The sequence below is a fragment of the Bombyx mandarina genome, chromosome 09, assembly GCF_030267445.1.
Source record: "Bombyx mandarina strain Sakado chromosome 09, ASM3026744v2".
NCBI classification, from domain to species: Eukaryota; Metazoa; Arthropoda; class Insecta; order Lepidoptera; family Bombycidae; genus Bombyx; species Bombyx mandarina.
In genome coordinates, this window is record NC_143216.1 from 9,986 (window position 1) to 120,453 (window position 110,468).

At 46.6% G+C, this 110,468-nt stretch overlaps 6 protein-coding genes across 7 annotated transcripts; 3 read left to right on the top strand and 3 right to left on the bottom strand.

Moving 5' to 3' along the window:
* Positions 1 to 13,163: 13,163 nt before the first annotated feature.
* LOC149502274 (uncharacterized) lies at positions 13,164 to 15,612 on the bottom strand. The gene has a single exon (XM_089729611.1). The coding sequence runs from the start codon at positions 15,268 to 15,270 to the stop codon at positions 13,291 to 13,293; it is 1,980 nt and encodes a 659-aa protein (XP_089585737.1). The 5' UTR covers positions 15,271 to 15,612; the 3' UTR covers positions 13,164 to 13,290.
* Positions 15,613 to 36,131: 20,519 nt separating this feature from the next.
* PGRP-S1 (peptidoglycan recognition protein S1) lies at positions 36,132 to 38,537 on the top strand. The gene is made up of 4 exons (XM_028188065.2): positions 36,132 to 36,282; positions 37,107 to 37,305; positions 37,436 to 37,554; positions 38,212 to 38,537. The coding sequence occupies exons 1-4, from the start codon at positions 36,147 to 36,149 to the stop codon at positions 38,412 to 38,414; spliced, it is 657 nt and encodes a 218-aa protein (XP_028043866.2). The 5' UTR covers positions 36,132 to 36,146; the 3' UTR covers positions 38,415 to 38,537.
* Positions 38,538 to 40,851: 2,314 nt separating this feature from the next.
* Positions 40,852 to 44,786, bottom strand: LOC114253168 (uncharacterized). The gene is made up of 4 exons (XM_028187929.2): positions 44,667 to 44,786; positions 43,407 to 44,028; positions 41,663 to 41,818; positions 40,852 to 41,286 (listed from the first exon to the last, which is right to left on the bottom strand). Exons 1-4 carry the CDS (start codon positions 44,753 to 44,755, stop codon positions 41,167 to 41,169), a joined length of 987 nt encoding a protein of 328 aa, XP_028043730.2. The 5' UTR covers positions 44,756 to 44,786; the 3' UTR covers positions 40,852 to 41,166.
* An 8,931-nt stretch (positions 44,787 to 53,717) lies between these two features.
* Positions 53,718 to 102,105, top strand: NGR-A32 (neuropeptide receptor A32). Of its 2 annotated transcripts, none has more exons than XM_028188193.2 (11): positions 53,718 to 53,887; positions 57,000 to 57,195; positions 57,396 to 57,507; positions 67,654 to 67,755; positions 68,147 to 68,281; positions 70,666 to 70,743; positions 89,084 to 89,234; positions 91,136 to 91,332; positions 93,557 to 93,694; positions 98,424 to 98,570; positions 101,328 to 102,105. In XM_028188193.2, the coding sequence occupies exons 1-10, from the start codon at positions 53,747 to 53,749 to the stop codon at positions 98,533 to 98,535; spliced, it is 1,362 nt and encodes a 453-aa protein (XP_028043994.2). In that variant the 5' UTR covers positions 53,718 to 53,746; the 3' UTR covers positions 98,536 to 98,570; positions 101,328 to 102,105. The 2 variants fall into 2 exon arrangements, with proteins under 2 accessions (XP_028043994.2, XP_089585740.1); XM_089729614.1 differs by having other exon boundaries at positions 93,557 to 93,678.
* LOC149502275 (uncharacterized) lies at positions 58,003 to 59,814 on the top strand. Its single transcript, XM_089729612.1, has one exon. The coding sequence runs from the start codon at positions 58,158 to 58,160 to the stop codon at positions 59,571 to 59,573; it is 1,416 nt and encodes a 471-aa protein (XP_089585738.1). The 5' UTR covers positions 58,003 to 58,157; the 3' UTR covers positions 59,574 to 59,814.
* On the bottom strand, positions 80,111 to 82,561 carry LOC149502276 (uncharacterized). Its single transcript, XM_089729613.1, has one exon. It carries the CDS (start codon positions 82,246 to 82,248, stop codon positions 80,587 to 80,589), a length of 1,662 nt encoding a protein of 553 aa, XP_089585739.1. The 5' UTR covers positions 82,249 to 82,561; the 3' UTR covers positions 80,111 to 80,586.
* Positions 102,106 to 110,468: the final 8,363 nt, after the last annotated feature.

Consider the following 110,468-nt stretch of genomic DNA (forward strand, 5'->3'; position numbering starts at 1 on the left):
ATGGCGTAGTCGCAGACTCGCGACATCGCCTCGCGCAGCCGCTCCGCACCCTCGCGCACGTCCGCCGGCTCGCCCAGGGAGTCCAACCGCCAGGCCTGGACGACGGCCGCCTCCTGCAGCCGCTCCGTGTCGAGGCGCTTCAGGGCCCAGCGCGGGCCCTCCACGCCGCCACCAAAGGGCAAAGTCGTTACCGAAGAAGACTCCGGGGCCGCGGCCACACGGAAACCAATGTAGCGGTGGTCGGAGAGCGTCTCCACGTCGACCAACACCTCCCAACCGCAGACGCGGCGCGCGACGTCGGGGGTCGCAAAAGACACATCCACCACGGACCCACCCGAACGACGGACGCATGTGTTCTCGGCGCCGCGGTTGAGGACAACGAGACCGCTCCCGACCAACCACTCCTCAGTCTCCCGTCCCCTGGGACAGGTGACCGGGGAACCCCAGGCGGACGACTTCGCGTTGAGGTCCCCGAGAACGAGCGCGCGCCTTGAGCGCGACCTCCCCACGACCTGACCGAGTTCGTCGAGAAAGGACTCGAATTCGGCGAGCGGCCGGTTGGGGGAGAAATACACCCCGACGACGAGCAGGCCCGCCCAGAAGACTGCGACGAAGCCCCGACCCCTCTGTACGACGTCGAATTCGGGCGGAGCGCCCACCGCTGACCGACGCTGGACCACGGCCACCAGGCCGTCAATATCTCCCGCCCAGTCGGGAACCGAAGGGACCCGATAGGGCTCGGCGACGACCGCCAGATGGGTCAACCGCTCCGCCATGCTCTGGATCAGCAGGTCCTGAGCTCTGGCGGAGCGATTGAGGTTGCCCTGTAAGATATGACACGGGCTGCTGGTCATTGTTCGTCGTCCATTGGTGTCGCCGTAGCCGTACCGGGCTGACTCCGCCGTTTCTCTTCGGCGGCGCTGCTCCTCTGTTGCCTTTGTTTCGGGGGCTTGGCGCAAGCCTTGCCCCCGGAGACGTGCGCTGCAGGCCTACCGGCGCCGGCGCAGATTGTACAGTGCGGGGTGAGCGCGCAGCCCGCAGACTTGTGGCCGGTCTGGCCGCAGCGGTAGCACTCACCACTGCGGTCCACCGACGATGGGCAGCGGGCACTCACGTGGCCCAGTGCGTGGCAGCGGTAGCACTGCAGGCGCCTTGCCTCGAGGAGTTGCGCGCGAAGGACGCTCCACCCGATCCGCAGCTTGTTGACGGCCAATATTTTTTTGACGCCCGCTATGGGGCATCTGACCAAGACCTGGCCAGTTCCTCCGGGGCCCATTTTTATTTCCCCAACCTTCACAGTGTCGGGGGGGCACTCTCCAATCCTGGCGACTTCGGCAACAAGCTCTTCCCGGGATATTGATTCGTCGAGGCCGCTCAGTCTGACAGCGGCCGTTATTGTCGGCCTCGAGACGACAATGCTGTCCGAGGGCAAAACCTCCCGTAATTTCTCCGCCAGCAAATCGGCTTTTTCGTTCTGGTCGGCGCCGTCTACGACCAATACTTTTGCTCCCGTCACTGCAGAGCGTATCCGCCTGATAGGGATCCCCAGCTCTGCCGGATCGATCTTAGCCCTAGCCTCGGCGAGGACTGCCCGATAGGTGACTCCGCGCTCGACGGCCTCCGGCTGCAGCTTGACAATGACCGCCTGCGAGCGCGGTGGCCGGAGTCTCTTCTTCTTTTCCTTCAGGGGCGGTGGAGCGGGGACGGTGCCGGTCGCCGTCGCCGTCCTCGGCTTGGCGCCTCTTCGGGCTACCGTCGTCCAGGCTTCCGTCAGAGCAGCTGGGGCGGGGGGGAATGTCCGTGGTTCTGGTTGAGCCGGCTGCTGCCTGCTTTTCGGCGCCTTCTTTTTCTGCGGGCCACCACCGTTGGGTGCCGCCGTCGCGACCGCAGCTGTTGGTCCGGGCGTCGGCATTGATTCTGCTGCCGTTGGTGGTGTCGGCGTCTTTTCTTGACCGCGGCTTCTCCTGTGGTCTGCGGCCAGGGGTGGTCTCATCCTGGGCTCTGGAGGCAGTCGCGCTTCCAGCCCAGAGAGGCGCGCATCCAGCATGGTGCCGACCGCACGCATGATGCGCTGGAGGCGCCGCTCCTCCTCGTCGTCGCTCCGTTGGATCGGGGCGGGAGCGGGTACGGGGGCGGGGACGGCTGCCGGCGATCCCACGGCCTGGGCCAGGCGCGCCATCTCCGACCTCATGTCGGCGATCGCATTCTTGAGGTGCAGGATCTCGGCCTCCTGCCTCCTGCAGAGCTCCTGCAGCCTCTTCGTCTCACCGTCGGTAGTCCTTGCTGCCATCTCTTCCTTGGCCTCCCGAATGGCGGCAGCCATCTCCTTCAGGGCACGTACGTATGTGCCCTTCAGGTTCCCAGACTTGGCCGCGATTGCTACGGCCAGCTTCGCGGACTCGTCTAGTCGGCGTTCGGGGTCGAGTGTTGGTTCCCCCGTGCTGCCCGCGACGGCGTCCTCCCTCACTCGCAGCTTTCGGACACTCTCGGTGACCTCTCTCTCGGCGCGCAGCGCCAGCTCCTCTCGTTGGGCCTTCACATACGCCTCCTTGGCGGCGGCGAGGCCAACGTACTGCCCGGTTGTGGGCGGTCTTCCTCTGCCCCTCTTTGACGGGGTCTTGGAGGCGGCTCTTCCGGCTGAGCACGCCGTCTCTTCACCGGAGCTGCTCTCTGAGCACTCCGTGCTGGAGCCCTTCAGCCTCTTTCTTCGGCTTCCAGTCAGTGACGAACGGCCCGAGCTGGCCGTCGCCATGCTATCGTCCGACAAGACGTTTGCTGCTTCGTTGTCCTTCACGGACCCTCCTCGACGTTCTTTGTTTTCTCCGTCCTTCGCGGACACCCTACCACCGTCCTTCACGGACCTCTTCGAACAGTTATTGCCCCCCCCAGAAGACGAGGGGCAGCGTGCGGCCGATCGCTCGGCCGCACGGAGGGATTCTCCCCCCGCGGAGCGGGAGGTACCCTCCTGGGGTAATTCTTCTTTATAACTGGACATTTTTTCATTATGTTAGTTCCTGTTTTTATTAGCCAGGGGTACGGTCCCCTGGGACGCCCTCGCGACTGGTCTCCCACCAGCCATGCATCCCATCGCCGGGCGCCAGAGCTTAAGATTGGGGTATTTTTTATAGAGGTTTACGTCCTCGCAGCCCCGTACCTCGCGGCAGCGGCCCCCGTCCCCCACACGGTGAGGATTACGGGTTGGCCGGCAGTCCATCGAGTGCAACGAGCAGCACGACAGACCACCGCCCTACGCTCGAGTGAGCACCAATCCACGAAGCCACGCCGGTATACCGGTACCCCCCTCTGGAGGGCGTTCCCCTGTAGCTGTGCAGCCGGGGACATGGCGACCAGCGGCCGGAAGAAGCGCAAACAACGCCGGCTCGCTTTCTCAACGACGAAGGCAGACCAAGAGCGGCCCGCCACCTCCGGTGGGTCACGCCGAAAATAGTTCTGACGTGGCCCCAAAACAAAAAGATGAAAAAAGAAAAAGTAAAACCAATAAGACAAATAAAACAAAAGAAGGCAAAACAAACAGAAAAATAAAACAAAATAACATAAAGGGGAAGATAAAAACGAAGGGCGAAGATGGAAACGAGGAGGCCTAGGCATCCCCAGAAGAAACACCCTTCAGCCAGTGAAGGGCGTGGAGAGCCCGGAACCCCCCGTGCTGGTTTTGGTCCGCGTCGCTCAATCTCCCCCGCCGTGACACGACGAGAAAGAAGGAGCGATACCCCTGGGAGTGTGACTGCTCCCAGAAGCCCGTTATCCGCCACCTACGGACGCGCCCGGTGGAAGTCCAGCAAAACTCCCCCACAGACGGAGCCCCCGGCCACGCTGAGTGCGCGCCGGGGGGCCCGCCCAGGTCCCGGGAACCTAACCTAACCTAACCTAACCTAACCTAACCTAACCTAACCTAACCTAACCTAACCTAACCAATGCACGAAGTGCCTCGCTTTCGGCCACGGCCGCAAATTCTGCACCGGGAGTGTAGACAAGTGTAGCCACTGCGGAGGCCCACACTTGCGCGAGGAATGCGCCGACTACATCGCGGGAATTAAACCGCAGTGCTGCAATTGCTTGCACTCCAGGTTGCAGAGTACGGATCACAACGCATTCAGTGTCGATTGCCCAACCCGCAAAAAGTGGGACTACCTGGCGCGATCAAACACTGCATATATATGACCCATACACTCAGCGGAACGCACACACATGACAAATATAAACACACACACACACACACACACACACACACACACACATACACACACACTAACACACGCTGATATAAAAGTATATAATAAATATATATGGATATATCAACACAGCAAGTCAAACAAACACTGAACACATATGCAAATGACTAAATAGAAAAAAGCCAAAGAAATAACCCCGTAATAAGAAATGACAATAAGTATATATACTAGAGTATATATATACTATTGACGAAGAAACAATGGAAATTATAGAAACACTGAGTCAAAATGTCACTATCCCTAAGTTTAAATAATAGTACCTAACTAAAAAGACATCCTTAGATAGAGTAAATACCGGAAGAAACCATAACATATTGTTAATAGAATAAGAAACAAAAACTGTACAAAACTAGATGTTAATAATTATGTAAGAGTGAGTACAATAAACTGTGAATAGAATAAGAAATAGATAGTAAACTCTAGACATAACAACATAACACTGTACTGTAAGAAAATTAAGTTAAAACATATTGATAAATAAAGTAAGAAACGAATAATTGTAAAGAACTAGATTTTAAGAATTATGAAAGAATGAAGACAAGAAACTGTGAATAGAATAAGAAATAGATAGTAAGCTGTAGACATAACATTATAAAATTGTACTGTAAGTAAATTTAAGTTTAAAAATATTGTAGCTATGTTGTATTGGACAATGTCGTCATAGGTGTTAAGTAAAAAAGTTATGTAGTAACATCAGTATGTATGTATCAACAACATTATGTAGTAACAGGTTACAATAAACGGTCATATACGTAGTAAAATTATTACCCCAACAGATAAAAATACAAGGTAGTCAAATTAGCGGGAGTCCCACCCGGCAAAGAAAGTAAGGTGATGGATAAAAGAAAGAAATAGTATGAGGCATGTCAGTGCGAGAGGCATACAAGCGAGAAATAGTATGAATGTGTTACATAGAATAATAAGGTCCTGCCGAGCCTATGGGCGGGGAAAGGCGTAATATAAAAAAAAAAAAAAAAAAAAAAAAAAAAAAAAAAAAAAAAAAAAAAAAAAAAAAAAAAAAAAAAAAAAAAAAAAAAAAAAAAAAAAAAAAACCTAACCTAACCTAACCTAACCTAACCTAACCTAACCTAACCACTGCCATGAAACTGCAGACGCATGCAGTCACTGTGGCGGTCCTCACCTGAGAACGGAGTGCGCGGACTGGCTAGCTGGGGAGCCACCGGCCTGCAGAAACTGCCGAAAGGCTAATATGACAAACACAGCACATAATGCCTTTAGCAAGGAGTGCCCCGTAATGGCTAAATGGGACCAAATAGCCAGAGCAAAAATAGCTTACTGCTAAGGTTGCTCCGGGGAATAATGTTCCTGTGGTGGGCGCGAAGACATACCCGATACTGCAAGCGAACCTGCAACGAAAGGAACTGGCAACTAACGAGTTGATGCTAGTGGCGAGCAGTAGAGGGGCGGCTTTGGCGCTTATCCAGGAGCCTTACATTGGAGCAGTGGGAAAAATGAAGGCATACCGAGGAGCCAGAATTTACCAGGCCACGGGAACTGACACGGGTAACACTAAAGCAGCAATAGCGGTCTTCGACGCAGAGCTGGACGTTATCCCGTGTCCGGAATTCACCACCACAAACATAGTGGCAGTAAAAGTCAAGACCATGGCCTGGGAGATAATGGTTGTGTCCTTCTATCTTGAAGGAGACCCAACCCCGATGGAGCCTCACTTGCAGATATTAAAGAAGATCAGGCAGAGTTCTGCTAAAAGGCTAGTAATGGGTGGGGATAGTAACGCAAAACACTTCTACTGGGGCAGTGCCAAAACAGATGCTAGAGGAGAGGAACTGGCCGGTGCGTTGGGAGAGATGGAACTCCAAGTACTAAACATAGGAGATAGGCCAACATTCGATACCGTCCGGGGAAACCGACGATACACCAGTGTGGTAGACATCACGGTCTGCACAACGGATCTGCTAGACAAGGTGGAAAACTGGCATGTTGACGAGGGGCTCACAAGCTCGGACCACAACACGATTGTTTTCAATATTAGGAAAACAAAATCAGAAGGTACACAAATTAATAGAACTACCAGAATATATAATACTAAAAAAGCTAATTGGGGTCTATTTCATGAAGAAATGGACAGACTATTAGCCGAAAATAAAATAGATGAATACACAATAGAACAAACAAATGACGTCAATGAATTAGAACAAATAATAAATAAATACATAGAGATAACAACTAAAGTAAGTAATACAAGCATACCCAAAAAGAAAAGCAAGAGTGTTGTGAGCCTACCTTGGTGGAGTGAAGACCTCGAAGCACACAAAAGAAGAGTTACCACGATGAAGCGAAGAATCCGATGTGCAGCACCGATCCGCAGAGAGAAGGTCATCCGGGAGTACCTGGAAGAAAAAGAAAAATACGAATTAAAGGCCAAGCAAGAAATGATAAGTAGTTGGAAAGGGTTCTGTGGAAAACAAGATAGAGAAAGTATGTGGGATGGGATCTATAGGGTCATAGGAAGGACAACTAAAAGGCAGGAGGACATGATGATGGAGAAGGATGGCGAGGTGCTGGATCCGAAAGAGTCGGCTTATTATATAGCCGAGACCTTTTATCCAGAGGATAATGAGGAAACGGATAACGAAGAGCACAGAACAATCAGAGGGAAAGCAAACGCGGGAGAGGGGCTATGTGGAGAGGAAGTAGAGGAGCGACTCTTTACATTAAAAGAGCTTAACACGGCAGTGGATAGCTTTAACCCTAAGAAGGCTCCTGGACATGACGGCCTCACTTCCGACATATGTAAGAAAGCCATAGACCGGAATCCCAGTATCTTTCTCGCACTGGTAAACAGGTGCCTGGAACTGGGCTACTTTCCAGCATGCTGGAAGATAGCCACAGTCGTCGTACTCAAGAAGCCGGGTAAGGAAACCTACACTGAGCCGAAGTCGTACAGACCAATCGGGCTCCTGCCAGTGATGGGAAAGATACTGGAGAAAATGATAGCCAATAGAACGAAATGGCACATCCTCCCCAGGCTCAGTACTCGCCAGTACGGCTTCACGCCCCAAAGGAGCACGGAGGACGCCCTCTACGATTTGATGAAACTCATACGTGACAAACTTAAGCAAAAGAAAATTGTCACGTTAGTTTCACTGGATATAGAGGGTGCGTTTGATAATGCCTGGTGGCCGGCCATAAAGAACCGACTGGCTGAGGAAAAGTGCCCAAAGAATATCAGGAACATGTTTGACAGCTACCTGCAAGACAGGAACGTGAAGTTGAGATACGCAGGGGAGGAGGTAACCAGGAGAACCACCAAAGGCTGTATACAAGGATCGATAAGCGGTCCGCTGCTGTGGAACCTTTTGCTTGACCCACTCCTGCAGGGGCTGGAGAGAAGGGGAGAACATGTCCAGGCATTCGCGGATGACATCCTCATGGTCATAGATGGAGATAGCGCGTTGGATATAGAAGGGAGAGCGAATGCCGCGTTGGAATACGTCCTAGATTGGGGTAAGAAGAACAAACTCAAATTCGCCCCACATAAAACAAACGCCATGGTCATAACAAACAGGCTAAAATTTGACACCCCAAGGCTGAACATGGATGGAAAATTAATTGGTATGACGGAGGAAATGAAAATACTCGGACTAACAATTGATCATAAGCTGACCTTCAACAGTCATGTAACCAACGTGTGCAAAAAGTCGCTGGGTATGTACAAGCAGTTAGCTAGGGCGGCCAAGACCGAATGGGGTTTGCACCCGGAAGTAATAAGAACCATCTACACAGCGGTAGTAGAACCGGTGATGATGTATGCGGCTAGTGTATGGGCGCCAGCAACCAAAAAACGAGGAGTACGCAAGAAACTCGATGCTGTTCAGAGAGTTTTTTGTCAGAAGATATGCAAAGCGCACCGCACAGTTTCCCTTAACTCGGCACTGACGCTGGCTGGGATATTACCCCTAGACCTCAGAATACAAGAGGCCGCAGCCTTGTATGAAGCTAAGAGAGGGGTACCACAGCCGATACTAGCAGACAGAGAGGTAGAGAAGAGGGTCGCATACACCAATACGCCTCATCCGGCAGAACAAATTGAACTATATTTTACACGCCTGGAAAACTGTGAACAGGTGGAGGAAAAAAGTAAGCATCCTGTACAAATCTATACAGATGGGAGCAAAATCGAAGGAAAAGTCGGGGCATCTCTATCATTTTGGGATAGAAATGCTGAAATAAAAAGTGTCAAACTAAGTCTCCCAGCATATTGCACAGTCTACCAGGCGGAATTGCTAGCTATAAACAGGGCTACAAAAGAGGTCTTAAAAAACCCGGCAACTGACTTCGGTATTTACAGCGACTCTAGATCTTCCCTAGAATGTATTATAAATTATAACTCCCTACACCCCCTAGCAGTAGAAATTAGAGAAAATATAAAGATGGCACAAAAGTTGAACAAAACAGTAGCCCTTTACTGGGTCAAAGCACATACGGGTCTAGAGAGGAATGAGAGAGCGGATCGAATAGCTAAAGAAGCGGCACTGAGAAGCAAAAGGAAGGCAGAATATGACCTCTGCCCACTTTCTTTTATAAAGAAGCAAATCAGGAGCCGTACACTGGACACATGGGAAGAAAGATACCAGCAAGGAGAGACTGCAAAAGTAACAAAGATATTCCTACCCCATGTGGTCAGTGCATATAAGGTAATAAGGAAAATAGAAACCTCCTCACTCACTACCCAAATAATGACAGGGCATGGGGGATTCTCCGAATACTTGAATCGCTTCAAGTGCAAGGAGAGTCCTGCATGCATCTGCGAGCCCAGTGAAGCCGAGACCGTGACACATGTAATTCTGGAATGTCCCGTAAATGGCCCAGAGAGGTATGATTTTGAAAACAATATAGATTTAGAATTAAAACTAGAAAATATACCCCTAATCTTAAGTGAACATACAAAAATTTTCTTAGAATATTGTAAAAAAGTAGCTAAAAAAGCGATTAAAAGGAATGAAAATAAAATAAGCTAGATAAACATGCTGTAAATATATAGTGTTATATATGACAACAGCATGAAACTAAATATTGTAAAATTTTAAAAAATAGGAAAAGTGAAGTAGAAATATAAGAAAATGTATAATAAAATAAAGTAATGAATAGGTATAAGAACATGTAGCCATAACGGACAAACTCTATGTCAGAAATCCAAATTAGAAATAAGAACAATAAATGTATTAGACTAAGAAATTTTAATAAGTGGTAATAGAAATAAGAAGCTATTGTAAGAATAAGAAAACTGGAAGTTGTTTAAATTTTGATTTAATTAATTGATAAGAAAAATTGTGTAAAAATAAAAGATGAAAATGTGCGGTTATTTCCCCCTTACATGATAGTAAATAAGTAGAATAGGTTCAGAATGGGAATCCCACCCAGAATAAGGAAAGAAAGATATGATGAATGCAGAAAGAAAATGTATGCGGCATGAATGTGCGAGCGGAAAAATAGCGAGAACTGGAATGAGAAAGAGAATTAGGTTTACCATAGGCTCCGATAACGTCGGAGGTAGACAGTAAAAAGTAAAAAAAAAAAAAAAAAAAAAAAAAAAAAAAAAAAAAAAAAAAAAAAAAAAAAAAAAAAAAAAAAAAAAAAAAAAAAAAAAAAAAAAAAAAACCTTTTTTTTTTTTTTTTTATTTTTTTTTTCGGGTAGAGGGCTGAACCTCCTACGAGGTCCCCGCGCAAAAGGGGCGCGCGGGGTATGTGAGACTCAACGATCTGCATGGTGTTGTGAGCAGACCGCGGGCCCAAGGATTTTAGAGCCCACCCACTAAACGACTCCCCTGCACTCTTACACCCGACGTCCGATCCCCTCCGAGGTCAGAACCCGGATGAGGTAGGGGGGCTACCGCGGTCAACACTACAACCAGACGGCGCGGCTCACCCCAAGGACGCCCAGCCGACGGAGCCTTCGAGGCGAATCGAAGGCTCTGAAACGTCGGCCGTCTCGGTACGGCAGCCCGTCGGGCCGCCCAGACGGTGCCGCTGGTGTCCCGGAATACCCCGCTGGACCAGAACCAGCCTGCCGGGTCGGGACGCAATACACCGTCGACCGGTCGCTCTATTCACTCCACGGCAGCGCGCTAGAGTGCTGGTAGCGCGCCGCGCGGCCTCACCCCCTCAGGTCGCCCCTTGACCTTCACCGGGGGGAGGCCGCCACCTACAGGGGCCGGGACGTACGGGCGTATTCCCGCCTCCGGCCCCCGGCTCGACGGCGACGTCGGTCGGTTCCCTTCCGGCTATCCGCCAAGCGGCGAGACCACGCCTCCAGCACGGACCGCCGAGATTGGAGCCTCCGCGCTCGAACTACTCCTTCGCCGGGGCGCCCTTCCCCCCTAGAGCGGAGGTCGCTACGCCACCGGTAATCGGCAGCGAGCGCCTCCGCCTCCAGGTCCCAGGGTGGCGCCCCGGCGAGCAAGCACGCCGCCTCGAAGGAGACGGTGCGGTATCCTCGGATCGCCCTGACCGCGATCGCGCGCTGCGGACGTCGCAGCGCCGCGACGTTCTCGCGGGTCAGGGCGTGGCACCATACGGGCGCGCCGTATAGTGCCATCGACCGCACCACCCCCATGTAGAGGCGGCGCGCCACCTGATCGGGACCCCCGACGTTTGGAAGAAGCCGGCTCAGAGAGCCGGCCGTCGCCATCAGCCGAGGGCCCAATTTTTCGAAGTGAGCGCGGAAGCTCCACCGACCGTCCAGTTCGAGGCCGAGGTACCGAAGACCGGTCACCCCGACCCCGACGCGGACGCCTCCGATCACGAGGTGGGCACCCAGAGGCGGCGCTCGTCCCGGCCCGTGAAAGAGCAGGGCCTGGGTTTTGTCGAGCGCCACCTCGAGCCCCAACCGTCGGATCCTGGTGACGACGTGTGCCACGCCTGCGCACGCCAGACGGGCAGACTCCCGGTAGTCCCTCCCCGGAGCTACGACCAACGTGTCGTCAGCGTAACAAATTACGCTGAGCCCGGGGAGGGGGCCGAATGACGCCCCGCAGGACCCAGTCGTAGCCGATGTTCCACAGCAGGGGGCCCAGGACGGACCCCTGCGGAACACCGCGCTCGACGGGGAAGCGGTACATCGCCCCACCGTGTCCGATGCACTGGATCGACCTGCCCTCGAGGTAGGAGCCGATCAGTCGGCGGAGGTATGCGGGGACGCCGTGATACTCCAGCGCCCCCGCGATCACCGACCAGGGCAGGGTGTTGAAGGCGTTCCTTACATCTAAGGATAACGCCATCGCCACCCCGCCCCGGGATACGGCTTCATCGGAGAGGGCCCGCACGCGCAGAATTGCGTCGATAGTCGAGCGGCCCTCTCTGAAGCCGTACTGCTCCGCCGAAAGATCGGGACCCGTCTCGGTCAGGTGCCGGACGATGCGGGCCGCGACGATCCTCTCGAGCATCTTGCCCGCTTCGTCCAGCAACACGATGGGGCGATAGCCCGCGGCTGAGTCCGCGGGGCGCCCGTCCTTCCGCAGAAGGACCAGTCTGCCCGTCTTCCATTTCGACGGGAACCGTCCCGACTCGAGGCACGCTTCGAAAAGCCCCCCGAGCCGGTCCCCTAGGGCCTCGAAGGCCAAGCTCCAGACCCGGCCGTGAACGCCGTCAGGGCCGGGGGCCGTGTCCTTCGCTCTCATTTTGGACCCGGCCGCATGGATCTCCGCCCCCGTGATAGGGGGAGGGGGCTCCTCGGCAGCGGGAACGCTGGGGCGACGCGGAGGCGTGCCCCACGTGGCGTCCATCTGGGGGGGCTCAAAGTCCCCCCCCGCTGCCGGCGGGAAAAGCGCGGAAACTATTTCCCGCAGCTGCCGAGGCTGGAGCCGCTCGGTCACCGGGAGCGCCCACGGCTGCAGTTTTCTGCGAACCATCTTGTATGGGCGCCCCCAGGGATCTTCGTCGAGCGACTCCAGGAGAGTCTTCATGCTCTGCTTCTTGGCCTCGCCGATGGCCAGCAGCAGCGCCGTCTGCTTTTGACGGCAGTCAGCGTGCAGCCGGGCCGCCGTCTCCGCGAACGTAGCGTCGCGACGACGGCGGCGGCGGTGGCGTGCGCTCCGGCGGCGCGCCCTCACGCACTCCTCGCGGAGTCTTGCGATCTCGGGCGACCACCAGAACGCACCCCCACGTGGTGCTCGGGGGCCGACCCGGGGCATGGCGGCATCACAAATGTTTGCCATGGTGCCCCGGAACCAGTCGACTTCCGCATCCACGTCCGCGAGCCGCGCGGGTTTTGGCGCCCACGCAGCAACAGCGGCCGCCTCCATCAGCAACTCCTTGTTCATTCGTTTCAAGGCCCACCTGGGGAACGAACGGGGCGCACCTTGCGGGAGCTCCTCCTCACCGCGGGCGCCCGCGGCTGACGACGACGACAAGGAGGAGGCGGAGAGCTCAAATCGGACGTAACGGTGGTCCGAGAGCGTCTCCGCCCCCTCGAGTACGCGCCAGCCGCGGGTACGGCGTACGGCAGACGGGGACGCGAACGTCACGTCCACGTGGGATTCCCCGTTCCACCGCACGCAAGTCGCGACCGTGCCTCTGTTTAGGAGACAGAGGCCGGTCGCGATCGCCCACTCCGAAAGAGCCTCGCCTCGCGAATCCGTGCGGGGGGAGCCCCAAGCCGTACACTTGGCATTGAGGTCCCCCGCGACGATGACAGGGCGGGACCCGAAGCGGTGCAAGAGCACCTCGAGCCCGCCCAGAAACCGCTCGAACTCGGCGAGGCTCCTGTTCGGAGAAAAGTACGCCCCGATCACGACGGTCCCGTCGATCCTAGCCGCGACGTACCCGGGTCCCCTGGCCACCATTTCCAAGGGGGGTAACGCCGCGGACTGTCTCAACACAATGGCCACGGAGCCGTCGACGTCCCCCATCCAGCAGTCCTGGTCGGTGGGGACGAAGTACGGCTCCGCAGCGACAGCGACGTCGATTGACCACTCCGCCATGGTGTGGACGAGGAGATCCTGTGCCCTGGCGGAGTGGTTCAAATTACTTTGGAGGAAGCGATGGACGCAACCCATTACGGGGCTACGTCCATCGCTCCCTCGTCTGTCCCGCCCTGCGGCTCGACAACAGCCGCGGCGGGATCTGACTCGCCGGCTGCCCTTGTTGCAGCCGGCTTCTTTTTCTTTCCGCCCCTCCTCGTTTTTGTAGAGGAGGGGGCAGATTTACACGCCGGGCCCCCGGCCCGGTGGTCGGCCTTCCTTTTGGCCGCGTCGCACAAGACGCAGTGCGGCGCGGCTGTGGTGCAGGAGGCTGCCTTGTGCCCCGGTTGGCCGCAGCGGAAACACAAGCCGCTGCGGTCCACGGTCGAGGGGCACTTGGCGAGGCCGTGGCCGGTGCCGAAGCACAGAAGACAACGCCACGGCCTGCTCTCCTGCAGTTGCACGTGGGCCACTACCCAGCCCACGCGCAGCCACCCTGGGCTGTCCGAAGGCCGACCCTGTGGAGGGGTGGCCAGGAGGTTCGCCGTTGCGATGGGGCAACGCGCCCACGCCGTCCGGGTTTCGGAGTACGTCACCCGGAGCTCCCCGACTTTGACGTCGGCGAGGGCGCAGTTGCCCTGCGACGCGATGGCCGCAGCGACCTCCTCCTTCGTGGCGCACTCGTCGAGGCCCGTAATTTTCACCTCCGCCATTTTTACGGGCCGCGCGATGCGCACCACCTCGGGGTCCGGCAGAATCTCCCTCAGCCGGGCCGCCAATTTTTCGGCCGCGGCGTTGGTGTTCGGGCCGGGGCACTCTATGAGACGGGCCCCGTTGGCCGTCTGCCGGACCTTGATGCCCCCCTCCACGCCGAGGGCGTCCACATTCACGCCGCCGCGCGCCTGGGTCATCACCTCGTGGTAGGTGATGCCCTTTTCTTTGCCGGCCGGCAGCAGCTCCACTACCACTGCAGCCGACCGCGGGGCGCGCGGCCTCCTTCGTCCGTTTCGGCCCCTCGGCTCCGCTCGACCCTCTTGACGGGGGGCGGGGGCCGCCGGGGCGGGCTTGGGGCGCGGCGCAAGAGGCACCGCCACCTTTTTGGGCCCACGCCGCACCACCGTCGTCCAGGCCTCGTTCATGTTGGCCGGGGCTGGGGGCAGTGGGCGGGGCTGGGGGGACGGTGCCGGTTTGGTGGCGTTGACGCCCCCCTTCTTCTTAGTTCGGCTCCTGCCGGGCCCCGCCTTCGCAGGCTGGGGCGGCGCAGGAGCGGATGCCGATTTCTTCGGGGGGGCTGTTGATGTTGGTGCCCCCACAGCTGCGGGTGTTGGTGCAGTCGCAGCAGGAGTTCGCGCGGGTGTAATTCTTTTCTTACCGCTGTAGGTCCTAACAGCGGGTTGCATAGTCCTGCGGGGTGCTGGCACAGGCGCACTTCCCTTCGCCTCGTGAGCGAGGGGCGGCCTCGCACGCTCCACCTTGGAGCTTCGTGCTTCCTGGATGAGGACCTGCCGCCTCAGCTGCTCGACCTCAGTGAGGCCTTCCGCTTCGGGCGGAGGAGGGACAGGGGCCGAGCTGCGTTGCCGCTCTATAAGGTCGGCCACCATGGTCCTCAACTCGGCCATGTCGACGCGGAACTGTCCGTTCTCCGCCCGAAGTCGGCCATTTTCCTCCGCCAGTTGCTCAAGGCGGGCGTGCTGCAGGGCTACTTCTTGCCGCAAGCCTTCCGTCTCCGTGGTTGTGGTGCGGTTCACTACGTCCTGCAATCTCTCTTCAAGAGTGGCCGCTCCAGATTTTAGGGCCCGCACATAATCACCCTTGAGTCCCCCGCCGGATTTTGTGGCGACTGCGGAAACTAATTTTCCGACCACCTCGAATGCACGGAGGGGGTCAGAGGGACCCACCTCCGTTAGGGAGCGCTCTAGGCGCTGAACCACTCCAATCTCTGATTTTTCCCGGGCCTCACGGCAGGCGGCCCTGGACTGCGCCGAGGAGGCAGCGTCCAGTCCGCAAGAGGAACTTTTTTCGAAGCCGGTGGCGGGCGACGCCGCAGCAGTCGCCGGCCCTTCCGCCAACGCCATATATTTGGCGCTGGCAGGCTCACCCTCGGACGAGTCAGACGGAGCGGAGGACGCCGGCCGTCGGGCCGACTTCCGCTTCCGCCGAGTCCGCTGTCGAGTGTCGGTGAACAGCGCCGGTGTCTCCCGCCCACTGGATGCGTCGCCCCTCGCGGAGCTCCGCGCCGAGTAGAGCGAGATAAGGCTCTCGCAGCGCTCGAGGCGCACGGTGGGGACCCTGTCCCTTACGCGACCCGTGCTGTCGCCCCCTTCTGCGTGACAGTGTGTGCCCCCCCCAGAAACGGTGGGGCAGCGTGCGGCCGATCGCTCGACCGCACGGAGGGATTCTCCCCCCGCGGAGCGGGAGGTACCCTCCTGGGGTATTACTTTTCTCACAGATGCCATTTCATATTTTGTTTCCTTTTTTATTAACCAGGGGTCGGTCCCCTGGGGTCTGGTTGGTACCCTCGGGACTGGACTCCCTCCAGCCATTCATCCCATCGCCGGGCACCAGAGCTTAGGATTGGGGCATTTTTTAAAGAGGTTTACGTCCTCGCGGCCCCGTGCCTCGCGGCCCCGTGCCTCGCGGCAGCGGCCCCCGTCCCCCACGCGGTGAGGATTACGGGTTGGCCGGCGGCCCGCCGAGTGCAACGAGCAACACGGCAAACCACCGCCCGACGCTCAAAAGAGCAGCAACGACGAAGCCACGCCGGTATACCGGTACCCCCCTCTGGAGGGCGTGCCCCTGTAGCCGAAGCCGGGGACATGGCGACCAGCGGCCGGAAGATGCATAAGCAATGCCGGCTCACTACTCCATCAAAAGGCAGGCCAAAAGTGGCCCACCATCCCAAGGGGGAAGAGAGAGGGAGCCCGAGCGTCTCCAGGAGGAGCACCCTTCAGCGAGTGAAGGGCGTGAAGTGCCCGCAACTCCCCCTGCTGGTTTTGGTCCGCGTCATCCGATCTCTTTCGTTGCAAAGCCTAACTAGGCTATCCTACACCTTTTTTTTTTTTTTTTTTTTTTTTTTTTTTTTTTTTTTTTTTTTTTTTTTTTTTTTTTTTACACCTACACCTAACCTACCTCCCTAACACCTAAGAATCCTTGCAACGAAAAAGATCGGACGATACCCCTGGGAGTGGGACTGTTCCCAGAGGATCCCGTTATCCGCCACCTACGGACGCGCCCGGTGGAAGTCCAGCAAAACTCCCCCACAGACGGAGCCCCCGGCCACGCAGAGTGCGCGCCGGGGGGCCCGCCCAGGTCCCTCGGGACGCCGTGATAACCTTTTTTTTTTTTTTTTTTTTTCGGGTAGAGGGCCGAACCTCCTACGAGGTCCCCGCGCAAAAGGGGCGCGCGGGGTATGTGAGACTCAACGATCTGCATGGTGTTGTGAGCAGACCGCGGGCCCAAGGATTTTAGAGCCCACCCACTAAACGACTCCTCTGCACTCTTACACCCGACGTCCGATCCCCTCCGAGGTCAGAACCCGGATGAGGTAGGGGGGCTACCACGGTCAACACTACAACCAGACGGCGCGGCTCACCCCAAGGACGCCCAGCCGACGGAGCCTTCGAGGCGAATCGAAGGCTCTGGAACGTCGGCCGTCTCGGTACGGCAGCCCGTCGGGCCGCCCAGACGGTGCCGCTGGTGTCCCGGAATACCCCGCTGGACCAGAACCAGCCTGCCGGGTCGGGACGCGATACACCGTCGACCGGTCGCTCTATTCACTCCACGGCAGCGCGCTAGAGTGCTGGTAGCGCGCCGCGCGGCCTCACCCCCTCAGGTCGCCCCTTGACCTTCACCGGGGGGAGGCCGCCACCTACAGGGGCCGGGACGTACGGGCGTATTCCCGCCTCCGGCCCCCGGCTCGACGGCGACGGATCGGTGCGGAAAGGGAAGAGCTCTCCCTCTCTCGCTCCGCCGCCTCCTTCTGCGAGATGGTGGACTCGCAGAAGTCGAGCATCGCCTTCCAGGACGCGTCGCTGCCGAGCATCGTAGCCACGACGCGCGGCAGCGAGAGGTCCTCACCTATGACCGCGACGAGGGCGGCGCGTTGCTCGTCGAATCCAGAGCAACGCGCCAATGTATGTTCCGCTGTGTCTTCCTCGTCGCGGTCCGCGCAGTGGTGGCACTGCGCCGTCGGTTCCCTTCCGGCTATTTTGAAAAGGTACCGGCCAAAACAACCATGGCCGGTCAACATTTGCGTCAGCCGGAAGGTGAGGCATCCGCGGTCGCGGCCCACCCAGTCCGCGAGAACCGGGCGGACCGCCTCGACGGTACGGAGGCCGGCCGACGGGTCCGCCAAGCGGCGAGACCACGCCTCCAGCACGGACCGCCGAGATTGGAGCCTCCGCGCTCGAACTACTCCTTCGCCGGGGCGCCCTTCCCCCCTAGAGCGGAGGTCGCTACGCCACCGGTAATCGGCAGCGAGCGCCTCCGCCTCCAGGTCCCAGGGTGGCGTCCCGGCGAGCAAGCACGCCGCCTCGAATGAGACGGTGCGGTATCCTCGGATCGCCCTGACCGCGATCGCGCGCTGCGGACGTCGCAGCGCCGCGACGTTCTCGCGGGTCAGGGCGTGGCACCATACGGGCGCGCCGTATAGTGCCATCGACCGCACCACCCCCATGTAGAGGCGGCGCGCCGACGGGGGTCGGACCGGGTTATGTCGGACTCCGCGCCTCCGGTGGAACAAAGAGGAGGAAGTCGCGAACCGAGGTCCGCGCCCTCGACCAATTAGTCCACGGAGACTACGCCTTGAGAAAGGCGCGCTGGGCTAAGTTCAGCTCGCGCCGAACCCGCCCAGCTTAACGACTACCGACTAAAACCCAACGAGCTCCTTTCTTTCCGGCATAGGGGGAACCTACGATACCGCAGGGAAACGCGCCCCGCAGGCCCCCCACACCGGCTCCCAGCCTGACGAACGGCGGGATCAACGTCGGCCATTGCTGACCGCAACTTCTTCGTGAGGTAGGCACCGGAGCCACAGCGCCCTATACCCTCACCACCACAACTGGACTATCGTGTCGAGCATCAGGCGCCCCCGCGCCCGGTGCCCGACGGTCCTTACGGGAGCTGAGCGGGGGCCCTTCGCCCGCGCCGCCCACCCCGTCTCCTTCGCCTGAGCGCGACTGAGTTTGGATCGCACTGTCTCTCTCGCTCCTCCGTTTCGCGGAGCGTCATTACCAGGTCCGCATAGTCGGCCATCGCTCTCCAGCAACGCTCGTCCTCGACCATGCGGGACACTACGACCGGCAAACTTAAGTCTGCCCCGAGCACCGCGACGAGTGACTGCCGCGGATACTCCCACCTCGGGCACGCTTCGAGGGCGTGCTGCGCGTCGTCGTCTGGATGCCCGCATTGGTGGCATCCGGGATGCGGCTCTCTCCCGACCCGCCACAAGTACCTCCCGAAGCAGCCATGCCCCGAGAGGACCTGCGTGAGCCGGAAATCGAGCACGCCGTGACGCCTGTCAATCCAGGCCTCCAACACGGGCACCAGGGCTGCGAGGGTGCGCCGCCGGGTTCGAGAACCACGGTGGATCTCCTCTGCAGCCAGCCTCTCTTTCCACTTCAACGTTGCCACGCGACGCGCAGCACGCCTCCATCGGGCGACGACAGACAAACGGGGCACACTTCCCCGACCCAAAGATTGCACCCTGCGCCGGTACACCGCGGCCAGGACCTCGGCCTCGTACTCCCACGGAAGGGAACCGGCGAGGGCGCAAGCGACCTCCGTCGAAATGGTGCGGTAGCCCCGCACGACCCTCACCGCCAGCACCCTCTGAACCCTCTGTAAGAGGGCCGCGTTGCGAGCGGAGAGCGTGGGCGACCAGACGGGAGCGCCGTACAGGGCCATGCTCCGCACCACTCCCATGTAAAGACGCCGGACCGACTCTCCTCCTCCTCCAGTGTTCGGGAGCAAGCGGGCTAAGGCACCCGCCGCCCCGAGCAATTTCGGGACCAGCACATCGAAATGCCGGTCAAATGTCCACCTGCTGTCCAACACGAGCCCCAGATATCTAAGTTGGGACCGGACAGCGATCGCAGTCCCTCCGATAGTTATACTCGCGCCGGGAGGAGGCCCCTTCCGAGCCGGGTGAAAACACACGGCCTCAGACTTGTGCAGGGCGACCTCCAGGCCGAGCTTCCTTATTCTGGCTACGACCGTTGCCACCGCAGCCGCAGCCAGAATCGACGCCGAACGGTAGTCGTCTCCGCGGGCCGTCACCAGCGTGTCGTCGGCGTAGCAGATGACCTGCACGCCACGCAGGTTAGCCCCGCGGAGGACCCAGTCGAACCCGACGTCCCACAGGAGCGGACCCAGAACCGACCCCTGCGGGACACCACACGAGACCGCTTTGTGTCCCCACCCCCTCCGTTCGGGGAAGACCACAGCCCGCCCTGCGAGGTAATCCTCGATCAGGTTCCGGAGACCGGTGGGGACGCGGTGAAACCTTAACGACTCCAGGATCGTGCTCCAGGGGATCGTATTGAAGGCGTTGGATATGTCTATAGACACCGCCAACAACACGCCTCCCCGGGAGCACGCCTGGTCGGAGAGGTCGCGGACGCGCTGGACCGCGTCCAAGGTCGAGCGACCCCTCCGGAACCCGTACTGAGAGTCGGCCAGATTTGGCCCGACATTTTCAAGGTGCCGCACGAGGCGACCGGCAACGACGCGCTCGAGAAGCTTGCCGGCCTCGCTCAGCACGACTATTGGGCGATACCCCGATGGCTGGTCTCTGGGGCGCCCCTCCTTGGGGATGAGGACCAACCGACCCGTCTTCCATTCTTCCGGGAACCTGCCCTCTCGGAGGCACCTGCTGAGCAGCCCTCGGAGGACAGGTCCCAGACCACCCTCAGTCTGCAATGCCAGCGCCCAGGCCCGATTCGACAGTCCATCGGGACCTGGCGCCGTCCTCCTCGCCTTCATTTTGTCGATGGCCGCACCAAATTCCGCCGGCGACACCTCCTCCTCTTCTGCACCAATCTGAGCTCCGGTTGTCGGTGTTATCATGACGGGGGGAACGAAGGGAGTTCCAGGTGCGTCCGGAAACAGTCCCCCAATCACGTGCCGAACGATGTCAGGCGGCAGGGTGCTCGTCGCGGGCGGGGCCCAAGAGCGCATTGTGCTCCGCGCGAGGCGATACGGTCGCCCCCACGGGTCGCGGTCCAGCGTCTCCAAAAGCTCCTTCCACGCCGCCTCCTTCGCCTCTCCAATGGCGACGCGCAGGGCCCGCACGTCCTCCCGGTACTCCTCGTACGCCCGGTCCTCTTCTTCCTCGTCCCGGCGCCTCCGACGACGAAGGTGTTGGTATTTTCGGCGACTACCGGCGCATCGGCGTCGCAGGCCGGCGATCCCCTCGTTCCACCAGTAGACTTGGCGCCTCGGCGCGTACGCTCGGACGCGGGGCATGGCGTAGTCGCAGACTCGCGACATCGCCTCGCGCAGCCGCTCCGCACCCTCGCGCACGTCCGCCGGCTCGCCCAGGGAGTCCAACCGCCAGGCCTGGACGACGGCCGCCTCCTGCAGCCGCTCCGTGTCGAGGCGCTTCAGGGCCCAGCGCGGGCCCTCCACGCCGCCACCAAAGGGCAAAGTCGTTACCGAAGAAGACTCCGGGGCCGCGGCCACACGGAAACCAATGTAGCGGTGGTCGGAGAGCGTCTCCACGTCGACCAACACCTCCCAACCGCAGACGCGGCGCGCGACGTCGGGGGTCGCAAAAGACACATCCACCACGGACCCACCCGAACGACGGACGCATGTGTTCTCGGCGCCGCGGTTGAGGACAACGAGACCGCTCCCGACCAACCACTCCTCAGTCTCCCGTCCCCTGGGACAGGTGACCGGGGAACCCCAGGCGGACGACTTCGCGTTGAGGTCCCCGAGAACGAGCGCGCGCCTTGAGCGCGACCTCCCCACGACCTGACCGAGTTCGTCGAGAAAGGACTCGAATTCGGCGAGCGGCCGGTTGGGGGAGAAGTACACCCCGACGACGAGCAAGCCCGCCCAGAAGACTGCGACGAAGCCCCGACCCCTCTGCACGACGTCGAATTCGGGCGGAGCGCCCACCGCTGACCTACGCTGGACCACGGCCACCAAGCCATCAATATCTCCCGCCCAGTCGGGAACCGAAGGGACCCGGTAGGGCTCGGCGACGACCGCCAGATGGGTCAACCGCTCCGCCATGCTCTGGATCAGCAGGTCCTGAGCTCTGGCGGAGCGATTGAGGTTGCCCTGTAAGATATGACACGGGCTGCTGGTCATTGTTCGTCGTCCATTGGTGTCGCCGTAGCCGTACCGGGCTGACTCCGCCGTTTCTCTTCGGCGGCGCTGCTCCTCTGTTGCCTTTGTTTCGGGGGCTTGGCGCAAGCCTTGCCCCCGGAGACGTGCGCTGCAGGCCTACCGGCGCCGGCGCAGATTGTACAATGCGGGGTGAGCGCGCAGCCCGCGGACTTGTGGCCGGTCTGGCCGCAGCGGTAGCACTCACCACTGCGGTCCACCGACGATGGGCAGCGGGCACTCACGTGGCCCAGTGCGTGGCAGCGGTAGCACTGCAGGCGCCTCGCCTCGAGGAGTTGCGCGCGAAGGACGCTCCACCCGATCCGCAGCTTGTTGACGGCCAATATTTTTTTGACGCCCGCTATGGGGCATCTGACCAAGACCTGGCCAGTTCCTCCGGGGCCCATTTTTATTTCCCCAACCTTCACAGTGTCGGGGGGGCACTCTCCAATCCTGGCGACTTCGGCAACAAGCTCTTCCCGGGATATTGATTCGTCGAGGCCGCTCAGTCTGACAGCGGCCGTTATTGTCGGCCTCGAGACGACAATGCTGTCCGAGGGCAAAACCTCCCGTAATTTCTCCGCCAGCAAATCGGCTTTTTCGTTCTGGTCGGCGCCGTCTACGACCAATACTTTTGCTCCCGTCACTGCAGAGCGTATCCGCCTGATAGGGATCCCCAGCTCTGCCGGATCGATCTTAGCCCTAGCCTCGGCGAGGACTGCCCGATAGGTGACTCCGCGCTCGACGGCCTCCGGCTGCAGCTTGACAATAACTGCCTGCGAGCGGGGTGGCCGGAGTCTCTTCTTCTTTTCCTTCAGGGGCGGTGGAGCGGGCACGGTGCCGGTCGCCGTCGCCGTCCTCGGCTTGGCGCCTCTTCGGGCTACCGTCGTCCAGGCTTCCGTCAGAGCAGCTGGGGCGGGGGGGAATGTCCGTGGTTCTGGTTGAGCCGGCTGCTGCCTGCTTTTCGGCGCCTTCTTTTTCTGCGGGCCACCACCGTTGGGTGCCGCCGCCGCGACCGCAGCTGTTGGTCCGGGCGTCGGCATTGATTCTGCTGCCGTTGGTGGTGTCGGCGTCTTTTCTTGACCGCGGCTTCTCCTGTGGTCTGCGGCCAGGGGTGGTCTCATCCTGGGCTCTGGAGGCAGTCGCGCTTCCAGCCCAGAGAGGCGCGCATCCAGCATGGTGCCGACCGCACGCATGATGCGCTGGAGGCGCTGCTCCTCCTCGTCGTCGCTCCGTTGGATCGGGGCGGGGGCGGGTACGGGGGCGGGGACGGCTGCCGGCGATCCAACGGCCTGGGCCAGGCGCGCCATCTCCGACCTCATGTCGGCGATCGCATTATTGAGGTGCAGGATCTCGGCCTCCTGCCTCCTGCAGAGCTCCTGCAGCCTCTTCGTCTCACCGTCGGTAGTCCTTGCTGCCATCTCTTCCTTGGCCTCCCGAATGGCGGCAGCCATCTCCTTCAGGGCACGTACGTATGTGCCCTTCAGGTTCCCAGACTTGGCCGCGATTGCTACGGCCAGCTTCGCGGACTCGTCTAGTCGGCGTTCGGGGTCGAGTGTTGGTTCCCCCGTGCTGCCCGCGACGGCGTCCTCCCTCACTCGCAGCTTTCGGACACTCTCGGTGACCTCTCTCTCGGCGCGCAGCGCCAGCTCCTCTCGTTGGGCCTTCACATACGCCTCCTTGGCGGCGGCGAGGCCAACGTACTGCCCGGTTGTGGGCGGTCTTCCTCTGCCCCTCTTTGACGGGGTCTTGGAGGCGGCTCTTCCGGCTGAGCACGCCGTCTCTTCACCGGAGCTGCTCTCTGAGCACTCCGTGCTGGAGCCCTTCAGCCTCTTTCTTCGGCTTCCAGTCAGTGACGAACGGCCCGAGCTGGCCGTCGCCATGCTATCGTCCGACAAGACGTTTGCTGCTTCGTTGTCCTTCACGGACCCTCCTCGACGTTCTTTGTTTTCTCCGTCCTTCGCGGACACCCTACCACCGTCCTTCACGGACCTCTTCGAACAGTTATTGCCCCCCCCAGAAGACGAGGGGCAGCGTGCGGCCGATCGCTCGGCCGCACGGAGGGATTCTCCCCCCGCGGAGCGGGAGGTACCCTCCTGGGGTAATTCTTCTTTATAACTGGACATTTTTTCATTATGTTAGTTCCTGTTTTTATTAGCCAGGGGTACGGTCCCCTGGGACGCCCTCGCGACTGGTCTCCCACCAGCCATGCATCCCATCGCCGGGCGCCAGAGCTTAAGATTGGGGTATTTTTTATAGAGGTTTACGTCCTCGCAGCCCCGTACCTCGCGGCAGCGGCCCCCGTCCCCCACACGGTGAGGATTACGGGTTGGCCGGCAGTCCATCGAGTGCAACGAGCAGCACGACAGACCACCGCCCTACGCTCGAGTGAGCACCAATCCACGAAGCCACGCCGGTATACCGGTACCCCCCTCTGGAGGGCGTTCCCCTGTAGCTGTGCAGCCGGGGACATGGCGACCAGCGGCCGGAAGAAGCGCAAACAACGCCGGCTCGCTTTCTCAACGACGAAGGCAGACCAAGAGCGGCCCGCCACCTCCGGTGGGTCACGCCGAAAATAGTTCTGACGTGGCCCCAAAACAAAAAGATGAAAAAAGAAAAAGTAAAACCAATAAGACAAATAAAACAAAAGAAGGCAAAACAAACAGAAAAATAAAACAAAATAACATAAAGGGGAAGATAAAAACGAAGGGCGAAGATGGAAACGAGGAGGCCTAGGCATCCCCAGAAGAAACACCCTTCAGCCAGTGAAGGGCGTGGAGAGCCCTGAACCCCCCGTGCTGGTTTTGGTCCGCGTCGCTCAATCTCCCCCGCCGTGACACGACGAGAAAGAAGGAGCGATACCCCTGGGAGTGTGACTGCTCCCAGAAGCCCGTTATCCGCCACCTACGGACGCGCCCGGTGGAAGTCCAGCAAAACTCCCCCACAGACGGAGCCCCCGGCCACGCTGAGTGCGCGCCGGGGGGCCCGCCCAGGTCCCGGGACCTAACCTAACCTAACCTAACCTAACCTAACCTAACCTAACCTAACCTAACCTAACCTAACCTAAACCTAACCTAAACCTAACCTAAACCTAACTTAACCAACTATTTATTTATATTTCATTCGAAAAGAATTAATCAGTAATAGCAAACAACAACGTTTTTAGGAAGACATTCGGTTCTTCAATATTTTGTAACATTCACATATCTACTATTCGTTTCAAATTTGAACATGTATTTAACATTATTGTCTTTACTTCGTCATCCGATAATTTATAATTTGTAATAAACCGTTGCAATTTGAATTTGACGGCAAAGTATATTTATATTATTATATGGAATCGAGAAAACTAAGATTATTTAAAAAATTCTCGTGCAAGACGAATGCTGTTCTTGGTGAACAATTCAGATGACTTACAGTGTAAGTACTTTATTCTACCTATTAAAACTATTTTAAATATATGTTTTGTGTTATAAAAAAAAAAAAAAAAAATTCATTCCTGTTACAGCATTTAATCGAAAATATCTAATCTGCCGAAATATTCGCTGATAGTGATAGAGTTTCAAGAGATGGAGATTTTTCACCGGATGGTACAGAATATATTATATGCCAAACCCTGATAGAACCATTAGTAGTAGTCCAGGCGGCAGCATTTTAGTTGCAAGTCTCCCATTTTTCAAAAGGCTTAGAAAATGGACGCGTCTCAATAAGGAGCCCTTCAACAGTATCAAATTTATCGTTGTATTTACCTAGCACTAACTTTATAGCTTCTTCCTCAGTAATATATAAAGTACCTGCAGATTCTTCTTCTGTTCAAATGTGCCAATTACATATAATAACAAAGGAATAAAATAGATTTCCGCGTGTAAGCTAAACGATAGCTCAACAAATGATGTAACATTGGTAGAAACTAATATAGCATAAATGCATTCTTCATGTAAAAAATCCACTATAGGTCTAGATGAACGTTAAAACCAGAACAAAACATAGAAACCGAAAGTTTAAATCAAACTGATGTGATACTAACAGGAAACATACCAAAGGATTGTCCCGATCGTGATGACAAGATTAAAGTGGAACATAAGTTTGCTGTAAAAATATTTTATTCTGAGGTGAGATGCACAGATGATGAAGAAAGCGTTACAAGTAATCAGGATAAACTAGATAAATCAATGAAAGAAAAAAACTAAATAGGAAACGCAAACTGGACAAAAGTGAGTAGCGTTGTGAGAAAAATTAAAAACTGAAAAACAGCGGCGAGGCCTATGAAGAATGTAACTCAAAAATAAGGTACCCCAAAAATCTTTAGGTCCCACGTGCGTGTCTTTATTATAAAAATTTAGTACGTCTGAGAGGCAACGCATATTCAATAACTTTTATAGCCTCGTTGATCGAGAACTTCAATGGTTGCATTTAAGTAAACGTGTAAGGACTGGTACCATCTAACGTATGTCATTAGAACGCAAAAACAATCGCAGTCAAACATTTAAATATAATTTTCCCTTAAATTACGAGGACGTATTAGTTTGTAAAAAAATAATTCTGAATACATTACAAATTGGGGAACAAATGGTGTATACAGCATTAGAGAAGGTAAAATTAGATGAAGCTTTCAAAGTTAACAGGGGACTTCACAATAACAGACCTCGGAAAATGAGTACTGCTACAGAGTTTAGTGTTAAAATAAATAATAACAGACCTCGGAAAATGAGTACTGCTACAGAGTTTAGTGTTAAAATAAATAATAACAGACCTCGGAAAATGAGTACTGCTACAGAGCTTAGTGTTAAAATATTTTATACATATTGAACTGTTTCTAAAAGTAGAATCGCATTACACTCGAAAAACATCTAAGCGGGAATATCTTTCAGAAAACTTAATTATTTCAAAAATGTATAGATTTTACACGGAGTGGTTTGCAAATCAAAACGACAATGATGTTACAATGGCTACAAAACGGCCATATGAAACTAATTACTTACGCCCATAATACTCATTTTTCAAACCAAAAAAGGATCAATGCCCTTCGTGCTCTTCATTTGAGCAAGCTGATCCTTTGGTTATAGCGCTCTAGAGGAAAATCATAGATACTGCTGATTTTGAAGTCGTCGTAGCCTAACCGATAAGACGTCCGGTGCATTCATGTTGAGCGATGTTCGAATCCCGCAGGCGGGTACCAATTTTTCTAATGAAATACGTACTCAACAAATGTTCACGACTGACTTCCACGGTGAAGGAATAACATCGTGTAATAAAAATCAAACCCGCAAAATTATGATTTGCGTAATTACTGGCGGTAGGACCTCTTGTGAGTCCGCGCGGATAGGTACCACCACCCTCCCTATTTCTGCCGTGAAGCAGTAATGCGTTTCGGTTTGAAGGGTGGGGCAGCCGCTGTAACATACTTGAGACCTTAGAACTTGTCTTGGGGTGGGTGGCCCATTTATGTTGTGGATGTCTATGGGCTCCAGTAACCACTTAATATCAGGTCGGCTGTGAGCTCGTCCACACATCTTAGCAATAAAAAAAAATAAAAAACATGTTGCTGCTGAGTGCGTCTCCCTGTGGGCTGGCGAGGCTCCTACGTACCTATATGTGAAAGGTATATTAGCTGTCATGGCCTAGTGTATAACGTTAAAAAAAGTGAATGAGTCTTTGAGGCCGGAGTTAAGTGCCCTATGAGAATACCATCCATTACTCTGAACAAAGTTCCGATTGCATTTGTAAAGAAATTCAAATATCTGGGTCACTTGTTAACCTCTGACCTCAGGGACGATGCTGACATAAAGGCAGTGCGTGCTAACATGATTGCCCGCAGGTTTGCACGTAGCTCTAGAGAAACAAAGATTACGCTCTTCAGAGCATATTGTACAACTTTGTACACGTGCAGTCTGTGGGTTAATTACTCGCAAAAGCAGTATAACGCCCTGCGTGTACAGTAGAACGATGTGTTTAGGATGCTAATGGGGCTACTTCGATTCTGCTGCGCATCGGGCATGTTTGCGGAGGCGCGCACCGACGATTTCTATTCCATATTAAGAAAGCGATGCGCGTCCTTGTTCTGCAGGGTGGGGGATAGCTCCAACAGCATCCTGGCCATGATGTTCTCTAGATTAGATGGACCTTTTCTGAATCATTGCAGAGAGGTCCACAAAATGTTCTCGTAATGCCGCTATTTATTGCAATCGTGTGTAGTATGTATGTTGTTGTTTTCTTTTATTACTGTGTCCTTACTAACTTATTTTTAAGAAATCACTGTTACTAACATTTATCTAAGGATCATTAACTGAAAAAAAAAAAAAAAAATTATATTAAGAATTGTGCGCCGGGGCCGCCCACCATTGGCACGCTTGGGATCAACGAGGCGAAATGCCCCGTCTACGGTCCCCGCTACCAGTGGTGTAGTGCGCTCTCGCATGCGTTGGAACGAAAATATAAATATGAATGTCATGCGAGCGTACTATGAGGCTACGGAGGGAGAAACCAACCGTTCTGCGTATCGCTCAAAAATGTTCTCTGTGTTTCAGACATTGTGCCCGACCGTGAATGTTTCGACACAACGACTGTCAGATCAGGTGAGGGCTATCCAGCGGCTTAGGCTGTTGGACCAGTCTCTTCTTGATCGACTACGCTACGAAGCGCTACCTGTTCCCATCGAACCACAAGAAAACCAAGTGGTAACTGACACCGTCGCCCCAATAATACAACACGATGAGGAAATTCAAGAACAGGTTTGTGCAAGTAACCAGGACTATGAGCGTTTGAGTAGTGCTTTGGAGGATTCTATTCAAGAATATAGGTTAGTCTCCGCCTGCTCTAGACCACGATTACCACGATTACGATGTAAGGCAGGGTCTCGAGGTACAAAAGATTTGCTACTCATTGACATGACCATTACTCAACAAGTTCGGCGGGGTAAGAGGAACGTTCATATGGCTTGGATTGATTATAAGAAAGCGTATGACTCTGTGCCTCATACATGGCTAATGAGAGTTTTAGAGCTATATAAAATAAATCCCATATTATGCTCCTTTCTTAGCTCATGCTTGGGTCAATGGTCTACGTTTCTTAGTCAACCAGGTCAGATGACTTCTTCTGCTGCCCCGAATTTAATAAGGATTAAGCGGGGTATCTTTCAGGGCGACAGTCTGAGTCCTTTGTGGTTTTGTTTGGCGCTTAATCCTTTAAGTACATTACTTAAAGATTCAACGCTAGGCTACCGACTTCGCAGAGGAGCTGAGGCTATATCACATCTCTTGTTCATGGATGAAGTCCGGGAGAGTCTATTAGACATATTGTTTCTGGCTGTTCTCGGTTTGCTAACGGCGAGTACTTGCATAGACATAACCAAGTGGCTAGGATTATCCATCAACAACTTGCTCTGAAATATGGTTTTCTTGATTCTGCTGTACCTTATTACCAATACCAACCTCAACCAGTTCTTGATAATGGTCATGTTACGCTCTACTGGGACCGATCTATTATCACGGATAGGTATATTGTTGCCAATAAACCTGATATTGTGATAATAGATCGATCTGCGCGTCGAGCAGTGTTGGTTGATGTCACCATTCCTCATGACGAGAACCTCGTGAAGGCAGAAAAGGACAAATTAATAAAATATTTAGACCTGGCCCACGAGACTACCGCCATGTGGCATGTTGATTCAACCATCATTGTTCCAATAGTTGTATCGGTACACGGCTTGATAGCGAAAAGTTTCGATCGACATTTTAAGAAACTTTCGTTATCCAGCTGGGTTAAGGGCCTAATACAGAAAGCAGTTAAATCCTCGATACTGCACGCATTGTGAGGAGGTTTCTCACTCTGGAGTCCTAACCACTGGTGGCTTGTGTCGTAGACACCGCCATCAGCGGCAATCTATTTTTATATAGTGTTTTTTAAAAATTGTATTTTTAATATCTTTTTTAAAAAATATTATGTAATTAATAAGATTTTAAATAAATATAAATAATAATAATATATATGGTCGGGAGTATATACCACTTTATTCTTTAAATTTCTTTCAATGCACGCCTGCATGGAATCTCCCTCATTCTGGCTGTGCCCCGTTTCGAAAAACCTGTGGCTAATGGAAATGCCTAGAATTTGGCAGCATGAACATATACAGCAAAATATATTTTATTTTATTTTGCCCATAACATCCATCAGAATAAAGTGAAAATGTGATAATGCCATTTTCGTAGTTAGTTTTTAAAAAATGTAGCAAAGCGCTACCTGTTTATACTTACCTACTTACTTACTACCTCTATTTGCTATTTGGAAGTACCATACATAACAGAGTCCTTTTTTTTTCTAAGAGAGTCAAAAACTGTTAAATTATATACCTACAGGACATTTAGTCTACGGGCACGAAACTTGCGATGGCCGAGCGATGGCGGCAGCGGCGCGACGGCGATGTATACAAAAGCTTTGCACAGTATGGGGACGGGCACGAAACGGGCGATGGCGGAGCGGTGCGATCGAGCGATGTACGGGCGATGATGGGGCGACGGCGACGCGGAAGCGACGAGAACAAACTACTTTGGTTTCGTCGCTTGCGCGGGTACACAGCGTTGTGTTCAGTTATTATTTTAGTAATGGAAATTTATAATGAGGAATTTATAATTTAACTAGCGACCCGCCCTCGCTTCGCTTCGGAAACATTAAAACACACATGAAACCAAAAAAATAAAATAAGAAAAATAAAAAAAGTAGCCTATGTTCATCAGGGACAATGTCGGCTTCTAATGGAAAAAGAATTTTTCAAATCGGTCCAGTAGTTTCGGAGCCTATTCGAAACAAACAAACAAACAAATCTTTCCTCTTTATAATATTAGTATAGATATAGATAGTGACCCGCCCTCGCTTCGCTTCGGAAACATTAAAACACACATGAAACCAAAAAAAAGAAATAAAAAAAAAGTAGCCTATGTTCATCAGGGACAATGTCGGCTTCTAATGGAAAAAGATTTTTTCAAATCGGTCCAGTAGTTTCGGAGCCTATTCGAAACAAACAAACAAACAAATCTTTCCTCTTTATAATATTAGTATAGATAGCGACCCGCCCTCGCTTCGCTTCGGAAACATTAAAACACACATGAAACCAAAAAAATAAAATAAAAAAAATAAAAAAAAAGTAGCATATGTTCATCAGGGACAATGTCGGCTTCTAATGGAAAAATAATTTTTCAAATCGGTCCAGTAGTTTCGGAGCCTATTCGAAACAAACAAACAAACAAATCTTTCCTCTTTATAATATTAGTATAGAACAAGGAATTTAAAATTTCATTGAATGACACCTTAGCGCGTAATAAAGCGTAGAAAATTCTCCCCAATAGCGTCTTCGTTGATTTATTGGATGAACACCATCTCTAAGTAATAATAATAATTCCCTCATCAGGGATCTAGGCTCCAATAGTTCTTTTCGACGTAAACTCATGATTCGCACAACACTGTATGAGCGCGATTGCTGGCCAGCTTGTTTCGTGCCCGCCCGAGATATCATTTTCGTGCCCGTAGACTTACGCTTGTATTGAAATATACCCACTTCAGATTGTGGTATATTTAAAACTTTTTGTAAATCAAAAATTGCTACTATAGAACTTTATTTATTTATTTTTTATTGCTTAGATGGGTGGACGAGCTCACAGCCCACCTGGTGTTAAGTGGATACTGGAGCCCATAGACATATACAACGTAAATGCGCCACCCATCTTGAGATATAAGTTCTAAGGTCTCAGTATAGTTACAACGGCTGCCCCACCCTTCAAACCGAAACGCATTACTGCTTCACGGCAGAAATAGGCAGAGTGGTGGTATCCACCCGCGCGGACTCACAAGAGGTCCTACCACCAGTAATTACGCAAATTATAATTTTGCGGGTTTGATTTTTATTACACGATGTTATTCCTTCACCGTGGAAGTCAATCGTGAACAATTGTTAAGTACGTATTTCATTAGAAAAATTGGTACCCGCCTGCGGGATTCGAACATCGGTGCATCGCTACATACGAATGCACCGGACGTCTTATCCTTTAGGCCACGACGACTTCATCAGTGTAACTAATATTATTGATATTGACACCTTCAACATGACAGCCGACGTGTGTGCTGCTAAGCTCGTCAATCAGAGCATTAACGTACAGGTTAAAAAGCTTAGGGGAGGTCAATCCCCCCTGCCTCACCCCGCACTCCAACCAGCGCTCCTGCCCATCTCACAACACTGACCTGGTTGCTGTACCAAAATTTAAAAATGCTGTTTTTTTCTGGTGGCACTTTGGTATCGACGATATGTGTGGACCGGCGTACTGCAAGTGTTCTATGCTCAAACTATTGTGGCCCGGAGATCTGCCTCTGGACATATTCGTTATGGCTTTTTTTTTACATTTTTTGCTATGAACCGAGTGCTCAACTCCTCCTCATCCATGTAGCCTGTGGCGGCCCCCGCGGTGACTTCACAAAGAAGTGCTCTCTAAATATTTTTGCGATAACCTTAACATCAGTGACCCCCTCTACGCTCACTGGGAGACCTGGCCTAATGTTTAAAGCAGACAAAAATGAAAAGTTTATTGTTGATTTTTTTAATGTATGTTTCTATTGCTTTTTATTTACATCAATATTATTGAATAAGATGAATAGTTGATTAAACAAAATCAGTGTGAAATTCTAGAAACACTTATTGAAGTGAAACACTTAGGTAAATTTCATTTGTATAGTTGATTATGGCTATAATTTATATAAATTATATTTAAATATAATATATCTAATTTAAATTAAAAAACTATTAAATATACTTTAATATAATACTCTAATATAAAATATGCTTAAACTCATGATTATAAATATATTTCAAATAAAAACCATGGTTAATTTTTTTTCAAAGGTATTTTTGTTTTGAACGGTAATATGAAAAAGTTGTTAAATTTTCTATTCAGTACTTTATTTTATCTGTACGGTATATTTCGCATATATATTACATAAATTACTATAATAACTTGGTTACGATATATTTCGTTCACTAGCTATAAGAATAATAAACTTTATAAAAGTCGATAGTGTGCTGCTACAATTCAACACTTTTCACACAACCTCATTTTACCTACCACAATAATTCCGTAACTTACTATTGCAGAATAATGAAACTTTTCTTGATACTGTAAAAAAATATTTTCATATTGCAGCCAACAGGAAGCATATAATTTAAATCAGATGGCAAAATAGTATTCCATGAAAAATAGCTTTCATTTGCTGTTTCAATGACCGTAATAGTCCCAGTTGTTAGAAAGTTATTAAGAAAAACAGTAAATATTTTTCCTGTAAAATTTGCTTTTTTCGATTACCGACTTATTGCACGGGGGGTCGATAAACATAAACATAAACCTCCTCTTTGATTACCTACCTATCTGTAAAGGGCAACATTACGTTAGTGCCGGATAGGTGGCGCTAATGGCATTGATTTTTATCTTATTTTATAAACCTTATTAATATGTGGAATTCATATCAAGTCTATAAATAGAAAAGAGATTATTTGTGTGTGTTCACGTACAATAATCTTACGTGGTTAGCTTTTATGTTTTCATATATAATTGCTCTATGTTGCGGGCGAAGTCGCGGCAGTAGCTAATACCTACATAATAACAGCCCTAATACAATAGTTAGAAACAATACAACATACAATTAGTGTAGGTAATGTAGATGTCGTGGCACCATGTCACTGGGCGATGGACACACACTCACGCCTCTGCCGTCTCTGTCCAAGATTATACTACTACAATATAGTGCGGCTTACGATGACATGTCTACTGCAACATTACGTTTAAATTGAATATTAATGCGTGTTGTATATTTGTTCCACAGCGCAGCGGAGTGCGCGCGCGTCGTCATCTTCCTTGACCTTGTACGAGAAGATCAAAAAACTCAATTAACACAATCGCTGCCAAGCGATATCTCCGGGATTCCCCAACTCCGTATAAATTTGGGGATCCTGTTATAATATTATAATCACAAACGTCATTAGTTTATTAATTGTATAACATTACTCGTTAGAGGCGCCACGCCCGGTGTGCTGTGTTCAAGCTCGCAGGCAGCCAGGTACCAATGTCTCTAGTGAATGAGGGTACGTAATTAGCACGCACTCACGACTGTCTTCCACGATCAAAGAATAAAACGGCAATTCGGATGAAGCCAGTAGAAAATTATAAATTCGTGTAATTATTCAAGGGCCGTAGGAGAGACGCCCTGCCTATTTCTGCCGACAGCCTTCTGTCATAAGGCTTGTGGCAATGTTCACATTATAATTATACATATTAATAGGTACTAGAGGTCCCGCAGTAGTCGAAATTCGACTATAACTAATTGGAATTGTAAGTTTGTACAGTATTATGGTTATATTTTATACTTCTATAATCACAAATTTCGCCAAGACTACACGTTAAAGATATCAACAAAGACAAACAATATTTAATCTATTCTCAATTTGAACACAGACGTCAAGAACAAAAGTTTGGCAATAAATAAATAGTATGCATGCGTGTGTGCGTCAAATACATGGTATGTAGTGTGTGTAATGTTTTCTTTATTGATTTCAAGTATCTTTTATGCATTATTTAAAAAAAATATTGGCATTGTGCACTTCTACTCCATATTCTCTATAAGTGTGGAAAATTTCATACTCCTCCGTCCGCGCAATTTTCGTAAAAAGGGATACAAAGTTTTTGCTTCACGTATTAATATATAGATTTTTTACATATTATTATGACGTTGCCGTGTTACAACATTGCTCATTTGAAAGCTAGTTTATGTATGGCTGATAATAAATTCTAAATTAAAATGATTTTTATTTTAAAATGCAGTAATTTGTTTATTGGTTAGTGTTTTCATCTCAGTACATTTGTAAGTTTGTCAGCAATATGGACACAATGAATATGAGTAATAACGGGATACGAGTTGCGTCGCAGTAATAATACTAGTAATGCCGCACAACTAGTTGTGACGCTTCCGATGTGGAAAAAAATATCCGCAATGACAATGAAGGCCGCTAGTGAAGCTGTCGATACCACATCTACTGCCGAGTCCGCAGCAGCTTTCAAGGCTAGCATCAAAACATTGTTGGACCATTTGCGTCAAATTGATAGGATAAAAAAAAACATTTTGTAATAAGCGTGTGCCGCGATCGCCAGCGCGACGGTCGCGGCAGGGTGTGCCTTGAGTCGCTTAACAGACGCAGACACAAAGAAACGATACAAAATGCATATGAAATGCATATAGATATTTCACAACAAATAATAAAAGGTTGTGAAAATGCTGTCATTACTCTGTTGTAATAATGTAAAGTCATCAAACTGTGATAAGGATCAGCAGTACGCTACGAACCTCGTCTAGTACTGTAAGTACTTCAGTAAATTGTTTTTTTTTTTTTTTTTTTTTCTACCTAAGCTTGTAGCCTGGAGCGGCTATTCCAGCGTAACCGTAACTAGTAGGTGAGCTCACGGGGCTCAAACCTGACGACGATGCTAACACGAACCCTAGCAAGAGCCGTGCTTCGCAGAATCTACCACCGGATCGGAAATGCGACCCACTGAGAAGATCCGGTGAGAAACTCAGTGGGCTGTGTCTGAGAGTTAATTTACTCGTCGAGGCCTTCGTCGCAAGTGACGGATTCGACGAGAACGGTGACCGGTGCTTGAAGTACCTAGAAGCACCGTTAGTGGATCGGGGGGATCCGAGATGACATGTTTTGGGCGACGTCGACTGCTCTCCATTCTGTCCGCAGGATCGGGAATGCTTCAGTACAACGATAGAGCACGGAGAACATGTATTGCTACGGCGAGGCGTTTCGTCCTGCTCTATAGGAACGCAACGAGCTTATGACCCTGACGCACGAGTCGCACCGTGCAGCCGCTGGAGGATCCCTCAAGTCGAGACGCGTGACTTCTGCGCGGAGCTCGGCCATCGCGCGTGACGGATCACAACTATTTACCAAAATGAGTGTTATACTCCGAAAAAATATAAAAGAAAGTCACTTCATTTGAGGAATATAAGGGAAGACGAAGCGTCTGAGCGTCGCAGCACACGACGACGCGCGGTGCGGTGCGGTGCGGTGCGGTGCGGTGTGGGACGGTGCGGGGCGGTGCGGCCGCCGAGGGCACATCTACAGTTCAAAAGCCAACAACCAAGATAAGCCGCTCCGTCTAGGGATGTGTGTTCCGATTCTCAATCGATCCAATAACGATCTAGCGACAATCCGACAGACTGAGATCAATTTATTGATTCTTTCTTTCAAATTATTATCATTTATTATAAACCTGTGGCGTTACCGGTTCATTCCACGAAAACGGATTAATAAGACTTACCGATCTTTTTTTTTATGTATTCAAACACCATATTTATAGGTAGCACAGGATAGAAACAAAGTAAGGAAAATGAAAACCAAGAAACATAAGTATTAATAAACCTGCTATTGATTGATAAGTATCATATAAGCTCATTTAATTTTACTATTAGTGCGATCGAAAACACAAATCGATACATAAATTGAAGGAACATAATAAAATGATTCGGCGTGGAAATCCCTGCGTCTGGTGACGTCACCGCTGAGTTGTGCAGACACGTTATATATATGAGGGTCGCGAGAGTGTGGGCCGCATGCCGCGTGCTGACGTGCTGGCACGCGCCGCTCCTCGACATGGCCTGCCTCCACTCGGCAGTTGTACTCGCGCTCGCTCTCAGCTCGCTTCTCACAGAAATAGCAGCCGGTAAGTCCATTCATATATTCATTCGAAGACGTACATAGTAGACGTTACACTAGCATGCATGGCCAGCAACACAACTTTTCAAAGATACAAAGCCGCGTGACTTTAAAAAAAAGTGTTAATACTAAACTTTGTTGCAATATGTTGCGTGAACATGTAGTAACAAAAATTAGCTTGGAGTTTGACTTTATTTATTTTTTCCATTGCTGAATTATTATATTCAACATGTGGTTGAAACAAGACTATTGCAAAACGCGAATATAAATGTGTAACTGAATAAAAACAATAACAAAACATTTTGGTTGTACTTTATAATTGTTACCGTACATGACCTGTTACTTACTACGAGTATATTATTTCTGTAAATATCAACATCTTATCAGATAAAATTGAACCCATTGGTCATTGTTATTGCATATTTTCATTTTAACTACCTTTTGGAAACGTTTCCTTGCGCGTGCTTTTTTTTGGATGAATCCGTAACGACGTGTCTAGGGAGTCTGACTTGCTCCTGCGTGATCAAGATTCGGGAGTAGTCAGCGGTGGTAACGATAAGGGGATTATCATGACGCATATCCTTATCGAAGTACCGTTCCGACGCTAACTTCAGGTGTTTCCGGATCGATTCAAGACCCAGATCGTCGTGTAAGTCGACGTTCCTCACGAACCACGCATGCTCCAACGGTTAACCTGCAAAAACGGGATTTTCAACAACGCTTGTGGAGTGTGCGGTGCCGGACAGGCTCACTTGCGTTGCTCACACGTCGTCTGTCACTCAACCGCTCCATGTGCTCCAACACGGCGTCAACTTTTTAATTTTGTTTCAGATTGCGGCGTCGTCAGTAAAAAGCAATGGGACGGTTTGATCCCGGTGCACGTGTCGTACCTGGCGCGGCCCGTGAGCCTCGTCATCGTCCAGCACACGGTCACGCCGTTCTGCAGGACGGACGCCGGCTGCGAGGAGCTCGTGCGGAATATCCAGACCAACCACATGGAGGCCTTGCAATACTGGGACATCGGACCCTCGTCAGTATACGCACCGACTACTGCACGATACTTGATTCTATAATAATAATGAACAGCGAGGTTTGATTCATTTTTAAGAGAAGGTTGCGGTAATCTTACACGATTCTTGATGATGTCGCCTCATGTGTAGGTTCCTGGTGGGAGGTAACGGCAAGGTGTACGAGGGCTCCGGCTGGCTGCACGTCGGCGCGCACACCTACGGGTACAACTCGAGGTCCATCGGAGTCGCATTCATCGGCAACTTCAACAGTGAGTCCCTCTACAGTCATAGTGTTCTACAGTCTAGAGTTCGCGCACGTGAAAACGATCTTCATCCTTTATTTTGTGTGACTGATATGATCGGATGGAATACGCTAGAGCTGAGACGGAAGATGTTTCTGATAACAAGTCATCAACAGCTATTGCACAAAAAATAATAAAAATTTAACCGCACTAGAAACAATCTTCTCATACTTTAAGAAGGAACCCAATGTTGTTTTGGAGCAGAGACGCACGGGTCGGTACCGCTCCCCTGACTATTTCTGCCGCGGTTAGAGGGTGGGGCTCCGGTTACCGTTATGCAACAATTGCGATGTTTTACGATGAGTAACGGCAATCACTTTGTAAATGGATTCGTATTAACGCCGGTTGCTAGCGACTAACACCAGCCCGACCTTTGATACGTTAAAATAAAAAGGAATACGTAAATATGTAATAATTACGCTGGTTTTAGTTTAAAGCACCATCTTTATATTGATCGTAGAAATTAGTTTTCAACATGTGTATACAAGGGTGAGCTCCCACACAGTGCGTGATGCGTGCACCTTGTATGACGAGTACATCGCGAGTTATCCTTTTGACTACGCTGCTGGGTATGAGTATGTCAACACAAAATTAATGCGATGATCGAAATGCTTGTGGTGTCAGCGGACGAGCCGAGCGGCGCGATGCTGGAGGCGCTGCAGTCGCTGCTGCGCTGCGGCGTGGAGCGCGGCCACCTCGCGGGGGACTACCGCGTCGTGGCGCACCGACAGCTCATTGCCTCTGAGAGCCCCGGCCGGAAGCTCTACAACCAGATACGACGCTGGTCTGAGTGGCTGGAGAACGTGGACTCCATCAAGAACGCGTAACATGACCACCGCGTATCGCACAGCGCCGTTCTTGTCGTGTTCAGATCTTGGACAAGTGTCAACTCATTTAGTATTTACGCGTAATATAAGTAAAACTATTATACTTTTAAATTAAAATTAAAACTGGCTGTTTTTTAATTACACTGTTTACCCTGTTTCGAACATTTTACAGTTTCGCTGACATTTGGATATTATCTTGAGACGGACTTTTATATAACATTATTTCTAGACTTTTGAGTTTCGTTTCCCACAGAACGAATTAATGCTATCTTGAGGTGTTGCAGTTTGTTCCACAGTTATAGTCTTTTTGTATTTCAATGGTCTCTCACACCACACGGACATGCCTCTTGTAGCATTGACGCTGAGCGGCACAAATAGAGATATCCGTTAGCAGATCCAATAAAAAGACATCTTTAGACCAATGTTTGTCAAATCCCGTTCGACGAGTTCGAAGAGTACCTTTGCTTTGACTGCAGCTAATGTTATTTTTTTAATTTTATTTATTTATTTATTACTAAGATGGGTAGCCAGACTCACGGCCCGCCTGATGTTAAATGCTCACCGGAGCCCAGAGATATAAAGCACGTCAATGCCGCCGCCCATCACACGAGTTCCAAGTCTCAGTTTTTTGACAGTACAACCATAGATTATACACTTAATATATTCGAGAGTACAACGGCTGCCCTCACCCTTCAAACCGAAACGCATTACTGCTTCACGGTATACATAGAGCAAGGCGGTAGTACCTATGCGTGCGAACTCATAATTACAATAAATACAATTACAATAAATACAATCACAATAAACAATTCACTCACAATTACAATAAACACAGGCCTATCGCGATAACTCCCTAGTTTTCCAAGGTGACGGAGCGAATCATAAATATGCAACTCCTGAAGTATCTTGAGGATCGCCTGTTGATCAGTGACCGACAGTACGGTTCCCGATAGGTCAGGTCTCTCGTCAGGTCACTCAGCTGGCGATCTTCTTGCATACCTTACGCACCGGTGGGCTGAAGCGGGTGGGTTGGAGAGTAAGGGCGAGGCTCTCACTGTAAGCCTTGATATCGCTAAGGCCTTCAACAGGGTCTGACATAGGGCACTTCTGTTGGAGATACCATCTTACGGAATCCCCGATGGACTCTGCAAGTGGATCGCTCGCTTTTTGGATGGGCGGAGCATCACTATCGTTGCAGACGGGGGATGCGCGATATATCGGCCAGCAGGGTCTCTCTCGGAGCGGGGTGCAAGAGAGACGATCAAAACTTGTGTCCGAAGTGGAGAGCTCTCTGGACCGAGTCCCCGAGTGGGGTGGATTGAACTCGGTTCAATTCAACTCGTTGAAGAGACAGGTTTGTGCGTTCACTGCGAAGGAGGATCCCTTTGTCATGGCGCCGCAATTCGAAGGAGTATCCCTGCGACGTTCCACGAGTATTGGGATACTTGGGGTCGAAAATTCGAGCGATGTTCAGTTTCAAGTCATTTGCAGGGCAAAGCCAAGCTGGCGTCCAAAATGCTGGGAGTCCTCAACAGAGCGAAGCTGTACTTCACGCCTGGACAAAGACTTTTGCTTCATAAAGCACAAGTCCGGCCTTGCGTGGAGAGTACTGATCCCATCTCTGGGCCGGGGCTCACAAATACCAGCTGCTTCCATTTAACTCCATACATAACAGGGCTGTTCGGAGTGTCGATAATCCTATTCTCACGGATCGTTTAGAACATCTGGGTCTACGGAGGGACTTCAGTTTCTTCTGTATTTTGTACTGTATGTTCCATGGGGAGTGCTCTGAGGAATTATTTAAAATTATTCCATAATCTCGTTTTTACCATCGTTTTTACTCATTCATACTACCTGGAGCCTCTGCGTTCATCACTGCGTTCACTGCTTACCATAATCACATAAGTAGTGATCGGACGTACATATGCTAGTTTTGTAAAATGTCTCAGGAGTATTGGTGTAGTCTAGTATGTTATACTTTGGCTTTTCTATCCTTGAAACGGGAATGTATGATTGCATCGTGGGATAAACAGGCAGTACTTTAATATTTTCGAAAACAAACTCCTGACTATTCTGAGGAACACAGAACCTAGTCACTTTAATTGAATAGTTCCTTGAATTCATGTAATCGGGTGTCCACCTACACAATACTACTAAACGTTTGCAAGTCCCTCGAGGCTGATGTGTGCCGACTCAGACGGATTGCTTAGCAAATTGTTTTCGTGAACACAGATAAGTTCGGCAGAGTTAAACCTCTTAGAGTGATTAAACCACACTAGCAACGTAATCAATATACATATTACTAGTTAATGCGGGTTCAAGGTATGGGCCTACCTACCACTACCTACCACTACCTGCCTAATGTCACAAGAGTTTCCAGAGCAGTGTCGCAATGTCGCGGTGTCGAATACTTATCGAATGGTGTAGTGCCTAATTTCAAAGTGAACAAAGCTCAACCTACCACATTGTCTGCTAATCTCAACTTACCTAGTAGCCTGCCCGACTTGCCTCGGCTAAGGTATTGATTTATCAGGCAGGTTATTCATACAGGGAAAGAATGACAGTGCCGTTTGAACTAGTAGCTTTTACAACTTGAAAATATTATAAAATAGTATTTTTAGAAAAATGTGTAATTATTCACGGTACGGTTCGTAGCTTAAAGCCTCATAAAATATATTAAAAGGCAGTAGGTAGTTTTAGAGAAGGGTCGTTTACTATCAGATGACAAGCCATAGGTATTGCATGTAGAGAGCTAGGAGTCGTCGAGGTCCTGGTCGAGCTGCAGCCGCACCTCGTACTGCGCGCGGTACCACACCCACCAGGAGAGCGCGTGGCGCGTCGCCGCCGACACCACCCAGCAGTAGTAGCACACCTGCAGGAAGCGACGCGACCATTCACATAGCGATGCCTCATCGAACGAGATTATCGCATGTGACTGGGCTATTCCGAGACACACTTCCATTTTTTTTCTATCTACTTTTTTTTTTACCCATGCGTCATAGTTAAGTTGTGCCTAATACATAATTTTAAGAATAAAGAATTTTTACTTGGAGATGTTCAATATTCAGCACTGAATAATAATGAGGTGGTTATTGCTCAGAATAAGGGAGATCATCGTTAAAAGGGATAGCTTTTTAATTTTTTCGGTGCGCGCGTGTTCGATAAGGAATACTTTCTACTCTACCGAAAAGAGGTCCCGCAGTAAATACGAACGAATACTGTAATAATGATAGTTCACAATGAGTAACCAGGGTCATGCAGGCTAGCACGAAGGTGGACGCGAGCGGCCAGGGCGTGAGGCGCGGGTCCTGCGCCATCAGCGAGGAGAGCGTGCGGCCCGACAGCCACGCTGCCAGCACCGCCAGCGGAGACATCAGAGCCAGCCCCAGCCCGTCCACCAGCAACTGATCGAGATGTAACACGGGTTAAGTTTACAACCTCACCAACCTCATGCATGAGGTTTCCGCGTCAGGCGGGCGGTCAGGGTGTGCGGGTTTTGACCATCCGCAGCAGGGGTTGGGAGTAGGTACCAATTTTTCTGATAATATGTATAAATATGCATTTAACATATGTTAGGAATGACATCCACGGCTAAGAAATAGCATCGTGTAAAAATAAAACCCGCAAAAATTATAGTTTGTGTAATTTTATTTTATTTTTTATGAATGAGGGATTACTGGTGGCCCTGATGCCAGGACCAGGTGAACCAGCAAAGGCTCAGCCAGGAGGGGTGGGATTTGCTAACAGCTACCCGAGCGCCTCCAAAGGAGACCTAACAACACAAGAGCAGCTGCTATGCGAATGCATCTTCTACCGGATCGAAATCAAGACCTGCTAAGAAGATCCGGCGAGAAACTCAGCGGGCTGATGCATGGGTTAGCTTGCACGTCGAACGCATTGCCGAGTTCAATGAGTACGGTTACCGGGGTCCCTAAGCCTGCGTCTAGTACTAGAACTAAAGGTGACTAATGCAAGCGTTATTGGATCTGATGGATCCGTAAGGACGTGTCTAGGGCGTCGACGGTGATTGGCTCTTGCGCGATTAGTATTCGGGGAGTAGTCAGCGGCCGCAACAATAAGGCGATTATCATGACATATAGCCTTAACGAAGTAACGTTCAGAAGCCAACTTCATGTGTTTTCGGATCGATTCGAGACCCAGGTCCCCCAGGCCCACGGAGCTCCGACGGATAAATTTTTACTGGTGGTAGGACCTCTTGGGAGTCCGCACGGGTAGGTACCACCACCCCGCCTATTTCTGCCGTGAAGCCGTAATGCGTTTCGGTTGGAAGGGTGGGGCAGCCGTTGTAACTATACTGAGACCTTAGAACTTATATCTCAAGGTGTGTGGCGCATTTACGCTGTATATGTCTATGGGCTCCAGTAACCACTTAACACCAGGTGGGCTGTGAGCTCGTCCACACATCTAAGCGATAAAAAAAAAAAAAAAAAAAAAAATAACCTGCAAAAACGGGCTTGTAGGGATTTGAGGGTGTCTATGTGTCTGCGGGCCGCGTGAACACCACACCTGCGTAACTCATGACGAGCCTTATGCAAGTTTTGTAAAGTATCATGTTGTTCCAAGCGACAGATCATAGGGTAGAGTCTGCTGAGAATTAACGCGGCACGGTCGCGAATTGATTTTATTTGCGGGCGAAATTTCATGGATGCATCCAGGGTAATTCCCAGGTACTTGACCTTCCTGGTCCAGGGAATAGGTTGGCCGAAAAGGGTGATCGGGGGTGTGAGATTTCTCCTCCTAATGCGAGAGGAAATCCGTGTGGAGTTTCCCCTTTGAAATAGCACCGCTGTGTTTTTCGTGGGGTTGATGAAATGAATTTAGTAATAATAGTAATACTAATAGAGGTAATAAGAAAATTCATTTGTCATCTAGTGTCTCAAAATTGCACTGGCGCAATACTGAAGGAGGTAAATACACTCGGAATACGAGTGAAGTAGCATATCACAGACTTACTTCGGTTAGCTGCGTTACCTGTTTCGCGCTGTGGCTGAGGAGCCACACCAGCATGGCCCTTGCCAAGCCGTAGCGGTGAACCCGCTGGGTGTGGTAGCGCGCCCCGCAGAGCTCGCAGCGCGACTTGCCCGCCTCGGTGAGCCACCGCTCCAGACAGCGCACGTGCACTCGACCCACCGAGCCCCGACAGCGACACGCCGCCACCAGCGCTCCCTCCGCGCCGTGACAGATCCGACACATCTCCTCTACATCGAGCGACCTGCCCTCTGCTTGTTCTGTGTCGTCAATAGTTGGTGCGCATCTCTTGGGACTCCTCACTTTGATACGATGTTGACTTACTAAACTGTCATTTTGTTTACAGTTCGTCTCGCTTTCACCATTCAGAGTAACTGAGCTGGCCACAGAGGCGTTTTCGGGAGCCCTTAGGTAATGATAGAGATCGATGTTACTAGAGCTGGCGGCCACGTCCTTGTCCAGCGTCGCGGTGGAACGTTGCTTCGTGGTAGCGAGAGACGCCGAGCTCCGGTTGTCGTCCGACACATTCAAAGAACAAATCTCATTGGAACTGTTAGGACGTGTCTTGTTCTTTTGTACACAATTTTCTCCGGCATGGTCGGGGAGCGCGGACTTCGATTTGTAGCTGGCAAACGAAAATGAAATAAGCGAAACAAATATGTACTCACCGGTCTACAGTGCTATATACAGTTATTGTATGAGTAGTTTGTACGCTTTGGACATTAGATGACTACGAGTCGTTTAAAAACATATTTCACTAATATACTCGTATATATGTAGCTTTTTTTTTATTGCCTTGGTAGGCAGACGAGCATACGGCCCACCTGATGGTGAGTGGTTACCGTCGCTCATGGACGTCAGCAATGCCAGGGGCAGAGCCAAGCCGCTGCCTACCATAAAGCTATGCCTCGGTATATATAAAAAGTAAAGAGATGCCTGCAGTTGCCCCAGTTTACCTCGGCAGTATTCTCGGAAGCTTTTCCTAAATATTCAAATTAATATCACGACAATTACAATTTATGTTCTGTTCATATAACTTTATAAGTGGTCCCCCCAGAATTAAAATCGATTGTCTTCCAGTTTTCTAGAGTTAACAAAAATTATAGCATAATATTAGTTGTGGCGGGCAAACACTTTTAGATGCCCTGCCGTACTGAAATCGACTCGAATCCAAACGACTACAAGTTACGCTGTGTCGTTATCCCGCATAGGGGCGCGGGTGAGACCGCAGGGATGTCCGTCGTGGAACGGCTAGAAGCGTACCTGTTATTGGAGGCGCCCCTCGCTCGGTGAGGTTTCGGTCGTTGTGTATCATTTTGCACGGAGAATCGGCGTCGCCTCGTGTTCGGCATTTCACACGAAATTTATATTTGTTTTTTTATTTATTTATTAAATCGGTCGCACATGACAGTTACACATTCATTGTTAATTTTGACATTGTTTTTTTCTTTTATTTTTTAAATATTGCAATGAGTTGGGTCATAATCCTCAATACTGAGGGTCGTGGCCTCCTCTAACAACTTTTTCCTGTATTATCCTGCGTCATTCCTGCTTGTCCCCGGCTGTGTGGATAGCAACGTGGACTGAAGTATTGAGAGTGGAGCGCATCTGGTCCGACCAGCGCATTGGACTTCTGCCTCTGGGCCTTCTTCCGCATACCTTGCATTCCAAATTGTCACCTCTCTTTCTGGCGATATGTCCAAAGAACTCGAAACTCCTTCGCGCGCATATAGTGCTGCGGCGCATTGGAATCTTGAGCTCGGTAAGAATGGATTCGTTGGTTCTGTGTTCTATCCAACGAGTCCCGAGCATTTTCCTCCAGCACCACATCTCAAACGCGTCAACGCGTTGGCGGTCGGCTTTCTTGAGGGTCCAAGTCTCTGCGCCGTAGAGAAAAATGGAGAAGACGAGGTAATAAGCTGCTTTTTGGTATTCCTTGAAATGTTTCTGTCCGCCCATACCCGGTCCAGGGACCGGGGAGGGACATAGCTTTCTTTGCCATACCAACCAGCCTTATGATGTCCTTATCGGAAGATCCATTGCTAGCTATGACGGAGCCCAGATAAATAAAATCCTCTACGACTTCTAGGTTTAGCTTATTGGTCACAGTAAGTGAATGGCTGCAATGGACCAAGATAACTTTGGTCTTTGCTCTATTTATGACAAGCCCCATTTCTCTGCTGGTTCATTCTAATTTGCCCAGCAGGATGCAATTTTCCTCTTCGTTGGTCTTTGTAAAATTGAGATTTAGAAGTCAGTTCTCTACATAGATGGCTGGATTTATGTTATTAATGTCTATGGTAGACACTTAACATCACACGGCTATAACTCTCTCCTCCGCGATTCGTCCCGCCCCCGCGACTCGTCCCTCTCCCGCGACTTGCCCTCCGACCGCATCCGAAAATCTCGCTTTAGCGATCGACTTCTTTCAGTCGATCAACTTTGAGCGCGTTAACGCTTTGGGCGACGCCATTCGCGCTGCCTCCACTGCACAACACTTTATCGCCGTTGTGCAGGAATACGCCGACGTATACGCGTCATTAAATACGTACGTCCTCCCCTCACTCCGCCGGTAATCAATGGCGTATATAAGTAGAATAAAGCCCCTATCCGTGACGATAGGATTTTTTAACGCTTACGGTCTCGCAAATCAACGTGATCAGGTTTCTGACTTTTTGCGTGACCATCAAATTGATATATTTTTAGTGCAGGAGACCCTACTTAAGCCCGCGCGCCGTGACCCTAAAATTGCGAACTATAACATGGTCAGGAACGACAGGCTCTCTGCCCGTGGTGGTGGTACCGTCATTTACTATAGAAGAGCCCTGCATTGCGTCCCGCTCGATCCTCCCGCGCTCGCTAATATCGAAGCATCAGTGTGCCGAATCTCACTGACGGGACACGCGCCGATCGTTATCGCGTCCGTTTATCTTCCACCGGATAAGATCGTTCTAAGCAGTGATATCGAGGCGCTGCTCGGTATGGGAAGCTCTGTCATTCTGGCGGGCGACCTAAATTGTAAACACATCAGGTGGAACTCACACACCACAACCCCGAATGGCAGGCGGCTTGACGCGTTAGTCGATGATCTCGCCTTCGATATCGTCGCTCCGTTAACCCCGACTCACTACCCGCTAAATATCGCGCATCGCCCGGATATACTCGACATAGCGTTATTAAAAAACGTAACTCTGCGCTTACACTCGATCGAAGTAGTTTCAGAGTTACATTCAGACCACCGTCCCGTCGTTATGAAGCTCGGTCGCGCTCCCGATTCCGTTCCCGTCACGAGGACTGTGGTGGATTGGCACACGCTGGGCATCAGCCTGGCTGAATCTGATCCACCATCGCTCCCGTTTAACCCGGACTCTACCCCGTCTCCTCAGGATACCGCTGAAGCCATAGACATCTTAACATCACACATCACCTCGACATTAGATAGGTCATCGAAACAAGTTGTAGCGGAGGACTTCCTTCACCGCTTCAAATTGTCCGACGATATTAGGGAACTCCTTAGAGCTAAGAACGCCTCGATACGCGCCTACGACAGGTATCCTACCGCGGAAAATCGTATTCGAATGCGTGCCCTACAACGCGACGTAAAGTCTCGCATCGCCGAAGTCCGAGATGCCAGATGGTCTGATTTCTTAGAAGGACTCGCGCCCTCCCAAAGGTCTTACTACCGCTTAGCTCGCACTCTCAAATCGGATACGGTAGTAACTATGCCTCCCCTTGTAGGCCCCTCAGGCCGACTCGCGGCTTTTGATGATGACGAAAAAGCAGAGCTGCTGGCCGATACATTGCAAACCCAGTGCACGCCCAGCACTCAATCCGTGGACCCTGTTCATGTAGAATTAGTAGACAGTGAGGTAGAACGCAGAGCCTCCTTGCCACCCTCGGATGCGTTACCACCCGTCACCCCGATGGAAGTTAAAGACTTGATCAAAGACCTACGTCCTCGCAAGGCTCCCGGTTCCGACGGTATATCTAACCGCGTTATTAAACTTCTACCCGTCCAACTCATCGTGATGTTGGCATCTATTTTCAATGCCGCTATGGCGAACTGTATCTTTCCCGCGGTGTGGAAAGAAGCGGACGTTATCGGCATACATAAACCCGGTAAACCAAAAAATCATCCGACGAGCTACCGCCCGATTAGCCTCCTCATGTCTCTAGGCAAGCTGTATGAGCGTCTGCTCTACAAGCGCCTCAGAGATTTCGTCTCATCCAAGGGCATTCTCATTGATGAACAATTCGGATTCCGTACAAATCACTCATGTGTTCAACAGGTGCACCGCCTCACGGAGCACATTCTTGTGGGGCTTAATCGACCAAAACCGTTATACACGGGAGCTCTCTTCTTCGACGTCGCAAAAGCGTTCGACAAAGTCTGGCACAATGGTTTGATTTTCAAACTATTCAACATGGGCGTGCCGGATAGTCTCGTGCTCATCATACGGGACTTCTTGTCGAACCGCTCTTTTCGATATCGAGTCGAGGGAACCCGCTCCTCCCCACGACCTCTCACAGCTGGAGTCCCGCAAGGCTCTGTCCTCTCACCCCTCCTATTTAGCTTATTCGTCAACGATATTCCCCGGTCGCCGCCGACCCATTTAGCTTTATTCGCCGACGACACGACTGTTTACTATTCTAGTAGAAATAAGTCCCTAATCGCGAAGAAGCTTCAGAGCGCAGCCCTAGCCCTAGGACAGTGGTTCCGAAAATGGCGCATAGACATCAACCCAGCGAAAAGTACTGCGGTGCTATTTCAGAGGGGAAGCTCCACACGGATTTCCTCCCGGATTAGGAGGAGGAATCTCACACCCCCGATTACTCTCTTTAGACAACCCATACCCTGGGCCAGGAAGGTCAAGTACCTGGGCGTTACCCTGGATACATCGATGACATTCCACCCGCATATAAAATCAGTCCGTGACCGTGCCTCGTTTATTCTCGGTAGACTCTACCCCATGATCTGTAAGCGGAGTAAAATGTCCCTTCGGAACAAGGTGACACTTTACAAAACTTGCATAAGGCCCGTCATGACTTACGCGAGTGTGGTGTTCGCTCACGCGGCCCACACACACATAGACACCCTCCAATCCCTACAATCCCGCTTTTGCAGGTTAGCTGTCGGGGCTCCGTGGTTCGTGAGGAACGTTGACCTACACGACGACCTGGGCCTCGAATCAATTCGGAAATACATGAAGTCAGCGTCGGAACGATACTTCGATAAGGCTATGCGTCATGATAATCGCCTTATCGTTGCCGCCGCTGACTACTCCCCGAATCCTGATCATGCAGGAGCCAGTCACCGTCGACGCCCTAGACACGTCCTTACGGATCCATCAGATCCAATAACCTTTGCATTATATGCCTTCAGCTCTAATACTAGGGGCAGGCTTAGGGACCCCGGTAACCGTACTCGTCGAACTCGACAAAGAGGTCGACGTGCAACCTAACCCATGCATCAGCCCGCTGAGTTTCTCGCCGGATCTTCTCAGCGGGTCGCGATTCCGATCCGGTAGTAGATTCATTCGCGAAACAATTGCTCTTGAGTTGTTAGGTCTCCTTCGGAGGCGCTCGGGCAGTTGTTAGCAAATCCCACCCCTCTTGGCTGAGCCTTTGCTCGCCCATCTGTCCTGGTGAAACTGGAAAGGCCTTCGGGGCACCAGTAAACTTTCAATCATAAAAAAAAAAAAAAAAACTTAACATCAGGTAGACCATGAGCTCGTCCACCCATTTAGACAATAAAGAAGGCATGTCTTAAAGCGTCAGTGAGCGTGCTCTTCTCTCTCCGTAATAATGTATCGGTGTCGTGTCGGTTGCTGGGATAGCGATCTTGTGGTATGCGACCGGCTCGAGCCGCCTTAGTGATTCTGATTTCCTCCGCGTGCCGGTTCGCTAATTTCCCGCAAAGGAGACCCCAGGAGAAGACGTGTAAGTTGCTCTACACGTGTATACTACACGCGATAGACAAACCGCCTGATGGACGATCACGTTCACCGAATAAATAATGATAATAACAATAACATAAGTAGACATCAGCACGTGTCAGTGTCAGCGTTGACAGGAACGGCGCCGGTGTCAATCGGTGCGGGCTCGCATTGTTCACACTTAGAGTATGTTTGTAGAGTAAAATTAGAGTGTGTTTTTAATTTTATGTCAAAGGCGAACATACGGCTCATCCGATAGTAGGTAGTCACCGTCGCTAAGGGACACTGTCAATGTCAGAGTACACGAAAGCATCTGCTTACCAATAGAAGCAGAGTAAACTTGAATGGGTCACTCTGTGTAATGTGAGCAGTGGAGAGAGCCAGCACGCGGCTCGGCTCTGGTCGGCGGCCGGCGCGGCGTCAGTCCATCCGGGGCGAGCCTCAGCGGTGCGCGTCTACCAGCTGCTGACGGATAAAGCTCGCGACTCTACGACACGATACGAAAGTTACTGCACTTGTTCATAGCACTATAAGCCTTTGATCGTGTATTTGAATGGATTGTAATGTCATGTTAAATAGTTGTAATGTTTGTGTTTGTGCTTAAATGTTTACGTTTTGTAAAGTAAGTAGTTTATAAGATATCTTGTCATTCTAAAACTTCGTCATACACAAATGCACACATTGACGCATTCAAAATTAAAGATTAAAACAAAAAATATTTAAATTAAATTAACCTTTTAAAGTCTATATTTATTCTCAAATACGATGCGAGTTAGCGAGTAGTCGAATAGCGAGTTCAAGAAGGAAATTTACTTAAAAAAGTGTTCAGCTGCCGGTGTGTTGGCCTAGACAACTGGATACGAACAGGACGGTCAACCTGTGAAGAGTGTTTGCATCTCCTTGTATCCAGGGGAGCGCACGGCGGGACACGGACTCGGCGTACCTGCACCCTGAGCTACGTGCGCTGTTTACTGTTACTGTGCTGCATGCTGCTCACCTGTGACGAGGGTACCACACATGTGCAGCAGCACTCGGCAATGGGGCCGGCGCGCTACGGGTGGCGGCTTATTGTTAGCTCGCGCGGGCCCTGCTTGGAACTGAATAGTGGAGTGAACGGACACACCAAATAACTGTCGCTGCTTTATCGCTATATAGTTATTTATATTGTTTCGTTTCAATATACCCAAGTGTCTGTTAACATCTTTCTCTCAAGTTGGATGCCATGCAACGTGCAACGGTCCTGAGAAGATCCGGCGGAATAAGCTCAGCAGGCTTGTGTTCTTATATTTTTAGCTTATATTTTTTTTAATAATCAAAAAAATGAACGACACTACTGCGGTATTACATAAATATAAAATAATACGAATGGAATGAAATAAAATGTAGAGGTGGAGAGCGTACACCGCCAGTCTATCGAGGGTCCTGTTGAGTGCCAACTCGACCAGTCGTTAACTTTATAAAAGAACTTGTTGCATTGAAATTCCTTGATTGATTTATTTCTTAGAACATGTTGTAGTTGAACCTATGCAGCTATACCGCCACCGACTGCCAAAGACTCTCCTTAAACATTGTTTGATGATGGAACTCCATGATGGAAACACCATGCAGAGAAGTTCATTCCAAAGTGGCATAGTATATGGACAAAAAAAAATCTGGAAATGCACCGTCGCTGAAAATATTCGTTATAGGTATTGCAAATGAACTCTGTACCGGCAACAGGCGACGCGAAGGTGAAAAAGAGATTTATTTATTTATTTAAATAAGCACTGCCACATCACAAACATCTAACATTGAAAATAAATTTAAACAATTTAATTTATGGCCTGATGCATGTGACAACAATGGCGTACATAGCATTGGCAATTCATCGGCTCGAAAATGGAATACAATAATAATAATAATAATTAAAAAAAAAACAGTACTATTTTTTTAAGTATTCATAAAAATGTCTAAAAATTTCATGTCATATCAAAAAGAAGAAAAGAAGAAACGTTAATACAATGTCAAGCAACAGCAAGTCAGTTAAAGAACAACAAATGATTAACGATTAAAGTTAAGGTGCGTTTTTTCTCTCTTTTCCTATTCTGTCCTTAAATACACGCAACTTGTCGTGGAACACATCAAGATCGGGTATCACTGTGATAAGGGAATGATACTCATCAATTATTCTACGGAGAGGTGCCTGCCGTCCCAAATTAGATTTTACAGGTGGGGTGTAGAAAATATATTTGAGTTTCCCGCGAGGATAGGTACGGGGAACCTTTAATGCATGGCATGTTCTCTAGAAAGTAGCTACACTGATATTGACCGCTCACGACTTTGTGGAAGAAGGACATGTCCAATAAAAGTCTCCGTTCACGAAGAGAACACATTCGAAACCTAATTAGGCGCTCCTTGTAAGGATTTCTGTGTGAAAAACCGCTAGAATTATAAGCTAAATGCCTAGTGAACGTTCTGTGAATGCTCTCAACGCGCTGCCAATGCACGGCATAATACGGATTCCATACAACGCTGGCGAACTCAAGATGACTGCGCACCAAAGTTTGATAAAGCAAGATTTTGGTGCGCTGACGCCTAAATCCGCCCGAGTTACGTTTCAAAAACTTGAGCATTTGAGCTGCTTTTGTGACAGACTTGTTAATGTGCGAGGTGAATTTAAGTTGACTGTCAACTATCACGCCAAGATCTCGTATTTCGTTAACTTCTGCCAGTACTGTACCATCAAGCTTATATTCCGTAGCAAGTTGCTTTCTTTTTCTAGTGAATTTAATGTGAAAGCATTTATTTGCGTTGAGTGTCATACTGTTACAGCGACACCATTGTAGGATCGCATCTAGGTCACTTTGCAATTGGCGACAGTCGACAACAGAAACTATGGTTTTGTATATCTTGAGGTCATCGGCAAATAGTGACACCTTACAGTGACTTACTTTATCGACTATGTCGTTAATAAAGATTATGAAAAGAAGGGGTCCCAAATGTGATCCCTGGGGCACACCGGTATCTGCAAAATAAGTTTTTGAGTTAAATCCATTTACAGACACCGACTGAGGTCTCTGTTGCAAGTAAGACTCGAACCATTTCAAAAGTGGGCCATCCACACCGAACCCATATAATTTCCTCAAAAGAATTGAATGGTTAACTCGATCAAAATCACTGCTAAAGTCGGTGTAGATGGCGTCAACCTGCCTGCCTGAGTCAACTTGATCAGACACATTGGAAATATAAGGGACCAAGTTAGTGACGATTGAGCGACCACGTCTAAAGTCGTGCTGTGAGTCCGAGATGCTACTGTCCACAAGCCGAAAGATTACAGGATAGACAATCGATTCAAATAGCTTAGAGAAGCAAGACAGGATGGAAATAGGGCGATAGTTTTGAACGTCAGAATTTTCTCCTTTCTTAAAGACTGGTACAATGCGCGCTTTTTTCCACTCGGACGGAAATGTCCCATCCGCTAATGATCGGTTAAATATTAAGGACAGAAGCAGAGCCACAGCAGAGCCGCATCTTTTCACAAATACCGGCGGAATCCCATCTGGGCCAGCACCCTTCGCAGAGTCGATCTTTTTGATCGCTTTAAGCACCTCAATTTCTTCGATAGCCAATGAACACAATATCCGCTGTGGGGACCCGTAGCACTGAGATTCAAGCGTAAAGTTATCCGGAGCCGTTGAGCTGGGCAAGTAAATTGAGGCAAAATGTTCTGCAAAAAGATTCACAATGTCTGGGCCTGTTTTTACTACCTGATCTTTCAAGTTCATAGTTGCAGGTATGGATGAGTCACTACCTCTTTTATGTTTAATAAAGCTCCAGAAAAGCTTAGGGTTTTTAGGGATATTGGCTTCGATGTTATTCCTATAATCTGAGTAACATTTATCGTACATTGCGTGGCATCTAGAGCGGAGCAGACGGTATTCAATTCAATTTAAGAGATAAGGCAATCGAGATGAAACAATTCTTATGATCATACCCCATGGAACACACATTAACAAAAACGCAGAGAGAACCGAAATCCCTGCCGTATCTGCCACGATAAGCCCGTGCAGTAATATTTTGAGATTTGTACGAAGGGACTCCGTTATTGAACATACGATTGAGAAGTCTCAAGGCGGGTACAGGCCTCACGTTGTGTGTCTTAGTTCAGTAAACACATAGCACTAAGTGGGTTATGGCTTTTACTTACGTCTGGGCAGTAAATATATGAGGAGAACATTAATCATTGAAGTTATGAATAGTAGATGCAATGTTTGAGTCGCAAACATAACGTGAAGACACTAAGTTCAACACTTGTGAATGCGAAAGCAACTTTACGATCCATATTATCAGTCAAATTGTGTGATATTATTTTATTGGTATAATTTTGATCCAGGTTCAAAGTTCAGATGATTGTGCAATTCCACATACATGGATCATCGCAGCTTACTCCATCAGTCCAAGCACAGTAGTGCGCCAGTAATGGACGCGATGTTCAACATTACAGCAGAGCGTCAGAAGTTCTACGCTAGTGCAGCCTTCAAGGACATGTCTAAGAATAAAGACGTAGAGGTATGTTTGTTTGTGAAGTGATCTTAACATCGCGCAATCGCTCAGTTTCACATCGAGGTGCTCGGCGGGGACCGGCGGCAGAGCGTCCCTGCCAACCTTGGATGTATCATCAGCTGTCACTCCGCTCGAAGTAAAAGATTTAGGTAATAGAAGATATGAAGGGCGTCTCAGTACTAAGCACTTATTCGTTTCAAAATAAAAATAAAGTATTTCTTGAGATAGTTATGGTTATTTATTGGATTGTAAACGAAGACATGTTCCGATTTATTATGGAATAAAATATCTGTCAAATGACCCCCACGGCTCCGTCGACAGGCCATTATTCTTTTCCTGAATTTCCATGAATTTTTCATAGAATTGTGGCTGTATCTCACGGATGACCCGTTGGATCTCGAATTTCAACTCAAGAATTGTTTCTGGTTTCTTCGCATAAGCCTGAAATTCCTAAAAATTCCAAAGGAAAAAATCGCACTGCGTCAAATCGCATGATCTTGGTAGCCAATTTCATCAGCATTTCTAAAGAAAATATGTTCTGGACATCGTCACTGCAATAAAGTAATTTTTTATTTTAACTGAAGGTGGAGGTCTTTTGTCAAACTTCGCTGTGTAGAACTTCGTGCAATTTAAAGTTGTTGAGAACGATGCCGAATTGACGTTGTCATTGCTTATATTGGAGGACGAGCATATAGACATCTACCGCGTAAGCGTCGTCACCCATCTTGAGATAATATGGGTTCTAAGGTTTCAGTATAGTTACGACCCCCCACCCTTCAAACTAAAACGCATTACTGGTTCACGGCAGAAATCGGCAGGGTGGTAGTACACACCCGGGTGTACTCATAAGATGCCCTACCACCGGTAAAATCGCTTACACCAGCAATGTTTTCAAGAGATCGACCGGCACATTGACGGCACAGGAGTCTTGCTGTCCACAAACCGACCCGGTTTCTTCAAAATTTTTTACCACTCTTCGAATGGTTGGGACATTAGGTACGCTTTCTCGACTGAAAATTCTTCGAAGCCTGTGAGTGATCTCAGCATAGCTTTCCAAATGATTGTAACAAGATTTCAAAATTAAAAGGCGTTGCCTTTCTTAGAGCGCTCCATTTTCAATAATCGTAATAAACATTATGTGACAGCTGCCAAATTTCGGAGTTTCAAAGCCACTTAAACATTAAATGTATCTATGGTTGCCACTGGCACAAAAAAATGACACTAAATTTAAAAAACAATTCTTACTAGGACACCCAATTTAACAGCAAAAAGCTCTGACTCCGACGACATGTTTTATTTATGTTTCAAATCTGTACCCGGCCAACCCATCGTTATGTTTGTCATTATTTCCAATGCCGTTATGTTGTAGCTCGTTTGAAATAAACCCATGCGATTCGACGCATCGTTCCTGTTGCTTCACAAACGAAGCAGACAGCTACCGTTCGATTAGACTTGAGTCTCTTGGCAAATTGTATGAGCGTTCCTCTGGTACTTTCGTTGGCTCGGACTTCATTTGCAGCCCGTATTCAAAAGCAAAATGCCCAGCTTGGATCCCGCTTCTAACACTCGCTTTTAGTAAGGTACAATGGATCCAGGGTCCATCCTTTCATTTAGTTAGAATTAAAGCGCTTCCCACCTGTTTGTCTGTTAGAGGTCACATCGTTGTAATGCTAATAACGCTTGAGAGATGCCCGGAGACAGTGCGCTGTTGACTACATTTTAAACCTCCTTGGAAAAGAAAAAATATGTCGTATAGCTGAAGCAATGTCTGGTGGAATCAATGGTCCGATATTCGTGTTTGTAGGTGGAGGCGACAAACTTAGTCACTTTGTTTGAAACAGAAAAGCTTCACGGATGTTAATAGCGATTCATTGCAAGGTTCCCACTGCTTCTGTGAGATGAATTCTCTATTGAGTTCTATGCAGCTATCTCGTTGTACTGTCGTCGTACAATATATGAGGAACTAGGCTACCGGTCACTACGTGTTTCTCTTTCCCTTCAGCGGTATTCTCTATAGTCTTCGATATGTATTTGTGCTGTAAAAAATATTGCTTTATACTGCACTGGGTCTATGGATTCCCGGGCCACCTAGTGTTAAGCGTTACCTGATGCTATAATATAACAAGAAAACAAATGTTTAAATTGACTGCACCTAATGTTAGACAAGTAGACACTAACATTATAAATGATCATAAGTAGAGAGGGGCTTGAGTTTCTCGCAACGGTATTTCTTGGCATGAAGATTGAGTTGCGGTCACAGCGGGGTCAGCACGCGTCCAAACTAGCGAGCGGATGTAGTTGTGCAGCGTGCTGTGGAGGCGGCCCGTCTCGCGCTGCGGGACCACGCTGTCGGTGTGCAACTGTTTCCGTCCGGCAGAAGAGGGTGGTTCGTGGCTTATCATATGTACTCGTGGGACTCCTCGAGGGAACGCTTTAAGGAAATCAATGTTCAACCTTCAGGCTCAAGAATATGCTTGCGGCTTACTAATCCCAACGGCTCTAATTAATAACGGAACTCTTATAGGTGGGTGGCTGCGTGGACACATCCTCAACAACATCTCACAAGGCTTCAATACTGCCTGTTCATAATTTAAGAAAATGAACTAAACGAGCTCTATTGTAAACGAAAGCTATTTAAGCTACGCGAGTTGAGACGCTCGCTCTACACCTACTGAATATTGTAATCCCGTTACAACTATATTTTTTGTAGTTGAATCACTATAGTGCTATATATATAGGCAAAAAATATATTATAACACTTAAAAATAAACGCATTGTCCCTCAGTTTGTTTCGCCGGTCCTTACCACGACTGCGACTCTCCTCCTGGCTCTTCGAGCTGTGGTATTTTCACGACCAGTAAGAATGTGCAGTAGCATCCATATTAAAAGAAATGATTGTGAATTTGAATGTAGAATAAAAATTATTAGCATCTATTTAAGTTGTAAGTAATTCCTTTATACCGAATAGTCGGGTAGGTCCGGATTGTGACACCGCTCCATCGGGTTCCATGAGGCCCTTCCCAGGCGTCTAGTCCACTGAGAATATATTATGTATATAGTTCTACAGTACTAGCCCTTTTACAAGTTCACAAAGCTTGATTGTTGTTGTTGTCGTTAGGTGGTGTACACCTGGGAGATGGACTTGAACCGCAGCCTGCTGGGCGCGTCCACGATCCTGGTCCCCCGCGCTACCACCGCCAGCCCCCCCGCGCCCCTCATGCCGCCCTGGGCACATAACTCCTGGATCTGCGTCTTCTCTATCATGCTCATTATAGCCGTCGGAGGAAACGCTATAGTCATATGGATTGTGATCGGTACGGGGTCCTCATATTTGAACACTGCTACAGTACGGAGCGAACGCTAGCATGACGTGCAGCTTACCTTTTGATAAGTTGTGACCCGCACCCATGAATTAGCGCACCATTAACCGCATAATAGTCACGCGACTAAGCAATACACAGTAAGATGTTCGGAATAATATGTAAAATGAATTCGCCTGTTTGTTGTTGAACAGCTCACAAGCGCATGCGCACAGTGACCAACTACTTCCTCGTGAACCTGTCGCTGGCGGACCTCATGATGGCCGCGCTCAACTGCCTCTTCAACTTCATCTACATGCTCCACAGGTATCGACAACCTTTCTCTGTACCTACTACTTGTTATTAGTTCCAATAGAACACTGTGCGCATGACCAAGGTTGAATGATCTTGTTACTGCTGCTAAAAGTGAATATCTTCACCCAAAGCTACTTGCTTATTGCATTCAAGTACGGGCACTTTCAACTCGTCATAACCTAATAAAGATTTGCCACTGAACAATCGATCGGTACGAAACTTAGGGCTTTCCCTTTGCCAGCACATGCTGGTACATACCCAATGTGTACAACGCTTCATGAACATTGACAACAGTTATCAAATATATTTAAAACGAGCACGACTAGAACTAGAACAGGCGCACGTCCCCAGGCACGGACACAGGACCATTCAGGACCACTCAAACTTGAGCAGTCAAACTCACGCGGATTGGTCAATCACGTAGTCACCTGTGTGACAGTAAACAATCACTATTACGATACTTTTCATTTTTATTTTAAAACATTTAAAAGCAAGATCCAAAATACAGTCTCTGCGCTGCACTCGCACGAGATGCTAGTGTGTTGTTTATTTAAAAATACGTTCCGCGCATCGGTCAGCGCGTTGCTGGGGGCATACCCAACACCGTTGGGTAGCCGGCGACCGCGCCGCTGATAACGAGGGTAGATAATCAACACGAAACAATGGAGGTGCGGTCGAGCAGGAGTACTTTGAGTGAGCAGGAGTTGATTGGTGATGAGGTAGAACAATATCAAGAAGAGAATTCTATGCAAGAGATGAATGCGATGGAAGATTGGTTAAGACCAGAGAAGAGAAAAGATGCTAACAGTGACGATGAATGGACAACGATTAAATCGAAGCAGAAGAAGCTTAAACCGGAAGTTGAGAAAATAGAGATGTACTTAACTGGTAGTGAGCCGCTGCCGAAACAATTTTCTTTAGCGAAAATGTTTTGTGAGATGGATATTACCGATGTGGACCGCGTAAAATATGTTAACCCATACAAAGTACGTATCGATGTACAGAACCCACTGAGCGCAGAGAGGATTGAAAAAAGTTCTAAGATAGCAGATAAAGGCTGGCGTGTACAAAGAGCTATGGAGAAGAATTTATCATATGGTGTTATTCGCGACATAGACTTGGAAATATCCGACAAAGAGATTTTTGACACAATATCGTGCCCCAAACCAGCAGAACTGGTATCTATATTCCGTCTCAACCGGCGCAGTAGCTCGGGCGACGGATGGGTACCTAGTGAGTCGGTGCGGTTATGTTTTAAGGGTGCGTTCATACCTGCGTATGTTTCTATAGGGGGGCTAAGAATCCGCGTGGACCGATACGTCTTCCCAGTATCCCAGTGCGGGTTGTGCTGGAAATTAGGACACCCTACAAAGAGATGTCCCACAAACAAAGAAATTTGTCCAAAGTGTGGAGGTAAACATAACAACTGTGAAACCACTACATTTAGCTGCGTCAACTGTAAAGGGGGGCATATGGCCATGTATAAAGGCTGTCCTGTATTTTTGAAAGAAAAGAGGCTTAGAGAAATCATGGCTGAATTTAATTGCACTTACAGAAAGGCTCTGACGATGTATGTAGCCCCTAGTTCTCCAGTACAGGTGCCCAAAAAGTTTAGTTTCACCGCTACCCCTGCTCCTCCGCTAATGGAGTACATCTCATCCGTGCCACCAAAAACCTTGCAGAGTAACGCACCGACTTTTGCTAGCGTCTTACAGACAAAAGCGGAGATTCACATAGAAGAAAACGCTAAACAAACACCACGATCGGTTTCGAAAAAACAACGTCGTCGTCGTAGGGAACCTGATGTATCTGTATTGGACTCGGCTGCTGAAGCTGAAATAGAAGAGATGCCCGGGAAAAATGTGCCTCTGGAACAGAAAGAAAGAAGAAATGTGAATTTTGTAGAGTTATTGAATAAATTGAAAGATCTTTTTTTTTTAAAAACAGTGTCGCTAGAATCTAAAGTGAAAAGTGTACTTAAGTGTTGCATCGAATGGTTGATCTTGGTTGCGGTAGACAATATTTCCGACTGGCCAGTATTGAAAAACATATTAGATCTGTTTATGGACTATGGATAAAAATAAAAAACCTGTGAAATTAACTATACTACAATGGAATGCTCAAAGTTTAAGACCTAAATTATTAGAGTTTGAAAATATTTTATTTAAAGAGAAAGTCCACATTGCTACCGTGAGTGAAACATGGTTAGAATCGAACAATCGTCTTAAAATAACTAACTATATTATTTATCGTAGGGATAGGGACGACGGCTATGGCGGGGTTGCCATTTTTGTTCACAAATCTATTAATTCACAACTTTTTGATATACAAAACCCGGTTTAGAAATAATAGGTATTAAGGTTCACAATTGTAGGGATATTGAATATATATTCTCCGTGTATTGTGCTCCATCGGTACGCACTAGCCAACAGGATTGGGATGTGTTATTTTCATTGGTGAGTAAAAAAGCTTTAATTTTGGGCGATTTCAATGCGCACCACACTAACTGGTCTAATAAAAGTGATGCCAGAGGATTACAAATTTTTGAGGCTATCACAGATAATAGGTTCATTTCACTAAACGATGGTAAGTCAACACGTTTACGATCTAATAACAATAACAATCAGTTGCAACATTCCGCGCCTGATATATCTTTTGTCTCCTCCGATTTAGCTTTATTATTTGACTGGCGTATTTTAAACGAAACCCTCGGCAGTGACCATTTATTTATAAAAATTACTACCTCTTTTGATGTTTTACCTAGGAACATTTTACGGCGCAATTTCAAGTTAGCCGATTGGGACGGTTATATGACATTACTGGAATCTTTATGTAGTAATTATATCGTGTCGGAGAACCTACAAATAGGGTACGATCATTTTATAGAATATCTAAATATAGCAGCAGACGTTCATGTTCCATATATTCGATATAATACAGATCCCAGTAGTACTTTCTCACCTAAACCCTATTGGAACGCAGATTTGTCTCGATCAGTAGCGATACGTAGATTGGCCCTTTCGACGTTTAGACGCAATCCGACGCCTAGGAACTTGAAACTACTTAATGAAAAAATACGTGACTCACAAAAACTGATCAGAAATACTAGACATAAAGCTTGGCAGGGATATTGTACAGCAATAGATGGCGCAACAACGCAAAGTGAGATGTGGCAAAGAATGCAATGGTTTAAAGGCCGTAGAACTTCTAAACAATACGTCAGTGACGAAAACGCTAGTACCCTTCTGTATAGTATGACACCAGATTACGTCTCCCCTAAAAACCCATCATTTTCCTCTTGTAATTATAAATTAGAAATTCCTATCACTAGTCATGAACTGGAACGCTGTATCCGCGCAAAGGATACCGCACCCGGGTGTGATAATATTTCTTATTCAATGATTAAGCACTTGCCTGAGAACGCATTGGTTATGTTGTTATCACTTTATAACCGTTTTTACGACACCGGTTTCGTACCGGCCCAGTGGCGAGATGTCGCCATCACACCTGTACCTAAGCCCGGACGTGACCCTCACAGCGCATCTGCATTTAGACCTATTGCAATGATGTCGTGTTTATGTAAGATTTTCTACAGCATTTTAAGAAATCGTTTAGAATGGTTTATTGAAAAAAATAATTTACTCTCACCGGATACTACCGGATTTAGAAAAAGCCGTTCTACATCAAATAATCTCGTCAATTTAGTTTCGCAAATCCATTCAGCGTTTTCAGTCAATAACTTGACAATAGGTTGTTTTCTTGATATAGATAACGCATACAATAACATAAACATAAAATCGTTAATCCAGACTTTAGATCAAATAGGAGTGGGAAATAAAATGTGTCGATACCTCTGGAACTTTTTAAAAATAAAAAAATTAAGAATATACACTGGAAACTCATATATTTGCCGTTCTTCTGGTCAAGGTTTAGCTCAAGGCGACCCGATCTCGCCGTTGTTGTTTAACATAGCTACTATGCACATCTGCAGCTATATAACAAATGATGCGGTATCTATCTCTCAATACGCGGACGACTTTGTGTTGTATACGAGCATTAGTAATATTAGTGAGGGTGCTAATTGCCTACAAACTTCTTTAAACAAAATGATTACATCGCTTTCAGACATAGGCTTGGAAATCTCGTCATCTAAAAGTAAAGTATGTATATTCAAAAGAGGGTATAGAAGAGAACATGTCAAGCTTTTTATTAACAACATACCGTTACAAGTAGTAGATTGTGTCAAGTACTTGGGTTTCTGGTTAGACCGCTCGCTAAAATGGAACAAACATATTGAGGAATTAATCGAGAAATGTTCGAAAACATTAAAAATTTTTAAAGTTTTAGCCGGTTCAGGGTGGGGAGTACATCCAGATCATTTAAGACGATTATATATATCTATCGTTCGTTCTAGATTAGACTATGGCAGTTTCCTTTATGACAACGCAGTTAAGAGTAAGACAGTTAAGCTCGATAGACTCCAAAATCAGTGTATGAGAGTGATTGGTGGTTTTGTGAAAAGTACGCCTATACATGTAATGGAATGGGAGCTCAATTTGCAACCATTATTTGTGCGTAGGTACTATCTAGCCGGTCAATTTTGGTTGAAAGCTAAATCATTCAAAGATAACAAACTAATTGTGTCACTGAATCGACTTGTAGAACTTTGTCGTGACGTAGTATATTGGAGACGGAGGAAAAAACCTTTGTTAGTAACAGTACATGAATCACTCGATATCTATCCTATTTATACTTCTCAGCAAATGGAATGTTTCTCTCTTGATACATGGGTAAGCAGTGTGGACCTATCTAATATAATTAAAACTAAAATCGATGATTTGGAAAAGGCTAAACGTACTTATAATTGTGATTTCGTAAAACGTACATGCAATCAATATTTAAATTTAAATTATTCGAACTATTATTCAATTTATACTGATGGATCGCAGGAAGGGGACGAGTCGGGCTTGGCAGTGTTCGACCCGCAGACGCAAGGTTCTATTAAAGTTAAACTAACGGCTAAAGTATCTATAATGTATGTAGAATTTTTAGCAATTGCAGAAGCAGTGTCTTATGTCGCGTCATTTGAATCCGGTAATTTTGTAATACTGACGGACTCCAAGAGTGCGTTACAACACTTGGCTCGATGTACCTCGATCTTTCGAGGCGCACCGATAGCCTACAGGATCTTGGAGACCGTTAGTAAAATGCAGAAAAAGAATATAGTGTTGCAATGGGTGCCGGCTCACATTGGATTGTACGGAAATGAAGTAGCTGATCGTCTAGCGAAAGAAGCCGTCACTGACGGATTGTTTCTTGATTGTTTACCTTACTTTAGTGATATTATTTATTTAGTTAGAAGACAATGCATAGATATTTGGAAAGAATATTTTGACGAGAGATCACGAACTAAAGGTATTTGGTATAGAACCATACAGCCCAGCCTTTCTCGTCTCCCTTGGTTCACAGGAGTAGATATGCATCGAAACCATATTGTGACTGCCTTCAGACTTCGGTCTGGACACATTCCTCTAAATAGTTTTGGATTTTTGATGAAAATATGCGATTCACCAAACTGTGACGAGTGTGGAGTAGTCGAGGATGCAACCCACATAATGAAGGAGTGTGTACGGAGTGAAGCGGAGCGCAGTGGCTTTATGTTAGAATGTGATTTATGTGCAATGGATGTAGGCGTCTATAACAGCATCTTGGCCTCCCCCTTGTCGAGGGCAGCCAGAATGCTATATAAGTTGGTAGACGTAAGTATAAAGCGTCGCGTTTAAATTTTTTGTGTAAACTTTGAGGGTGACGTCTCGAAACCGAGAAAACCCTCTTTATTAAAAAAAAAAAAAAAGATCCAAAATAAACGACTCATGAAAATTAGGAATTCCCGGCTTAGTGACATCCTTCTTCGATGGAGACATAAGTCTCATCACTTCCTTTCTCTTCGTTTGCACGTCGCAGCGGGAATCGTAAGCGAGGGGAATTTATTCCGTTACGTGCCAGAAAGCGGATCATTTTTTCTTAGAACAACAATAATTTACAACAATAATATGAAGTCGTCGTGGCCTAAAGGATAAGATGTCCGGTGCATTTGTATCGAGCGATGCACCGGTGGTCGAATCTCGCTGGCGGGTACTAATTTTTCTAATGAAATACGTACTAAACAAATGTTCACGATTGACTTCCACGGTGAAGGATTAACACCGTGCAACAAAAATCAAACCCGCAAAATTATAATTTGCGTAATTACTGGTGGTAGGACCTCTTGTGAGTCCGCGCGGATAGGTACCACCGCCCCGCCTATTTCTGTCGTGAAGCAGTAATGCGTTTCGGTTTGAAGGGTGGGACAGCCGTTGTGACTATACTGAGACCTTAGAACGATATCTCAAGGTGTGTGGCGCATTTACGTTGTAGATGTCTATGGGCTCCAGTAACCACTTAACACCAGGTGGGCTGTGAGCTCGTCCACACATCTAAGCAATAAAAAAAAAAGAAGAGATTTATTTCATAATCTGGTTTTATAAAGAGATTTATAAAATTTTTTTTTCATAGTGAAAAGTCATCTCGAATAAAGGGAGCCCTCGTCCCGAGGGTTGTTTGTTAAGTCAACCGTACAGCCACCCGGTCACGTGTGCCTTCTAATCACTGACATATCGGGCCGCGCGTCACGCACTGTATTTTCGTTTCGTTCGATTTTGTTGTTTTTTCTTTTCTATTTCCATAATCCATCGTCATAACGAAGCTTAGGATAATTATACGAGTTTTTATTGAAATAGATACATTGGTTCGTTTAGAAAGCTAATGATAAATTAGGAGGTAGCTCTTAGTGGTAGAGGGCTGCACTGCACTACTGCACGGGCGGCACACAGTACGAGTACACTCGCGTAACAATCAGTCGTACACCGGCACAGTTGAGGGCGCGGCGCGTGCTACTAGTCTACTAGCTCGGTACTAGTCGGTACACAACTTGGGATGCCACTACCGTGGGTGGCTCTACGTACGTTCTGCCACTTTAGGATTTCAATAAAAAATCTATTAGGCATTTACTTTATTACTCAACCGCGGTTACTTTTTTGGAACATAAACTTTATAAAAAACAGCTATAGAGCTTATATTAAATTACTTATTATTAAACTATTATAAAGTTATTATTAAGTAATACTTTCTATAGCAGGCAGAATAATAAGTCGCAGTTGCATAGTTGCATACTACTGAACCTTCGAAAATCCTGGGTTCAAGAACTGTTCGTGCTACCACATCTCATTATTTAGATAACAAAATAATAGTTCTTTAAAGATAAAAAACACTTGATAAGTGTGTGCCGCACGAAGTGAACGATCGCCAGCGCGACGGTCGCGTTAGGTCGTGCCTTGTGTCGCTTGACAGACGCAGAAACGAAGGAATTTTAAGGCGTGCTATCTTGTGATGAAAAATTGATTCTTTTTGATAATCGTAAGTGGTCATCGTGTTGGTTAAACCTTGGTTCAGCACCTAGACAATAACCCTAAAAAAAATTTACCCTAAAAAATAATTATAGTGTAAGAGTACCTAGTCAGGTCATAAATTCTGTCACATGTTTAATGTAAAATAATTGAAACAACTTTATTCATTATGTAAACATTCATATACCAAAATGAACTTAACAAAACATAGATTCTTATGACACTAAAGTTTATTCAAAATGACCTCCGTGATTTTGAATACAGGCCTTCAATCTGCGCGGCCAGTCGTCTATCGCAGCACGAACGAGGTCCATGTCAATATCGGCGGCTGCCTTAATCAAGGATGTCTTGAGTGACTCCAAATTGGGATGAGGCTTTGAGCACGCCTTTTCGTCCAAGTGTTGCCATATCTTGTAATCTAACGGATTCAAATCTGGACTGGAGGAGGGCCAGTCTTCGTGCCGGATGAAGTCGATTTCACGCACCGCCAGCCAGTCTTGTGTGCTCTTCGCTCTATGAGCTGGCGCCGAATCTTGTTGGAATACCCAGTGCCTGTTATTGAACATGGTATGAGAAACAGGTTCCACAAGGTTCGTCAGGACTGTATTTTGATACACAACTGCATTCGTTTTTACACTTTTCTCACAAAAATGTACCTCTGTTAAGCCCCAATAAGAAACTCCCAACCATACCATGAGCGAGGATGGAAAATGACCTCGTTTGACACGCGGAATACGGTTGCTCGCTTCTTCACTACTGTGTGCGTACACCTTATCATTTTGTTTGTTGTAGCTCTCTTCTACGGGAAAAATTTTTTCATCCGAAAAAAGAATTTCCCGATATTTTTTTCCCGCGTACCGCTTCAACAAAGCGCGGCATCTCTTCAGTCTCAGGTCCATTAGACGAGCATTCAAACGATGTCCTGTTTTTCTTTGATATGCTCGAAGCCCTAAGTCTTCATTTAACACCCTTTTCACCGTGGTTCTGCTTAACCCCATCTGAAGGGCCAACAGTTTCTGCTTACGTTTGGGATTTCTTTGAATTCGCGCCTTCACAGCTTTTATCACTGCCGGAGTCCTAACAGACCGAGGGCGACCACTTCTTGACCTGTCATCTACACTAGAGTCTTCATTGTATCGTTTGATGGTACGATAAACGAATCTTTTGGTTATATTCAAATTTTTCAGTATGTTAAAAATTTGAATTGGCGCGTAACCGCAACGATGCAACGCAATAACTGCAACACGGTCTTCTTTAAGCGTCCACTCCATATTTAAAAATGAGTAAAATTCTAAAAGTATACATTTTTATTTTCATGAACAATTCGAAATTCGAATTCAATAAACTTTTTTGTGGCCAGCATTCTAAAAGAAAAGTTTTTACTGTGTGACAATACTTATGACCTGACTAGTTAAAAGAGTACGAGGGCGGCACTGAAAATTTCGGGAATTAACGAAGTGACACAACATTACTATTTAAAAATGTATTTATTGCTTTTCGAAGTATTCTCCGCGAAATTTGACACATTTTTCCATACGATGGAACCAATCATTGAAGCAACCATTCCATTCGGAAGTTGGGGTCTCCAAAATGGCCGTTTTGTAGGCGTCCATAGCTTCTTCAGGTGATGAAAATCTCTGTCCACGCAATTTATTCTTTACTTTAGGGAAAGCATAGAAATCATTAGGGCTTAGGTCGGGGCTGTACGGCGGATGGTCTAATAATTCTATGTTTTCTTGCTCTAAAAACTCTTTTGTTCTGTGCGCGGTGTGAGAACTCGCATTGTCGTGATGGAGAATGATGCGGCGGTTGCAGTTCTCTTTACGGAGTTCAGAAACGACCTGTGGCAAACAAATGCTAGCATACCATTCTGCATTAACCGTTCTTTGTCCCTCAAGAGGAATAGTCGTAACATGGCCGGTTTTGGAGACAAACGTGGCCACCATTTTTTTTGCAACACTCCGTGAACGAACAATTTTTGTTGGCTTTAACTCATTTTCAAACACCCAAACTCGTGACTGGTTTTTTGTTTCGGGTTCGTACGCGTATATCCAGGATTCGTCACCTGATACAATTTTGTATACAGCATTTGAGGATCCTGCGTGGAATCTTTCGAGAGTTCTGACGCACCAAGTAACGCGAGCCGCTTTTTGCTCTTCACAGAGCGTATGTGGTATCCATCGGGAAAACAACTTTTTTACACCTAATTGTTCATGCAAGATTATTTGTATTTGACTCATGCCAATGTCTAAAGTTGCCTGAATTTCGCGGTATGTCAATACACTGTTTTTGTGTTAAACCACTTCGAAAGTCATAATAAATCATCGCTCTTGAATTTTCTCCAGTCAATTCCATTTTCTCAACGACTAAACAAGTTTGACAAAACCTCGTGACAAGTCCGAGAATCTTTTTTTAAATAAATAAACGGTATTCGATTTTTAAAACCAAGGAGTTTTCAATTAAAAAGATTTTAATATGACAGGAACAGTGGAAATATTCCATTCTCGATACTTTTAGTGCAGCCTAGTATAAGAAGTATAAGAAGATTGGCAGATATTTAATAGTCGAAAGGAAATTACGATAGGCAAAAATTTATTAGTCATTATCACATATTTATTGAATTAATTTTATAGTCAATTCACGTCCATTGATGCCTCGTATCGCCCTTGACGAAGTTTTACTTTAGTAGTTTTAGTCGGTAATGTGCTCGCAGTGACTGGGTGTTCGGGCTGCAGTACTGCAAGATCAGCAACTTCATCGCGAACGTGACGGTGGCTGCCAGCGTGTTCACGCTCACGGGCATATCCTTCGACAGGTGAGGCGGGACTAAGTTTCAGCACGCGATTATATAACAGATGACAATTTAATATGGTTATTTATTAATGCTTCGAGTAATGTTGCTACTACTTTTCTATGCACATAATAAAGATATTCCCGCCCGTGGCTCATTGCGGATTTCTGGGTCTGGTGCCATCGTTGGGGGCCGCCGCCCAGGTACGTACGGGCTGCCCCGGTGCTGTCCCGGTGCTACGGTGCAGTTCGTAGCTTGCCAACTAGTCACTTAAATAAATGTTTTTCGCGGTCCAATGAGCAACGAGAACAATGTCTCAAATTTGTTGCAATATGAATAGTACAATGATTAATAATTGTGAACTCCTTGTGAATTTGTAATGTTCGGCCCATGAGAACGAGCGAGTGACTGGCAGGTTCCAAGCGATCGTGCGCCCGATGCGGCCGCGCATGTCCAAGACCTGCTCTCTGATCGCGATCGGCGGGATCTGGCTCGGCGGGATGGTGCTCGCCACGCCCTACCTGCTCTACTCCACCACCAAGGAATACAAGTTAGTACATTGACTATATGTATATGTATGTATGTTCGTAAGTGCTCATTATCGGAATCTGCCAGCAACGTACGGTAACAAACTCAAGTTCAACATGTGAACAGATTATTCCAATGTTTCAGGAGGACTCCCAATACATATTATTTTATTATTACCTATATTGTATTAAGTAATAGTGAATAATTAAATTCAGCCGTCGTGAGCTCCCCAAGTTCGTTACAATAACGCAAGGGATATATTTAGGCGCGGTTCGTTCTAGAAAAATTGAATTACTTTACTTCAGAACTTTTACTTTAAACATCAGGTACGTTAATGAGCTGAAGAAATGGGCCTTGAATTTTCTCTACAACTTGTAATCTCGGAACAGGACATTTACAACTTTAATTATTCTATTAGCTTCGAACAAAAATAATAAAACGCTTATTTCTAAATAATGAAAAACGGTACCAAACATTTAAAATTTACCAAATTACATGATATTCATATCCCCGACTCGCATATTAGATACCGAGCTAACGTCAAAGGATATAATTATTAGAATGAGCGTCGCGTAGGAAATACGTTTAGAATTCAAGTTGTGGGTTGTTTGAAGATGTAGACCGATTACATTCCATTTCTCAAATGTTCCGAGCCATTGATTTCTCACTATTGAAATGAGTGTAAGCATATTTTATACTGTTACAATTAAAAATAAACAAAATATTACATTTGAATTTGGAATCTGTCATTTTTATATGATTGCTCATTGAGTTTTCTCATTTTGGCGCCAATACATGGTACAATATTTTGCGATATTAAAATTGAGTGGGGTGATACAGAGAACCGAATCGCTGTGATTGCATTACACATAGTAGGTATGGAGCCAAATGCAATATTTAAAACTCTCCATACGCTTGGTATTAGTAAAATGTTTGTGTACCGGGCTATTAATAGGTGCAATGAGACCTCCTCTGTTTGTGACAGAAAAAGATCTGGCCGTCCACGTAGGGTTCGTACGAAATAGGTGCTCAAAGCAGTAAGGGAAAGAATTCGAAGAAATCCTGTCCGAAAGCAAAAAATTTTATCTCGGGAGATGAAGATAGCACCTAGAACCATGTCGCCTATTTTAAAAGATGACTTAGGATTTGCAGCCTATATGAGACGTACTGGTCATTTCTTAACTGATAATTTAAAAGAGAATAGGGTGGTAAAATCGAAACAACTACTGAAGCGGTACGCAAAGGGAGGTCATAGAAATTTTTTGTTTTTTGCAACATTTTAACAAACAAAATGACCGTATTTATGCTCAAAGCTCTAAGGAAGCTTCCCAATTAGTCGACAGAGTGCAACGTGGGCACTATCCGACTTCAGTGATGGTTTGGTGGGGTATTAGCTATGAAGGAGTGACTGAGCCATTTTGTGAAAAAGGTATCAAAACATCGGCACAAGTGTATCAAGATACCATTCTTGAGAAGGTAGTGAAGCCCCTTAACAACACCATGTTCAATAATCAAGAATGGTCCTTCCAGCAAAACTCGGCGCCAGGTCATAAAGCTCGGTCTACGCAGTCTTGGTTGGAAACGAATGTTTCGGACTTCATCAGAGCTGAAGACTGGCCGTCGTCTAGTCCCGATCTTAATCCGCAGGATTATGATTTATGGTCAGTTTTAGAGAGTACGGCTTGCTCTAAACGCCATGATAATTTGGAGTCCCTAAAACAATCCGTACGATTGGCAGCGAAAAATTTTCCCATGGAAAGAGTGCGTGCTTCTATTGATAACTGGCCTCAACGTTTAAAGGACTGTATTGCAGCCAATAGAGATAACTTCGAATAGGCTTTTTATACTTTAAATTGTTTTATATTTATGTATTAAACTAACACACTGTAAAAGTAATAAATGTTATTTATTTATTTATTTATTTATAACTTCTTATACTATAAAGTATAAAGGCGGACTTAATGCCATAGGCATTCTCTAACAGTCTACCTTAGGGGAGTGTTATTTGCAATAGATTTTTTTTATTTTTTATTGTAACAGTATTTATGGCCAGACTAAGTATAGGTATATTAAGTGCAACGTATCACATTGTGTGCAGGCTCCCGGTACATGCGGTGGGCGTTTGGACCGCTCATTCCTCTTGCTGACATAATGAAAAATTGACTTTTGTATTTGATAAGTTAATATTTCAAAGATATGTTGAATTAAATGTAGAAATATCATGTAAGCTCTATTATCCATGGAGGGGTAGCGGTAGCTGACGAAGCACAACTCCGTACACAACAGCTCCTGAGCTGGAGAAGATCGATACAATAATGTAACGAGTAGTCTACGGTTGAACGATTAATAATTAAAAACACAAAACAGGTTTTTCAAATAGTATTGACTTCATTAATTTGTTGTCAGGTCAAGAGTTGGAGTGAAGACTGCCTGTCTATTAGTCTGGCCAGATGGCATGCCCGATGTCTCCAAAATGGACTTCATGTAAGTGTCATATCCAAGTTCCAAGAATCGTATACAGAAATTGTGAGTCCAGCTGATAAAAAATACAGTATATATACTGGTATATGTACAAACACGCGACCCAAGCCGGGCGTCGCGGGGCAGCGGCCGAGTCTATGACTTATTCGCGTTCCTTCTCACTTGTGCGTGTAGAGGAGTTGTAGAGGACGATGTACAAATGTACTTAAAACTACTTTTACTGATCAATATTGCGTGTATAATATCACCGTGTTGTTTCCGACGCTACGAATACTTTACATTGGTCGCGGTCCCGAGCTGCTGAGGTGGTTTCTCCCACTACATACTCGTGCATATGTCAAGTCACTGCGCATCGCAACAACAGTCGATTATATTTACTTACGAAATATAACATTTACTACATACATATTATGTACCTTGTAGTAGAGGACGGGAATTACATACAAATATGTGCTTACTTAGACAAGACAGGTGTATACATAAATAGCTTTTCTTATTCATTTATATACTATTTTATTTATTGGGCACCAACACGCTATAAATCAGCACAAAACATTACAACTAACACATACAGTAATCTCATACTAAATCCTAACACAATTACAGGTACTGACTGCTCGCATTGGTGAAATAAGCGGTTCATTTTATGGCTCCAAAAATTATATACTACAGTATTAGTAAATTATATAGTTTATTGTTTGGTTTTTTTTATTGCCCTTATAGGCAGACGAGCATACGGCGCGACTGATAGTGAGTGGTTACCGTCGCCCATGGACTTCAGTAATGCCAAGGGCAGAGCCATGCCTCCGCCTACCGTGAAGTACTCTCCACAAGCCTTGTTTGAAGAAGGACATGTCGTAGCGCTCGGGAAACACCGTGGAGGGGAGCTCATTCTCAAGCCGGATGGTACGTGGCAAAAAAGAGCTCTGGAAACGCACTGTGGATGACCGCAGTGGCTCCAGGTAGTATGGATGAACTCTCCTACAGTGGCAGGCGGTGCGATGGTAATAAACGAAATGATGGAATCATCTTAAACTTCGTGGTTCTGAAAACGTGCGCCCCTGAGCTGATGCCTGCGCTAACGCGTTTGTATCGCCTCTCTTATTGCGCTAACAAGGTTCCGTCTTCATGGAAGACCGCCCACGTCCACCCTATCCCCAAGAAGGGTGGCCGGTCGGACCTATCGAGCTACAGGCCTATCGCGATAACTTCCTTGCTTTCCAAGGTGATGGAGCGAATAATAAATATACAACTCTTGAAGTATCTTGAAGATCGCCAGCTGATTAGTGACCGACAGTACGGTTTCCGTCACGGTCGCTCAGCTGGCGATCTTCTTGTATACCTTACTCACAGGTGGGCTGAAGCCTTGGAGAGCAAGGGCGAGGCTCTTGCTGTGAGCCTTGTTATCGCGAAGGCCTTCGACAGGGTCTGGCATAGGGCACTTCTGACGAAGCTACCATCTTACGGAATCCCCGAGGGTCTCTGCAAGTGGATCGCTAGCTTTTTGGATGGGCGGAGCATCACGGTCGTTGTAGACAGTGACTATTCTGATACCATGACCATTAACGCTGGCGTTCCACAAGGTTTGGTGCTCTCCCCCACGCTTTTCATCCTCTATATCAATGACATGCTGTCTATTGATGGCATGCATTGCTATGCGAATGACAGCACGGGGGATGCCCGATATATCGGCCATCAGAGTCTCTCTCGGAGCGTGGTTCAAGAGAGACGATCAAAACTTGTGTCTGAAGTGGAGAACTCTCTGGGGCGAGTCTCCGAATACCAGCTTCTTCGCCGCTTCGGTCGCTGCACTCAAGACCCACGATAAAAGCTATGCAATAGCTTAAAATACAGAGGGAACCGAAGTCCCTCCGCAGACCCAGAGGTTCCAAACGGTCCGTGAGAATGGGATCATCAACAACTCGACGCTACCACACTGAGTTTGTACACGCGAAAATGCTCTTAGACTTTTGATCGACTTTGGTGTCCTCATTAGTTGTAACAATAACATAGCAATCGGTACCTATAATTTGTGTTTTTGTTTGAAATGAGCCGAGCACGCCATGTTGCGTGGCATACTGTCATCTCTGCAGTAAGTTGTACGGAGTTTCTGTTATTTGAGAATCATTTCTCATAAATATAACAAATTTTATTGTTAGCTTAGATTTGCATGAATCGCGTGAACAGTCTGGATGTCAACGGACGAATTGCATAACTAGCACACGCAGGTTGTAACTAGCTATTTTTTACATGATGGGTGGGTTGTTCGATCCATAGTTAAGGCTCGGAGCGGAGAAGAATGTGCATTCCCTCTGCCGTTCCGCCACCTCCTTCTCCGACATAGTGCACTCGCATAGGTCTGGGGAGCTGCGAGGGGGCCGCCACTGGGAGGAGCATCCACAGGGCAGCGTCGGCCTCTCCAGTCTTAAATTTTAATTCAATTACTTAGTCTGTTTTTAAGTTGGAATTTTAATTTGATTTGTGGTCATTAACGATTTATACGATTGCTTTAAATAACTTCCGCTCGTAACGTACAAATATTTTGAATATTCTATTTGGACAAATCACACGCTGCGTTTCGTACTAAAGGAAAAGTATAGTAACCGGCAAACTTCTTGAGCAAATGACCTTGACTGCGCAGAACCGAATTTTAGATCACTTTGGTGGTGAGGGTGAGGCGCGACGGCAGGGGAAATCGTATCGAGCGCGTTATTGGTAGATCAGTCGATCCTTGCGTCCCGCACCGCACCCTCGTTCCGCTTGCTCCCAAAAGTACGCTTGCGTACAGTAAAAAGTCTATCGTTATTAATCGTTAAGTTATTTGTTATAATTGCTTGTTGACTTTGTTGCCATTGCTATATGTTGAGTGTTTGTTGATTTTTTATAAAAAATACACTATGCCGCGACAAACAGGTGTAGTATTCAAAAGAAAGGGTAGAAAAATTGTGTACGACGTATATTGCTTCATTATAAAACAGGGGAAGAATGATATGGAAAAAGTAAAACAGACTTCGGAAGCAAGAAAAATATCAGTGAGTACTGTTAGGTGCATTATTAACGAAGCTAAAGGCTCTAGCTTGCTCGCCGTGTTTCGGCCTCCGGGTAAGAAAAGGTCAGGGAAGAAGAAAGTTACCGGAATGGATAGTTTCGTACAATCTGTAATAAAAAGCTGTAATCATAATAACTACTTATCAAGCAGCGAAACTCCGTATCGTAGAAAGGCTTCGAAAAATCTAAAGAAGATATAAATTTTAATGGCTCGGAATGAAGCTTACGACGAATTATGAAAGAGCTAGGCTTCAGATGGAAAAAAAAAACAGAAAGTAATCGGAAGCTGGTAATTGAAAAAAGTAACATTCGATTACTACGAATCGAATATCTCCAAAAAATAATTAAATAGAGACAAAAAAGAAGACCGAACCGACCGAGTTGTAAACTACACCGATGAGCCCTATGTCGACTCATCACGATGATAGCGACTCGGGTGATGAAAACAGTGATGATGATGATGGTCAAGATTAGGATAACAAAAAAAAAATTACAAATACCAGCTTCGCTTCAACTGAACCAAGACCTGGCAACAGCTCTAGTTTTGACTTAATAGAAGGAATATCTATTTTACCCCAAGATTAAATTATTACAATTATTAACCTATATTTTTTGTTGATGTTCTAATAAATATATAAATAAATACATAATATGTTGATTTTCATAATTTAATAGCATTATGACGCAGAGTAAATAATGTTTTTGCACGTGAGTGTACCATGCGCGAACTTACCCCCACTACGTCGACAAATGCTCAAGAAGTTTGCCGGCTATTATATGAAAGGTAATCAAGGCGTGTGCAGTAACGCACACCCCGAGTGCAGCGACATACACACAGGTACTCGTACAAGCAAGTGTGTAGCGACATCATCAACTATTCATTGTAATCAACATACAACGGTTTTGAGCGTTCTGTAAGAACATCGTAAACAAACAACGATGTTGTGAGTCGCTCGGCTGCTAACTGCTACTTGCTCGTATCGAGAGGTTGCTCTACCTTAGCTCTTCTCATTGGAATGTATTTTTGAAGAATTATCCGAAACGTCGAAATGTCTTGTAAAATTTTGATTCACAATAAAATAAAATTCCAGAATAAGAATTCACTAAACTAGAAACTTCAATAAAACAAAACGAAATTGACGACAGACACAGCTGAGGCTGCCACCTCGCTACCTTCGACACTCTGTGGCGCTGGACGACAACATTGTTTACAAGTGAGGTTCAACCCCGCTACCCCGCAACCCCGCTACCCCGCTAATAACGTTTTGGCGAATCGAAAAATAAAATATATTATAATATTAATACGTGAAGCAAAAACTTTGCATCCCTTTTTACGAAAATTGCGCGGACGGAGGAGTATGAAATTTCTCACACTTATAGAGAATAATAATATAGAGAAGAAGTGTACAATGCTAATATTTTTTTTAAGTAATGCATAAAAGATACATTAAATCCATAAAGAAAACATTACACACACTACATACCATGTATTTGACGCACTCACGCATGCATACTATTTATTGTCAAACTTTTGTTCTTGACGTCTGTGGTCAAATTGAGAATAGATTAAATATTGTTTGTCTTTGTTAATATTTTTTATAGTGTAGTCTTGGCGAAATTTGTGATTATAGAAGTATAAAATACAATCATAATAGTTTACAAACTTACAACTCCAATTAATATAAATTAAAAAAAAAAGACCTCTAGTAATAATAAATGCATAATTGAAAAATAAAAGTTTATTGTTTATTCTCGCGTTTATTGTGATCACTTTTTTTTTTTTTATGATTGAAAGTTTACTGGTTGCCCGAAGGCCTTTCCAGTTTCACCAGGACAGGTGGGCGAGCAAAGGCTCAGCCAAGAGGGGCGGGATTTGCTAACAACTGCCCAAGCGCCTCCGAAGGAGACCTAACAACTCAAGAGCAATTGTTTCGCGAATGAATCTACTACCGGATCGGAATCGCGACCCGCTGAGAAGATCCGGCGAGAAACTCAGCGGGCTGATGCATGGGTTAGGTTGCACGTCGACCTCTTTGTCGAGTTCGACGAGTACGGTTACCGGGGTCCCTAAGCCTGCCCCTAGTATTAGAGCTGAAGGCATCTAATGCAAAGGTTATTGGATCTGATGGATCCGTAAGGACGTGTCTAGGGCGTCGACGGTGACTGGCTCCTGCATGATCAGGATTCGGGGAGTAGTCAGCGGCGGCAACGATAAGGCGATTATCATGACGCATAGCCTTATCAAAGTATCGTTCCGACGCTGACTTCATGTATTTCCGAATTGATTCGAGGCCCAGGTCGTCGTGTAGGTCAACGTTCCTCACGAACCACGGAGCCCCGACAGCTAACCTGCAAAAGCGGGATTGTAGGGATTGAAGGGTGTCTATGTGTGTGCGGGCCGCGTGAGCGAACACCACACTCGCGTAAGTCATGACGGGCCTTATGCAAGTTTTGTAAAGTGTCACCTTGTTCCGAAGGGACATTTTACTCCGCTTACAGATCATGGGGTAGAGTCTACCGAGAATAAACGCGGCACGGTCACGGACTGATTTTATATGCGGGCGGAATGTCATCGATGCATCCAGGGTAACGCCCAGGTACTTGACCTTCCTAGCCCAGGGTATGGGTTGTCTAAAGAGAGTAATCGGGGGTGTGAGATTCCTCCTCCTAATCCGGGAGGAAATCCGTGTGGAGCTTCCCCTCTGAAATATTGCTAGAATTGGCGAGCGACTGAAGAGCTATCCCTCTGGGAGCCGTGCTTTTTGGTCGCTCGCCAAAGCTGCAGAAGGAAACTTTTGCAGGTCTAGTCTCCCACCACTGCGCAAGTCCGATGACACTCTGGCCCACAGCGCGAAAGAGAAGGCTGACCTTCTGGTCAAACTCTTCGCCTCGAACTCGACTGTGGACGACGGGGGTGCCACACCACCGAACATCCCCCGGTGTGATAGCTCTCTGCCAGATATCTGCTTCACACAGTGTGCAGTTAGGCGGGAGCTCCGACTCCTGGACGTCCATAAGTCGACTGGGCCAGACGGCATCCCCGCAGTGGTTCTGAAAACGTGCGCCCCTGAGCTGACACCTGCGCTAACGCGTTTGTATCGCCTCTCTTATTGCACTAACAGGGTTCCGTCTTCATGGAAGACCGCCCACGTCCACCCTATCCCCAAGAAGGGTGACCGGTCGGACCCGTCGGGCTATAGGCCTATCGCGATAACTTCCTTGCTTTCCAAGGTGATGGAGCGAATAATAAATACACAACTCCTGAAGTATCTTGAGGATCGCCAGCTGATCAGTGACCGACAGTACGGTTTCCGTCACGGTCGCTCAGCTGGCGATCTTCTTGTATACCTTACTCACAGGTGGGCTGAAGCCTTGGAGAGCAAGGGCGAGGCTCTTGCTGTGAGCCTTGATATCGCGAAGGCCTTCGACAGGGTCTGGCATAGGGCACTTCTATCGAAGTTACCATCTTACGGAATCCCCGAGGGTCTCTGCAAGTGGATCGCTAGCTTTTTGGATGGGCGGAGCATCACGGTCGTTGTAGACGGTGACTGTTCTGATACCATGACCATTAACGCTGGCGTTCCACAAGGTTCGGTGCTCTCCCCCACGCTTTTCATCCTGTATATCAATGACATGCTCTCTATTGATGGCATGCATTGCTATGCGGATGACAGCACGGGGGATGCGCGATATATCGGCCATCAGAGTCTCTCTCGGAGCGCGGTGCAAGAGAGACGATCAAAACTTGTGTCTGAAGTGGAGAACTCTCTGGGGCGAGTCTCCGAATGGGGTGAATTGAACTTGGTTCAATTCAACCCTATAAAGACACAAGTTTGCGCGTTCACTGCGAAGAAGGACCCCTTTGTCATGGCGCCGCAATTCCAAGGAGTATCCCTACAACCTTCCGAGAGTATCGGGATACTTGGGGTCGACATTTCGAGCGATGTCCAGTTTCGGAGTCATTTGGAAGGCAAAGCCAAGTTGGCGTCCAAAATGCTGGGAGTCCTCAACAGAGCGAAGCGGTACTTCACGCCTGGACAAAGACTTTTGCTTTATAAAGCACAAGTCCGGCCTCGCGTGGAGTACTGCTCCCATCTCTGGGCCGGGGCTCCCAAATACCAGCTTCTTCCATTTGACTCCATACAGAGGAGGGCCGTTCGGATTGTCGATAATCCCATTCTCTCGGATCGTTTGGAGCCTCTCGGTCTGCGGAGGGACTTCGGTTCCCTCTGTATTTTGTACCGTATGTTCCATGAGGAGTGCTCTGAGGAATTGTTCGAGATGATACCGGCATCTCGTTTTTACCATCGCACCGCCCGCCACCGGAATAGAGTTCATACATACTACCTGGAGCCACTGCGGTCATCCACAGTGCCTTTCCAGAGATCTTTTTTGCCACGTACCATCTGGCTATGGAATGAGCTCCCTTCCATGGTGTTTCCCGAGCGCTATGACATGTCCTTCTTCAAACGAGGCTTGTGGAGAGTATTAAGCGGTAGGCAGCGGCTTGGCTCTGCCCCTGGCATTGCTGAAGTCCATGGGCGACGGTAACCACTCACAATCAGGTGGGCCGTATGCTCGTCTGCCTACAAGGGCAATAAAAAAAAAAAAAAAAATAGCACCGCAGTACTTTTCGCTGGGTTGATGTCTATGCGCCATTTTCGGAACCACTGTCCTAGGGCTAGGGCTGCGCTCTGAAGCTTCTTCGCGATTAGGGACTTATTTCTACTAGAATAGTAAACAGTCGTGTCGTCGGCGAATAAAGCTAAATGGGTCGGCGGCAACCGGGGAATATCGTTGACGAATAAGCTAATTAGGAGGGGTGAGAGGACAGAGCCTTGCGGGACTCCAGCTGTGAGAGGTCGTGGGGAGGAGCGGGTTCCCTCGACTCGATATCGAAAAGAGCGGTTCGACAAGAAGTCCCGTATGATGAGCACGAGACTATCCGGCACGCCCATGTTGAATAGTTTGAAAATCAAACCATTGTGCCAGACTTTGTCGAACGCTTTTGCGACGTCGAAGAAGAGAGCTCCCGTGTATAACGGTTTTGGTCGATTTAGTCCCACAAGAATGTGCTCCGTGAGGCGGTGCACCTGTTGAATGCATGAGTGATTTGTACGGAATCCGAATTGTTCATCGATGAGAATGCCCTTGGATGAGACGAAGTCTCTGAGGCGTTTGTAGAGCAGACGCACATACAGTTTGCCTAGAGACATGAGGAGGCTAATCGGGCGGTAGCTCGTCGGATGATTTTTTGGTTTACCGGGTTTATGTATGCCGATAACGTCCGCTTCTTTCCACACCGCGGGAAAGATACAGCTCGCCATAGCGGCATTGAAAATAGATGCCAACATCACGATGAGTTGGACGGGTAGAAGTTTAATAACGCGGTTAGATATACCGTCGGAACCGGGAGCCTTGCGAGGACGTAGGTCTTTGATCAAGTCTTTAACTTCCATCGGGGTGACGGGTGGTAACGCATCCGAGGGTGGCAAGGAGGCTCTGCGTTCTACCTCACTGTCTACTAATTCTACATGAACAGGGTCCACGGATTGAGTGCTGGGCGTGCACTGGATTTGCAATGTATCGGCCAGCAGCTCTGCTTTTTCGTCATCATCAAACGCCGCGAGTCGGCCTGAGGGGCCTACGAGGGGGGGCATAGTTACTACCGTATCCGATTTGAGAGTACGAGCTAAGCGGTAGTAAGACCTTTAAGAGGGCGCGAGTCCTTCTAAGAAATCAGACCATCTGTCATCTCGGACTTCAGCGATGCGAGACTTTACGTCGCGTTGTAGGGCACGCATTCGAATACGATTTTCCGCGGTAGGATACCTGTTGTAGGCGCCTATTGAGGCGTTCTTAGCTCTAAGAAGTTCCCTAATATCGTCGGACAATTTGAAGCGGTGAAGGAAGTCCTCCGCTACAACTTGTTTCGATGACCTATCTAATGTCGAGGTGATGTGTGACGTTAAGATGTCTATGGCTTCAGCGGTATCCTGAGGAGACGGGGTAGAGTCCGGGCTAAACGGGAGCGATGGTGGATCAGATTCGGCCAGGCTGATGCCCAGCGTGTGCCAATCCACCACAGTCCTCGTAACGGGAACGGAATCGGGAGCGCGACCGAGTTTCATAACGACGGGACGGTGGTCTGAATCTAACTCTGAAACTACTTCAATCGAATGTAAGCGCAGAGTTACGTTTTTTAATAACGCTATGTCGAGTATATCCGGGCGATGCGCGATATTTAGCGGGTAGTGAGTCGGGGTTAGCGGAGCGACGATATCGAAGACGAGATCATCGACTAACGCGTCAAGCCGTCGGGGTTGTGGTGTGTGAGTTCCACCTGACGTGTTTACAATTTAGGTCGCCCGCCAGAATGACAGAGCTTCCCATGCCGAGCAGCGCCTCGATATCACTGCTTAGAACGATCTTATCCGGTGGAAGATAAACGGACGCGATAACGATCGGCGCGTGCCCAGTCAGCGAGATTCGGCATACTGATGCTTCGATGTTAGAAAGCGCGGGGGGGTCGAGTGGGACGCAGTGCAAGGCTCGTCTATAGTAAATGACGGTACCACCACCACGAGCAGTGAGCCTGTCGTTCCTAACCATGTTATAGTTCGCGATTTTAGGGTCGCGGCGCGCGGGCTTAAGCAGGGTCTCCTGCACCGAAAAGATGTCAATTTGATGGTCACGCAAAAAATCACAAACCTGATCACGTTGATTTGCGAGACCGTAAGCGTTAAAAAAACCTATCGTTACGGATAGGGGCTTTATTCTACTTATGTACGCCATTGATTACCGGCGGAGTGAGGGGAGGACGTACGTATTTAGCGACGCGTATACGTCAGCGTATTCTTGCACAACGGCGATGAAGTGTTGTGCAGTGGAGGCGGCGCGAATGGCGTCACCCAAAGCATTAACACGCTCAAAGTTGATCGACTGAAAAAAGTCGATCGCTAGAGCGAGATTATCGGACGCGGTCGGAGTGCTGGTCGCGGGGGAGGAACGAATCGCGGGGGAGGGACGTATCGCGGGGGCGGGACGAATCGCGGAGGGAGGAGCTGCAGCCGTGTTCGTGTACGGCAACGGTTTAGCCCAGGCCGAGCCGCTGGGCACCGGCGCCGGCACGAAGGCAAGCTTAGCCTTCGGCACAGAGGGTGCTGAGGCTTTGATGTCTGGGCGGGAAGCTCGGAGGCGGTTTTGGCGGGCGACGCGGCGATTTATTTTTGGAGCTCGGGGGCATCCACGGTAGTTCGCGGGGTGACCCTGTGTTCGGCACAGGACGCAGCTAGGTGGTTCAGTGGCGGTTTTCTGGTCGCGAGTACAAAGGGCCGTGGCGTGAACGCCCAAACACTTAACACATCGGGGGCACGCGTGACAGTTACGGGAAGAGTGCCCGTACAGTTGGCAGTTATGGCACTGACTAGGAGTGCCTTTTTTATGGGGGACTTCGACGGCGATACCGGAGAGCTTACAGACGGTCCGTATGTTAAAAATGTGCTTACCCTCAGGGGTAGGCTGGAGGGCGACTAGAACCATATTGTATGGCTCCCTACCGCGGCCGGTGTGCATGCGGTGCACGGAATTTACTGGTAGGCCTTGTTCTATCAGATCAGCCTTGACGAGATCGGCATCTAGCTCCTTCGGGATTCCACGTATGACAACGCGGAGTTCGCGCTCCTCCTGGAGCGTATAAGTGTGGAAGCTTATACGCTCCTTTCGGAGGTAACTTGTGAGGGCCCTATGGTCGTCGGATGTCGTTACTTTTATTTGAATCCCGTTGGCGAGATTACGAGCGCTGACAAAATTAATATTTTTGGCCTTAAGGGCCAGGGAAACTCGGTCCCAAGCTGCCTTCTCTTGAAGGATTACCGGGGGAGGGGTTTGAGTTTTAGATTGTGCCACTGGACGCGGCGACGATGTTGCACGGACAGCGGGAGCGACGGGGGTTGGAAGGCGGGGACGCGACGCGTTCGCGGCTTTGCTTACTTTAGCGGCCGCGGGAGCTCGGGCCTCCGCAGCGCGCTTTTTACCTTTTTGGACTACTGTGAATCCATCAGTCGTGGCGGCGGGGGAAGGGTCGACCTCCATGTCCGACTCTGAATCGGATGAGGAGGGCGCGGGCGACATGCGGGTGGGTGTTTTAGCGGGCGCAGTGGACGACGCAGGCACGACGGAGGCCGTGGACGAACGCACGGAAGCAACGTAGGTCGCCGACGAACGCACGGTTGGGGCGGAAGCTGCAACGGTCGACGCAGAAGTTTTGGGCGCGAGTATCGGGGACACGGGATCGGCGGGCGTGACGGAGGCCGCGATGGACGACGCAGGAGAGACGGGAGCGACGGAGACCGCCGGCGAGTTCGCTGCGTGATGAGTCTTGAATTCTAAAAATTCTGCCGATAGCGTTGGGTACCTAAGGCGAAGAAATTCTGCAAACAGATCGACCGTGGACTCCATTATAATAGACGAGTGCCCAGGGGGGTCTGCCCCGGGACTTTAAAAACACACTCGCCTTACGGCGAGGCCCCAAAAATTTTAATAATTGCAATTAATTACGGCACACAGCCGTCCGCTTGCAAACGGGCCACTAAGTTACCGAACGAATTCCTGGAATTTAGGGGTCCGCCCGCTCACAGATGGCGATGCGACGCAGTTAGCACAGGTAGTCACTTCCGAGAAAAACACTTGGATGCCAGATGTGCCCCGAACCGAGGTCGGGCAATCGAACGGTCGATGAGCACGTCAGCACGCGACGGGTGCCTGAATCGGAATGATTGTGATCACTACATAGTGGCGGACGTTTCGAGTTCTCGTGGTTACCCACGAATAAGGTGTTGTTTGTCGATACATAACAACTCATTGGGAAGGGATGTACTATTATATGTATACTATCATGTACTATTATGGGGGACCAAGACACAAGACACCCTCGACAAATAGAACCAGATGAACAAAGTTATTTGCGAGTTACAAAAGATAATATGATGTAATAAGTTCAATATTGCAGTTGACACATGTTTTTAAATTTTACTTTAGGTTATGATGTAGATTTTTATTTATTTATATATTGATGCACAAAACAAATTACAATCATTACAGTACATATTAGCTAAATCGTACAAGTAGTAACTAGATCTAATCTGGATTGCAATCCAGATCGGTAGGCAGCGGCTTGGCTCTGCCCCTGGCATTGCTGAAGTCCACGGGCGACGGAAACCACTCACCATCAGGTGGGCCGTATGCTCGTCTGCCTGCAAGGGCAATAAAAAAAAATCAAAATAGTATGTGCACTCAGCAATCCATATTAATGTGCATAGCTTTGACTATTGAAAACACAATTGAAAAACAAATATTGACAACTAGCCATTGTCAAATAGGATATCCTTCACACATTTGACAAATCCCCTGAGTCTAGGTTCAAAGATATCAAGGTTATTGTGACATTTAGCCAAATGATTATACTGCCTGACCGTTCCTACCATAGGGTAATAATATAATATATTTGAGGGAGTTCATATAGAGTCCCTTCTTTAATTCACCGTAAAGTCGTGTTTTATATAATTAACACCACAGTTGAAACAATATAAATTTTATTGTTGTAGCGGCATAAACAATTCTAAGTAATTATATTACATTAGTTATTAAACACATTATAAATTATTTGTACGTTTTAAATATTTGGCGGTAAAAAGGTCCCGTGGCACAAACTATATTTATTTTCCCACATCTCGTGCGTTCCGGCTTACGCATCATAAAAATGTGCGTTCATAAACGCCACACCACCCCCCTACGGAGAAGGAGAATCCGCAGAAAAAGAGAAAAATTATCATAGGTCGAAAGGTTTGGAGAAGTGGACTCTGTGACCTGACCGGGTGGTATATTGAGGTGTATGTGTAGGAGTAGCAGTTAGAGGTGCCGAAGGCACGAGTGGACATGAAGGGACATTAGTAGCATCCGGTTGCGCTGGTTGAGGCACAGAAACCCGCGGTACTGGTGCTGGAACGAGATCTACTAAAGAATTTTCGACAAAAGCTGGCTTAATTCTGTCGACACTGACCGTCACCTGTTTCCCTTTTACTTCAATCGACCACGTTTTTCCGTCCTCGGCTCTAGATATAACTCTATGAGGACCAGAGTAAGGTGGTTGCATTGAACGTCTAACCGAATCCCCCCTGAGCATGACATGGGTGGCGGTGGAAAGATTTTTGAATATGAAAGGTGATGGCTTAGTGTGTGATGAACATGGAGTGGGACGCAATTTAGACATACGCTGTCTTAACTTTACGACAAAATCTGTCGGGTCCTCGAAACCAGAAGGACCGGGAGGTACTAACAGTTCCCCTGGAAGCGTTAATGTTTCTCCGTAAAGCAATTCCGCTACTGTTGCTTGTAGGTCTTCCTTAAAAGCATAACGCATTCCTAATAAGACCAAAGGTAATGCATTCAACCACGAATCATCATAACACATCAGAGAGGCCTTTAATTGTTTATGCATGCGCTCCACGAGCCAATCGGCACAAGGGTGGTAACTAGTAGTGCGTATACGTTTAGTACCACATAAATTAGTAAGGCGTCTGAAAAGGTCCGACTCGAACTGTCGTCCCTGGTCTGTTGTGATGACAGCAGGTACTCCGAATCGAGCAATCCAACCGACTACAAAGGTGCTCGCCACTTCTTCTGCTGTTATTCCGTGCATAGGCCAAACTTCGGGCCATCGAGTGTAGCGATCCACAGCAGTCAGGCAGTATTGGAAGTCAGAACAAGATGGAAGAGGGCCTATGATGTCAATATGGACATGCTTCAGCCGAGACGTAGGACTGGAGAAGTGTCCAAGTGGAGATTTTATATGCCGCGTCACCTTACTTCGCTGGCAAGCAACGCAGGTTTGGCACCAATAACGGCAATCTTTGGCAATGCCAGGCCACACGAAACGGTCTGAGATCAATCGAATGGTTGATCTAGTACCAGGATGGCTAAGATTATGTAGCTGAGCAAAAATCTTCTTTCGCATAGGTTCCGATACAAATGGGCGTGGTCGCCCTGTTGACATGTCGCAGACCAAAACAGTGTTTGTGCCAGGAACTAAGACGTTCTCTAGTTTTAGAGAAGAATTCGCATCGTTACGATACTTTTTCAATTCGTCGTCAAGTTTTTGGCAAGCGGAGAGAGCAGAATGGTCAGTTTCAAAACTAACAGCTTCGATGCGGGACATGGCGTCCGCCACCGTATTGTCCACCCCTTTTATATGGACAATGTCCGTGGTAAACTGCGAAATAAAAGACAGTTGATTTAATTGTACCGGAGGAAGCCTTTTGCGACGTTGCGAGAATGCGTAAACTAATGGCTTATGGTCCGTATAAATCGTTACGTGCTGTGCGGCTAGGAAGTGTCGATAATGTTGCACACTCTCATACACCGCAAGAAGTTCTCGGTAGTATGCTGGCCACTGGCACTGTCGGGGATTCAGCTTTTTACTAAAGAAACCCAGGGGTTGCCAAGCATTACCGACTTTCTGCTGAAGGCAGGCACCAACGTGAGAACTGGAAGCGTCGGTAAAAAACCCTAGTTCAGCGTTAGGCAAAGGGTGTGCCAACAGAGCTGCAGATGACAAGCTATCTTTACAGGCATTAAAGCATTCTTCGAGCTCAGGTGTCCAAGTGATGAGACCTTTACCTTGGGCGGCCACGATCGCGTTGACTAGCGGTGCTTGTAACTTGGCCGCATTGCGCAGAAATCGATGATAATAATTAACCAACCCAATGAAACGACGGAGTCCTTGTACGGTCTGAGGTCGAGGAAAATCTTTTAGAGCTTGAATGCGCTCTGATGGTGGTTGTGTTCCGTCGACGGATATTCTGTTTCCGAGAAAAGTAACCTCAGGAGCACCAAACACGCATTTTGCTGGATTTATAACGATTCCGTAATCTTCAAATCGCTTGAAAAGAGTACGAAGGTGTGTAGCATGTTGAAGAGCATCACGGGAATACACTAATATGTCGTCAACGTACGCGAAGCAAAAATCGAGACCTTGGACAACTTCGTCTAGAAATCTTTGAAACGTTTGGCCTGCGTTGCGCAGACCAAAAGTCATGTAATTAAATTCGTAAAGTCCGAAGGGTGTTATGATGGCGGTTTTACAGATATCCTCAGGCGCAACAGGAATTTGCTGATATGCCTTAACGAGGTATGGTACGTGAATTCAACGCACGATAATCGCCGCAGGGTCGCCAGGTGCCGTCGCGCTTAGGGACCATATGAAGTGGAGAAGACCACGAACTTTTCGAAGGTCTGGCTGTCGCGCACTGTACCATATCATCAAAAACCTTTTTGGCCTCTTGAAGTTTTTGAGGTGCCAGACGTCTAGGACGACAAGAGACTGGGGCGCCCTCAGTGGTTAGAATATAATGAACTGTGTTATGCTTCGGCTCACGAATAAGTCCTGGTGGCTTCGTAATGGACGGAAATTCCGCAAGAAGTGCACTAAATTGGGATGACGGAGCGCAGACAACTTTGACGCTGGTCTGGTCTAAAACAGCGACGGCAGCAACACATGACAACCCGGTAATGCTATCGACGAGTCTCTTACTGGCACAATCTAGCAACAACCGATAGTGCGCCAGAAAATCGGAGCCGATGATGGCGGTGTTGACGTCAGCGATAATAAATCGCCATTGAAATGTGCGGCGTAGCCCCAAATTAAGCGCCATTTCTATGTGACCAAAAGTGCGTATCTCACTACCATTGGCAGCCGCTAACGTATAGTTTGAACGTACCGGCTTATTTGCTAACCACTGGTATGGGTAACAGGAGAGGTCGGAGCCTGTGTCTATTAAAAAACGGCGCTTGGTTGCGCTTTCGTTGACAAATAATCGGCGACTCTCCTTTAAGCAGTCAGACGTCGCCATCATTGACTGCTTTTGTCGTTTTCCGAAGGTGGCGGCGGCGTCCAGGTACATGGTTGAATACACTTAACAGCTTTAGTATTAAATTTCCTATGGTAAAAGCACATTTGAAGCTTACCAGGCGTTTGTGATCGTCGTCGCTGGTTTGAGAAATTCCGGGTCCTATTTCTACCGCGCTCTGCAGTAAGCACAGCAAGCTGACGCGTGACCTCATCCAGACGCCGTGTGATATCTTCTAACGAAGGGGGTGAGACGGCAGACGTGCTTGCTGAGAAAACAGCAGATGAATGAGATGCGACCATACCAGGAGAAACTTCCAAAATGTTGTCCGCTAGCTCAGCGACTTTGTCCAGCGAGAGTTCTGATTGGGCGGCCAAAATTGCTTGGAGATGTTGTGGGAGGCGACGCATCCATAGCTGGCGAAGTAAATTTTCATCAGTGAGGGTGTTTCCTGCCAATGATCTAAGATGACGTAAAAACTGCGAAGGATGGCGGTCACCCAACTCAACATCGCTGACAAGTTGCCTGACACGTTGCTCCTCAGACGTGGACAACCTACGGATCAACTCGGATTTGAGGCGACCATATTTGTCCTCAGGTGGTGGTTGGAGAATAATATCCTCTACCTCCCCAATAACTCTGGTATCTAACTGAGCAATCACGTAGTTAAATTTAGTTAGGTCAGCGGAGATGCCTGAAATCAAGAACTGTGCCTCTACCTGAGCAAACCAAATTGCAGGCCGATCAGGCCAGAAAGGAGGAAATTTTATGGCTACTCTGCATACTGACGTAGGTTGAGGAAATAATGGGTCTGTGGGGGGTGGGTCCCTTTTATCAATGCCTTGCATTTTAAGTTTTTGTAACTCAGCCTTTAGGATGGCATTTTGTTGTACTAACAGTGTATTTTCTTCTCTAACTAATTGTTCGTTTGCCTCCATTATTGAACATTACGTTTACAATTGTAAAAACAAAAAAAAAAACCTAAGCATTTATACAATGTAACAACTTAAAAAATAATAATAAGTAAAGAGGAAATTGAAAATTAATGATTATGTTAAAAGATGGCAAAATACTGACTATAAGAGACACAGTATAACAATGAAATAAAATTATAGTAAACAAGAAAATAGAAATTAGTCAAATACAGATGTGATGTTAGCACCGACTTACATTTCGTGACGATTTACTCTAAAGCATTCATGTATATAAAACCTAAAACTGTAATTATTTTGCCTCGTAAAAACAAATATTTCCTTACTACTAATCGTACAATAATACCTTAATATTATTATTAATTACAATGTTATACTATGAATTGGTGGAGCAATGAAGGCCCGTCAACAAAATATGATTAACTATTGTTACAAAAGGAACCATTAAATTAAATTAAAATTTTGTTTTTCTTGTTTTTTATGTCGACAAAGCTGTTGTATATGCAATTATGTAACAAAATTAAAGTTATAGTATAGGCGGAGAATATGAAAAAAAAATTAAGATTAAAATAAAATAAAAAATATATAAAAACACTTCACTGAGTTAATCAGAAAACACAAAAAAAAGAAGAAAATAAGTTCCGTGTTGTGGAATGCCGCACTAGGTGTTTAACCGCTTGTACTAAGACTTGATCACTCTGCTGTGCGCGGCGATGCTGCGCCAAGTGTATATGGTTTGTAGACGATCTTGCCTGAATGCTGCGCCAGGTGTATATGGTTCGTACTCGATCTCTATTTGTAACGATCGATCACGTCGGGGTCACCAATGAGGGAGCTCATATAGAGTCCCTTCTTTAATTCACCGTAAAGTCGTGTTTTATATAATTAACACCACAGTTGAAACAATATAAATTTTATTGTTGTAGCGGCATAAACAATTCTAAGTAATTATATTACATTAGTTATTAAACACATTATAAATTATTTGTACGTTTTAAATATTTGGCGGTAAAAAGGTCCCGTGGCACAAACTATATTTATTTTCCCACATCTCGTGCGTTCCGGCTTACGCATCATAAAAATGTGCGTTCATAAACGCCACATATTATTTTTATGTGTCCGTAACGCAAAGAGGTTTACCAAATGCGAATTCCGGGCTCTGAAGTGGGTGTTGATAGAAATATTCGACAGCAGTTCCATGGAATCTATATGGGAGTGTAAAATTTTGTACAAAAATATTAAATAAAAAAACCTACGGCGAGCTTCCAAAGATTGGACATGGAAAAGAGCAAGTCTGGATTCATAATATATGTCAGAACGACCTGGCCGCAGTTTATTTTTACTTGCAAATCGAACTCATGACGTAGGCTCGTGGCGTGTTTCCAGCAACCGAATCGTCCAACGTCGCCACGGCGACGGCGTCGGCGACGTGTATAAGACGTGTCATGTTGTCCTCAGCTACCAAATAGCGTTCTTCATCGTGACGTACGCCGTGCCGATGGTGGGGATGTCGTTCTTCTACACCGCGATGGGCAAGGAGCTGTGGGGATCCAGGACCATCGGAGAGCTCACGCAACGACAGCTCGATTCTATTAAATCTAAGCGCAAGGTACTTCTCAAACTTAAACAACTAACCTTATCATCATCATCTGTATAATTATTATCACACATGACAATGGACAACCTGTCATCAGTAACAATAGCTGCCGTGTTCCACTAGCAGCTGCTCGTGACTCTGACGCCACACTGACATGTCACTGCCACGTGCCTTCTTCCACGTTCTTACACACGTATTTATTGATTGCTAAACGGGTGAACGATCTCATAGCGCAGCTCGCGTTAAGTGGTTACCGCAGTGCGTGGACAGCACAGACAGCACAGTGCGCATGTCGCCACCCAGGGCTGACCCACTCCTCAAGTGGCAGCGCGCGGTGCTCCGGGGTGACGCCAGTGCGGACTCACAAATCTTGGTAAACCAGTAATTACGCAAATTTCTAACTTATAATTGTAATGTAAAACTTTTTTGTTTCAATTTTATCATAAAGCTTTTTTTCCCCCCGAGGTGAAAAGTTCGCTTTTAATCCCTGGCACGCGGGATAAAAGTACCCGATTCTCTCCCGGTGAGACTGCAAATGTGCGCATGCGCGTATCTTTCTTTATTTCCCGGTAACCTAGTAGCTGCATGTTTAGGTATATCTTTATGTTAATGGAAGCTTCATCAAGAATTGGTAATTTTTTTGTCATAACGTACAATTATAATAAAAAATTGATTTGAATAACTCGAGTGATAGTGATTTAGATGCAGTAGATATTATATTAAATTTAGAACTAGAAGGAACAGCTATTTACTAATGAACTACTTTCAACCACTTCCAGCAAATCCAGACAATTATACGAGAAGCGATACAGTCAATTCAAAAATACTGCTAAATCTGTCTTTAATAAGTGTTAATATTCGTGCCAAATATAGTCTAATAATTATTTATAACAGCGGTCGGGGAACCGGGGTAAATTACCCCAAATGGGGTAAAATGAAATTTTGTGGGGTAAAACCGAAAAAATCATTTAAATTAAAAAAGCTTTTTAAGGGGGCTATATATAAAATTTAAACTAGTTTTTTCGTCTAATAATATAAGAAAAATATATGAATTATAAAATAATAAGAAATTATCATTTACTTATATTTTCGGTGGGGACGATTTTTTTTCCTCAACTGTATATTAAATTATTACTATTATTACCATTATGTATTACTAGGTATTACATTGAATAAATTATGTATAAATTAAATTCTTTTTTTTTTCTTTTCAAGATTATCAAGGGGGGGGGGGAGGGGGGCTATAATATGAAAGATGCTAAAAAGAAGCGATTTCATTGTTTTTTGTTCTTCGCCATGGGGTAATATCAACTTACACAAAAATATTTTGGGGTAATAATTAAAAAAGTTCCTCGACCGCTGATTTATAAGTAATTTAGAATTTATAATATTAATATATTAAATAGGACATTGTTTTTTCTATTCATAAAAATTTTAATATGTTACTAAGTTAGGTCTTCAAATAAAGTAATAGAAATATTTGATAATGTATGTGGTGATAAATTATTTATAACATAAAAAAAAATATTTTGAAAGTGGGGGGCGCCGCCCCTGTACCCCATCTTCATGTAAAAGAGTACATATAAGAACTTTTCATCCCGTCCGAACATTCGTTGAAAAGGGTTGAGAGAAGGATACAGTGATAATATTATCAAAAGATAAGTTTGTCCTATTGTTAAATACATTATAGAAAAAATACATTAAAATCTTACAAAGTAACGGTTTCCGATGGCGGACTGGAGATGTCACTCTCTCGACTCTGCGAAATAAAACGCCTTGTTGTGCTTGAGTGCGTTCCCACGACCGGCAGCACCAACGTGGCCGGCTGGAGGCATGCTCTCATCTTCATCTCATCTGTCATCTTCGAAACACTAGCGATATCAGAACAGTACAAGCCTCTATGTAATTGACAGGTAGTGAAGATGTTCATCCTGGTGATTGTGATATTCGGTATCTGCTGGTTCCCGTACCACGGATACTTCATCTACACGCATCTGGATTCCTCGGTCCTGTACTCCCGCTACGTGCAGCACGTCTACCTCGGCTTCTACTGGCTCGCCATGTCTAACGCCATGGTCAACCCCATCATATACTACTGGATGAACGCCAAGTAATTTTCTTATGGCAACGTTTGAAAATTTTTGTGCCCTTTTCATCATAGTAGCATGGTTCGTCTCAAACACCGTATTCAGAACATTGATACTCGCTTATCGACATGAGGTCGCCGTCCTTATTAAGACGTAATAAGAAAACATCGCATTGCCGGTCCATAGGAAGTACACGGCACACACACACTCGTGCGCACACATACCTACTTGTGTAACTAACTTAGGACCAAACTTAACTTAACTTAGGAAATTATTAAAGATCATTAAGGTAAAAAACCCTTGATCTTTTTTATAAAAATTAAAAGATCACGAAGCCAGCTCCAAGTTTCAGAGACAAGAAACAATCGAATGACTTTCTTTAAGAACGAACTATTATAATATGCTATTCTTTAGTGTGTTTGTAGACCGCCCTCTTAACTTGCTTTTGTGCAGTGTCGTGCTTTTGAAGCTCTGCGAAAGCGTTGTGTTGTGATATCTGTCAACAAGAGGCTTCGGTTCACTTCGTTTGATGTTGGCTTACAATTATGTGAAATATTACTGTCATTATAAATATCCCTGTCTGTATTGGCTGCTTGGATTGCGATCAGATCCGTCAGATTCGCTTTCAAATATCTACACATGGTTAATTTACATTTAATATTTAATGTGGTATTTAGATCGAGTCGCCACACTAGACCTTTACGTCCGAGAATACTTCGTGGATAACAAGGGGGTTCCGGGTTCAGTTCCGTTGGAGTATTGTTGGTATTCGCTGTATACTTGCCCTTGTATATACGAGCTGTGAACTTCTATCGATTTCAGACTTTTCATTCTTACTACTTACTTAATTTGTTGAAATTTTGGCGGATAAAAGCGCTCCATATTGTATGGAGAGGCAGACGGTCTCCGGGAGCTGGCCGCCTGCATCCTGCATGACTGTTAATTATTAAACAATTGAAGAGGTATTAGGTTACCTTTTTTTTATTGCTTAGATGGGTGGACGATCTCACAGCCCACCTGGTGTTAAGTGGTCACTGAAGCCCATGGACATCCACAACGTGAATGCGCCACCCACCTTGAGATATAAGTTCTAAGATCTCAAGTATAGTTACAACGGCTGCCCCACCCTTCAAACCGAAACGCATTACTGCTTCACGGCAGAAATAGGCAGGGCGGTGGTACCAACCCCGCGCGGACTCATAAGAGGTCCTACCACCAGTAAACCTTTATACTTCTAGAACGGTTTTTCCCAGTGGTGATGACAACGATGCACAAAAGAACAATTGAAAAAGCTTCAGTTTAAAATTTAAATAAGTTTCTGAAATATTTCCACATGGCCGGTTGTCTGTTCACGCAACATACCGCGCTTCGACGGCTCTGAGAGCGCTTCGCATTAACTCAGTATCGTGCTCCGCTCAGCCGTGAGTTCAGTACCGACACGGCACGCGACACCGAACTATTGAGAATGTTTATTATATTTCATGCAGCATTTCGGAGGTTTTGTTTGATTGTCCGCGTGAAATAAAACAAAATTTCATCGTGGTACTTATTGTTGATTACTATAATTCTACTTTCATCTTGGTTTTTAAGATATTGTTACGCGCTGGGGCTCGGGATAAATAAAAATTCTATCGAAACATAGATTAACACTCTATTTGACTTAAAACAATCAAAACACTTAACGAACACTTTAAAATTCTCAATTCACTTAACTAACTTACACAAAATAACTTAGATAATAATATAAATATATAAAAAAATTATGCTTGACCGGGAAGGTGGAACTGTAGGGCAGGTCCCTCATGCGCTAGGCAGACCAAATTCGCACGCCGCCGCCGATGACAGTTCGACGCGGCGTGATATAGTGCGCCGGAAGATTCTGAAATCCCACAGAGGTCACGACCCTCAGCATCGCAGCGAGAAGGAGTATATTCGTAATGATTTATTTTAGTTTTGTGTAGTCAGGTAGTTTTCTTTGACTTTTTAACCTACCGCAGCTTGCATCTTGCCTTCGAGCTTATTGACGAGTTGTTGCGTAAAGTATGGACAAGAAGCGTGCCTTCTAGACGAAGAACAAGTCCCTTTAATACCTCACGAATGTTGATGAAGGATATTATAAAATTTCATTGAAGTGGGCCTTCGCAGATGTTTCATAGCGCTTATCATATCTGCACGATTGATTACATCGCGTCGCCTTTCGTCACGTATCAGCAGGTCAGACATATGATGAGATGCGTTCTTCCTCAGGTTCAGGAGCTACTTCCGCATGGCGATCATGTGCCGGTGGCTGGAGGTGATGTGGAGGCGCCGCCACCCCCTGGACTCGCCTCCCGAGTGTCCGTCCCAGTCTAACACTAGATCCCGATCAGGTTTTTACTCGTTAACGTAATTATTACCTCTGGTTACATTATTTGTTCTTGCACTCGTCCCGTGTTTGTTGTCGAGCTGTTGCTTGTATTCAATGGATCATTTTACATATTATTATATTTTTTAAAGTATCATAGTCATTTGGAGGGCAAAGTCAAGTTGACCTCAAAAATGCTGGGAGTCCTCAACAGAGTGAAGCGATACTCCGCTCCTGGATAAAGTCTATTATTTTATAAAGCACAAATCCAGCCTTGCATGTGGCGAGGCTTGGGGAGGCCTATGTCCAGCAGTGGACGTCTGTGGGCTGATAATAATAATAATAATATGATGGCGCGTAATATTGCGCGTAATATTTCATTTCACTCCATACAAAAGAGAGCCGTTCGGATTATCTATAATCCCAGCCTTACGGATTATTGAGAGCCTCTAGGGTCTATGGAGGGACTTTGGTTCTCTCTGTATTTTGTACCGTATGTTCCATGGCTCTTAGGAGCTGTTTGAGATTATCCCATCTTTATCTCCCGTTTTATCATCGCACCGCCCAATAATCAATCCTACCTTGAACAACCACGTTCATCCAAAGTGCGCTTTCAGAGATATTTTTAGCTACGTTTCCATCCAGCCTTGGAATGAATTTCCTTCGTCGGTGTGCCCTGAGCGCTATCAGGTATCTATATTCAGATGAGGTTTGTGGAGAGTAGTTGATGATAGAGATTGGCTTGGCTATGCCCCTGACACAGCTAACATCCATAAGCGATGGTCACCATTTGCCATCAGGTGGGTCGTATGATCATTTGCCCGCAAGCGCAATAGAAATAATTATAAACTGTTGTCGACTTCGGTTCGGATCAAAAAGGAACTCCGTAAACCCTCCAGAAGAACCACAAAACTCAACTTCCGAAAGTGTTCGACGCGCACCACTTGATCATGATGATATTAGCTATAATCCTCGATCGATGGAAACTGATTCTACTATACATGAACAATAGCGTTTTATAACTTAATAAAAATGTAAGGGCTCATAAATGTATGAAGCTTAATTGTAACATTTGAGTGTACGACGTGTCGTTTTTGTGAATCTTTCTCACAAAAATACATACATATACATACTAGTATGGTGCACACACCTAGACCTAGCGACGTATTTTGTCCGATGTAACAATTAAGGTTGCTATTTACGGCTCTAACATTGCTGAAACCCACATTAAATGTGGAATGGCGATCTACCGAAAAACTCTTTTCCTTTTATCGACTTTTATGTTTTTATTGGAGAGTAAGGATTCGGAGAGATAGGATACTAAAGGCGAAATCAAGGTAATGCTTGAATAAGCGCAGGGCACAATGAACACACCCGGCCCGTTGGTCATTGGTCGGTGGAAGCGTGCTGGGCGTCATGTGGCGTACGCTTAGAGGAGGGAGCGATTGCTGAAGGAACTTGGCCAAACTTCGGCCACCCGCCGGCGCATTCTCGAGGCCCTGGTGCCCGTGCTGGAGGCATGGTCGGGTGGGCGTTACGGCGTACTCTCCTTTCACCTTGCTCAGGTCCTCTCGGGACATGGCTGTTTCGGGAGGTACCTGTGGAAGGTCTGCAGGAGAGAGCCACATCCGGGTTGCCACCAGTGCGGACATCCAGACGATGATGCACATCACGCGCTCGAAGCGTACCCGCGTTGGGAGTACTTGCGGCGAGATTTTGTTGCGGTGCTGGGGAGAAACCTCTCCTTGCGGGCTGTCGTCGCCCGCAGGTTAGAGGATCAGGGCTTGTGGGAGGCCATGGCCAGGTTTTTTGACCTGGTAGTGGCGTCCCGTGAGGCTGAGGAGCGTGAAAGGGAGTCGGATCCCTCTTCAGCACCTCAACGCAGAAGGCGGGGTGGGCGGCGCGGTCATGAAGCTCCCGCTCAGCCGCCGTAGGGACTGTCGGGTGGCGGGTGCGGGGGCGCCCGGTACTCGACTGTCGGTCCGGTGGTGGGGTGGTGCAAGGTGGCTCCTGTGCGTCACCCACGGTGTCTCCTGAGACGACGTCCTTCGGGATATTCCCGGAGATGAAATCCCGTCTTATCATCAGGACGGGTACCGGCGAAGGCGGACTGTCGGCGCGCACTGCGGTACCGTGGGTCTGGTGTAGCCGGTGTGGTGGAGCTCGATGGGGTTTAGTCGGTAGTTAGTTTTGCGGGGCGAGCGCCTCGCGCGCCTTTTTCAAGGCGTAGTCTCCTGCGAGGAATTCGGGAAGGTGGATGACCTTGGCCCTCTTCGTCTCCCTCTTCCTCACGGGAGGCACCGGAGTCCGACATAACCCGGTTCGTTACCCTCCTTGACCGGGTATCCGTAAATAGATTCCCTAGAGTTAAAAAAAATAAATAAAAAAAGGGCACAATGAGCACTCGACCAGGGATTCGTGAAAAGATGACACTGAGCATGGAAGGGCCCCCCGTCCACCCTGTGTAAGGTCGCCGGGATCCACTCCGGTCTTCGATTTCAGCGCGACGACCGCACGACAGAATTTTACACTGGTTGGCGGGACAGCTTCCCGGGGTGGAATAATAACACCTGAGTTCAGGTCCCCTATTGAACAGCGGGCGGTGGTAGACACCGTTTCACTGGGCCTTCCTATACTCCCATCAGTAAATAACATCCCGCGGACTCGCGAGCACGTTTGAGGACAGGAGAAGAAAGAAGTAGAACTGGGTCTCCAACCCACACGCTAGGCTACTTGACAACGGATTCTAGTTGGAGGGTGGTCGCCAGTCGGTCGGACAAGGTCCTACCACCAGTTGTCTTTTGGGCTCCCGTTTAGCACCACCCAGGAGTCACCTGTAGGGTATTGCGGGCTAAGCCTACCAACCCCCAAGTCGTATCCAAAAATTCTTTTTTTTAGTGCCTTTCTATAATTTTAAAAAAGTATTAATTTTATGGTTTTTTCTTACATCATTATCAAAAGCCACACGTATGTACATATGTACTACATGTCGTCTGTCTATCTGCTTGTTTTAAAAACCAATCTGCGAAACAGTTAAATCGATTTTGGGCGTACATTCATTAGCTATAAGTAGTTGAGCAGTACAGAAGGGTCGTTTTCAATTCTGCGGCCAAAAAAGTAACGATTTCATGAATTTAAACTTTCTCTAATTTTCAATTTTGTTGTATTTGGGCATGCTTAGAATAAAAAGTGCCTCATCACAATCAAGCCAATCACTAATTTATTGATAATATTATCTAATATTCATTTATATTTTTCATTTTACGCATTTGATAACACCAACACGGGTGACAATTTAAATAGGAACTTTTTTAAAAAGATTAGAAATCGTACTTCTTTTGTTTTTAATAATGTTTTAATATCCAGTTACTTTTCCTTTATTATTGTATTATATACTGATTAAATAAAATTGCCGAATTTCAAAATGCATTACTGGAAAAATAGCAAACAAGTTAGAATTTGAATTTCGAACCAGCGATACGAATGAGGTTTGGGCTAGTTTTTAATGTATATATAGCTCCTAATTTAACAGTGTTTACAAATATACAGTTATAGGACCACGCGCCTGTTGTCATCACAACAAATTTACTGGAGTTATAATTACGGTAACATTAAGGTTATGAGAATTAAATCAAATAACTAGCTTTTGGCCCCAAATTTGAAAACGACCCAGAAGTGAAAAATGAAAATATTGAACAATCTGTAACGGAGAACTACTAGCACATTGTGGGTTGCAGGTGAGGTACGATATTATAAAATTTTCAAATAATTTTAAAGTATCGCACGTACAATTAAGTTATGAATGGATATATTTATATACTTTATGTTTAGAGGAAATTTCCCCTAGCGCGATGATACGTGAAATGATCTGATTATTTTATAACTCAATGAGCGCACCGAGTAAACAAAATGACAAATTCGCTTATGATCAAATGTGGATATTATAGAGCGATGAAATGGAAAATATACGAAGTTAATTACGAATGAAAGACAGTCAGCTTGTAAAATTAAAAACTTTTGAAAACTTAAAAAAAACTTGATTTTGTCAGAATGGCTATCCTGTATGAATTTATTGAATTTGTTTTTTTAATAGTACTAGCCATGGCTTACTGGTTAGAGGCTGGCAAGCGAGTGCAAGGTAATTGTCTTATAAGGGAGAGCTCACCTCTCTCCGCACCGATCTGTCGTCGCCGAACCGGGGCCCCTGTAGGAGGCGTCCTCTCCCCGGAATTAGTCATGGGGGGGGTCGATCTGAGGGGGCGAGGACGTGCTACAGGACAGTACTTCTATGGAACTGCTGTGGCCTGAGGCGGCTTGAAGGGATTCCGTACAGAAACAAACGACGTAGACGTGGACCATGGCAGGCGGCGCTAGTCAGGTTCATCTTACCTAAGTGCTGCCCAGTGCCGTCCATTGTCGTCCCGGGGCCGTCCATTGCTCCATGTCATGGATGGTGAAGTTGTTGTTAATGCAGTAGTTTCTTAATGCATTATAGACTATTCCCATCTGAATTCGTATACACTGTTCAGGTCCTATAATAGATATATCCGTCTGATGCGACGCAACAAGCGGTGCGCTAACGCTCCACGCCGCGGCCGCGCTCCCTCTTACGAGTACTATCGGTAAACAAATAAAAAACGGAGATTTGTTAAAACTATTCTAACTAACTACTAGTTATTCTTACGCCATCTTACCGATGATTGTGTCACAATAACAGTCTTTATTGAATTATTATAATAAATAAATACATGTGCTTGTTTGAACGTGCAGCTACCGAGGAATGCAGAGGATCAAAAGGAAATACAGCAGCCGGATGGGCCACGCGCCACACGCGTCGGATCCGCAGCGACCCGCCCTCGCCGAGACTGTATTCGCATGCTAGCTGCAGGAAGTGTCCCGGCACCAACACCTACGACCGTAAGTGTCCTACACATATGTGCAATTCTGCACGGTGCGACAAGTCAGCCAGCCGATATTTAGTTACTCTGTTACTACGCAAATAAAATCATTTAATAAGAGAGTAAGTTTTCACGTCTGAACTATTGAAGTAATTTTCACGAAATTCTGAATGGAAATAAATTTGCGATAGAATCTTTAATTCCAGTCCCGTGCACGGGTCTCCGCCCACGCCGTATGTACGGTAGTAGCACGGGGGTTTACAGAAAAATATCGTTTAATATATCAAGAAGTAATACTTTATTTGGCGAAGCGACTTTCAGGATACACTTTGTTACGAAAAATGCTTATAATGTAACGGCAAACGAACTCAAGGAGCACCTGGTATTAAGGGACTATCGAAACATTATCGAACAGATAAATGGCACCGTCTTGAGGCGTGAGGTCGATTGTTCGACTGTATTGCACAAGGGCCGCCCCACCCTTCAAGACGGAACGTCCCACTGTTTCGCGGCAGAAATAGGCAACATTGGAGTAGACTCACGCGGGAACAAACGGGATGGTGCTATTTTAGTCTGACACCACATAGCCAGCTCGGAACACACACTTTTTACTACACCCTCTAGAGTGTACGGTGAGGTCAGGTACTAGAGAGTTAGATAGGTACGTAGAAAGACCAAGTTACGGTACTGCTTGTACTGTTATATGTTTGGAAGTAGTAACAATATGACAAGGAAACCAGTGTCACGTACCGATAATTGTTGGTTGCCAGCCGGACATAGTACTATTTCCATCCGAAATACAAAAGTTTTTGCTAGGGATAGTGTAAGCAAAGTCCTCAGACTGAGGTGAGCTTGTCTACACGTCTGATAAAGCTCGGATCAGTAGATAATAAAAATATCAACTGATTTTAAAACGTTTTGTTTTTTAAAGCTTATCATTGTAAATTTACCCTCGACCGAGCCCGAGCGGGCCTCCTGTCATCGACGGAACTTCCTTACGAGGGTTGTCTTGTTGATCTTGAATTAGGCAGCGTAATAATATATGCTCAGAGCAGAGGTAGGGCGCAGCCTGACTGAATTGAAATATAAAACATGTTACAGCATAACTACTATAAGTGTGACTGTGGCGAGGCGTTGCATCAGAATTGTTAATGATCGCTTTATTGGTCTTTCAAAAATTTGGGTGAGTTCTGGTTCTGTTGGGGACTAAGTTTGCGTGGCTCGTGATATCGCAAACGTACTGGTGGAGCTGGCGACGACCGCGACCAGCTGATGGACGACAGGCCACTCTCTGTTCACCTCTACATCGTATAGATTGAGGTGCGGTGAGACCGCTCCAGTTAAATTCCGACTTATGAATAAAACATACTATAACTCGTCTCTAAAAATCTCATCTCCATTACAGAAATAAATTATTTTCCACTATTTCGAGTCGCGGATAGTAAAAGAACTCCTTCCCGCGTCGTCATGACAACCGCAACCAATCTCCTTAAATCCCATGTTGAATATAATCTATTTACAGAATAACGAATACGAGTATCTATTCATTCTATTTTCTTTTCAATAAGAACAAATATTTAGTGTGTACTCAAACAAAAACAAATAAACAAACACAAACAAAAGAGTGTGAAACAAAAGAGACTTTAGATTCGTAATTAGATGCACCAACTGTATTTTTAACAGTTTTTGTAGTGAACATAATGTTAATAGAATCAAAATAATAGTATAAATATCGCTGTGACTTGATTTATTTCATAATTCCCCTAACAATGCTGTATATGTTTGTAGCAAACAACATAAATGAAATATTATAAAATACCACATATTATGTAATCCTGAATGTAGACCTATACAAGTATGTAGGTATCCTGTTTTTATTTAGGAGTTGTTATCGAGCTCTATTGTTATCAACAGATAGTTTAAATGATCAGTTTCTTGTCAGAAACTGATCATTTAAACTGAAATTCTTAAAAGACATTTTAAGAATTTCAGTAACAAAACTAAATAATGGATGCGATACGTTAATGTTTGTTGAGGACGAGATCAATCACTAATTTTAATTGCACTTGGATCCTTGGGCGGACACCAGGACAGATTAAATACCTGTGTATTGCGAGCCAGCAGTGTGGTGACAGCCTAAAACAGCAACACCCCATCTGTTGCAGTGCGGTTAAGCCGTCGATCCTACTGAAGATAGATAACGGCATGCCGGTTGTGGGGTTGTAGGGTTGTGGGCCGGCCCGTTAAAGGCGTACAATCAGGGTAGCTAGTCCGCCCTAACGTGAGCCAAGTTCGCAAGTGCCAGCCAATAGTTTACTATTCTTAGTTTACTTTCGAACGTTAGTTTAGCTTATTAGTCTAGAAAAAAATGTCGGAAGAACCTACTAGTATCGATCGATACGATTATATCGGTTAAATTTCACAGGTATTAATTTTTCTAATGAAATACGCCAGCTCATGTTCCACGATTAAGGATTACTATCGTGTCATGACAAACAAATCCGTAAAAAAGTATCGTAATTAGTAAGTACAAATGAACATATAAAGCTCAAGCGATGCTGTGCTGAGCTTGCGATGGCTGTGGACTTCGATGACTACTTCCCACCAAGTGGGCCGTGAGTAGGTTCAACCGTTTTATCTATAGAAAGTAAAACCGCTTCAACCACAGCCAAACCTCATCGGCCAGGAAACATAAGTGCATCTGACGTAAGCGTCGCGTCGCGTCGCGTCGCGTCGCACACCGCGTATATACCTAGCGTTGCTTCGCTTGTTGCAGCCTTCATCCACGGGAGGAGAGTGTGAACGGGCCGGGGGAAGCCGCGCGGAGACCGAAGGACTGAATAACTCAACGTCAACTTCATCATGTTTTTAAATTTGATGCTTCAGTCATTTTCAATGCAAAATTACTCGGACGCGTTCGATCTCAATTTAAATTGTACATAATGTAGCTAGGCGTTTATTTAAGTACCAAATTATTAAAATAATTATAAAACAATAAGAAGCATAGATTTTTATATTGAAAAGGTGTTCTTAGTAAGAAAGGGAGCGTATTATCGTATTATTGTCTACCCCGTGTTGAAGCTTCTTTGCTCATTCTCTAAGCGAATCAAATCATGTGGCCACTAAACTAAATGTGCATTAATTGTATTAAAGTTGATCAAAATTAAAATTGTTTAATAAGTTAGGAGCCATTCATGTTTCCTGCTATTCGTTATGCGGAATGTTCTTAACATCTTCTCACGTAGCTGTTAGAAACGCCTGTTCCCCTAGCTGACTCTTAAAAAACATATAGACGGTATTCGTTGATAGAAACATTACTGCTATTGACGTAATATTATTATATTATTTTGGCTAGGCCGGTCATATACTCTTCAGAAGTGTCTTGTTACAATTTTTTGATTAAGCTGTTCCAATTACGCATTTATTGCATACTAGCGACCCGTCCTCACTTCGCTTCGGAAACATTAAATTTTATTATTGATAACTGAGTCCCGCGATGTTACCCGCGGTTATTGTCGTACCGCGGGTGACGCCGCGGGGCGAAGCTAGTCTTAAAAAAAGTAGCCTAAGTTACTCCTTATATTTTTTTTTTATTTTTTTTTTATTGCATATATGTGTGGACGAGCTCACAGCCCACCTGGTGTTAAGTGTATCATCAGCTACCTATCAGTGAAAGTCTCGTCAAAATCGGTCCAGCCGTTCCAGAGGTTAGCCGGAACAAACAGACAGACGGACAGACAAAAATTGTAAAAAATGTTATTTTGGTGTATGTACCGTATATAACTAGTCAGGTCATAAGTATTGTCACACAGTAAAAACTATTCTTTTAGAATGCTGGCCACAAAAAAGTTTATTGAATTCGAATATCGAATTGTTCATGAAAATAAAAAAAGTATACTTTTAGAATTTTACTCATTTTTAAATATGGAGTGGACGCTTAAAGAAGACCGTGTTGCAGTTATTGCGTTGCATCGTTGCGGTTACGCGCCAATTCAAATTTTTAACATACTGAAAAATTTGAATATAACCAAAAGATTCGTTTAACGTACCATCAAACGATACAATGAAGACTCTAGTGTAGATAACAGGTCAAGAAGTGGTCGCCCTCGGTATGTTAGGACTCCATCAGTGATAAAAGCTGTGAAGGCGCGAATTCAAAGAAATCCCAAACGTAAGTAGAAACTGTTGGCCCTTCAGATGGGGTTAAGCAGAACCACGGTGAAAAGGGTGTTAAATAAAGACTTAGGGCTTCGGGCATATCGAAGAAAAACAGGACATCGTTTGAATGATCGTCTAATGGACATGAGACTGAAGAGATGCCGCGCTTTGCTGAAGCGGTACGCGGGAAAAAAATATCGGGAAATTCTTTTTTCGGATGAAAAAATTTTTACCGTAGGAGAGAGCTACAACAAACAAAATGATAAGGTGTACGCACACAGTAGTGAAGAAGCGAGCAACCGTATTCCGCATGTCCAACGAGGTCATTTTCCATCCTCGCTCATGGTATGGTTGGGAGTTTCTTATTGGGGCTTAACAGAGGTACATTTTTGTGAGAAAGGTGTAAAAACGAATGCAGTTGTGTATCAAAATACAGTCCTGACGAACCTTGTGGAACCTGTTTCTCATACCATGTTCAATAACAGGCACTGGGTATTCCAACAAGATTCGGCGCCAGCTCATAGAGCGAAGAGCACACAAGACTGGCTGGCTGGCGGCGCGTGAAATCGACTTCACCCGGCACGAAGACTGGCCCTCCTCCAGTCCCGATTTGAATCCGTTAGATTACAACATATGGCAAAACTTGGAGGAAAAGGCGTGCTCAAAGCCTCATCCCAATTTGGAGTCACTTAAGACATCCTTGATTAAGGCAGCCGCCGATATTGACATGGACCTCGTTCGTGCTGCGATAGACGACTGGCCGCGCAGATTGAAGGCCTGTATTCAAAATCAAGGAGGTCATTTTGAATAAACTTTAGTGTCATAAGAATCTATGTTTTGTTAAGTTCATTTTGGTATATGAATGGTTACATAATGAAGAAACTTGTTTCAATTATTTTACATTAAACATGTGACAGAATTTATGACCTGACTAGGTATAATAACCATATGCATGGAGTAAAAAACTGTTATTTCAATATTACAAACAGATACTCCAATTTTATTTATATGTATAGATGTACCTATGCAGTAAAAAGTGGTTATTTCAATATTACAAACAGACACTCCAATTTTATTTATATGTATAGATAAATGGTAGGTTCATACATATATAAATCTTGCCGACAATTTGCAAATACATAAATTGTAAGTTGATGATGTTATTAGCACGGGGGCTGACCTGATCACAACCTTCATGTGCTTTTTGTAGACCGGCTCCTCGTAATGCGAGAGTGCGGCCGGGGCGGGGCGGGGCGGGGCGGGGGCTGACCTCGGCTACCAAGTCAACACCTCATCATGTCACCTAACGAGTGAGGGCTCCTACGGATATACGACTAGTAATATCATTTCATATCGACGATATTTATTTATTTAAGATAAATGTTAACCCGATACTGTAAATATTAAATATTAAATCAATTTCAAATAAATTTATATTGATTACTTGTTGTAAATATAATACTAGTATCATTGATTTTTGTGGTTAAAATATTACGTGATGTATTTCATATAAAAAATATTACCATATTAGGTACGATTATTTTTTTATGTATAGTGTAAGAATGTAAAAATGATAATAAAATAGTTCCGTAAGCAGCTCCAAGAAGTTTTCCTGTCACCCTCGAGCCGATCGTACTTTGGACCTGGAACACGCACCACGCTCCAATAACAAAACTAATCTAATGCTGTCTAGTTAATGTTAATGAAAGCTTATCGAAAACTCATTTATTTTTTGATGAAATTAAAATGGCAAAATTTAATTGACTACGTAAAACCGAATAACTATTATTATTTCCAATCAAAACACCCCAACTCAATTTTTTGTCATCGAAAGCAGGTTTCAATATTTGATTAATAATAATTATCTCTTATCTCCAATTTTATATTAACATAAACCAACTGAAACACAAAGCGCCATTAAGTGAGTTCTAATTTATCCGTAGGATGTTGCTTGAAAATTTTCAGTACATACCTACATTTTTCACAGATTAAATTAAAATGTTATTTTATATCTTATTACTTGTTCACGATGTACAAAGCTGGAGTGATCTGAGCCTAATGTTCATAAACTGACCTTAGACTTATTGAATATGGGTATTGTTCACGGAGTTGAGGAAGCTCTCTGTAATATTATTAACGTCAGTTTCTGGTGTGAAGAAATATTGAGAGCGCATGTACATATTTACGAATGAAACAGTGTACTTAGTGTTGGTTATATGGTATATTACTGTTATAATTATTAATATTAAATAATTTTATGGTTGAATATCTCGTTTTATTCAAGATATAATTTTTACTGTGTACTAACCCACAGACACAGCCCACTGAGTTTCTCGCCGGATCCTCTCAGTGGGTCGCGATTCCGATGCGGTGGTAGATTCTGAGAAGTACTGCTCTTGTTAGAGCTAGTGTTAGCAAATTCTCCGGAGCCCATAGACATCTACAACGTAAATGCCACCACCCACCTTTAGATAAGAGTTCTAAGGTCTCAGTATAGTCACAACGGCTGCCCCACCCTTCAAACCGAAACGCATTACTGCTTCACGGCAGAAATAGGCAGAGTGGTGTCTACCCGTGCAGACTCACAAGAGGTCCTACCACTATTAATTACGAAAATTATACTTTTGCGGGTTTGGTTTTTATTACACGACGTTATTCCTTCACCGAGTACGTATTTCATTAGAAAAATTGGTACCCGCCGGCGGGATTCGAACACCAGTGCATCGCTATATACGAATGCACCGGACGTCTTATCCTTTAGGCCACGACGACTTTTCCGGTCGGTGTTTTTCTTTTGTCGTCAAAATCATTTGTCAAACTCGTATTTACTTAGAAAAATTGGTATCTGCCCGAGGGGCTGGAGGTATGCATAGTCGCATAGCTTCTTAACAGCAGCAGACCCGAGCCCCTGGAGGCTCCTCACCTCACGGCTGCTGTCGTTGAACTACACATCACATTGTTATGTAAATTTCCCTTGTACAATCAGCGTAGCTTCACGCGTGCTTCCTAATGTTAATCATTTACGTGATATTATGTTACACAATGTTCTTGATTAACTCGGCTCGGCAGCTATCGTAGTGTTGTCTAAGAGTGAGATTAGTGAATTAATGAATCCTTTGTAGTTAAGGTTTCGATAAGTGAAATAATATCTTTTAATGATGGAAGCCAAAAGAGGACTACAATATGGCCGAGGCCTGAAAAGTCCTCTGTAAAAAGTAAATGTTTCGTTTTTTCTTATTGCCTTTGTAAAAATTGAACAGAATTTAACATTTTTTCGAAAAATTAAGATACTTTGGCTGCGTCTGTGTCTGTTTTTTCGTTTCTATTTTATTCGAAGAAACTTAAGTGTATAAAATTGATCCCTTAGACTTTGTGAATCGTTTATTATAAAATAAAATAATTAATAAAAAAAAAAAAAAAAAAAAACTAGAAGCATACATGGCAAGAGTAGAGTTGTTAATTGTCTCAGGTAGGTAGGTGACCATCCGGCTCTACGACTCACCTTATGGGAAGCGATTACAGTCACCCACGGACGTCAGCAACGCCAAGAGCACACAGAAGTCACTGCCTCTCGCAGAGTACTCTCCGCAAACCTCGTTTGAAGAAAGAACTCGGGAAACTAGGATATGGTGCGAAGCGCCTAGCGAACTCCGCGATGACTCTGACGGCACCACCGGCTACACATCTAGCAACACCCTGCGACAGGCCCCCACTCACACTGTCGATTATTATTTTTTGTTGCTACATATTATGTTCTATATGGTAATGTATGTATGTATGTACATTTATTGGTAACGCATTTTTCCTGTTACTTGGTTGATATTCGTGTTTGCTTGTATTCGTTCACTGAGGTCTCACTAGTCAGTGAGTAGTAGATGTCCACACTCGAATCAGCAGTCGCGGGAGTTTCATAATAATACACGGAAGCTCATCGCAACACCTTTCATCTTCTAAAGTAAAGTCTGCAAACCGCCGCCGAGCCGCGTCCGCCCCCGCTGACCACGTGTGCCGAGCTGAGCTGCACACCCCTCAAGTCAACTAGACCAGTCCTCATTGACACCGACAGCTCTGTGATCAACTCCAGTAGTGCAATGCCGCAACTGTCGACGCATTATCTTAACTCGTTTGTCGAACTTTTATTTAGCTTCAAAACGCATTTGATAAAGCAAACATTCTATGAATATAGAAGGGTTTTAAAATGAAACATTATTTGTTTAACATAACATTTATTACAAAGTGTTTTTAATTGTTCAAGTTAATTACTTAGATAACTGAGTTCTCTGCGTGGAATAGTTCCCCGACCCATCCGGAGCGGGTTCGGTGCGCCGCTTAGTTACTGCTGCCGATGCGGTGACGCGCCGACGACTGGACCGGTGTGGACATCACAACCCTCATGCTATGCACGTGGGCCGCAGTCGCACAGTACCCACTGCATACAGTGACAATGCTAGCTGTCAGGGTGTCGACACTGAGTCTCGTCGGCGCGTGCAGCGGCGGGCTGCTGTATTCGTTTATTGTTTGCAATATTTGTTGTAGCTTGAGTTTAGGTACTCTTAGTACAGAGATGTACCTGTCTTGTATCTGTATATACATTACATGTATATCTTTAAACCATTAAATCGTAGACACTTTTTAAATTACGACTAACAAAATACACTATTCATTTATTAAAAAATTTATTATCAATTCTTTGTTTTCATTTACTTAAATAATTTTAATCTCACAAGGCTTTACTATTAAGCACGTTTTAAGCACATACAACGCACATGTTCCACGGTGTTTCCCGAGCGCTATGACATGTCCTTCTTCAAACGAGGCTTGTGGAGAGTATTAAGCGGTAGGCAGCGGCTTGGCTCTGCCCCTGACATTGCTGAAGTCCATGGGCGACGGTAACCACTCACCATCAGGTGGGCCGTATGCCCGTCTGCCTACAAAGGCAATAAAAAAAATAAAAAAAAAAAAACATACACTTATGAAGTACATACAAGCTGTGACGGCGTGCCGGTGGTGGCCGGTGGTGGCGGGTGGTGGCGGGTGGTGGCAGGTGGTGTACAATACAGAGCGCGCCACTGACGATGACAGTTCGCGAGCTTGCCGACACCGCTCTATGTTGCTAAAGTATATAGCTTGCAACTGTGATTATAAATAATCTTACGTTTTAATTTCCAATTTACTTTTGTTCGTAATCCACTCAAAACGAGTCATACATGTGACGTGTCATCTCACGTAGACAGAATTCCTTAAATAGACAAAATTGTAGACTGACTGGAGTAGTTATATAAAAAGCAGAAATGTAGTTTAAATATAATAGATGTGTAGTGAACCCCATATTGTTTTTCATATGTATGACTCACAAAATTATCAAATGTACTATAAATTTATGAATTAAAAATGCTATGAGGTTCTATACAGTGTGAGGTTTGTTACCATGCAATATACAATTAAATAGAAATGCTTTCATAGAGCGTAAAACATATTGACAGCGATCAGGTAGTCCGGACTGGACCATCGGCCGCGACATCCACTTCCAGGCGCGACCGAGGTCAGGGCTCGAAGCTACCTTGTCAGTTGTCACACAAACGGGGCAGTAGAGAAGCGCCGACGCGCCGACGCGACGAGTCTAAGCAAATGAACCTTACTTGTCAACTATGTACATATTACGTACGTCAGGTAGCACGCAATCGACTTTAGTTCTATGCAATTAAAACTTTAAACTATGCTGCTGGTTTTTTGTTTTTAAAGTACTGACTGATGAGAAACTGACAGGCAATCGTCTTCCGTGTCCTTAAGGGCCTGTACGCACAGCGATATTTCACCGCGAGGTTTTTATTCATGCGTATTAAATTCCGCGATCGGAATTACACCTAGAATTACACCTGCGAATAAAGTTTCGTACCATTTTCGTCATTTTAATTCAGTTCTCGGCTGAGACGCACGTGTGCAATGGACAACCGAACAAAAAATTTAATTTATCTAACGCTAAGGCGGCGTAACAGACGTATCAAAAGATGTCATGAGCATTGGATTCACCCACTTACGGCATTGAGACCCATGAAAGGATTTTTCTACATAAAATATCAAGAGTTGCGAAAATACAGCAAAAAGGTAGTTGCTCCACATCAATCTCATCATTTTCTTGCACGGCCGCCGATCGGGCGGGAGAAGAAGCGCGCGACATCTTTTCAATAGCGACGTTGCATGACTGAGCGAAACGCGCGAATGTTATTCCACAGTGCGAACATAGCCATACTTACTATATACGGTACAAAATATTCGCGTGGAAATAAATCGCACCGCTTCGCGTTCAATTTTCATCAAGTCACAGATTTTTTTTCCCGCGCGATTTTTTTACCGCCAGTGCGGATACTCCTATAATATTAAATGTGATACAGAATTCAGAGAAAAAAATCGCGCGGTGAAATATCGCTGTGCGGACAAGGCCTAATAGTGCTAACACATGAAGTCGTCGTGGCCTAAAGGATAAGACGTCCGGTGCATTCGTATCGAGCGATGCACCGGTGTTCGAATCCCGCAGGCGGGTACCAATTTTTCTAATGAAATACGTACTCAACAAATGTTCACGATTGACTTCCACGGTGAAGGAATAACATCGTGCAATAAAAATCAAACCCGCAAAATTATAATTTGCGTAATTACTGGTGGTAGGACCTCTTGTGAGTCCGCACGGGTAGGTACCACCGCCCCGCCTATTTCTGCCGTGAAGCAGTAATGCGTTTCGGTTTGAAGGGTGGGGCAGCCGTTGTGACTATACTGAGACCTTAGAACTATATCTCAAGGTGTGTGGCGCATTTACGTTGTAGATGTCTATGGGCTCCAGTAACCACTTAACACCAGGTGGGCTGTGAGCTCGTCCACACATCTAAGCAATAAAAAATAAAAAAAAACACGTTGCCACCAGCCCGCTGGCGAAATATGAACTCTTGCATTAGAATTTCTAAAAATCTGACAATAGGGCGAGTCAAGCTACCAATCGAAACTACGACCCCGATAGTTTAGCTTCCTCTCTATAACACGGGACGGCGCAGCTGCTGGAAGACAAGTATTTGACAGTGGAAAACACCCTCCAAGATTACGGGACTTCCGAAAGAAGTGAAGATTATTATATGATTATGACTGGAAGTAACGCGTACAGGTCCCCATTGGGCGAGTGGGGGACCGACAAGCTGCCGGGGGTCGCGGGTCATTACGTTGGACCTGCCGGGACACACGAGTACACGTCGAGCGGTGCACGACTGTGACATCACCAAGGAAGAGGCGTGCCTACGGTCAACCCACTGCTTTTATTGAGAATACGATGTGATCTGTTAATATGTAATATTAATTTGGAATTTGATAGAAGAACTTTAGTACTAGTAGTGATTGGTTTCATCAAATACACTTTACATGCTTTAAGTTAGACCTCAGTAAGATGCCTTACTTATGTATATTCAGATAATAGCTAAAACATGTTCATTAGCTTCGCTTTTTTATTGTAAAAAAGTCGTCGCAAGTTGAAGTCATCGTGGCTTAAAAGATAAAACGTCCGGTGCAGTCGTGTTGAGCGATGCACCGGTGCTCGAATCTCATGTAGTTACCAATTTTTCTAATGAAATGCGTACTCAACAAATGTTCACGATTGACATCCATGGTGGATCTTGTAATAAAAATCAAACCCGCAAAATTTTAATTTGCGTAATTACTGGTGGTAGGACCTCTTGTGAGTACGCATGGTTAGGAACTACCACCCTGCTTATTTCTG

What these genes read in the sequence shown, in the direction of transcription:
- LOC149502274 (XM_089729611.1), bottom strand. Translation starts at nt 15,270, where the DNA reads ATGGCGTTGGCGGAAGGGCCGGCGACTGCTGCGGCGTCGCCCGCCACC.
- PGRP-S1 (XM_028188065.2), top strand. Translation starts at nt 36,147, where the DNA reads ATGAGGGTCGCGAGAGTGTGGGCCGCATGCCGCGTGCTGACGTGCTGG. An exon ending in TCTCACAGAAATAGCAGCCG is followed by an intron (nt 36,283 to 37,106) that starts GTAAGTCCATTC and finishes ATTTTGTTTCAG; the next exon opens with ATTGCGGCGTCGTCAGTAAA. An exon ending in ATTCATCGGCAACTTCAACA is followed by an intron (nt 37,555 to 38,211) that starts GTGAGTCCCTCT and finishes TTGTGGTGTCAG; the next exon opens with CGGACGAGCCGAGCGGCGCG.
- LOC114253168 (XM_028187929.2), bottom strand. Translation starts at nt 44,755, where the DNA reads ATGCCGAACACGAGGCGACGCCGATTCTCCGTGCAAAATGATACACAA. An exon ending in TCAGCCACAGCGCGAAACAG is followed by an intron (nt 41,819 to 43,406) that starts GTAACGCAGCTA and finishes CATCTCGATCAG; the next exon opens with TTGCTGGTGGACGGGCTGGG. An exon ending in TGCTAGCCTGCATGACCCTG is followed by an intron (nt 41,287 to 41,662) that starts GTTACTCATTGT and finishes CGCTTCCTGCAG; the next exon opens with GTGTGCTACTACTGCTGGGT.
- NGR-A32 (XM_089729614.1), top strand. Translation starts at nt 53,747, where the DNA reads ATGGATCATCGCAGCTTACTCCATCAGTCCAAGCACAGTAGTGCGCCA. An exon ending in TCCACCACCAAGGAATACAA is followed by an intron (nt 68,282 to 70,665) that starts GTTAGTACATTG and finishes ATTTGTTGTCAG; the next exon opens with GTCAAGAGTTGGAGTGAAGA. An exon ending in TAACACTAGATCCCGATCAG is followed by an intron (nt 93,679 to 98,423) that starts GTTTTTACTCGT and finishes TTGAACGTGCAG; the next exon opens with CTACCGAGGAATGCAGAGGA.
- LOC149502275 (XM_089729612.1), top strand. Translation starts at nt 58,158, where the DNA reads ATGGAGGTGCGGTCGAGCAGGAGTACTTTGAGTGAGCAGGAGTTGATT.
- LOC149502276 (XM_089729613.1), bottom strand. Translation starts at nt 82,248, where the DNA reads ATGGAGTCCACGGTCGATCTGTTTGCAGAATTTCTTCGCCTTAGGTAC.